Genomic DNA, 144,179 nt, shown 5'->3' with positions numbered 1-144,179 from the left:
CATAAACGGATTGAAAGCTCTTTCTCTTTCTATCCCTTTGCTCATTGTTGATGCTAGAATGAAAAAACGAAAATCCTTTCTTTTGTTTTTGTTGATTGTTGGTCTATAGGTAGTTCATCCTATTGATTTGCATGGTATCGAATTAAGCCTTTGATCAATAAATTCACCTTGATGAATTCATTTTTCTCATCAAAAATCTACTTTGAATCTGACCAAAATTATTCTAAAAACACAATTTCAGATACCTCACATGTCACGAGCTTCAGAGCAGCAGTAGAAATCTTTTAAATAGATGAAGAGTTGTGGAATTATAGGGGATTATTGAGTAGAAGATGGAAGGTATGACTAGTTATCTTATTTTAATGGTTAACTCAACTGATTCTTTTTTGTAGGGATGTGCTTCACGCTCAATGCTCCAATTGTTAATGATAACAATTAGGTTGTGACAGTTATAGATGATTCATCGTGTTTGATTTAGACAAAGAGCCATAATCGGCGATTCATAGTGGTGCTGCATACAATTCTACTCATCTAATTTTGAAGATTTTAAGAAGAAAAAAAACTGGAAGAGGATGGAAATGAAGATCCATATCATGGAGCTCTCCTCTTAGTCTTGGCTGAGGGTTTTTGTAGTGTCATATCCAGGATCATGATACTACTCATAGGCTAATCAGTTGAATGTATATGATCGTTTGATCATAGATTTGATACTGATAGATTACATAAACATGTTAGGAATCATGTCAATAGTTATAATAAGAGATATTGACTCATCATAAAGTATGTTACAAATGTTGTAATTGTCAAATAAATAAACTTAATTCTCAAGTTAAATAAATAAAATAAAATAAATAGAATAATATAGAGAAATAAGGTTGATCCATAAGAACTGATGAATTTCCAATTAAATCTAATTTGATCTCTAACTAGAAAATCTGCAAAATAGAATAAAAAATGGATTTATCGAATTTAATTGAATAAACTAAAATTAAATAAAAATAAATAATTAAAAGAGATAATAATATTAGATTGCATCTAGCTTCACTTTGACTCGGCTCATCTAGATCATTGAAATAGATTTTACTTCAAAATCTTGTCGGTTACAATCTATAAGGCCCAACCCTTGTAACTTGCTCTTCTCTCATGTGAATTAATCCCCAAAATCAATTCTTAAAAATTAATCCTTGTTTGGATTTAACTTCGACTATCGATGTTAATGCCAATATCTTCTTTAATGCTGGAAAAGTTTGTGCTCGGATTATGCGTATCAATGAGAATCGAACTCAATCTTGATTTCCCTTAGCGGACCGCCGCTAAGTTTGTTCATAGGGATTTGAATTTGCTACAAGTCGATTCTCCTTCCCAAAGGTAAATCAAAACAACATTCAAGCCAAAATACAATCTTTGAATCAAAAGTCTAAAGAATTTAAAGATTAAGTCGATTATATAACATTGTTTGTTGAAAATCAAGAAAGATAACTGAAGGTATGAAGTGCTTTTCAATTCTCACGAAACGGATTGAGTCGTCGATCAGCTATCGGCTAAAAGAGATTTAGCTAAGCATAGATTGGATCATGCTTAGCATTGTGAAAAGAAAATAACGAAAGAAAAGTATAACTTCAATAAATAGAAAAGGAAATATAAATTTCAATCTGAGTTCAAAGGTTGAACCTAAGGATATTTATAATCCAAAAATTCTAAGTAAATAAAATAGCTAATTCATAATTAAACTAAAAATCCTACCAGTAGTTCTAATAAAATAACTAAGTACTAAATAAAATAATAATAAAATAATCAAACTAAAAATCCTAAATCTAAAAACTTTATAACAAAAGATAAAAAAATAAATATTTAAATCATGTACTTGTGGTTAAATTCTGCTTCATCTTATAAATAACATTATGCCAAGTAAATTCTAATTAAATATTCAAGATATTGATTTGACCATCGAAATTTGATACTTTTTGGAATAATTAATCTAATAAAACTTTTATCTAAAATAAACTCAAAATAAAGATAAATCAATAATATACAATCAAAAAATAAAAAGTAAATAACAATAATATATGCAATATAAATCACTCGTCACTATGACAACTTGAAATTATGATATATGGAGAAAGACCCTTCAAAAGCTTCTCTTGTGGTGGAGATTTAGGTAGTGTTTGTTTTTGCAGAGGTAAAAGGTCTGCAGTCTGCGGACCACATCTGCAGGTATCTGCAGTAAAAGAGGTGGATCAAAAGTTCTGCAGTCTGCAAGAAGAAGACTGTTTGTTTTTTAATGTCTGCAGACTGCTAAAATAAACTGAAATATAAATAAACTGATTTTTTAAACTTAAAAAAGTTTTACAATACTGAGATTTAAATAATTTTAGTTTTACAATACTGAAATTTAAATAATCCATACAACTACAATAATAAATTATTTAAAATAAATCAATTCATATTTTAAAATAAATCAATCTATACTAATAAATTATTTAAAATAAATCAATCCATACAACTACAATTATAAATCAATTCATACTAATAAATTATTTAAAATAAATTAATCCATATTTTAAAATAAATCAATCCATACTAATAAATTATTTAAAATAAATCAATCCATACAACTACAATAATAAATCAATCCATATTTTAAAATAAATCAATTCATACTAATAAATTATTTAAAATAAATCAATCCATACAACTACAATAATAAATCAATCCATATTTTAAAATAAATCAATCCATACTAATAAATTATTTAAAATAAATCAATCCATATTTTAAAATAAATTAATACATACTAATAAATTATTTAAAATAAATTATTTTAAAATAAATCAATCTATATTTTATAATAATTTATTTTAAAATAAATAACCTTATTAAATTATTTAAAATTATTTTAATAAATAACCATATTTTATAATTGTTCTTGAATAGATTTGAAGACCTTTAAAGACATAAAATTATGTATGCACTAAGAAGAGCTCGTGCAGAAGAGTTTCTGTTTTCTAAAACAAATGATCTGCGAAACTTAATATTTATGCGTGTTCTATATGACGTAAACATACAAAATTTGAAGAGGTGAAAAATAAAAGGTGTGGATTAGAAAATGGAGAATAATGCTCGCGTTACGATGATCAGAAACTTACATCACCCTTTTTCTCACTGACATATTTACAGAAAGGTGGCAGACACAATTTTACATCTACTGTTTGGAGGTTGAAAATCTTGTGCAGGTTTCTGTATTATAATGCAAGTGAGCGTTTAAATTTATATTTTTTTTTAAATTTGAAAAAAAGTTGTGCGTTAAAAACCAGTAGATGATGAATAAAAATATAACAATTACAAAATGAAAAATCGAAATGTACTGGTGCTATAGTATTGTTCATACTAAACAAAGATTGAATGTTACTTTACCCATTCATTTTCCAATATATCAGTTTATTGCATGTTTTTTTTTCTTATCTTCGGGTTTCCACGTGGGTGGGTTTTCTTTAAAAATCTAGTGGGTTTTAGGGGTGGGGCGTTGATTGCACGCGCTGCTGTGTTAGGGTGGGCTGAGGGGAAGTACTCGGTGTTCGATGCTTAAAGGGTCGTATCTATGCAAGTATATTTTGGCAAGACATGGCATGCAAATGTACCGATCAAAGGCTGATTATGATTGTGCATGCATGCCAAATTGCCAACAACATGCATTCTCAACATCAACAAATTCTATTTTTTATTTCTATTTTCATTTAAAGAAAAAGAATGCTATGGTTCACGCAGATACAAACGACAATTTTTTTTTTTAATAATTGGATTTGGTGCAGTTGTGGTCTTCCATTGGATCTTGGTGAGATTATGATGGTGACGCAAAAATAAAAGTGTTAGAAGCATGACAGACATAGAATTTTAAGTTAGGAGTGGCGATCTTATAAGATTTTAAGTACGAAATAACTTATAAAATTTTAGAGAAGAAAAAAAATATATTTTCAAAAGAAAATATATAAGAATTTAAGATATTTTGAGAGAGAGGGGCGACTACTCCCACCCGCTCTCTCTAGTCCATCTCTGTATCAAAGGGGTCCCCTTATCCTTATGGATGAACAAATTTCAATCTACTCCTCATGGAAATTGAACAGTTTGATTTTTAAAGTTGTATTTGTAATTTGATGAGAGTTAGAGTTATAAACACATATAATATTTTATTTTTAAATAAGTTATATAAAGAGGTTATGGTCCCCAAAAGATATATCATCTCCTATTTTCTTTTATCATCGTCTTAAGAGAAATATATATTCTTGTAAGATCTCAATATTCTAGGTAATCTCCAACAATAGATTCGGGTATGCTTGTGTAAATCTAATTTTTTGTTGTTGATGATTTGACATAATTAAATCATGATTTGATTTCATGTTTAATTATATTTTGATTCTAACATAAATATCTAACATCATCTTGTGTTATCATTACTAAATCAAGGTTCAAGGTTCTAAGAAAATAACTTTAAATATCGAGTATCGATATTAGTCTTACGACAACGATATCAATTTGAAGTTGAAAGTTTTGAAAAATATTAATAAATATCTAGGTATCAATGTTAACCTTGAGGAATCGATACCCAAATAAATTTTTAAATACTAAGAAACAATCTTCAATAAATCAATATAGATACCTTTGAGAGTGGTATTCATACCCTATACCCTGCAACCTGGAACACCAAAACTATTAAGTGAACTTTACTTGCCTAAAAAACACATAATTCTACATAGAAAATGTTCTGCTCTCCAAGATAACACCTCAAATAAGAATTTTCCACCCAATGTCCAAAGTGAACCGAAAATGCAAAAAACATGGACTATTGTGATTTTACAATGGACTAAAGCCCTCATAAACATCTAAAGCTGATCAAACTTCCTACTGGACACGTGTTCATTTTGACCGTCGGTGAGGATCAAAACCGATTCAGCTTTCCTGCACCTACTTCGATAACGAAGACCAGCCCCTTAAATGCAAGGATTTCATGATCCAAGGAGTTCCGATATGGGATACAGACAAGGTTAAAAGAATTTTCCAAGCTCAAGATGTGCAAGCTATCCTTGGTACTGAGATCTCTCCAATTGAAAGAGACCATCTCATTTGGGAGCATCATAACACGGGTTGTTACTCCACTAAATTCGGATAGAACTGGCTTCTAATGTTCGCTAGAACAGACCTCACTTTCCCGAAGATCAAAATATTTGGATGGAGGGCCTGCCACGAAGCGCTGCCCACGGGGATCAAGTTAGCAACTGCAGGGCAATAGTTTGTGCCCGATGTGACAGCAAGAGGAGGAAACAGTGACTCAATCGCTGAGGGACTGCCGGCTTGCAAAAGAGATTTTGGTGTTCTCAGGTTTGCCCAAAGAAGCCATCGACTCTAGGACCTCGAGTTGCAAGGAATGGTTAGAAGATTTTACCCCCAAGATGGATAGAGACGGTCTCTCGCGATTTGTGGGGTTCCTTTAGAACACTTGGAATCGCCGTAATAAATGGATTCAGGAAAATGATTTTCAGGGGGCTTATGAGGTTGTTAACGCGGCTTGGGTGGTTGGAATCGACTATAAAGAGGCAGTGGGAAACAAGTCTATAGCCCCCGCCAATGTGGATTGTCTTCGGACTAAAAAGTGGAGAAACCAGAACTCAACTGGATCAGAATTAATGTTGACGGTGCCTTCTTTAATAACACCAGTGAAGCGAATGTTGGCATTGTGGCCTGCGACCACCATGGCATGGTTGTTGGTGGGGTGGGAAAAAAGTTGGATACATCACCTGCTGCAAAATCGACTGAGACCGTGGCTTTTACGGAAGGCATCCGCATGTCAATAGAAAACGGTTGGGATCAAGCGATTATTGAAGGGATGCAATCTTCATTGTGAACCGTTTGACTAACCATCATGAAGACATTTCAGTTGTTGAATTCTTGCTCAACGAGACACGTCCGCTTCTTGCCAGGGCACAGAACATCAAAATTCATTACGTTAATCTAGTCAGGTTGCATACACTCTTGTTCATTGGGCCTTGTCGAGAAACAATCCTTTTTTATTTTTTCTTGAAGAATCGAAATGTATAAAGAACGACGTAATTCTTAACGCTATTGACATTTAAATGAATCCACAATTTAATTTAAAAATATATATTTATAGATATACTTAACTCATTTTTTAACTCTATCATTAACTTATTCAATATTCAACATTTTAAAGTAATATTTCACCATCTAAATTTATATCATACATGCCATATCGACATCATAGATAATTAACCATCATACTAACATGCTCTTCAATCGGATTTCTCCGCCATAACTCGATCATCAATTCGATTCTTCCTCAACGGTCGAAATAAGTCACTTAGACTAGACTGATGAAATGGTGCATTAAAGTCAATATTATCCTTGAAGTATCGATTTCAAAAATCATTATTCACTCAAGATATCCATATGATCATAGTCTTACCTAATGAGATTTATCTTGTAATAATGATATATGATTTGAACATGATCATCTAGACTGGATCAACAATGACGTACTTAGGTGGTGTTTGTTTTCACTGTTTAAAGTCTTCAAAACTCTTATGACTGCGCCGCGCAGACCACGCGCAGACATTGGGCTTCGCATACCGTTTGTTTTTTAGAAGACAGAAGCTCTTCTAACGTCTGCGTGTGGTCTGCGCAGCGCAGATGTGACCTTATGTCTACGGACGTCTTCTAACCTCTTCAAAGAGGTTTTATATTTAATTTTATATTATATTTGATTTTAATTTTAATATTAATTTTTTAAATAATTTTAATATTAATTTTTTAAATAAATTAAATATTATTTTTTAATATTATATTATAGATATTAATTTTAATATTAATTTTTTAAATAAATTAAATATTAATTTTTTAATATTATATTATAGATATTTAATTTTATATCATATAAATTATTTTATATATTATTAAAATTTTATATTTATTTTAATTATTTTGATTTAAGTTTAAATATAATATTTTTTGGATTTGTTATTTTTAAATTATATTTAAACTTTTTATACGAAATGTAAGTATTTAAACCACATTACTTAATAAAAAATGATTTCATTGTTTGATAATTAAGATTTTAAAATATTAAAAATTATAAATTATGTTTTTAAAATTTTAAAATATAATCACAATTAAATAAAAGATAATCATAAAATAATTTGATAAATTAAAAAATATTTTCTAAAAATATCATATAATTATAAAAATAAATTATGAATATATATATTTAAAAAATTAAAAGTATTACATAATTGCATATTTAATAATAGTTTAATGATAATTAATGTTAAAAAAAAAGAGGTGTATGATTCATTGATTAATAATAGTTTAATGATAATTAATGTTGTTGTGCCATATGATAATAAAATTCAAAATTTAATATTATTGTATAACTTTAGATAATTTAATGTTTAAAAAATCATATAATTTAATGATCATTTATAAATTTTATTCTATAAAACTTATAAAACTAATAATACATGTAATTATGTGAGACTTATAATTAAATTAATAAGGTGGTGTTTATTTTTCTAAAAAAATTATTATTTTAGTTGTATGAATTATTTAAATTTCAGTATTGTAAAACTAAAATTATTTAAATTTCAGTATTACAAAACTCTTTTAAGTTTAAAAAGTCAGTTTATTTATATTTCAGTTTATTTTAGCAGTCTGCAGACGTTAAAAAACAAACAGTCTTCTTCTTGCAGACTGCAGACTTTTGGTTCACTTCTTCTGATGTAGATGCCTGCAGATGTGGTCCGCAAACTGCATACCTTTTACCTCTGCAAAAATAAATATCACCTTAGTGATGTTATTCATGTATAGTAATACAAGTATTCATTTTTCAAAAAATATTGCATCCCCTCTCCGTTTATCCCATGCCAACATCTTCCTTAAGACCACTTATACAACCCATTTTTACTCAAACAGGTTAATTGTACTTTTGGTCCTCCAACCTTTATAACTAAATAAAAAATCTCCTTTTTAAATTTGATTTAGTCACGATTCCTTTCCAAATTAACCCAAACCTAATCTTCTAATACCAAGTGAGTCCATTTCATGATTCCAACCCTTTTAAACAATTTGGTGGCACATTATTACTAGGTGTGGGCATTTTGAAAATGGTCGGTTCAAATTCTCAGTCAAAGTACAAACTTTGATCCGGGAACTTCTGCTGTGCGGCGTCTAAAAATGGCTAAAAACGGCGTGACTTGTTAAACAAGTGACCGGTTAAAATTTAGATTGGTTATGTTATATCATTTAACTAGAAATATTATCAAGTACAATAATATATTAGGTAGTGTTTATATAATGTAATAGGTAGCGCTTATATTGACATATTTTCTAACTAAACATGTATATTTAAACCAGTAACATTGCAAATTTACCTATTACATTATAATTATCGGTTTTGATGTTTTTGGGATTTATACAATTTTAAATGTATCGACACTTTATGCGTACATCTCGTTGTGCTTTCATTTTGGGAAAAAAGTATCGACACATATTTAAAGAGTGTCGATACATAATGTAAACATATTTGCTAATTAACCAGTATATTTTTACCGGTTACATTGTAAAGTTACTTGTTACATAATAATTATCGATTTCGATGTTTTTTGAATCAACACTTATGCGTGCACCAGTTTGAGTTCTTCTGTTGAAAACATTTTGATGTTTCGATATAACAAATTAAGTTAAATGAATTTTAAGATTTTACAAAAGATTTTCTAAGTATATTCGATGTAATTATTTGAATATCAAAATATTACTCCAAGTCTTTCAAAGTTCATTTTAATCCTTACTAAAGTGTAAAATTGTGTTTTATACTTAAACTATTTTAAAACAATTTTACAAAGTATTTCGAGCCTTAATCGAGCCAAAAATATTTTCTTTTTAAAGGGTTTCAAGAAAAATCAGATTGTCCAGGAGGTACAGATTCCCCCCAGGGGGAACAGATTCCCCCAGGGGGTATTGATTCCCCGAGAATAGATTCTCCCCAGGGGTATCGATTCCCCGGGTACAGATTCCCCCTGCATGGTTTGGCTCCTAGAAATAACAGATTACTCGGAGGGAACCGATTCTCCCCTTGAGGGTACCGATTCCCTCACTGTTCATCAGCCCAACGGTCATAATATTTGAATATTATGAAGGGGTATCGATTCCCTATAAAGGGGTACCGATTCTCCCCATTCTGGGCAGCCTATTTTTGCAGAAAAATCATTCCCAAACGGCTCCAAAACATCCCCAACGGCTAGATATGATCTCAAACACATTCCAAGCTATAAATACAAGCTAAGGACACTTGAAGAAGAAAGAGAACAACTATCCAAGCAATCAAACACAAGAGAAGAGTTTTTCATTCTTATTTTATCTTTCTCTTGTAAATATTTTGTTCTTGTGAGCTCAATCTTGTAAACACCTACCTAAGAGAGGTTTTCTTGTTTACATATTTTATCCTATTGTAAAGGGGAAAGGTTCTAGCTTATCCCGTGTAAAAGCTAGGGAAAGGTTCTAGTTTAGCCCAGAAAAACTAGGGAGTTGTAAGGTTATCTCTTTGTCCTCAAAAGAAAGAACAAATTAGTGAATTTGTTGGAAAATCCTTGGTGAGGAGCTAAGGTAGTGGATGTAGACTTTGGTTGAGAAAGTTGAACCACTCTAAATCGCTGTGTAATTTTCTATCTTTCAATCTCCTTACTCCCTAAACACAAAACCGTTCTGACCCCTCTTTGCAAATCGTTCCGGTTGTCGTTTCGAGCTTCTGAAAATCCTAACAATTGGCATCAGAACCTAACTCGTTAAGAAGGTTTAACCACCTTGAGACGATCCTAGAAGAAGCTCTACCAATTCCTGACACAACCGAGAAGATGGCTTCCACCTCCGGCTCGTTCCACATGGAAGACTCCCTACCAACGGACAAGCCTCCATACTTCAATGGAGACAACTATCATCATTGGAAGAAATTAATTAAGGTATTCATCCAATCCAATGATCTTGATGCATGGGAGATAATCAAGAATGCCTACTCTTCTCCAAAGAATAAGGAGAAGAAGCGGAGTGACAAAGAACGGAAGAAAACTCAACTTAATGCCAAGGCCATGCACATGTTGTTTTGTGCATTTGGTCCTGAAATCTATGAAGGGGTTTCTTCATGTTCAAGTGCCAAGGAGCTTTGGAATAAGCTCGAGGAAATCCATGGAAACAAGAAAGAAGAACCAACAAAGGTGGTGTCTCTAATGGCTTATGAAGAGCCCGAGGTATCTTCTAACTCAAATGAATTTAATTCATATACATTTGATGAGTTACAAGATGCTTTTAATAGGTTATATTCAGAGTTTGAGACCATGAACTCCAACTATAAGAAAATGATTTCAAAATTTAAAATTGAAAACGATTTTCTTTTGAAAACAAAAATAGATTTTGAAAGCCAAAATGAAATTTTGAAAAAGGATTTAGAGCTTTCAAAAATAAAAATTGATAGTTTTGAAAAACAAAATTTTGATTTAAAAGTTAAGCTTGAATGCTTAACAAAAGAAAAAGAAATCATTTTAAATAATTCATTTAGTTCAATAATGACAATATGCTCACATTGTCATTATCATGGTCATTTGGAACATACTTGTCCTTTGAAGAAAGGAAAACGTTTTAAAATTAGGCAAGTATGGGTTCCGAAAGGAACAAGGGGCATTGAAACTAACGTCCAAGGATCCAAAGCAATTTGGATACCAAAATCTACTTAAATGTCTTTTGTAGGTGTGTGGGAGCAATGGTGATGAGAGTGATGATATTCAAGATGCTCTATCCACACATGAAAAAGGAATGGGTAACCTGTAAGCTTAATGCTTTTAATTTAGGTTATTTGGTTGCTCATTTGATTTTAAGCATGCATGAGTTTTGGTTTTAAATGATTATGCATCATTGTTTTAATCTCATGTATGTTGAAAAGATGATTATGATGAACATTTATTTTTGAGAATTTTTAGTTCATCATAATGAATTTTGGTCAAAATTGGTTTTAAATGCTAATGATATCTCTCTAACAATTGATATCAAATTTCAAAATACTTTGATTTTATAAATTTTAATTTTTGGCCTAAATTTGAATGTTTATGCATGTGGTCTAAATGAAAATGATATCTCTCTAGCAAATGATATCAAATTTTTAAAATTGCATAACATTTTTGGAAAACTTTATGCAAATGCACTTAATTTTAGCAATTGGTATTAATATCAAATTTCAACAATTGGTATTGCATAAAGTATTTTAGACTTATATATATTGAATTTCATGTGCTACAAACATGTTTGTTATTCTTTTTAGAAATTCAATATTTTGTTTAAGTGTCAAGATCCTAAAAGAAAAAATTTATTTGGAATGCATTTATTGAGGGGGAGATTTGATTTTTTTTCAAATGATTTTTAAAATGTCAAATTTACTACTTACTCTCCAAAGTTATTTTGAACTTCAAAGATTAGAGTCTTTTTGATTTAACAAAAAGGGGGAGAAGTGTGAAGGTGTTAAAGTGAAGTGTTAAAGTAAGGGGGAGTAATTTCAAACTTGATTTCAAAATCTTAAAATTACTCAAATGTTTTGTTATATCAAAAAGGGGGAGATTGTTGAAAACATTTTGATGTTTCGATATAACAAATTAAGTTAAATGAATTTTAAGATTTTACAAAAGATTTTCTAAGTATATTCGATGTAATTATTTGAATATCAAAATATTACTCCAAGTCTTTCAAAGTTCATTTTAATCCTTACTAAAGTGTAAAATTGTATTTTATACTTAAACTATTTTAAAACAATTTTACAAAGTATTTCGAGCCTTAATCGAGCCAAAAATATTTTCTTTTTAAAGGGTTTCAAGAAAAATCAGATTGTCCAGGGGGTACAGATTCCCCCCAGGGGGAACAGATTCCCCCCAGGTGGTATCGATTCCCCGGGAACAGATTCCCCCCAGGGGTATCGATTCCCCGGGTACAGATTCTTCCTGCATGGTTTGGCTCCGAGAAATAACAGATTACTCGGAGGGAACTGATTCCCCCCTTGAGGGTATCGATTCCCTCACTGTTCATCAGCCCAACGGTCATAATATTTGAATATTATGAAGGGGTATCGATTCCCTATGAAGGGGTACCGATTCCCTCCATTCTGGGCAGCCTATTTTTGCAGAAAAATCATTCCCAAACGGCTCCAAAACATCCCCAACGGCTAGATATGATTTCAAACACATTCCAAGCTATAAATACAAGCTAAGGACACTTGAAGAAGAAAGAGAACAACTATCCAAACAATCAAACACAAGAGAAGAGTTTTTCATTCTTATTTTATCTCTCTTGTAAATACTTTGTTCTTGTGAGCTCAATCTTGTAAACACCTACCTTAGAGAGGTTTTCTTGTTTACATCTTTTATCCTATTGTAAAGGGGAAAGGTTCTAGCTTATCCCGTGTAAAAGCTAGGGAAAGGTTCTAGTTTAGCCCGGAAAAACTAGTGAGTTGTAAGGTTATCTATTTGTCCTCAAAAGAAAGAACAAATTAGTGAATTTGTTGGAAAATCCTTGGTGAGGAGCTAAGGTAGTGGATGTGGACTTTGGTTGAGAAAGTTGAACCACTCTAAATCGTTGTGCAATTTTCTATCTTTCAATCTCCTTACTCCCTGAACATAAAACCGTTCTGACCCCTCTTTGCAAATCGTTCCGATTGTCGTTTCGAGCTTCCGAAAATCCTAACATCTTCAATCAACAGTTTCAATGACACAAAATTCTAACCAAAAAAATAAAACTAAAATGACCAAACTTTATCGTATGGAGATAATAAGAGTATATCATAAGTTTGCGTTGAGATATGTCTGTTTTTAGGTTTTTGTTCTTTGAGAAACTGATAACATGGTGGGTTTCATAATTTTATTCTTTTGTTACTGCAAAGTTTTTGTTCTTTTCTTACTGGGTTTTGTTTAAAATATCTAATTTTTTGTATTAAAAATCAAAATTCTGAAAAAAAAAATGACCACACAATCACACTTTTTTACTACCGGTTTTGTCATTTCGAAACCGATTTTGTCATATTTTTACCTGTTATATTGTTATGGATCGATACATTTTTATAAAGTATCGACACTTTATTAGCGCTATAACTTCTTTTCTTTTAAATTCCAAAAGTGTTGATACTTATAATAAAATATCGACACTTTCAACATATCCGGTAGCTCTTTACCGGTTTTGTCATTTCGAGACCAGTTTTGTCATATTTTTACCTGTTATATTGTTATAGATCGATATATTTTTATAAAGTATCGACACTTTATTAGCGCTATAATTTCTTCTCTTTTAAATTCCAAAAGTGTCGATACTTATAATAAAGTATCGACACTATCAATATATTCGGTATCGCTTTACCTGTTTTGTCATTTATAAATCGGTTTTGTTATTTTTTTACCTGTTATATTGTTATGGATCGATACATTTTTATAAAGTATCGATACTTTCAATATATCCGGTAGCGCTTTACCTGTTTTGTCATTTATAGACCGGTTTTGTCATTTTTTTTACCTGTTGTATTGTTATGGATCGATACATTTTTATAAAGTATCGATACTTTCAATATATCCGGTAGCGCTTTACCTGTTTTGTCATTTATAGATCGGTTTTGTCATTTTTTTACCTGTTATATTGTTATGGATCGATACATTTTTATAAAGTATCGACACTTTCAATATATCCGATAGCGTTTTACCTGTTTTGTCATTTATAGACCGATTTTTTTATTTTTTTTACTTGTTATATTGTTATGGATCAATATATTTTAATAAAGTATCAACACTTTCAATATATCCGATAGCGTTTAACCTGTTTTGTCATTTATAAACTGGTTTTGTCATTTTTTTACTTGTTATATTGTTATGGATCAATATATTTTTATAAAGTATCGATACAAACCGACAAGCTAAGTTTGTCGGTTGCCAAATTTTTTAATATTTCTTCATGATTTTCACCTATTACATTATTATTACTCGATATTTTCGGTAGCACTAAACCGAATTTGTCAAATATCTTTTAATATATTCGGTAATGCCGTATATTAACCGTATATTAGTCCGTCTTTCTTGAGATAATCCCCTTTGATCCTGACATTTATAGCGTTACAAATTCAAATTAAAAATTTATTATATTTCATAATATTTAACTTATTTGAGTTAATTTTCGATTGAAAAATCATAGTTGTAAGGAGTTATTTTTGAAAATATGGATTACCTTTTTGAAAAGAGAGTCTCTCCACAAAACGGCAATATTTTTTATTGGACTTGTAAGTATTTTATATTAATCAAACTATTTTCCATGAAACAAACAATAAAAAATGTGGAAAATATTTTTAAAATCCATTTTAGTCTAAACAAACTTAAAAGTAAGGATAATTTTATTTAATTACAAAGCATTCTAAACAAACCATTTTAAGCTAAACATATTTTTTTTTTAAAAATCACAGTACTTCCCATCATTAGTGTGTAGGGAAAGAAGGAAAATAAAGGCTTGCTTAATATTAAATTCTAGGGTAAACTACATGGTTAGTACTTTAATTATCACTTTTGTTCTGTTTTAGTAAATCAACTATTATTTTTTCAAAACCAATGTTAATTTTACATTTTGATTTTATTTTGACTACTCACGATTAAAAAATTAATATAACTATTGACATGATATTTTTTGAAAAAAATGCAATGATGATGTGACATTACCTTATGCTGACACGTCAGTATCATTATTAATTTTTCAACGATGAGTGATCAAAATGAAACAAAAAAAAATAACTTTAAGTATGCTTTTGAAACAAAATAGTTGGATGATTAAAAGGGAATAAAATGATAATAGTTGTTCTAAACGTGTAGTTTATCCTAAATTCTAATTATCGAAAGTGCTTCATCGAAATTCTCAGACTTAATGCCCACATATTCTTTCACGGTCACAGATAGGTATCTAGGTTTTTCGCCGGAATTCAAGATCTTTAACGACGGCGACACTCTACAATCTGAGGGTAACCCATAGAAGTAAGCCACTGATAACCGGTGACACCCATCTGGGTTCAGAACAGCTCGGTGAAGTGCGCTAGGGAACCGAGCATTGGTTAAAATATGTAAAATGTCGCCGACGTTCACCACCAGGGCACCGGTAATGGGGAGAACCGAAACCCAAGGGGCTCATTGTTTGAAGATTTGGAGTTGTCGGTGTGTGGGGCTAAACCCTTGGCTCGGTTCGGGTTGGGGCATGGAGGGTAGGAGTTGAGCTGGACGGCGGCGCTGAAAGGTGGAGAATCCATTTCCCACTTTTGGTCTTCCATGGAGATTCCCAACGATTCCAGGATGAGGTCTGTGAGCTTCTCTGCTACAACTTCCATTTTCTTCTGGTATCTACCCATGACATCGCTGTTTTTCCAAAACCCCAAGATTCAAGGAGTTATATAATATTTTATTAAATAATTACTTTAAACGATACAAATAAAATTGAGAATAAATATTAAAATTTAAATTTTTTAATTATTTATTTATTTTATTAATTGTGTTCATCTTAAAATATTATTTATATTCTCTCTCAAGTAAAAAATTTATTTAGTTAATATATGTGAAGGGAGAGAATATTAAATTGAGAGGATCACTCCTATAATAGGCGTCTACAAATCTCTATCTAGATCACTCGATCAATAAATCATATATTAGTGATTAATTCAAATATATATATATATATATGTCCATCCAAAAAAATATTTGTGGATCTTCTACTGGCCACTTTAGTCATCATTTTGTTTGAAGCATCTTACTCCTCACCATTTCATTTTAAGAAAAAAAATCTCTATTTTAGAGCATTGATCGTTTGTTGACTAACGATTTTCATGCACAGAAAGACTTTTTAACTAAAAAATAAAAAGTTGGAGTTAAAATATTCCAAACAACTTTAATTTTTTTTATCATTATATCTATTTTTAAAGTCTAAGTATAAATTATTCATTAAAAATATAATATCCAGATATATTTAGTATATCTCACATTTATAAAAAAAGATACAAGAGCAAATAAATACTACAAATGCACTCTACCTATAAGGTTTTTGTATTAAATTGAATGTGTGTCATTCGTAAATCTTATTGCCCCCTCATAAATGGTATGGTAAGATTATATATATCAAACGTGGTCTATAATTATAATTACCATAGACGCTATAATAATTAAAAGGTCCCCAACCCCACTAAATAGGAGATTTTTCTTGGGCAAAGATAAAACCCTCTTTCATAAAAAAAAAAAAGAAACCAAAATCTATCTCAAGTCTTGTCAACAAGGAGAAGTTTCAAACGAAATGAACAAATTAGGGTTCAATTTAAAGATCCAAGAAGCAGTTATATTTGTATTTTTTTCGTTGTTTTCATCAAAGTATGTCTACGTGCATGCATGGAAATTGCATGGACTTACCAAAAGCGAGCATTTTCGTTTGGGCTTGGCCAAAGCATCCTGGCATGATCACCCGGTGAACCAATGATGGTGAACCCTTCATGCCACATATACTTCGGGAAAAACTTGGATATCAGAGGTAGACCATATCCGGTGGCACTTTCCGGTTTGCGTAAAGCCTTCAGCTTCGTCTGGGCCAGGAGGAAGAACAGTCGTCGAGTCTCCGACTCCACTTCTTCAAGAAGATTCAAAGGAATGCCATGATTAATAACCAGGGCCGTGGCTAGGTTTTCGGGGGCCTGTACAAATTCTTATAAAGGGGCCCTATTTTTTAGATATATTCGATTTTGGGTAACAATAGTGGCGTTTTTTTGAAAAAAAACGTCGTAATAGGTCCATCTATAGTGGTGTTTATTGGAAAAACGTCACTATATATATTTTTTTTTGGGCATTTTTTTGGGCCTGCGCAATAATAGTGGTGTTTTTTGAAAAAAACATCGCATTAGGTCCATCTATAGTGGTGTTTATTGGAAAACGTCACTATATATATATTTTTGGGCTTTTTTTTGGGGCCTGCACAATAATAGTGGCGTTTTTTTGGAAAAAAACGTCGCAATAGGTCAATCTATAGTGACGTTTATTGGAAAAATGCCACTATATATATATATTTTTTTGGGGGCCTGAGCGGTCGCGCAGTTTGCGCCGCCCAAGCCACGCCCATGTCTCACATGCTTGCCCTGCAAGTTTTATAGCATTGGGATCTTTAAGATCGACGATCGGGATCGTTGACCGATGATTTGATGAGAAGTTTTCGAATTTAGGCCACACATGTGAACCGGGCACTGTCCGGACGGAGTTGATATCCAAAGGGATGATATGGTGTCCGTGGATCGGATTTTCCCTATAGACTTGGGAGAGAGCAGTGGTCATTACGAGTTCAAAGAGAAAGAAAAAGTAAACAAATAAATTAATGAACTATGCTCAAGGCTTTCTTAGCTGTGTTGATTAATAAAGCATGTACAATTTTATATACATATATAAGATTGTCATGTGCTAATATAATATAAATTAATAGAAGTCATGAGTTTATACAGATGTGTTTGCATGCTATGTGTTGTCAATAGAATTAAGAAAATTATGAACATGTACTAAAATATAATTATCTCATACTTTAAAAAAAATATTCTCCCATGTAGAATTAAGTTATGATCGAATAAGTCTTTGATAGAAATGTTATCTCAATTAAATTCTTAATTATTTGAAAATTATATTCTAATAAGTCTTTAAAATTTTAAAAAATAACAACTCAATTGAGTCATTATTAAAAATATTATAATCAAGTTTTAGGGCTTATTTGATCATGAATTTTCAAATAAGAGGTTCAATTGAGGTAATATCCGCTCAAGTACTTACTTGATTATTACTTTTTCGATAGACAGAGGTAGAGCTAGAATCAAACATTGGATGGGAGAAAGATTTATTAAGTATTTAAATTTAAAAATTGAGAAAGACAAAGTTTTTATTTGACAAATATTTAAACTAATAATGACTTCAAATGATATTCTATCAAAAAAAAAAATGGGGCACAGTACCTCCTACCCAACAAATGGCTGTCTCTATCGACATGGATCAACTTGTTATACAACCCTAAATCATCTATATAAATTTGATATACAAAAAATATATATAAACATTATATAATAGAAAGATATGAAAATTTAACTCTTCTTAATATTCGCTATTGACTCTGCCCGTTACTACTGGATTTGAATTAGATTATACATAGGAGTGGTGGCTAAGGGTGGCTGTTTGGACATAATGTTGTCTGGATGTCGAGACAATGGTTGAATCAGAAAGAAGGAACAAACAATCAGAAATTTGGGGCATCTCAAACACTAAAATAGTTTTTATATTCCATGATAAGAGGGAATTTTTTTATATTTCATTTAGTTTTTGGGTACTTTGTCCACAAGGGTTCAGTTCTTGGAAATTTTGAAAAGGATTGCCTAATTTAAAAGTTAAATAGCCCCATGTCCAATAAAAACAAGAGTAAACAACATGTTTAATGACCCAACTATTATTTTTATTGCGTTTTGGTCACTTAATTATTTCTTTTTTTCAAAATCATAGTTGTTATATTTTGATCATCTATCATTAAAAATTTAACAGAATTACTGACGTGACATTTTTTTATTTTTTCAATGATGATGTAATGTTATCTTATAGCGGTATATCAGTATCACCGTTGAACTTTTTAATGGTGAGTAACCAAAATAAAATCAAAACTAAACGTTAGATACGATTTAAAAAAATAGTTGAATGACCAAAACATAATAAAAGTGATAGTTGAGATACTAAACTTATAATTTACCTTAGTGACAATTGCATAAAAGAACGTAATAGTTCAATCAGCCGGAGTAGTTTTTATTTCCTTTTGTATCTTTTATCAAGGAGAAGATCAACCCACTTTGAATTCAGAAATAAATAAATACATAATCAACTATATAACCATCGATATTCAATATATTAATCAACTAATTTAATATTCGGGTATTTTAAAAGAGAAGACGACTTCCCCATCATTAAAATTCTTTTTTTACCTAATTTCTTTATTACGAAAAAAGCAATATCGTTGATTTTCGCCTCATATCTTAGATGTATAATCTTTGCCTGTGTTAAAATTTCAGGAATAATGTCCATCCCACCAATTGCATCAAATAAGATAATTTCTATTCGATTGTGAAAAACACTTTGTAATTAAGGTTGGGTGGTGAATTCTCTCGTGCGATCATCATTTTGGTAAATTAAAAAAACGAACAAACACTCAGCCAAAACTAATAATAGATAAAAATATTGAATTGTTTTTTTCCTTTTTCTATTTTTCTTTTAACAAATAAAATCATAACACAAGAAACAAAAACACATTTAGGGGCCACATGCTTGACTGCATGATTTAAATGAATTCGTTAATTAGAATCCACTGAATAAAACAATTTTTATATTTATATTGTTTGAGTGGCACATGGAATAAGGGGAGAGTTTTGTACAATTTCACATTTATGAACATTTTTGTCCAGTTAGGTGATCTCTTATTACACGTGAGGAATGATTAGTACCTTTAAGATGCATGTAGTTATAACCGTACTATTATTATATCTTACACATATTGAACCACCAAATTTAGAAGTTGAAAAAGAACACATGAAAAGCTTAAAAATATTTGCCACTGATGACCAATTGTGTAATCCCTTAGACCCAACCTATACATTACGACTAGATCTAGCGGATTACGTTAACGATCTTAAAATAACTTAAATCATAGTAATATTAAATAAGTTAAAACAATAATATAAGACATAAAATATTAAGTGTATAACAAAATATGGAATGTCAAAAGTAAACCATAAACTGAATATCCCAATAACATGTACATCAGTAGTAAATTAAAATACAACATAAAACATGCAACACAAAATAAAACAGTCACATGTCACCAGATAAGGACAGTTTTGAAAGATAGAAACATTACGACAAAAATTATTGTAGGTCATGTGTCGATCCTCTAAGTGCCAAGTCAGGGGTGACTATCCAAAAGTATCTGAAAGGGGAAAAGTTTAGAGAGTAAACTAGGGAGCTCAGTGTGTCCCAATAGTGCAAAAAAAAAACGTTTTATTAAAGTATTCAAAAAATGATTCAGTAACGTAGCATAAGGCATTCAGTGAGATTTTATAGTTTAAAATTCATATATACCCTCCTCCCGTACACCGAAATGCAATCTCTCATAACTGCATCCATAAGGACTTACCTTATACCCATTGGTATAGGGGTATATGGGCTAACCTAAGGGAGCACCTTGGGGCCTGAGAGTCTACCCAAGAAAGTTCTCAAGGCCTCGGAGCATACCCAAGAGTCGCCTTAGGTCCGTAAGAAATTACCAACTTGATCAAAGCTGAACCTACATACTCCAGTATCCTACCCAAAATAGTATCTCGATAAAACAATTCACACAGTAAGTGAATTCAATGATCCATAATCGACAAAATCATATTTCCAGTAAGAACAAATAGTCAGATAACATATATCAAATAGCCATAGTTCATAAACAATAAACTAGTAAATCGTAACGTCAAGCTGATAAAAAATTCAATAATTCAGCAATTTTGGAAAAATCACATTTCAAAACAGATAAAACAATCATATAGCACATAAGGAACACACCTAACAAAATGGATCAGTCAACAGTCTACTGAGCACCTATCTCACAACGCTCTACAGTAGTGCTCTAACCTAATTCATAAATAAATGAGTTAATATCGAAGTAAAATTTTAATCTAGGTATTCATAATATTCACGGGTCATACGAGTAATCATTGGCTCACAAGGTCGAATAGATCGAGAGGAACTGGGTCAAATTGTCAAATGGTCGGGAGAATCTCGTGCACCTTCAAATAAAAATATCTTAGATCAGTCATTAACCTTAATTTAATTATTCTTAAACAAATGCTTAATTACATATGCATGCTCGAGTTTGACGGACAATTTGTAGGCTTTCGGGTTCAAATTTGACAAAACAGACTCCAGATTCAAACTCATGACGTTAAAAAACATAAAATATGACTTTTCAAAAAATTTGACTTTTTGGACAAAGTCAACGCTGATCAAAGTCAATAGTCAAGTCAACAGTCAGTCAAAGTCAACGAGTTTACTCTGTTCGAGTTGACTCAACCAGTTTGACTCAGCGAATTGGCTCAGTGAGTTGACTCAGCTTGACACGGTTCGGTTTGACTGGACCGGTTCCAAAAGACTCCTGGACCGACAGAAGATCCCCTCGCGCACGCAGCGAGCGTGACAGGGTCGGGGGGCAACAGCCGAGCACTATGAGATCACCAAATCATCAATACCAAGACGTATCAACACTCAAAACCAGCTAAAACCATCGAAATCAAAAGTAAAAGACCGAAACACTTACCCCGACGGCAGACGGACGAAACCGGCGACATCGACGTGACCCAGTGGTTGGGTTTTGAGCGCATGGAGGTGGAGAATTCAGTGGCGGCGGCAGTGAGGCAAACCAACGCCTTGAACGGACAGAATCGAGGAAAAATCGAGCGACGAGGTGGGTTTTGCGACAATTCCTTGGTGAGTTCCCCCACAGTGAAAGACGACAAATTCTAGAGCGGGGTTGGAGGGGTTTTGGTCGCCGATCGACGACGAGTAGAATGTTGGCGGCGGTGCACTCCAAAGATGACCAGACGACGAGGAATTAGTGAAGGGGCGGCGGCTAAGGATTGTCGTTGGTAAATTTGGGAATTTGGGGTTTTTGATTTTTGGAAATGGGGGATAGATTCAAAACCGAACTACAAACTTTAAAAATTTGCAATTTAGTCCCTAAATTAACTAAATTAATATTTTAAAATTTTAATTTAAAATGGGTTGTGACAAATTGATAATCCAATTGTCTGCTCTATAAACAAGGTTTTCTTTAAGGGGAACAAAGATGATTAATGCAGAAATTTCCACACAAAAATGTTGAGGCATTAAGGGTGACATAGATAAGTAACTCTCTCTCTTTAAATTCATACCTCTTTCTTATCGTCGATAGTAAGTTCCGGATTTCTTGCTTCTTTTGCCATAACAATGGCGCCTTGAGGAACCCCTACATATAGACCATTTCTTATCAATTGCATTATCATATTCAAATCTCGATTCGGTTGTGTTTACTGGTCCACAAATCACAACTTCATGCAAAAAGATGTTTTCTATCTCAGGCTAGGGAAACCGGTAAACAATAGTGATGAAACCGTAATGGAGACCGATGAACTACATATTAACCATGGGAGTAGAAGGATCACCTGTTGGTATTGAGGTTCGTTCACCAGAGCCAGTTCCTTGACTAGTATTACCAGCAACAGCTATCCTCCCCTGAAATTCTTGTGAAAACGGCATGTTTACCACTGCTTCAAATTCACGATTGCCTGCATGGTTTTCACTAGCCGGCCTCGTAGCAGATTTAGGGGAGTAGGTTGTCGACCAAGATCCTCCGTTTGACCCAGCCAAGGCCATTATTACATCTGCCTGAAATAACCATGCAGCAAACAGTAGCATGAACACAAATGTATGAAACAATAGCATTCATATATGTCATGGAGACCAACTAAGCCACAGGCCACTAGACTAAATTCTGAAAGAGCTTTAACATAGAAGGGGTCCTGCATGCCGTTAGAAATCCGAGTTAAGAGGACTCCCTTTGACTAAACATTTGTATACCTTAATTATAAGTGTATTTCAAGCAATCCAATTGGCAAGTTTCCGTCAGGAAGAATGGAGCAGAAAAAAGGGTGAGGAGAGACCGGTTGAAGGATCATCAATGTCCTTCCCTCAAATGATATCTTTTAGGATTATGCGTGGCCATCAAACATGTATGAAGAAGTTAACAGAAGTGCAGCTGAAAGCCAACACCCCTTCGCGTTTCAAAAACTAAAACGGTAAAAACAACTAACAGATTGGTTTCCCATAGCTCAAACACCAGAGAAACATAGCTCCAAGTGCAGCTCAACAAAATGATTAACGGTCATGATCCACCCGTTGCCGAATTCAAAATATAACTGACAACAAAGTAACTCAAGTAACAAATAAGATCAGACTTTGGAGAAGATTGAACTTTTCAAGAAGAGAAAGATACGGATTCTGAATGAACAGAAAGGAATCCTCCTTTATATCACCAAAAAGGAGATAAAGGGCTAATAATAGTTAATACAAAACTGAAATCACCATGTATTCTTCTAAGAAAATGAACCACTTAGCATCAGTATCACAAGATGGAATATGGATTGAAAAAGAAAACAAAAATTGAAGAAACATTATGAAATCTCAGTTGAACTCAAATTCCCAAGTCTATATGAATCTTCAGTTTCTCAATATTCAAAGGTAAATAACAGATCCTCATAAAAACTATGCATATATATATGAGCCCCTGTAATGGCATATTTCATGGTCCCACACTATTAAATCTCAAATGGACTGTAAAATCCAAAAATAGAGAGCTAAATAAAGAAAAACACCTCTAAACTTCCATCAGAAGTAAACACACAAACTTAGGTAGTAGTCCATAACAAGCCATAGTGGTGCGCATATGTTATGCGAGAAAGTAAAAAAGGTAGTTCCATTTCCTTGAGTATCATGTTTAACTCGAAAACTAAATGTTATGCTTCTACTTTTGTAAATTATGTTTTGTTAGTCCTATATCGATGTTGAGGAAAAAAGCATTCGATCATTAGAACAAGACAACATTGTGTCACCCTAACCCAGCTACTTTGAATCAACAATATATTCTCCAGAAATTAAGGAGAATACTATATATATCAAAAGAATGACAGGCAATCTCATCAGATATTTCTGAAAACATGCTGGCATATCGAACTTTTATGAAACATCTAAAATCCAATGTACATGGTTATAAGGCAGGTCTATCGTCGGTTAAATTATATATTGTATGAGCTCAATGGTCCTTGTGTGCAAGACCATTGACTTCTATTTATTCCTACTCTTCATTTTTCTTTAAGTATCAAAGCCCGAGACACATCAGACACATTTTTGGACATGGGTAACAGGATATGACCCTCCAAATACATTGAAATGCGTAGGAAAAATTGAATATCCCGTGTCAGACACATACCCCTATCCAACAGTCATACCCGAGTTAGAGAAACACAGATGGATTCAACCAACAACGGAGAAATTTGAAAAGTAGTTGCTTTTGCAATTCTATGGATTATATTATGACTTAGCCTAGCAGAACTAGACCTGGATATTCAATTAGAAGAAATACTTGAATCAAACAGAGTTCCTTATAGGCATGCACCACAAGCTCTATGGAGGAAAACTGAAATTTAAAAACTAGAGCTCCAATGGGAAAAACAATAAACCAACCTTGTTTGGATGCACATCGTCAAAGACATGAGCCTGGCCAGCATAAAATATCGTCATTTGTCGGCTGGTGGATGTTAAGCCTCGTCGACTGTCAGTAAAACAGAAAATCCAGCTTTCATTATCAGTGTCTATCTTTTTTCTTTCCAGGGCACAACCACCAAAAACAGAAAACAGAGATTATATGAAATTCACCTTGGAGGGACTGAAGATTCTGGATCTGAAATATGAGCCCTCGACTTTGGCCTGCTGCCAGTTGGCACTACCCCTGATGAGTTTTTCTCAGCAGGAACACTAGGAGCATTAATAGAGCTTAATATGTCAGGGACTTTAATTCCGGTTCTAGATCCTTCATCAGCAGCTGCCGGAGAGATAACGGGACCAACATTTGTATCTTTGAACCTGTCCGATGATACTTGATGCATAAAAGGCATAAAGTGGCCACCACGTGTGCCATACTGAACTGCAGAGCCTATAACAGGGATAGATTGCTCCCATTTGGAAGCAATCCCATCAGGTCTACTACCGGTGGGAGCCAGTGATATAAGAGACGCAGAAGAAGGCCTCATTGACTGCATACTGTGTAAAACTTCATCTTCCTTTGTCCTTCTAGGTCGCTCTCCCCCAGCGCCATTATGGAGCATCTGAATACAAAAATATTTAGTACATACAAATGACTTAACAACAAATAGAGCTTCTTCACTTCGAAAAGAGAGAGATAAAACATAATAAGATGTACAAAAAATACCTTCATCAAATGCAAGCTTTCAAGAGATTCATGACCCATGAAAAGCGAGTCCGACTTACTTCTCTTACTTCCTACCAATCTGTTGCTTATCTCTGTCCCAGAAATGTCACTCTTTGGACCGTAGTATGGAATGCCCTCAAGATGATTTCCCACCTGTCCAACTAATTGGTGAAAAAATGGATCAAACTTTAGTTGTAATAGGTTGAATACCAATTCAAAAAAAAGATAGCAACATCAGCAATACAATTACAAGAAATAAATTTGAATATTAAGAATGTCAACATACTGAGGTAAAAAGCATATCATTGTGAGCAAGTGTGCTACAACAAACTAGCAACATCTATTATGGTCAAAATAAAGACTCCTAAAATAAAAACTAAAGACTCCTAAAATAAAAACTAAGACTTTGCACAGCAGCATTGAGTAGATAAAGTCACCAAACATCTAAAAGGCTTAATTTATCATATAAAAGAAGACAAATCGGAGAACTTGAAGTTTTCACTGAAAGTGGAACCATAATCCCTTACTTTGCACAGTCATATAGCCTAATGTTAAATAAAGAAGAAGAAGAAATCAGAGAAAATAGAACATGGAGAGAGGTGGCCTTGGTGAGGAGCTACCAACTCCATTGCTAACCTCACAAAAACTAATCCAAAATAGAGAACACCAACCCCAACCTTAGAGTAAGAACATGCTACTTTAACAGATAAATCAAGCTTTTCGAGTTTCAAGAACAGGGGAGAAACCCAAAATCAAAACTAAGCATGAAACTATACGGTAATAATTATATTTTCCCTAACGAGTTACTATACTGGGAATTTTTCACATGAAATGATGAAAACCACCCATCAAAAGCATCAAAGGGGGAAAAAGAACGAAAACCCCAAGCAATCCCATTTACATTACAGCTTCGAAAAGGGGCAGCTTTAAGGGCAAGACAGAAAAACTTACCAGAACCCATAGCAGAGGTGGAAGAGGCTGAAGCAGAAGCGGAAGCCTCAGAGACCCTTGCAGCAGTGGCCTTGGGAGCTAGAACGAGAGGGGAATCTGAAGCTTTCATACCCAGGAAATCATGAACCATTGTTGGGTTTACTTGGTGGTGTTGCAAATGAATTGAAGTGGTGTTAGCGTTGACATTGTCGATGTTGGTAGTTTTGCTCGGTTGGGCCATTTTCAGCAAGGCCATTTCATCACCACCACCGTCGTCGTCGTCGTCGTCATTACCAATATCTTCACATCATCATCATTCTTCTGCTGTTGCTGCTCGACCATAGCCTAGCTTCTCACTTCTCTCTCAAGCTCTTTTTGTTAAAAAAAAGAAAGAAAAAGAAAAACTGAGAAAAGAAAGCACGATTTTTTATAAAGGACAGAGAGAAGAGAGGGAGCATTAAAAAGCAAAAGGTTTTGTTTCTGTGATTCTCTCAGTTTTAATTGGGGGTTTAGTATTTCTTTTCCCGTCTCTCTGTGCGTTGATCAAGGCAAGGTTGAACTTTGGGTTGTTTGGTTCTCCGGCACAAATATTCCTGTTTTGTGTATTGTAGTTTATTGGACGGAGTTGAATCGAAAAAATTTAAGATAGTTGAGTTGAGAGATTCTATTTTATAGTTTAGATTTTATTTAAAATCTTTTGAATTTAATAAATTAATGAGATTCGAATCAAGTTAACATATTTAAATTTAATTTTGAATATTTATTATGTTATGTTATTATTTGATTTTAATTTAAACGTTTTTTTCATAATTATGTACGATATATATATATATATATATATATTCATATTTTTTAATGTGGTATGTATATATCTTATAGAATTATGAGATTCGACTCAAACTATAAAATTAATATACTAATTATTAAAATTTTAAGTTGTTCGTATTTTATTTTAAGAATACATGAATTCAAATTTTTTTAGAATTTAATTGATTATATAAAATTATGATTCGATTGGAGTTAAAAAGTTTAATTATACCTAATAATCTTACATTTATACTCCTCGAGTATTGTGCAATTATTCAGAAACAAAGATGCTCCTTTTATTGAAACGTGGTAAAGGAAGGATATAGGCTTATAGCTCCTATAAGGTGCTTTATTTGTTTTGGGTAAATTACATTTTTTTTAGTTACTCACTTATTCTTGTATTTATGTTCTGATCACTAAAATATTTTTTTCAATTTTTTTCTACTTTTACATTTTTTCTATTTTGGTCACTGATTTTTAAGTTTGATCATTGACTTAAAGGAAATAGTGATATGACATTTTGATATAATAATAGTTTTAGTCATGAAGACATACACATTCTATTAAATTGATCTTAAATTCAAAAAAAATCCTCAATATTTAAAAATCTTCAATTTGGTTCTCATTTTAATTCAAAATAATTTGTTAATAATCTAATAATAGTTTAGTGGCCTACTTCAGAATTGATGAAGTTTAGTGACTTATTGTACGAATATCTCTTTTTATTTTAATATCATATATGTTGATCATCCTCGTGTTCTCCATGGGTCTCATTATCGTCTTCACGTTGTTCTTCATCCTTCCTTCACCGTTTGACGATTCCCTTAGACTTCCATCGCAAAATTGTTCTATGTCTATAACCTCCTAACTCGACCTAAGTATTATTGTTAAATCTAATCATAATTAAATTAATAATTTATTGTATTCTAAAAGAACCATATTCGATAATTAAAAAATCTTTTTTCCACCTTATTTCTCCTTTTATCTAAGATCGATATAAATAAAGATAAATTATATGTTTTGTATTTAAATTATTATTTTTATTTCATTTTGATACTTAAACTTTTATTTTGTTTCAAAATCATACTAAATATTTATTTTTTGTTTCATTTTAGTATATTGACATTAAAAATTGAATAGAATTATTACAATATGACACTTTTTACATGTAAATTACATTATTCATCACTTAACTATATTTTCAATTCTATTTTAGTCGGAAAACTAAAAAAACAGCACACATAGTAGGGGAATCATTTGTATTTTGTACCTTAAAATCTAGGTTTTAAAAAAACAATAAAATTACCATTCATTTAAAAGAAAATAGACCCACCTATTAGCTCGTTTATTTTTTTAATACAGAAAGTGAAATACCGAAGGCCTAAGATAAGCATCCATCTGCTTGTTGGATGCAGTCAGAGTCATCCCCATGCATCACCAATTCTATTGCAAGTTCGAGCACTAAACGAGAGGTTCTACGTTAGTTTAACCATGTCATTCACTACCTTATTTCCTTCTTGAGCTACATAAATAAACTTTAGATGTCAATCACGATTAAATAATTTGACAATGAGTGGAACCATAGAGTAAATACCCTCTATCTTGTTCGAATGAAAATTAGTGCGTTCTTATTATTCGTTTCCACTACGATAGTTCACATCTTCATCCGCCATGTAACATTCAAACCCTCTAGAGTTTCATATCTAGAATCGAGCAACATCCCATAACTTTCATAAATCCCATAAGCCATCGACCATTAGAATCCCGTATAACTGAACTCTGATGGGCTTCCTCGTTCCATCAGAGTTCAGTTTATACTACTCGACGCGTGGTGTCCTCCAATCGAGCGAACAATGAAAACACACCAGGCCCAGACGACCAAACAGAGTATGCTTCGCCTCCAGCTGTAGGCGCCTACCACTTTGTAATACACTCTCCGCCTCTAAAAACTTCGAATTAAATACGACTATTTTACTGAATCTAGAGATACCAAATGATCCATCCAAACTAATATACTTTTCTTATTATCATATCAATAATTATTACTTTTAGAAAATATAATTAATATTTAAATATTTATATTAATTTTATTTTTTAACTACATGATATATGTGCCATAAACTAATATTCATATACACTATATATCAACCGACCGAAAGAATCAATGTCACGAATTAATTCGATATTAATTTATTTAAAAATTATTAAAATATTTTTATTTTAAAAGATGGTAAATATTATAATAAAATAATTTTATCTTTTCATATTTTTATAATTTCTAAATAAAATAATTAAAAGTATTATTTAAAGATCAAATACAAAATCATTAGATTCACATAAAATTTACTTATTTATTATTTAACTTTATTTTATTTATTTGAATAATAGATTTGGGTACTATCATTTTTCCATTTCTCCCATTGGCCTCCGTGTAAACCACTTCTCTCGTATTTTCGTCATCAGTTATTTCTCCACTCGAACTGCTTACATATGCTGTACACCAAAATTCAAATATATATTTTTTCTTTAAATTATTTAAATTCTTAAATTGATGAATTTCAAAGAAATATAATCGGAAAAAATTATTATAATGATGCACCCATAGGTCTTTGTATTTGGTTTGTAAATTTTATTTATATTTTAAGATTATTTTACTAAATTTATAAACGGAATTTCAGTTTATAAACGTATTTTAAATGATTATTTAACCTATGGTTTGGATGATGCCTTCGATTTATATGGAAAAATTAAAAAAAATAATCATTTTGATGACCTAATGTGACACACTAGATTCAATCAGATTTAGGGTACTATGTCTTATGATTGTTGACAATACATGTCCCATGGGCTAAGATATCCTAACTTATTAATCATATTATTGACCTCAAAACATAAACATAGAATCAATGTGATAGATATCAAAATAGAAAATTTGTTTATCAGTATATTTTATAATGGGGTAATTTACAATATAACCATCATGATGAAATACTATTGTGCGATCTAAAAAATTGATTTTCAAAGTTAAATGATCGAATTTGATAGTTTTTTAAAAGTTTATTGACAAAAATAAAAAGAAAATAAAAATTGAGTGACTAAAAATATAATTTAATTTGATATAGAATAAATTCACTATCATATTTTATCAACAGATGAATTGGATTAATAATTAATAATTCTTTTATTAATTCTCTAAGAATTATTTTATTTTTTGAATATCTAAATTCATTTCTTCTCTTTGAATAAAGGAGGTAACAATTTCGTTTATATTTATCAGTCTAAATATGAGATAATATACTTTGATGTTATTAATTATTATTTAATTAAAAAAATCATTTTTCTTAATAAAAAATACAAATATCTTTATAATATATATTAAATTGTATATAAGAGAAGCATGCCATTTAGAGTTATTTTTTATGCATTTTAATAATAGCAATTGGATGCCTTTAATAAACCCAACATATTATATATATGTATAAGATTTTTTTAATATAATTCGTCAACAACCTCTAGAGTAGGTGATTAAAAGTTTTCAGTTGATATCTCTTTTTTCTTAGGTCGTGAGTTCAGTAATTATTAAGAGCAAATATTCCTAATTCCCCTCCCTAGATAGAAATGATTAAAAAAAGTTTCAATATAATTTGTAGTTTGTTTATAGCTAACATAAAAAAACACAACTATGATAATAATATGAGGGAGAAAGCTTTTTCTTGAATAATGTGGAGTGAATTCAAAATAGTATATGTTTAAAGTTTTTTTAGACATTGATAACACGGACACATCCTGAATACGTAGTTGCTCGAATTTAATACTTCTATTGAATTTAAGACTTCTATGAATAATAACATTTTTTTTACTACTAAAATCATTCGATTATTTCAAAAATATCATAGGTATAAACTTCACACTTGTTGATGACAGGTAAATGAATTAAGATTATAAAAAGAATGTTTGATGTAATTCATACAAGGCAATCAAACCCCACCAATAATAAGCTATCACATCCAATAATTGGAGGACCAAGTTGCTGTTTGTGCAAGCAATTGTTTCTTACACCCCTCCAATATCCTCCTCATGGCCATATGATTTGTCAAAAAATCTTTGAATGGATCAGATTCCATCTCAGACCCCACAGGCATTATGCATCACATACTACCAAACTTTCACCAATACATGAAGCTATATGATTGAGTGACAACTGGTTCCTAGTGATGAAAAGAGGATTAGAGTTCGAGCAAATGAACAACAAAACCATTTTTATAGCTGAATCCAAGTAAGCAGTTTCTGTTTTCTGCAGCTGCAGGATGCAAGAAAGACGGGTAGTTCTGCGGTGTTGTAGCTTAATTTAGGGTTAATTTAAGATGGTTTCATTCTAAAATGTTATTATGTTCAACCTAAAAGGTTATACAAATTTATAACATTTTCAGTTGTAATTGAATATTATAAAAAATATAACATTTTCGATTGTAACTGAATATTATGAAAAATATAACATTTTCGATTGCAACCTGTCCAACCTAAAAAATTACTCTCCAACCTAAAAGGTTATGTTCTTAATAAGATTTTCAATTGGAACCAATTACTCTCGTTTTTTTAACCTTATATTAAGGATTTGTAGTTTAGAATTTTCTAAGAAAGAAACTAGATACAATAAATACATAATCTATCATCGGCACAAGGCATCACAAAGCAAAAGCAAAACCAAAAGGCAATTGCATACTTTTTTACTTTTTGAATAGCTGAGAGTAATTACAAGGTAATATTTATTTAAAAAATCGCATACGTAACTACTCAAATACGAGTCTTCTAAGAAGAATAACATACATTTTCATCATTTAGGTCGGTTAATGAATTCAAAAGTGATTGCATACTTGGTTTGATGAAACATCTATTGATTACATATGTCAAGCTTAAAAGAAAGTACAATTATTTCAAATGTAGTTTTAGTATATTTTCATCAAGGTGGTGAAGGGGGAAACCCCAAAAATATGTACTGAAATTCAGATTAATCAAATATAATTTATATCTTTACCTTCATCCACACGCGACAACGTTTCTCAAGTCGAATCCAAAAATATGTATTTGAGATTTCATCTTTGACGATATAACAGTGAAACTGAAAAAAAGAGAGATGATAAGTAATTGAAGCCCCTCTTTTTGATTTTTTTAATAGTATGAAGTGATTACAATGTACTATTTGTTTAGAAATTTTTTAACCATTGATAAGGTGCATACATTTTATGAACACAGCAACTCGAACTCATGTCTTTTAGAAAGAATAACATTTCATTTATCACTAAGCTCACTTGATGAGTTCCCTGTTAAGTCGATTTGAAATAAAAAGCAAGCAAGCAAGCAATGCATTCACTTCAGATCGTCCAGCTTGCACACCAATCTTCTCTGCATCCAGGTATGTGCTGTTAGAAATTCATAAGCGAAAAAAATAATAAACACAACTACACAATATCAATTTATAGTAAAACATGGGCAATAAATAAGATTTAACGTGGTTTGATTTTGTCTACTCTACGGATGACAAAAACAATAATATACTATAAACATAAATATCACGTTGAGTACAAATACATAATATTTCAATCTATCTAAAAAACTAGAGATATATATATATCGAAGTCTAGTGCATCTCAAAACACTATTTCAATATTCATACATAACTATTTCTGCAACATAAACTCAAAAATTATAAATACTACAAAATAATTACATCTCTAACATAGTTCTAAAGGTTAAGACTTATTCTCCACCTATAGAGTCAAATACATCATAGTTAACAAGAATCCTTATTCCATAAATTATTTTAACAAAATAAACTTAAATATAAAGTAATAATCTTCAACCAATAGAATTGTAATGTAATTTAAGTTTTAATTAAAATTTGAGTTAATATATATTGAGAAAGTAGATGAAGGAGAATTATACTTGCATTTATGATTGTAAAAACTGCATTGAGATACAATGCTTCTACTGTTTATATACAGCTTCTAAGAACTAACATAAGCCTAACAGATTGCACAACTGATGTTAACAACCTAAACTGCCACTAACAACTTCAAGAGGTTGTTAACTAACACACCATGCAAAACAGTATGAGCAACACGAGCATTGTTGCTCACTCATCATGCTAGCATTCTCTCTACTACTTTTTCTTCTTCTTCTCTTCTGACCTTGAACACACTATTACTAACTATACTAGAGTACAAGCAAGTACACATCAAGCTCTAAAAACTAATTACAACTAATTCCTAACATTCTCCCTACTTTCTCAACCTTCTTGACAAAAAGATGAACACTTGAATCGAAAGTGTTGATGCCTCCTTCCGTTCGACTTGAATCGAAAGTGTCGATGCTTCCTTTCATTCTACTTGTTCACCTTCATTTATTTCTTCTTCATCCTCTTATACAAGGATCCTTTACAGACTTTTTTTTAATCAAGAGTTAAGCTACTTGTTATGAACAATTTGAACAACTGATGAATACATTTTTTGTCCTCCTGTTTGAGCTAACAAAGCCCACATGTTTCAGAATAGTAACAGTTAGATATCACAAAAAAAAATTAATACTACGCTATACCATTTAGCCATCAGGAAAATTCCATTGCCCTTCCAATTATACCATATTGAGAAAGCAGATAAAGGAGAATTATACTTGCATTTATGATTGTAAAAACTGTATTGAGATACAATGCTTCTGTTGTTTATATACAGCTTCTAAGAACTAACAAAAGCCTAACAGATTGCACATCTGATGTTAACAACCTAAACTGCCACTAACAACTTCAAGAGGTTGCTAACTAACACACCATGCAAAACAGTATGAGCAGCACGAGCATTGTTGCTGATTCAACATGCTAACACTATATATTAAAATCTCCCTTTAACATGAATTTCATTAAAAAAATGATCTTAAAATATTCGATAACTTTAATTTTTACCTAAGCCAATTATCTGTGTACTTCTACATTCGGCTCAATTGTTGTTCCATTTCATATCAAACTATAGTCTTTCTGCATGCTTGAGATTTCTCGACCAAAGCCATGGTATACTATATACCTTGATTTATGTAACCCAACAAAGATCTGTCTCCTTATTTCTAATGAAATGTTTTGATGCCTCTCTAATGTGCCATTCCTTACATAGAGAGTCCAACATTATTTCAAAAATATTACTTTTTCTCGTCAGAACTGCAAATTTGATCTAAACCATAGTTACATAAAGCGCTCAATAGCCCACGATCTACGTACTGTACGCGATCCAAAACGCGATACGAATGCGTTCCACCCCACGAATCTCGTTTCAGTTCATCCTTTCCAATTCGCGGTTCATTCGCGTACCGGAACGGTGAAATTAGTGTACCAAATACCCATAGCGAAAATAATGGAAGCATAAACCCCATGAAAGCAAACCAAAGAAAGAAGAAACCCACCACAACAAACCAAAGAAAACAAAAACCCTCACAGCAGAAGCAAAGAAAACAAAAGCCCATCACAACAAAAACAAAGAAACAAATATAGGGGTAAGGATTAAGAGAAGGGGCGGTAACGAAGACGGTGGAAGGGTCGATCTTGCCAGTCGACGGTAGAGTCGACATATTTTTTTGATAGGTAATTTGGTAAAGGAAAAGAAAGGAAGATGGACTGGCATTTTAAAGAAGGAAAAGAAAGGAAGATGAGGAAGCGTTGAAGTGTGAGAAGAAAAAAGTAAAGTTAATATTTCAGAAACCCAATTAAAGACCAACTCTTTTTACTGTTGTATTTTTACTGTTTAAGATATTTGTTTAATTATAAATTTAGTCCTTCAACTTTATAAATTTAGTCCTTTAACTTTGAAGTATTGAAGTTACTGAATGAAATCTATAGTATTGAAGTTACTCTAAGATATTTGAAGTCTTGAAGTTATAAAATTTGATGTAGAAAAATAGCAACCAAAGAAACTGGTACAACGTACCAATTTATATGGTACGTCATATCGGAGCGATCCGAAATGAGTTTACCCCCTCTCGTACCGAATTTTAGGGACCTAGCAAATTGCGATCCCGTTCCTGTACCGGAACGTACCGCGATCCATGTGACTATGATCTAAACTGTTTTCATTTCCAAGGGTGAGTCTAAGGTACATGCTATCAAGTGGGATAAATTTTTAAGTTGAAGTAGTAAAAAATATTATCAAATTTGTAAATTTTTTTAATATTTTCGGTTGGTAACAAGAAGTGTTTTGTTACTGGTTACCAAACTAAAATGTTATTCATACCAACTTAAAATTGGTAAATTTTACGTTGCAACCTAAAATGTTATAAATTAGTTCCAACTTAATATTAAGAGTATTTTAGGTTGCAACCTGAAATGTTACCAAATATATAATATTTTCGGTTTGCAACCTGAAGTTTTACCAAGCATATAACATCTCAGGTTTTAACCTAAATTCTTACATGAGTTTTTTTATCTTCTCAGGTTGAATATTTCATAACAAGTATCAAAACTTTAACTCAAACTTAAAATGTGATATATATTAGTAACATTTTAGGTTGAAAATGATAAGTATCGAACATCAGAGAATTGGTAACATTTTAGGTGTGTTTGGAAAGTATTGAAACTCAAAGAAAAGTTTCGATACTTGTCGTGAAATATACCAAACCTAAAATGGTATATGTTAGGTTATAATATTCTAAAGGAATGTGTCCAATTCAATTTCGAACTAACAAATGATACCATTATAACGCTTACCCTCTAAGTGTAACATCACTAATCGAACCTTGACATGTTCGAAAACACATTCAGCTTCAAAAAATTGTTCAAGATTATATCACCCGTTCCAAAATTCAGTGCCATCAAATCTAGGACATTTCAATTTATAACCACAGTTTTCCCATCGAATAAGAAAAAAATTACAGGGGTATTTCCCTTAACTGTCATCTATATATCCTAAATTAATTTTTTAAAAACCATGGGCTCTACAGTTGGAGTGCTAACTAAGGTAGTGTTTGTTTTTGCAGAGGTAAAAGGTCTGCAGTCTGCGGACCACATCTGCAAGCATCTGCAGCAAAAGAGGTGGACCAAAAGTCTGCAGTCTGCAAGAGGAAGACTGTTTGTTTTTTAATGTCTGCAGACTGTTAAAATAAACTGAAATATAAATAAACTGTTTTTTTAACTTAAAAGAGTTTTGCAATACTGAAATTTAAATAATTTTAGTTTTACAATATTGAAATTTAAATAATCCATACAATTACAATAATTCAATCCATATTTTGCATTAATTGCTCAGCAATTTCATCTCGTAGCTGAGTCATATATTCTCGATCCGCTGCAAAACCATGTCCTTCAGGCTCGTCTTCATCATCAGCAACACGCACATTGGTATTTTGAAACGTCACATTGGGTTGATCATATTCATTAAAGAACTCATCGCTCAAACCGTCTTTTCTTATAAAATTATGAATTGCGAAACATGAAATGGTAATGTTTCTTTGAGTAAGCAAAAGGAAATGGTGCCATCCTCTTTAATATCGGGAATCATGCTTTCAAGACACCAAAAGCACGCTCAATGACGTTTCGAAGCTTTGCATGTGCATGATTAAATTTTTCTTTATTAGTCAATGCACGCCTGTGACGAAAATCTCCAATCCAATACCTCACATTACGATATGGAGCCATAAATCCTCGAATGTGTGCATATGCGGCATCACAAAGATAATATTTGTCTATAAATATATAAATAATCATTTATTATTTAAACTAAGATGAAAATATTTAAAAAACTATAAACGTACCAGGTGGTGGAAACGGGAATGGTGCATCTGGATCTGCTAATGCTTCTGATAATATTCTAGCATCATGTGCTACCCCTTCCCAAACGACCACAATAAATGTAAAAATCATGTTGAAGTCACAAATTGCCAATACGTTTTGATAACAATCCCCTTTTCCCCTTACTCTATATAAATCTTGTTTATTAACAGGGACAATAGCATGTATCAGAGTTCCATCAAGTGCACCAACCGCTCCTTTAAAAACCCGTCGTAGTCTCTTATTATGTCCCGGAATGTTTGGATTCGGATTAAAAGAGGTTGGTATTATCATATCTTTTACAAAAAGCATCATTTTATCCAACACTTCATAAAAAAATTATGATTGTTTGCTTTGAGTGTTGAAATCTACGCTTGATAATCCGTATCGTTGATTATGACCGATCATCAAAAAACATAGCCATTTTTTCCTCAACCGATACGTTTACTATTTTAACTAGTAATTTACTCTAAAAAGTGTGCATAGTCGGACAAATGATTCACGAGACATGCGTAGTACTTCAACGCATGTCTAGGATTACCTTGCATAACTCTAACGTGTATTGATGTCCAGACATTGCAGAATCATTGTCTCGCATTCTTTTCGTACCTCTCTTCCAACAAAAGGAGAAAAGTACAAGAATTATGAGTAGTAATTTGTATCGTAATCCATAATGAACCTGTTAAAATGTCAACACTTGTTAATAAAATAAACAAGATAAATATAACTTTAATACAAACCATATAATATTTCTAACATAGACCACAAACCATATAATATTTTGAACATCGACAAACAATATAATATTTCTAACATAAACCACAAACCATATAATGTTTTGAACATCAAAAACCATATAATATTTCTAACATAGACCACAAACCATATAATATTTCTTACATAATCAAAAAGACCAAACAATGTTTCCCTACTTTAATAATCCTAAACTTGCAGCAGTCATCTTGATCCACCCCTTTAATACCTCAGGAATAGCCGGCAACGTCATCCATGCATCTCTCATAGGCATGGACAATCCAAAAATGTGAAAATCTGCTAAGAATAGAGGATCCATTAGGTCTAAGTTACAAAGCTTCAACTTCTCATAGCATTCAGCACTTGTTGGCCCATCCTTGTTTTTAACAATATGCTGTAAAGCTTTTTGCATATCAACTGCTATATCATCAAAAGTGACAACTGTCTTATCACTCGAGGATTTTGAGGTTTTAGCCCTTTTTTTAGGCATATCAAAAGTAGGGGACGACTCAGGAGGTGGATCAACTGATGCACTAAGAGGTGGATCAACTGAGGTATTGGGAGCTGGCTCAGAAGGAGGCTCATGGGAAGTGCCATCATCATCGTCAGAGTCAATAAAAGAGCTGTTTGTAAGCAACAATGGTTGAACATGATGACAAGAAGATGATCCAACCCTTGATGTTGTTTGGGTTGAGGTCCACTTGTAATTACCAGTGGCACTATTGCCATCAAATAGTACTGCACAAAGTTCTGGAAAAGGCAAATGGGCTGTCTTCAACAAAGCAGCCTTTGGATGTCCCTAAACCCAAAGTAATAAAAACTAGTATAAGAATACTTAAGAACTTCATACCTAAATGTTTGAAAATATATATAAAACATACCTTCCTAAATTCTTCCCATTCCTCGTTCGTTAAGGTGAAAGTGTTGGTTTGAGGGTTGTATAGGTTACCGGTTTTGTTTTTCAGATACACCCATCCTATGTATTTTGCTTTTAGATTGTCGTAGGCATTTTTCATTTGTTTTTGACTCAACTCCATACCAAACCTTTCCTTAAGAACTCTTCCTAATTTAATTTATGACTCCTTATGCAAACTCAATCCTTTCCTTCCAACATTGTTTATTTCTTCGATACAAGTTTCCAATAAGCATTTTAAATGCTCATTGGACCATTGTTTCTTCTCTCCCATGTCTATACACACAAATCAGCATACACAACAAATATATAACATCAAACAGCAAATTCATAACATACAAACAGCAAATACATAACATCAAATAGCAAATTCATAACATACAAACAGCAAATTTATCGAACTATTATTCATGTCTTGAGTAAATAAATGCATCAACCTACAGTAGAAATAAATAAAAGAATCTTATAAGGTTAAAAAGGTTTCTCACCAATATAAAAGATTCACTTAGTATGAGCTTTGTTTACAACATTGTATGAGACTAAACTATCAACTCAAGGTAGAAAAAGAAATGGAAAACTTTGCAGATGCCGATATGGGTACCTGCTAACTCGGGGCCGGAAGTCAATTGACTAGGTTGAGTATCTAGGTTGAGTATCGATCAGAAAATAAGAAGCTGTTCAATTGTTTCATTTAAGGAAACTATCTGAAATTTTCTGGGAAAAGGCGTTTTAAGACAAAGAAGAAGAGCTTGAACTGGTAAACTCTCTCTCTATGTATAATATTGTTCAATTGTTTCTTTGGATTTCTTGAATTTCCTTGAGATTACTTCAACTATTCAACATGTTGGCATGGTGTAAATTTCCCTGTTAAATGGTTATGGCAGTGAAATATTAATTAACAGTTTCTAGAAAACAATTTACTTGAACTGAGAGTAATCGTGACATTCTGATTCTCATAATTTGGTTTAAATCTCTGGGTTTTAACTCTAGTCCTGGTAACTCTATCTCACTCGGAAGAATACTACTAAGGATCACTTTGCTTGGCATTATTAACTGAAGTTATGCATCAGATTGTTTTGGTTAATCTTCTTTATGGGGATAAATTTCAGTAACAATGGTGACCAGAACAGTTGATCTTCGATCCGTACTGTCACAACAAATTCAACATACATACATATAAAAACAACAATACAATATATACATACATATATATATATATATATATATATATATAAATCAACAAAAATCGATGGTCTTGAGCAGCAAAAACAAACAGCAAAGAAGTACAAATTTGTTAATAGGAGTCTCAGGAGGGTCTCAAAGCAGCAAAAACAAACATCAACATACACAAATCAGCATACACAGCAAATCATACCTGTGGTAGATGGCCGGTGACGAGGGGGAACAGCGATCGACTCAAGAACACAAGTTCTGCAGCAAGGGGGAACAACGATAGAGGCATGTAGCGAGGGGGGAACAACGATCGAGTGGGAAACAAGGAAAGGAGAAGCGGTGCAGAGAAGGATTTTTTTAGGAGGATAACTCGTTGAGGTTTCACGGGTTTTTTTTAGGCTAGGTTTTTGTTTTTATGTTGAAATAAAAAACCGCAGACAATGGGTTGAATATTGGGAGTGAATAGCTGAACAAAATGGGTTGAATATTGGGAGTGAATAGCCATTGAAGCAGTCGATCTAGCATCCCTAATCTGGTTTTTGTTTATTTGAAGACATTGGAAGACCTTTGAAGACATTAGGCCACGTCTGCGCCACGCAGACCACACGCAGACGTTAGAAGAGCTTTTGTCTTCTAAAAAACAAACGGTCTGCGAAGTCCAATGTCTCTGCGTGGTCTGCACGGCGCAGACATAAGAGCTTTGCAGACCTTACACAGTAAAAATAAACACCACCTAAATTTAAAAGCTTTTCAAATATCAATTGAACTTCTTTAAGTTGATTTTGTAGCTCTGATTTAAAGGATACAAGTCTTTTCTCAATAGTACTAAATGGTGAAGAAGTGCTCAATGGTGATTTTGATTTATTTGAATCGATCCTCTACGATCATTCAAGATGCTAAAGGTCATATTACAATTTAATCATATCATGTTGTACTTTGATTGATTGATTGATTGATTGATTGATTGATTGATTGATTGATTGATTGATTGCATGTTTCTCGATCGTTAATCACGATGAAATTGGAGGCTTTGATATGTGTAATTAAAAAATCTAAAGAAAATCATATAGAAGTAGAAGATTAAAGAAGAGTTGAACAAGGTAGATGCAAAAATAAGAGGAATAACTGACTAAAAAACTTTCATTTTATTTCATTGATGAAGTAAAACTCTAAAGTCATAATAGGTTTTATTTTAATTACAAAACAATATTGTATCTGAACTACTCTAAATGACACACATAATTAAGACTCAAAATATCTACATAATAAATAAAATATTAAAACATAACAAGGAACTCCAAAATGAAGATGTTTTAATTAAAACTCTAAACCTAAACCATGTCATTATAAATAGAGAAAATAACTTCAGTGACCGAAAATAACTTATAATATACGATTTTAACCAACTTTTTTTAGATTTACGAAAATGACCAACAAATTCGCAACGTGAACTCCAATTTCGCAACTCAGTTTCCAAATCCGCAACGCGAATATGTAAATCGCATTACGATTTTCTGAATTCGCGTTGCGATTTTCAAATTCGTAACGCGAATCTATAAATCGCAACGCGAATCTATAAATCGCAACGCGAATCTGTAATTCGCAACACATAAGTCAAATTCGCAAAGCGCGTTTATTTTCGAATTCGAAACACAATATTAATTTTGCAACACAAATGTAAACAGTATAATCGTAAATCATAACCTAAAACCCTAAATCACAACTCAGTCTCATCTCCATCTCTCACTCTCTACAGCGACATCCGTCCCCATCTTCGACGAAATATGTCCCCATCTCCGGTGAAATCCGTCTATCTCCATCTCTCAGAGCCACCCTCACAACCATTCACGGTCAGAAATGGAAAATCAACCACTGAGGGTTAGTTTTTTTAATTATTTTTATTTTGAAATTTTTGTATTATTATTAGATTTTTCATATTTAAATTGATGATAAATTTACTGGGAATTTCAATAATAGATTAACCATTTCACTTAGATTGCTTAGTAAATTCATTCGATTGCTGCCAATACTGCTAAACTGTTTAGTCTTTAACCCTGTGAAATTAGTATTTGTCTTTGTTTTGTCTTTCGGTTGAAGTAATGCAATTCATTCAAGTTTCAATTTGTAGAAGACTATTTGAAACTTAAATTCGCAACACGAAAATGAAAATCGCAACACGATCTCCGGCGCAATTGAATTATTATTTATGATTGCAGGTGTTTATTCCTATTTTGGAACGTCGTCATTGGCTTCTCGTCGAGCTTCAGCTCCCATCCCTGAAGACAATGGTATATGACATCATGTTGAATTACAAACCATTGTCTGATTTGAGAGATATTATTTGTAAGGGATGGAGCGCTCATTTGGATAAATACTTGGATGTGATTTATTATTGGACTAATTCTGGAAACAAGAAGCCAAAGAAGTTCAAAGTTATAATGATCAGAGACGAGACCGCGCCACAATAAACGTAGGGAGCCAGAGGGGATTGTGGTCCTCTCGTATGCATGTACTTGGAACTTTTGATGACAGGAAGTAAACAGTTTCTACCTCCCACCGATAGAGATAGAGGAGCATTAGGCTTGTGGTTTCGGCATTTTATGACTAGAGTGATATATGCGAGACGATGCCTACCTGCATCCGCGTGCTGAAAGTGTGCATAAACAATTGGTAAGTTTGAGCAAGTGTTGTTAACATATATACTCTTTGTTGGTTTGAAAATATTTGGTTAAGTACCTAGAATTCAATAATTTGATTTTTGTTGGTTTTAGATGTGTAGAAAGTGTTGTTTGAGGAAATGTTTGGTTTCTGCAGGTTAATCCTGAAGCGAGCTACGTGAAATTGATGTATTTGTGCATAAACAATTGTCTGCGTGAAATTGATGTATTTGTAAAAGTTGATTTGTTTAATTGATGAGGAAATAAGTATTATTTTTTGCTTGTTTAATTGATTTGTAAAAGTTGATTTGTTTGTTTTAAATTTCAATCTGCATTATGTTGAAGGTAAAAAAGACCTGTTGAAGGTACACTTTCGCAACGCGAAAGTCAAATTCGCAACGTGAAAGTCAAATTTGCAACGCGAAAGTCAAATTTGTGTTGCGATTTTCGTGTTTCGAATTTGACTTTCGCGGCAATCGCAATGCGAATTTGACTTTCGCAATAATCGCAACAAAAAATCTGATAAGTGATAACAACTGAACATATCATAGCAATGTTCAAACTCAAGTTACTAATGAATGTCTAACTAAAATGTATGCATTCATACATAAAATACACATAATACAAAGTTTGCATTTAAAAATCACCTAAGTTAATAAGTCCCAAAAGGTGAAGCCGGTTGTGATTGGGATTTTGATTGCGATTTTTATTTCCTTTTGCTTGACACCATATGAGCTTTGGATTTTGATGAGGATCCATATTTTGGTAGAGGAAAAGATGATTGTGATGGAGCTGGTGATCCACAGGTCAAACTTGTATGACCACTTTCCTTGCACCAACTACATGTCGATATCCTCTTCTCTTCACCCTTAGACGTTATACGATCGTGATTATTTGGTCGGCCAGGTAGCCTGTTGTCTATGACTGGTGGCAAAACTGTTTGTAAGTCATCTGTATGTCCCACTCAGAAGGATGTGGAATAGGGTAGACAATATCGGCATAAGTCTGTCGATATACTTCTATAGTGTAGCAATCCATAGTGTATGCGCTTGAATCATCTTGGTTTAGATGAAGAGCAACTTTTATAACATGGCCACACGGATAACCAGATGTTTGCCATTTCATACAACTACACGTCTTTGCATTTAGATCGACAAGCCCATTTAAGTTATTATCCAATACTTCAAACAAAGTGTTTGAACATGGTTCAACTCTCCATGACGTTGACTTCACAACACATTTCGTTATCTTTTTTTCAGTCCATGGTGTAACACGACGTTCCAATGTTCCTGTAAATTTAAATAAATAATACTTAGTAAAATATATGATAAGTTACGAATTTAAAGAAATAATACTTGCATGGTTTCTTTTCTTGTAGTACCACTATTGAATAGAGGCTCGAAAAAACTCCATTAACATAGTAATGGTTAATTTCCGGGAATGACGACTTAGAGCGTTGATTGATTCTGCACTATTAGACGTCATGAAACCATATCTTGCTCCAAGTTGATGTACTCTTGACCATCTTTCAAACCCGACATCTTCTAGTGTTTGAGCACATTGAGGCAAAACATGTCTTAAACAATTTATATATATGCTTATTAAAATCCACTTCCCGATAAGCTTTTACAGCCTTCCAGTATGTCCATTTGTGATTTTTTATACCAGCAGACCTTGATTTTAGATTTTTGTACAAATTAACACCACAAAGTCCATGAAAAACATCTGGGAAACACCTTCTAAAAGCGTTGTCAATTGAGTTTGCCCTATCGGATATGATTGTCAGATTGCTAATAGGACCTATGCAATCCCTAAGATGCCCCATAAACCATGTCCATGAATCAGAGGTTTCGGATTTACCAACCCCGTAAGCTATTGGCAGTATCTCATTGTTAGCATCCATGGCTACTGCTAATAAGTTTACTCCAAGGTATCGACCTTTCAAATGTGCTCCGTCAACTATAATAATTGGGCGCATGTAAGTAATAAACGAACAAATCTACAAAATAATATACACAAGACATAATCATTTAAATGTGAAATGCATGTAACTAATAAAAATGTGTCATCAAAATTATATTGATTTACTAACCACAGCACCAATGGCGATAAACAATAACTCAAAGCGTCCATCTCTATCTGTTTTGATATGAGTTACCGACCCATGATTTTTCAGCTTTAAATTGTGACAATAAGCTGGTAGTTAGGCAAACGATGCTTCTGGAGACCCCCTCAACAATTCCAAGACATAACATTTGGCTCTCCAAGCTTGAGAATATCAGATACTAATCTTGAACCGAGCATTCATGTCAGTCATAATTTCATGTCCCCGATATACCCTGCCATTCAAAAACATTAACTCAGCCAGAAAACCACCCAACACCTTTTTGTTTGCCTGTCTATGGTGAGAAAAAACTTGGGTTATTGAACATGTATATTTATCAATAAAAGTCCTAACTTGAAACATTTCGTAATCTTTTATCCTCTTTGCAATCATACGCCACGTACAATTTTTTGTCAATCATACACTTTGTTTCGAAACGATCTTTGCTTGATTTGTTAACTTTTAGTTGATAGCCATCTTCCACACATTTAGTATACAAAGCTATCTTCAAGTCTTCATTTGTATCAAAACAATCATCTTTCTTGATACGAATAACTTTTGTGTAACAATCAACTACTATCTTTATCAACTCTTCTTCCAGTATCTGAAGTAATTCTGGCATATTCCAGTTATACTCCCGTGGTATTTTTTCTTTTTCTTTTCTTTGGGGTCTTCTTTTTCTTCATTTTCTTCTTCAGGGTTATATGAATTACATAATGGATGTTCAACATGTTCATTCATAGTCGTAACTTCCTCCTCATTATTATCAACAACATCTTCCTCGGCAACAGTTGTTCAATCATCAAAATTCGGGTATTGACCAATATCAAAATCATTACACGCATGGTCTGTTTATTCTTATGAAACATCATCAAAATCCGATTATTGACCAAGATCAAAGTCCAGGTATTGACCAATATCAAATTTCGAATACTGACTAGTACTCACAATTTTTTCTGTTAGCTCATAATCGTCTTACTGGTCAATATGAAAACCGGAATTTGGTGCTGAAAGTTGATTGTGATTTGGATTATGAAAATGTTGTGGGTTTTGAGATTGTGTTTGATATTGTGTTTGGTATTGGAAATGTGGTTAAAAAAAATTTCTTGGTGATGAAATTGTTGTGAAACCATTAAATTTTGAGGTTCATAACAACGTTGTACATTGTGAGCACCATAAACTGAGGTTGAAGAACTTAGTTGATTACTACCCGCTACTGACCCAACTTCACTACTTCTAGGTTCAACAACATACAATGTAACATCATCTTCTTGCAAAACACTAATGTAAGCAATGAATCGTTCAACATCTTCATTGTCGGTTAACAAATAAACTTTACCTTTTGTCTGATAAGATAACCTAAATCCACTTAGAGGCTCTAAATTCAATTTCTCTGCAACACGTAACATTAGAGTTTCATAAGTTAACTTTTTTAATGACAGTTTTAGTTGAAGATTCATGGGTAAAGGCATATATTGTAAAACACCATGAACATTCTCCTATGACCCTACAAAACACAAATCTATCCAAACATGATCAACATTAGATGATTTCATTCTACAAATTGTAAATTAATTTACTAAACAAACGAGCTATAAACTACATATCATCACTAACTTAGAGAAAAATATATCTTTATTAAGTTGATGGTTGATAATTTGGAAGATAAATCATTGAAAAAATTATATATAAATAAAATTATGTAAAAAAATAGATATGGGGAAGGATGTCGTTGGATATAGGAATGGATGTCGCTGGAAAGAGTGATAGATTGAGATGAAATGAGTTACGATTTAGGGATTTAGGTTATGAGTTGTTGCTGCTGCGTAGTTATATACCCAAAACATTTGTGTTGCGAAACTAAGACCTGTTGCGAAATTAAAATTCATGTTGCGAATTCGAAAATCGAGTTGCGAATTCAGAAATCGAGTTGCGAATTTGAAATTCAGTGTTACGAATTTGAAAATCGTAATGCGATTTACATATTCTCTTTCCGAATTTGGAAAGTGAGTTGCGAAATTAGAGTTCGCGTTGCGATTTTGTTAGTCATTTTCGCAAATCCAAAAAAAAATTGATTAAAATCGTATATTATAAGGTATTTTCGGTCACTGAAATTATTTTCTCTTATAAATATCAACATTTGACGTATATCAGAGGTCAAGGAAAAAGGGCCAAGAAGATGGTTATGCAACCAAAATTCGACTTGGATTTCGCTAAAACTTAATTAAATCATGAGTAGACCATAAGCAGTAAGAACCTCAACCAAGATCAGATACTGAAAACTATCAGTAGAAACTCTAGAAATTTTGGAGGAATGGACATTTTCATATGTTTATTTTTAGCTTGATTGATAAATAAGAACCGTTTGTTTTTCTATTAAAATAAATATCTAACTTTTCATTTATATCGCGCTTTTTATTGTCAATTTTAACCTTAGTCCTAATTGGGAACTAGGAAAAAATATTCATTTGCTAATGAATTTTGAGTGTGTTTTTCTTCCCCTTCTAAATGGTAATTCATTGTATCTTTTTTGTCCCAATTATTGAAGAATTACATAATTCACGTTTGTATGTTTAATTGATTGAAAGAAGAAGAAAATAGATTACACGTTTCATCTAACCTAACCTTACGTGATGTTAACTATTTAACCACTCATTAAACCTATATGATAACCATGTTTTAAAAGTTGCATTTATCATGTTTATCTGTTCATATTTTCACTTCTCATAATGTGTTCATATTATGTAATTATGTTCAAATTATTCTATTCTTTTATAATTTTTCACACGTTAATACTTTTTATTTTGTAGTCCATTTCATCCATGGATTAAATCAAGCATAAATATATGTATATTTAGATGATTGATCAAAATGCTCTCTTTCATATTCCATTAGGTCATAAGTTCCCTTAGGCCATGAATTCCTATGTATAAGTCACCTTTTTTTCTCCTCTTTAAATATGATTAAGATTAAATTTAAGATTTGTAAAAAAAAAAAAAAAACTGCTAACTATTCAAACGGCATGCAGAGCACCATCCAATCCTACAAGAAAATACTGTTAACATAAAATGGCAGCATCAGACATATGTCAATGGAGTAAAAAAATCCAAAGAATCGGTCGGTCCCAATGATAAATGAACTTTATTCTCTCTAAATACGAGTTTGAGTAGTTTTGTCTCCAGAAGTGCACGAGTTTATTCATATTTGAAACCAAACATAGATACTACCTGGTAATATTAGAAAATTAAAAAAAACATGGAGAAAAAAAAAGGGTAACAAAATTAGTTGATACATAAACTTTGTATATAATCACTGCATGGACCTCCCCATGATCTTTCCAAGGAAGCAATTAACATCCCATACAGTAGGATCAGAGAATACATAAAAGCAAGTTACAAGAAACGGCTGCTAATGGAACATACAAACAAGCAAAAAAAATCCCACAACCCCAAACGGAAGCCATTTGCACACAATTCACGTTTTTTTATAAAAGGTTGGGAGAAAAGAAAAACAAAATGCTTGGGGAAACAACATTTCAGGAGGGCAGTTAATAGGCGATTGGTTTTGCCAAAGGGGTTACCAGTACAGCAGTATTTCCGATTATTGGTTGGCGACTGGCTGCACTTTCTAGTCGCTCCCATGCTTCCTTCCGTTTCTCGGCTAATATGATTAGCTTTGCCTCTTCCTCCTTAAAGTGAGTATGGGAAGACATGAATAGTTGCTCATCCATCTCCATGAACATCTTCCTGACATTTATTGTTAAGTTGAGCACTGCATGGTTCCAATGGTTCTGGGTATTCTTTTCCAAGGCTGGAAGTAAGATGGGTAAAATCACATGCAAGTTATGTGCAATTAAGTTTACAATTTGATCATTATTCCATAAGAAAAGTGCCCTTTCAGCCACCTGAAACAAGCATGTTAATTAGAATAAAACTTATAACCCACTTTCCACAATTCAAATTAACTAGACAAATCAAGTGAAATTACTTAACAATGATTATAAAAGCCATACAAGGGAAGCCTCGACAAGTTCTTTTTTTAAAGAAAAAGGCACACTGATTACCACAGTTAAAGGCTGTTGAATACTAGAGCTGGAAGGAGTTCATGGCATGTAGTCATTTATTGCAAATGCGGGAATTTACTATTAGCCAATAATTCAGAGATATCAACTAGCTCAGTAACTTGATGAAAGCCAAGTTTGTGCATCAATTCTTTTAAGCCAAAGAAATAAACAACATATCAATAAGAAAAGTATGATAATCTAAAAAGCTTGGAGAAACGTACAAAAGAAATTGCAGTCAATGACCGAAAGTGAATAATTTTGGTCAGAGATGAAGCCATTGGCAAGCATATTGTCATTAAAGCCAAACAGATGGCAACAATCACCCATTATGATAGTATATACACAACTTCTTGTCAATTATTATTGGTTGGTTGCATCAGGTAGAGAAAGCTATTGCTATAAAAGAAAAAGAAATAGCTCATAGCTTGTTTATACAATGTCTACTAGCTGTTAAGTTGGACATCTATAAGAATGGCTGACTGGGCCTGGAATTAGCAGCATCAAACCATAAAATTCCTAACCTTTGTTATATAAACTCATTCTCATTAACATTAAAGTCAAAAACAGGGATGTCAACCCCAAGACCTACACATTATATAAGTTACCAAGTAAGGGCCTACCCTAGAGTTATTCAGAGTTATGTTCATCTCTGATCAAACATGAAATAAAAATGTTATAACTTGTAAGGCCAACAATTGAAAAAATTGATATGTGCCCAAGCATGACTAAATGCAACTAGAATTCACATGAATTAAACATCATAGGGAAAATTTCACAAGATTCAAAGAAAAGTCTAGTCATTGCTTTTCTTAACAAACTAATAGATATATCTTTTAATGTAATATAGTAGAAAGTTTAACAATGAAAAAGTGTGAAATGGAAGGTGTAGGGAATCATAAAAACTAGTCAAAAAAGGTCAATGCATCACCTGGAAATGGAAACTGTTAATGCAATAGCCTATCCGCCAGAACAATTGGACCATAACCTTTTGGAACTCCAACATGTTAATGCCTTCCAAAATCTCTTCCAACTCACCTAGAAACATCAACTCCTTCTGGCTGTTCGTTATGGGCCAGTACTTCAACAACCCCATTATCACGGTACTGCACAACTTTGGCTCCTTCTCAATGAACTGAGTAACACAATAAGACAACTGTTGAAAGTAAACCACCAAAGATTTTGGCTTGTGGAGAGGAATCAAAACCCTCCACAAGAAGATTTTATGTTCCTCCTTCAAAGGCAAAGCAAATCCACTGATTATACTGCCGAAAATCTCCAACAACTCAGCAATCCCGTTATGCCTCTCCGTCTCAAAAACAAACCGATAAAATATATTGCTTATAGCCTTCCGAATAAAGGGCCTATGAACCATGAACTTCCCATACACTCTATGTAGTATAGTCTTCAAACAGTCCCGTTCCCTTGGATCCTCCGAATCAAACAAGTCAAGCAATCTCAAAATAAAGGAATGATCTATATACTTTTTAGCAACTTTGGCATCAAGACACGAAGAAGTGATAAACTTGAGCAGCAAATCATACACAATTTGCAAATGTGGCCAAGCCGGATCAAACATCGGCTCATCATCATCATTTTCACCACCATTACTTAAAGTAGATCGATAATTAGGTGGGAAAACTCTAAACAAATTCACAGCACACATCCTACACATGGCTAAGATTGCAGGTTCGCTAAATCTGACCGACCCAGAAACAAAATCCAAAAGCTCAAGCAAAGTTTGTCTTTTAACATCTTTCTCGACCAAATTTTTAGTCGGGTCAGTGAAATCAAAAGTTACACAACAAAGGCTAACTTTACTCACAAAAAGATTCATCCTTTCCGAAGCAGGCACATCTTTGAATGGCAACAATGGCTCGATTCCAGCCACAACACTTGCCGGAAAAAACGGCTGACGATGTCCGTTTTGGAGCACAGGGACGACCAGAATTCGAACTCAAACTGTTGGACCGGTGAGGTTGTGGGGTGGACCCCGCTGTCGTGTATGAGTTCGAACGCGCAAGCTCAGGCGAATCCGATTTCCCCGATTTTCGTGGGAGTTTACTGAGGAATTGCCTTAGCATTGCAGATTTTTAGAGGATAAAAAATAAAAACAAAAAAGGAAATCTTAAAATGACGAGCGAAAGGAGTCATAAAACGAAAACAACCACATTGTCAAGAGACTAATTTGGTAAATTAATAACACGATATCGGAAAGGGAGGAAAAAAAAAGAAACCCTAACCCTAGATTTTGTTGACAGATCTGGGGGAGAAAGAAAAACGTTTAGATCAACACAAAGCAGAGATACGGGTTCCATAAGAGTGCTAAAAATGAGAGCATTTTTCAATCACATACATTTTCCCCCAAAATAGAAACACAGAGAAGAAATTTCACAACTATCAATTCCAAAATGAAACATTAAAAAAAAGTTAAAAAAAATGAGAAAAATGACAGATAATTTTAGATGATGGATCGGAATCTCATTATTCTGGAAAAAAAAAAGAGAGAAAGGATTGCAAAGTCATATAATGAACTTTCCCAAAGATTTCTGAAAAGAGTGAGAGAGTGGGAAACCCCTGTGTTTGGAGAGAGAGAAAAAGGGAAGAAAATGAGAAGAGGAATTAATGGTTTTTCTGAAATTTCTTTTATGTGGCAGTCTTGCAGATCTATATCTATATATATATATATATATATATATATATATTGACCATCCAGCTCAGTTGGTAGAGTACAAGGTTCTTAATCTTGATGTCGTGGGATCGAGTCTCACGGAGGACATTTCATAATTCGGAGGTCTTTTACGAAAGCTGCTCTCAACCTTGTGTTGGGGGGTAACCTACTATCTTACCTCCCCTTACCCCATACATATGAGAAAAAGGGACAACCATTTATATATATATATAGTTTTTTTCCTTTTCTTTCTATGAAAAATAGGTGAATTTTTTAAAAAATAACCTTGACAGATTAATATTATATGTCAAACATCCTTTCAACTTTTTTTATCGATCTAACACTCTTTGCAGTAAGACACGTCTCTTATAATGTGTTTTACGTTAATTTGACACCATGTGGGGTAAGGCGCGTCACCTGTAGTGCGCCTTATGCTGACTTGGATATACGTGGCTAAAGCACGACCCTTGAGGCGCGTCTTACGCCACGTAGCCTTACGCCACGTAGGGCTATAGCGCGGTACAGGGGTCGCGCCTTGTATAATTTATCCGAATTTCTCGGCTTTAAAGCATCTCTATCCGCTATAAATACCTATTCCCCCTAAAACTCTCTCACAAATTCCTCTCAACCTAGAAACTACTACAATAATCATCTTAACCAGTAAAAAAATCCGACAATCCTTTTATATTTTATTCAGAAGTTCGTTCGATCTTTTGTTATAAGGTAATTTTTATAATATTTTTTTATAATTATATATGATTATTTTAAAAAAATATTGTATTAATTGTTTTCAATTAATTTTTGTGGTTGTATAATTGGAAAGCGAGAGCGTACGTCGAAATATTTTTGCCGATAAGGTAATAATATAAAATTAAATCATTTAAATTATTTACGTTTATGTGTAAAATGATTTACGTTTATGTGTATAAAATTTATTGTGTTATATTTTCATGCATATATTATTTATTTAATTAGGTTTTTTTCAGTTGTTTTTTGCAGATATAATATTGTCGCACTTTCAAACTTTAATAATGGCGCGAATTTCAGTTATTGTTTATTTTGATGGAGAAATTCGAGAAGATGAAACCGGCGTTGTTTTCGTATTAAATGATTATGTTAAAATATCATTCAAGAGTTATGTTAAAATATTATTCAAGAGAAACTTGAGAGCTGATAAGGAGATTCAAGGAATTCATGTTGGAAGTAGTAGAGAATGTCTCGTTGCAGTACAGATTTCCAACATCATTGTTGTCATTAACTTATACAGCGTTCGAACTATCAAACAATGATGATGTTGAAATGATGGTTGATTCTCAAAGTAATTATTCAGACGCCGCTATTGAGATGAATGCAAAGTTTGTTCAAGTGCGTTTGCTCGGGGTCTGTCATTAAGCTCCCACTATGGGTTGGTTGAACAAGTTGATCAAGTTGATAGCCCGACTACAATAATGTGTAATGATTTTAATGTCATAATGGGAAATTTGCATCATGTTGTCGTTCAATCAACTTCAATGAGGAGACATTCATCAACAACTCCTTATGATCTGTACCGAGGTGGATCCATGAACAATTCGTATGGCAACATCGAGACCAGCTCTAGGGGAAGGCATTCATCTGCAAATTTCTTTGACCTTAATATGGAGATGTCATCGACGCAACAACCAGTTCAGTTTCCATTTGACACGATGACTTCAAGCTTCAGGGGGAGGCATTCGACTGCGAGCTTTTTCGATATCAATGTCGATATGCCTTCTAGTTCAAGGGGAAGGCGTGCAAGTAGTAGGTTCTTCGACCTAAATGTGGAGAGCATGGAGGAACCATTATCTCCACCAGAAGAACCGTTTCGTGAACCTGGTGCGGATGGTGTTGAGATTGGACTATTTATTCACCCAGAATCACCGCAACTCAACTCCGATGATGATGATGAAGTGGATGAAGTTCCCTCAAATGTGGCACAAACTGACCCTCCAGCACACATGTATGAAGCTGATCATAGTGCAATGTACGGGCCAGAATTTGCGGATATGCCTAATCTTGGTGACTATAGATTTTACTCATCAATAAATAATGGTGAGTTATCTTTAGGCATGGAGTTTTCAAGCAAAGAAGAAGCGATGATAGCTATAAAAAATTACAATATCCGTAATTTTGTTCAATCCAGAGTCGCCCGCTCCACGACAGAAAAATATGTATGCCATTATTCTCGACGCGAAAATGGATGCAATTGAATGGTTCGTGTATCGAAGAGGAAGAGGAAAAACAATAGATAGGAACTAATGGTATACAACGGTCCTCACACATGTTGTGCTGGAGGGATCAACCAAGATCATCCTAACTTGGACTCTGAAGTGATATGCCAAGTCATCATGCCCATGGTAAAAGCGAGCTCCCATATAGCTATTGTTGTTTTGATTTCAGCTATCCAATCGTAGTATGTGTATTCCGTCTCATACAAAAAAGCATGGAAGACAAAGCAACTGGCCATTAAAAAACTTCACGGCGAATGTGATGCATCTTACAACGAACTTCCAAGTTGGTTTAGGCTGGTGTGAAGGTTTAATCCTGGGACAATTGTGGACTTCAAAACCTCCCCTACATACCATAATGATCGAGTTCTTGGCGATCGATGCCAATTCTACCAGGTTTTTTAGACTTGCCCACAGTGCATTAATGCTGTCAAATACTGCAAGCCTGTGGTCCAGATCGATGGGACTTTCTTGTATGGAAAATACAAGCAAGTTTTACTATTGGCAGTTGTCCAAGATGGTAATCGCAACATTCTTCCAGTTGTGTTTGCTCTCGTTCAAGGAGAAGATACAGATTCTTGGTCTTTTTTCCTCCGAAACTTACGTTCACATGTTATCACGAGGGGAAAAATCTGTGTCATTTCAGATCATAGAGCTGAGATGAAAGCAACAATGGAGTTTTTGGGTCCATTCTGGCAGCCAACCTATGTCCAACATAGGTATTATATCCGACACATTGTTGCGAACTACCATGGAATGTTCAAGAAGAATGATAAGTTCCAATTACTTGTGCACACCACCCTTTTTGTTTTGATCGTTTTCATTTTTTAAGGAAACAAAGTTAGTAAGTTCTATATTTTTTTGATCATGTTACAAACTACTTCCTCAAACATTTGAATATATGCTTCAAGAATTGCGTGCGAAGAACGAGTAAGGATACGATTAAATCAGCCTCATCGATAAAGAAATATGGATAAACGCTGATTAAGAAAAACGATACAAGAAAATGAGATTGGACGTTGGCGTTATATGTGATTATAATAAAAGAGATAATAAGTGACAAACTTAAGAAAGTTATCGAACACAATTATTAAATTTTATCAAACTAATAGTAATTTGGTATTTGAATATAATTCTAAATACAACAAACTTACAATAAATATTAAATGCTAAATAATAATCAAATTACAATAACTTATATTAAATGATAAATAATTTAATTGATATTAAATGGTAATAAACAAAATTATCAAAATCAATTAACAAAAAGTCTAACAAAATAAATTTAAAAAAAATCTAACCAAATTAACAAAATAAAGTAATTATTACATGATAAATAAAAAAATTACAATAAAAAAGTCCAATAAACAACTAAATACAAATATAATAAAAAAGCAAAATATATCGATGTCTGCGATGCGAATGTGTTCTGCGGGGCGGTGGCTGTCAGTCTCGAGGAGGATTTCTTCGTATCATTGGTTGTGACTCATCGCTGTCACCATCACCACCATCATCGTCGTTGTCGTCATCATCGTGAGCAGCTACATTTTGTTGATGAGGAGCTGATGACGATGTAGCACCTCCATAGAATATGGACCCTTGAGGTTTATGACCGACTATCCCACCACTCATAGATAACTGCGAAAACTCATAAAACCCAGACATCGCTGAGTGTGAAAACTGTACAGGAGGTGTCTGTGCGGCGGCCATGGGTGATGAGGCTGCACCCGCCAAATAACCAGTATATGAGCCCCAAGTCAGATCTACAATAATATCCTCTAGAAGGGGCCATATAACTCTGTGACAGTGGCAGCGACGGGGTCATAAAACCAGGTGAAGGCGGCGGCGGCGACATCTGGTAAGGGAAAAGCGGGGCGGCATCATATATGTTTGCGGTATGTAGGTCGCTACAGACGGTGGCTACTGTGAAGGTCCTGCTGGTGCAATTGATGACGAATCAAAAACACCTGCTCTCCGTCCACGAGTCGGGGGACGATGGTGTTGTGACAGTGAACGTCTATGTCAACGTCGCTGAAAGGTACGGCCTCGTGCATTCTCGGAAAGCATAAACAGTTTCTCGTTACTGTTAAACCACTTATAATAATAATCACCAACAATCAAGTGGTCAACATAAATGGGCTCTCTATGGGGAAGGAGCCGATGTCGATCCTCCCACACCACGTCCCACTCATGATGATTCACCAGCCAATCTGTATATATGTCTTGCCGCGTTGATCTGTCCTATGCAACTCGTCCATATTGCGAGGTGCTTCCGGAATTTGTTGAAAACAACCAAATTGTCGGATAACGTGATCAGTGGAGTGCCACTCGACGATCGCATTACAGATCAAAGGAAACATCGCCATCCAAACATCTGATGGGCCCCTTAACTCAGGTGGGATCGCCATCCTCACATCATCATTAGAATATGACACCCATTCAAACTAAAACAAATATATATAATTTTTATCAAAATAATAATTTAATTATATAACTATAATCTAAAATAGATTTTTAAACATTAAAATGCATACCTGTGTGTCAGCCTTCTGATCGATTAACACCCTAATTTTTTCTAAATCATCAGGTAGCTCCTGATAATGTTTCCTGTCAGTAGACCACCTATTCAAGGAAAAAAATTATTATACACTGTATAAAATGATTAATATACAAAATCAATTTTATAATTACCTCAACAGTAGCGGAAATACGAATGGGTTCTTCACAATGGGACATCAAAAAGGCAATCGATACCATGCCCAAGACTGCAACAGAAGGAGATATCCGCCGATAGCATTTTTTTTGTAATCAGTCGCTCGACACATCTTCCTATACAGGAAAGCCAAAACTGTCGAGCCTCAACTGAGTGATCCGGCCAGATGAAAGTCGACAATATGTCGCAACCACATACAGTGAACTTGGTTGCACGATTTGTCCGGCATCAACAACCCTCCTATAAGATGCAGTATGCATGCTCATGTATACATTTTAGCTTCATCCTCAGAGGCGTCATCGCTCAACTCCCAAAAATTGGCATCTAACCAATTTAACGGTATCCGACCACCGTTAAAATTTTGCGGGACACGTCCTAGATAATCCCGGCACAAAGTAGTCTAGGAACTGTGTGTCATCCCTGATATCACATCTCCATCCATCGTAAGGCCCAAGTGCATAGAAACATCCTCAAGCGTAATCGTGCACTCTCTGCACGGAAGATGGAATGTGTGAGTCTTCGGCCTCCACCGCTCCACTAAAAGCATAAATAAGGTTTGATTCTATCTTACAGTGATCTTCATATCTACCTATATGACCGAATCCAGCCTCTACTAAATACGACCAGACACTGGTAGGTATCGCTAACTTAAGGTTCCTAATAAAAGTATCTAATATACGATCCCTCACCTAAAATATAAATAATTACAAAAATTAATTTATAAACTAATAATCATGCATTAAATAAATAAATAAATTATTATTAATAATTTAAATTAAATTAAAACGTTAAAATATTACCGTATCAGCAAAATGTCGAGATACGTGATTTATATCAAAACGAAGTAGATCGTCTTCTATTTTATATCTGCAAAAAAATTAAATAAATAAAATATTAAATAATTTAAATAGTTAAATAAAATACTAACAAAATACTAAATATAATAAAATATACCTTAAAGAACTATAAGAGAATATAAAGAGAAGTTGAGAGGATTTGGTGTGATGAAAGTAATTGAGAATGAAGATATTTATAGGGAGGGATGGGGTTGTGAACGGGCGGGGTAGGTGCGTAATTAAGCATAGATGCGCCGCAGGGGCGCACCTTTTTGACGTGTGTCATAATTTCAGGAAAGCGCGGACTCTGCACCGCGCTATAGCCCTACGTGGTGTAAGGCGCGTCCCAGTAGCCGCGCTTTAGCCACGTGTATCCAAGTCAGCATAAGGCGCGCTATAAGGGGCACACCTTACCCCACGTGGCCGTAGATCATCGTAAAGCGCGCTACAGGGGAGCGCATTATTGCAAAGGGTGTTAGATCGGTAAAAAAGTTAAAAGGGTGTCTGACAGATAATATTAGTGTGTCAGGGTGAATTTTTGAAAAAAATCGCCCGAAAAATAACATTATAAAAATTAATTCTCGAAATTTCATTTAAAATTTTATTTATCTAGATGGCACCCACTCTTTGACTGTTTATACCGTAATGTACATTTAAAGTATTTTCTATCTCTAAGGAGAAAGAGAGAAGGAAGAAGTATAAACCTCTTTTACAGTTTTGTATAAGATATTTTATAATGATAATTAATATTGACGTTAAACTCAAGATTCGATGATTATTTGTGAGTTGATAGAATGAACGGATAAGATTGTTTAAAAATAGATTTAGAGATCACGTGAATCTATAAAAAATAAGGGTATATATAATTAGAGTGTTTAGTAAATTATTCGTGAATTATTAGTATAACGTTCGTTTATTAAGTTAAATAAATGAGTATGAACAAAAAATTATGCTTGTTTAATAAACGAACGAACATGAATAGATGTGAGTTCAATTTGTTTATGTCACGAACAAGCTTGTTTATCAACTCGTTCATTTATGTTCATGAATAAGTTTATTTACCTAATTTCCTTTTTTTATATTTTATATTTTAAATATTAGTGAAGATAGGGACTATGTTGAACACATAGTAAATGTTGAAGTTTAAACAGTGAATTTAAAGGAATTTAAGCAATAGTGGCATAATTTTATTATTTTTCATTAGTTTGCAAAAAAAAGGATAAACGTAGAAATTAAACATATAAATCTAAATTCGATATTCTTCAGGAGACTCTGATTACTGAAAGAATAAAAAAACTATTCGTAAAAAAATTTGATAACTATTCGTAAATTGATAAATTAAACAAATATGATAGTTTAATAATAGATTTAGAAATCACATAAATCTAATAAATTTTACATTTAAAAATTATTGTTGATCATAGGATAATGACCTATAAACATAGAAAATACAAGTCGCAAAAAGAATCCGAGGGATATATAACAAGATTCAAGTATTTGTTAGGCTAAGCTACAATAACTTTTGCTGGCATCATGCCAAGAGAAAATAAAAGAGCTACAATTACTTTATTAATGACCATATTCACGGGAAAAAATAATGACAAATCCATTATGTGATTCCTATCTTCAACTACCATTTATATATTTATTTACTTTTACTTGTTCACTCGATTCTAGGCTACGTTTCGATTAATTTAAATTAATCTGTGTCGTATACTTATTTTAATAATTTGAATTGAATACAATATAATATTTTAATTAAATATAAGGCAATATCTATTTAAAGATACTTTCAATTATGTGATATTGAACGTTTATATATTCTTATATATATAATGCTCGAACTTAAAACCTCAAAAAATAATAATAATTCATTGATCATTGAATTGTTTGGTTCGTGCGAAGTTTTATTGAATTAGATTTCATTTTCTAAAAAATAAACTAGGAATATTTTTTTTCCTTATCCTGTTATTTAACTCCTTATAATTCAATCTAATATTCACACCTTTTCTTTTATTAATTTAGCTTCTATTCTTTTTTAACCAAATTTAATTTTACCGTCGAAAATAAGTTTTAAACTAGAATATCGAGTACGGTGTTAAAAAATTGGATAAACTATCTAATGGTTATATTTTGATCTCTTCCAACAATAGTTTGATGAGGTTAATTTTGAAATATGTTGTTCCTCTTTGTAGAAAGAATGATTATTATCATTCAGATTTTTCAACGAACACCTCGAACTCCTCAAATCCGACAAAGTTTCCAACCTCCAAAAAAAGATGATAAAATGATAGATGAAGGTGAAGCAAGCAAAAGACATCAAAGAAAAACGATTGCAGAAAAATGGGGGAGGGGGGAAGCCAAGTTTTATGAAGAAAACTTTTTATAATTCAGTGATTAAATTAAACTTTTTATAATTCAGTGATTAAATTTAAAATGAAATCCAGCTTAAAGTTCAGTGAGTGTATTATTCTGATAACGGTAAGCTGGCATGGCTAATTGTTGAAAATTAATAAAACACATGGGCTGCTAAGGGGGGCTGCTAAGGGGGCTGCTAAGGGGGGGGCTGCTGTAATTTTTATTTTTTAAATAAGGTTAATTACATATTAGTCCTAAGCTTCAGCTATAAATACCCTAGCTCATTTAGCTTCAAAATCATCCCAAAAATCATTTCTTTCTCCAATACTAGAGAGCTTTCTTGTGAGTAGTGAGTGTTTTGTAAACACCTGTAAAATTTCTCTCTTAGTAAAAGATCTGCAGCAGTCCGGAGACGTAAGCACAATTGGCTGAACTCCGTTATCAATTTTTCGGGTATTATTTTTCCGCTTTTATTTCGTATTCTCACTAATCTGGCTATAGGGAAATTACTTGTTCTCGTTATATTCCTAACAACTGGTAATCAGAGCTTTGGTTGTGAATTTTGTCAATTTTCTGCGAGGTTACTATTCATTACTATTCACATGAATAGTGAATTTCGTGAATGAAATTCGGTCGGCGATACGAGTTTGTCGACGGAGGTGTTCTAATACACGACGGTTCGCAGAAATTGTCAGAAACGATCCAAACGAAGCCAGATTCGAGTGGGAGCGATGGCTGCAGACGAAGGGAAGGTGAAAATTGAAAAGTTCGATGGTGCGGACTTTGGCTTTTGGAAGATGCAGATCGAAGATTTTCTGTACCAGAAAATCTATATCAACCCCTCTCAGGAAAGCAACCAGAGGGCATGAAGGATGAAGATTGGGCTCTTCTCGACAGACAAGCCCTCGGAGTTATCCGACTGACGTTATCCCGAAATGTTGCTTTCAACATAGCAAAGGAAAAGACCACGGCAGGTCTTATGGCAGCTCTCTCCAGTATGTATGAGAAGCCATCGGCCTCAAACAAAGTTCACTTGATGAGGCGATTATTCAATTTGCGGATGACGGAAGGGGCATCAGTGGCTCAACACCTGAATGAACTCAACACAATCACAACCCAGTTGAGTTCTGTAGAAATTGAATTCGATGATGAAGTTCGAGCTTTAATTCTCTTATCATCTACCAGACAGTTGGAATGCTACTGTTACAGCAGTTAGCAGCTCGTCGGGAAATAGTAATTGAAATTCGACGATGTTCGGGATCTGGTACTGAGCGAAGAAATTCGACGGAGAGAATCGGGTGAAGCATCAACCTCCTCAGCCTTGCACACGGAGTCCAGAGGGAGAACTTCAGAAAGAAATTCAAATCGTGGCAGATCCAAATCCAGACGGGAAAAATCCAGAACGGGAAAGAAAGATTTTACCTGTATAATTGTGGCAAAAGGTCACTTTAAAAGAGATTGCCGAGCACTGAAAAGATACCGGTGCACAGGAATCTGCCAACGTGACAGAGGAGACAGGTGATGCCATGATTCTAAGCGTCAACAGTCCGATTGAATCATGGATCTTGGATTCAGGGGCATCTTTCCACTCCACCCCATGCCAAGAAATCATGGAGAACTATATCAGTGGTGATTTTGGGAAGGTTCATCTTGCTGATGATGAAACCTTGAAGATCGTCGGAAAAGGAGATATCGACTAAAGCTGCCAAACCAGACCCTGGAAGCTGACAGAAGTGAGACATATTCCTGGCCTCAAAAGAAATCTGATTTCTGTTGGACAGCTTGATGGAGAAGGATATAGTACAACCTTTTCAGGTTGTGAATGGAAGATTACCAAAGGAGCACTCGTCATTGCTCGTGGTAAGAAGACTGGTACTCTCTATGTAACCTCAAATTTAGAGAATATCATTGCAGTAGCAGATGCTGATGGAAAATCAAACCTATGGCACCAAAGGCTTGGCCATATGAGCGAGAAAGGAATGAAGATACTTCTGTCAAAAGGGAAGTTGCCGGATCTAAAGAATGTAGATGTCGGACTATGCGAGGATTGCATCTTTGGCAAACAAAGAAAGTCAGTTTGCAAAGATTGGCAAGACCCCAAGGCAGAAAGGTTAGAATTGATTCATACTGATGTATGGGGACCATCCCAGTTCATCTCTTGCAGGCTCACTATATGTCACCTTCATCGATGATTCAACAGGAAGGTGTGGGTTATTTTCTGAAGAAAATCGAAGTCTTGATACCTTCAGAAAATGGAAGGCCATGGTGGAAAATGAGACTGGTTTGAAAGTCAAGAGGTTGAGGTCTGACAATGGAGGAGAGTACAGACAGTAGATTCAGAGATTTCTGCGCAACAATGGGATTAAGATGGAGAACAGTTCCCATAACACCGCAGCAGAATGGCGTAGCAGAGCGCATGAACAGAACTGAATGAACGTGCTAAAGCATGAGGATACATGCCGGATTGCCCAATTTCTATGGGCTGAAGCTATCAACACTGCAGCTTACCTGATCACCGTGGGCCCTCTGTTCCTTTGATGGCGGAATACCAGAGGAAACTTGGAGCAAGAAGAAATAAACCTTTCATACTTAAGAGTGTTTGGTTGTATTTCTTATGTACACATAGACTCTGCTGAAGAAGTAAACTTGATGCTAAGTCCAACAAATGTGCCTTTGTTGGTTATGGCGGTGATGAGTTCGGTTACCGGTTTTGGGACTACGAAAATCGAAAGATCATCAGAAGCAGACGTCATTTTCAATGAAAATGTGATGTACAAAGACAGGTCACCGCAGAATCAAGTAATACCGAGGCTGAAACAAAGGAATTGCTGAGTTCGAGGAGATTTCTGAAATGATGTTCAGATCAGTCCTGAAGCAGTTCAAGAGGAAGAACCAGGCACACCAGAACTGAGACGCTCCTCCAGAATTCCTAAACCAACCCAACGTATTCACCTTCTTTACACTACTTGTTGCTGACTGACAATGGTGAACCAGAGTGTTATGATGCAATGCAAGTGGAGGATTCAGTCAAGTGGGAGTCTTCCAAAGATGAGATGGACTCGCTTATGTCAAATCAGACGTGGGAATAGCTGAATTACACCAGGCAAGAGAGCGCTCCATAACAAGTGGATTTACAGGATCAAGAAGAGCACAATGGGAGCAAACGTTACAAAGCAAGATTGGTTGTCAAGGCTTTCAGCAAAAAGAAGGTATGATTACAATGAAATTTTCTCTCCAGTCGTGAAACTGTCTACAATCAGACTGGTGTTGAAAATTGTAGCTGCAGAAAATTACATCTTGAGCAGTTAGATGTAAAGACAGCTTTCCTTCATGGTGATTTGGAGGAAGAAATCTATAGAGGCAGCCAGAAGGCTTCATAGAGGCAGGCAAGAAACCTGGTATGCAGGTTGAAGAAGAGCTTGTATGGTTTAAAACAAGCTCCTAGACATGGTACAAGAAGTTCGATAGTTTCATGGGTAGCAGTGGTTTTACCAGATGCCAAGCAGATCATTGTTGCTACATCAAGAGGTTCGACAACAGCTTCATTATTTTATTATTGTACGTTGATGACATGCTCGTTGCAGGCTCAGACATGCAAGAGATTATACACTTGAAGCAAAAATTGTCGAAACAGTTTGCTATGAAGGATCTGGGCGCTGCAAGCAGATTCTTGGGATGAGGATCAAGAGAGACACAAAGTCGGAGACTTTGATGTTATCACAGGCTGAGTACATCAACAAGTACTCCAGGTTCAACATGCAGATGCTAAACCGTAAGTACACCTTTAGGTGTTCATTTCAGACTCTCCAAAGAACAGTCACCAAAGACGGAGGAAAACGTGCACACATGGTGAAGTGCCGTATGCCTCAGCAATGGAAGTCTGATGTATGCCATGGTTTGTACCAGACCAGATATTGCTCAAGCATGGGAGCTGTTAGCAGGTACATGAATAATCCAGGCAAAATACACTGGGAAGCAGTCAAATGGATCCTCAGATATCTGCGGGTACCACAACAAAGCACTTTGTTTCAAAGGTGGAGATACGATACTGACAGGCTATGTAGATGCTGACTTAGCCGGAAATGTTGACATCAGAGAAGCACTACAGGGTATGTCTATACTCTAGGAGGAACCGCAGTGAGTTGGGTTTCTCAACTACAGAAGATAGTTGCTCTCTCTACAACCGAAGCAGAATATGTCGGTTACGGAAGCCAGCAAAGAGATGGTCTGGCTCCAAAGTTTCTTGGAAGAGTTAGGCAAGAACAAGAAAACAATGTCTTGTATTGCGACAGTCAAAGTGCTATCCATCTAGCGAAGAATCCGTCTTTTCATTCCAGGACGAGCACATACAATTGAGATATCTTTTATCGGTCTCTTCTGGAAGATGGGATTTTGAAACTGAAAAGATTAGTGGAGCTCAAAATCCGGCAGACATGTTAACAAAGACGGTGACCACAGAAAAACTGAAGTTGTGTTCAGCTTCAGTTGGCATGCTAGAATAAAAGACCAGAAATGCTGCTGCATTGATCGAGTGTGAAGATTAAATCAGTCTTCAAGTGGGAGATTGTGAAAATTAATAAACACATGGGCTGCTAAGGGGGCTGCTAAGGGGCTGCTAAGGGGGGGGGCTGCTGTAATTTTTTATTTTTATAATAAGGTTAATTACAATTAGTCCTTAAGCTTCAGCTATAATACCCTAGCTCATTTAGCTTCAAAATCATCCCAAAAATCATTTCTCCCCAATACTAGAGAGCTTTCTTGTGAGTAGTGAGTTGTAAACACCTGTAAAATTTCTCTCTTAGTAAAGATCGCAGCAGTCCGGAGACGTAAGCACAATTGGCTGAACTCCGTTATCAATTTTTCGGGTATTATTTTTCCGCTTTTATTTCGTATTCTCACTAATCTGGCTATAGGGAAATTACTTGTTCTCGTTATATTTCCTAACACTAATATTGTTAAAGATAATTCTAAATCAATGCAGGCTCAAACAACAAACATGAACAAACAAAAATCGTTCACATTTCTGATGTAAAACTATATATGATTTTGCAAATGAGGCAAGCACCAGCATACAACTATACAACCTTAGTTCTAACCTTCAAATGTTATATACGCCTATACACAATGTTTCCCAGCCTTTACCGAACATCCCTACTTCTGTATACTTCTTATCCTCGATCACGTAAATTGAAGAGAGAAAAACCGAAAAAGAAAGACCGCTAGAGTTCTTTGATAATGTTGATCGGGAGGCAACATCGGATTGTGCAGAGCCAGAAGAAGAAGCACTTGTTTCACCTGCTACATTCTTCAGCTTAAGAGAACTACAGTGTGCTGCAGACCCAGTTTCAGAGACATCCCACCCCTTACTCCCGCCTCCTGACCCCACAATTCTTATAACTACAGACAAGTTGAAGCTGCAAAAGCATGGGCGTGTTTGTGTATGTCATACAATGACCGAAATGCATGCTGCATGACAGAAAACGTCTGAACCACACTTCAAATTGCATTTCCATTAGTCCACCGAATAAAGCTACGTTACCAAGGGTTACGAGATAAAAAAATATTAAGAACAAAAATACCTAATATACAACCCTCATTTTGGGTATATTCAACCCAACAGTGATGTGAATAAAAACAATAGAAGTGCATAGTGACATACTTGATATGCATTGTAAGAATGAAATCAATCACTATAATTGATATATAAGATCAGAAGAAAGCTCAAAAGGAGAGAAATCAAAAGTGAAAAAATTACTTTCGTTTGCCATCACCTAACAGCATGAAGAGATCAGAGGTCGCACAAAATTATTTTAAAGTAAATGAAGTAAAAAGCAATGGCGTGCTGAAAATGGGCCAGAAAGTGCAGAAAGATCCCTAGCTCTAAGATGCAATATCGTTTTAGATAAAGCCAAAAATATAATATCAAGTGAAATATGTTTATCCCACAATACAATCAGAATATTATTCAGAAATCCAATTACTTCACTATTAGATCCCTTCATAGTGGAGCAATTGGCAATGTGCTAGATAGAACAGCAGGTGAGGAGCTCAAACATTCATCCTCCCATGGCTTAAAAAAAGAAGGAAAAAGACAAACTCATGATGAGAAGGAAGGAGGGAAAATAATCCAACAACATGACTAGGCCAATCTTATTTGTAAATTATAAAATAAAGTTGGCCGCAGTTTACCTCAAGATGATTCAGCATGTGAACACTGGCTTCCAAGTCCTCATTATTTGCCAAGTAGACACCCAGAATAGAATCATTGGATAAACCAGGGAACGTCATGCGAAGATAGTTCAAATCCATGTCAAATTCTACATCCATAACTGCGTCGGAATTTCACCTGAGCATGGTGTGAAGCTTCAGCAAAATGGGACTTTTCAGTACCGCGGGTTACAGAGTCAATTGAAGCACTGTTATAGTGTGGATTATGTGCAAACTGTGAGGCATATTCAAACCAAGCAGTCTCATTGCCATGCGTAATATCTTTAGCTTTAATATGATCATTTGCATCCCTTCTTGCAAGAGGTGTGTACGATGTTTCATAGGGGTTCAATGAAGAAGCCCCTGGTTTCATTGCCTCTGCGAAATAAGAAAACTAATCATTTAGTCAGAGAAAAAAATTAGAATATAACTTCATTTTCAAAAGAATAATCCAAAAAGAAGAAAAAATGAGATATGAGTTGAAACAACAAAAGTACTATAGTGAAAGAGAATTACTATGTAAGCTCCAAAGAATGAAAAACCAGAAGAGATTGTTTGTAAATCACTAATACATTGCAACAAACTAAAACTCATAATATATACACACCATGAAAAATAACTAAAGCATGATGAGATTCGAACACAACTCATACATAAATGCCTCAAAACCTATCTCATAGAAATAACTAAAACACGATGAGATGCAAACACAACTCGTACATAAATGCCTCACAAGTATAAAATACTCAAAACACAATTATGACACAACAAAATATGCAAACACAACAATGATACATGAATTGCCAGGTCTACAACAAACAGTAAAAACGGGTACTGCGTAGTATTCACATCAGAAACATGTACACTTCGGATTATAGTGTCCGGTTATCATCCACTATTAAAGCATTGATATCAAGTAGCAATTTAAAGAATAAAACAACTAACATCTAAAACCTATATCAAACAAATAATAATCTGATACATGATTAAATTACATTTACAATATGCTTGATTATGACTGCAACGCGGTACTAAGTGTTTAACCATAACAATAATCAAATATATTTATCAAAATCCCTTAAAATGAGTAAGATTCTATCAAGAAAATAAATGAAAAATATGCACAATCATATGGCTTTTTTGAATAAAAACTTGCAACGGGAAATCCAACAAAAGGTCGTGATCAAACTATTAGATTAACTCCCTGACCAGAAATATACATATATATAAGCATGCGATGACGAAAGAGATGTTACCTGTAATACCCCAAAATTTTGGTTAGTGGCCAAAGTGTAAAGTTAGGAAAAGTTCAAGGACATAAGTGGTAATTTTTCCAAAAAGAATTTTTATTCCATAAATGGATAGTTTACTCTTGAGAGTGGGGTTTTCTTGAAATTAGATTTTTGATCCGAAATTTGTGTTAAAAACTAGAAAGTGTTAAAGTTTGATAAAAATTCGATAAATCAGATCGAATATAAATTTCAGAAAAATTTGAAGGGCATTAAATTAAGCTTAAAAATATTATTTCCACATGTTAAAATGATGGAAAATAATATGGACCATTGGATTTGAGAATTAATTTCTATGTTCAATTTGGAATGTTGGATGAAAATGACAATATTGAAATTTTTGGAAAATGACACGAGCAAAGTTGGAAAGGGCAATATAATTGGTTTATTTTTTACTTTTTATTTATGAGAAGGTTTATGTGGCTTGGTATTAAGGTAAATATCAAGTTTCATTAAGGGAAAATGGACATTTCTCATTAAATAAATATTTTATTCATTTAAGCTTAAATAAAGGCTAAATTAACATGAAATTAACCAAAATTTCATGAAACAATCCATTTTTCAGCCAACATTTCGTGCTCCTTCATACCTAGGTAAGGGAATTTTTAATTTTTAATTTTTGAGCAATTTCCTTTGGATTTTGGATCATGCTGTGAAATAGAAAATTGTTCTATTCGAAAAACGCTATCATTTGGTACCATTATTGCTTGCTAATTTGGTTTGTGTTCAAAGATCCAAAACTCTAGGGTTTATGTTCACATTAAGGTTTCTGGATTCGATGAAGGATTATGATGTTTTTGAGGTTGTAGAATCATTTCCAAGCATAATTGATGATTAAAATCACTTGTACATGGTTATATGAACATATAAAGTTTCGACCAAACCCTAGCTTTAGGGGAAAATGTTTTTTTTGATGAAATTAAGTTGGGGATTTGATTGTAGAGATTGGATAAGGTTGAATCGATGTTGATTTCATACTTGAATCAAATCAAAATCGAGTAAAATCATGAAAACCCTAGTCTTAAACTTTTTAAAGTATTCAACCTAAGCTTGAACAAGGGAGAAAAATTTTAGAAAAATTATGTGGGGGCTGGAAATGATGTAAGAAGTATTCCACAAGCCTTAAAAAAAATTAAGGACCGTTTGGTAATTTTTGAAAAGTTGGGAGACCTATTCAACAATTATGAAAAAGTTGTGGGTTGATGTGTAATTATGTAATAGTTGATGTACTATGTTGGAAATTAATGTTTGAGTGTTGAAATTGATTTTAGAATATGAAATTTGATTATTTTGGAAAGTTTTTAAAAGTTGAGGATAAAATCACAAAAATAGAAAAGTTGGAAGCTTAAGTGAAAATGTTTGTGAAATTTGGATTAAGTAGAATTTGAATGGTCAATTGAAAGTGTTAATGTTAACATTTATGTTGTGAAATGAAATTATTATCGAAAAAGCATTGATATAATTTTTAGAAATCTATTTTCTATGTGGGTTTATGTTAGTAAGATTTTGACATGTGGTTTGCACTTGTATATATGGTAATGATGTTCATTTAGATTATGTGTTGGAATCAAGATCAAACAATATTAAAGCTAAGGAGAAGCCTAAGGATGGAATGTGAATTTCTAAGGAAGATTTATAAACTAAGGACACCATATGAGTGCATTTAATTCGTATTTATGTTTCGAATAAACATTGGCTTGCGATAAGCAAGTGTTGGAGTTATGTTAAGAAGTGGCTCCTAGTGTTATATGAAGTATGATTTAAGCTTATATGTTAATTTAGTAAGCTAATAGAATTAGTGAATAAGTTAAGTACATTAGTTGGTAAAATCTGCCTAGAAATTATGTTATGAACAATAAGTTTAGAAAATCATCATAAATTATACAAAAATGATTGAAGGATGAATCTTATACCATTAGATTTGTATATCAGTATAGTTTTATTTAGAACAAATAAAAACTGATTTCAAGAAGTATACAAAAGATAAAAAAATTTAAACAGTCCAAAATACATCCAGCAAAAAATCCAAAGCCAAATTTTAACTGGAAATCAAGGTCAAGTGTCAAATTGAGCAGAAAAAGAGTGAAATCAAATTATAAATTAAAGTCAAAGGTAAAAAGTTACATTAACCCTATAAATATTGTAAATCCAATTAACAATTAATCTATCATTTCACCATGTCACCCTGACGCTCAAAGACATCCAACTCGCCGTTCGAAGTCCAGACACGTGGCACTGTTCACACAGCCACGTATTCCCAAATGAAGCGAGTTGTCGTCACGATTCATCCTAGCGAGTGGCTTTCTCATTTAAAATCATGGTGGCCTTTTGTTATTTCTTCAAAACGTTAGGGTCCAATTTGCTAATAGACCAAAATGGAAATGTGGAATAAAACCCCCAATTTGCTTAACTACCACTCATCTCTGGTATCAATTCAAAATCCTAACCTCCCACGTTTCAGAGTAGCTGATCGTGACCGTTCTTTAATCTCCTTCTTTTCGACGAAAATATCGATCCGTATTAATTAATCAGACAGCTTTAGACAAATTCCGAACAAGATCCCCACCGCAAATTCTAAATCCGAGGGTCAATATGTTGCCACGTAGCTAAATCAAATAGTCAAGTTTAGTATACATTATATGAGTTTTCCATTTTTTTTTGTTATTTTCGATCTAAGCCCCTAATCTCGTGAAACCGAAGGAAATCTCGTCCCTCATGGTAAAAAATAAATAAAAATAAAAGAAAGAATTTTAGAAAACAAATTTTATCTTGATTTTTTTTAAAAAAAAATCGACAAATCTATTAGGGATTTAGTTTCAATTCGAAATCCCTAGATTCTAACCCTAGGATATACTCGTACTCTTGATATTCACGATTCGGCGGAGAAATTGATGTTCTTTGATGCACCGATCCCGGTAAGTCATGCATTTTATTTTCTAATTGTTTGATTTGTTGAAGAAATAAGCTGAATAAACGGATTTTGAGATCGATCGGTTAATTTGTAGGAAACTTGAGGAATTTTTATTTTTTCGTTTTTTTAAGGTGCAATTTTGATTTTACAGATCTGAAACATGTGTGATCTGAATGTGTGGGAGATTCAGTTTTCCCTGTCTGGACTGAGGGATTGTTGATGGAAAGTAGAATAGGAAACTCTCATGGAGCGCAAATTCCTAAGAAATCAAGATCTTTGGATCTTAAGAGTTTGTATAAATCTGGTGATTCAAAGGAGTATTCTAAGAATAGTAGCTTGAAGAGGAAAGAAAGTTCACAAGAAGGTGATGGTGAGAAGAGTAATAATAACTCCAAGAGAAAGAAGAGTAGGAAATCTCTTCCTCTCAGTAGTTTTAGAACCGTACATGATAGCAATAGTAGCAAGAGTTTGACTGAAGTGTATAATGGTGGGTTCAGTACGAGGTTTCATGATCTGGAAAGCTTGAAGAAGTTGGGTTTGAGTCAGAAATCAAAAAATGATAGCAGTGCTGATGATGTTTCAGTTAGTTTGGGTAACAATGATGCGAGGATCCCAAAGCGTAAACTGCGGTTTGGGGGGCAGGGAAAATTTGAGGATGGTCAAGTGTTGAAGTTGGCAGGGCGGTCTAATGGTAAAGAAGTTGTTAATGAGGAAGTGAAGTTAGCCAGTGAAGATTCTGGCACTCAGAACGAGTCTTCGAAGTTTAAACAAGGCAAGATTATAGATGATCTTAAGGAGAACCGGAACAGTGAGTCAAGTTCGATTCAACATTTGAAGGAAGAAGATGGTACTGCTGGTTACTCAGCTGTAAATGGCGGTGACTCTTTGCTAAAAAAATCACGGTGGAAGCCTAGGAAGAGGAAGGATTCGGTAAAGGGTGATAAAAGCGTTGCTAACAAGGCTGAGAGTTCAATAGAGGCTTGTGATGTCTTTGAAGAAGATGAAGAGAATCTTGAAGAAAATGCAGCAAGGATGTTATCATCACGGTTTAACCCAAGCTGTACTGGCTTTTCTTCAAATGGCAAAGTTTCTGTATCACCTTCTGAGAATGGATTATATGTTCTCTTATCTTCTGGTCAGAGTGCTAGTCCTGGGTCTAAGAATTTGTCTGGTTCCGAATCTGCTTCTGTCGATACTAGGATATTGAGACCACGGAAAAGTCATAAAGGGAAGGCCACCTCAAGGAGAAGGCGTCATTTTTATGAAATTTTCTCTGGAGACTTGGATGCGCATTGGGTATTAAATCGAAGAATCAAGGTGTTCTGGCCTTTGGACAAGAATTGGTATTATGGGCTTGTCTACGGCTATGATAAAGAGAAAAAGCTTCATCATGTCAAATATGATGATCGTGATGAGGAATGGATTGATTTACGGAATGAGAGATTTAAACTCCTGCTTTTTCCTAGTGAACTTCCTTACAAATATCAACGGAAAAGAACTCAGCATGACAGAGGTTCTGATGATAGAATTAAGAATGTAAAGCTCAACAAAGAGAAGGGTAAGAAAAAATTTATTACAGAAGATGACAGTGCTAATGGGAGCTATATGGATTCTGAGCCCATCATCTCTTGGTTGGCTCGCTCCAGTCATCGTGTCAAATCCTGCCCTTTGCATTCTGTGAAGAGACAGAAAATAGCTGCTTCATCTCTTAGTTCTCCTGGTCAACAATTGTCGTGTGATGAAGCTGTAGATGAAAATGGTTGTCACTGTGGAGGTTCATTGAAGGGAACTAAAGTTAAATTGTCCAACGCCACTGCATTGTCTGACAGACAGGTTGATAGCAGAAGGGTTGAGGATTCTTCCTTGGATAGCAATAGTTACCCCAATAGAAAACATCCTATCGTATATTTTAGAAGGCGTTTTCGCAAGACAGATATAATATCATGTCAGGCTTCTAGAAGCAATTGTATTGGCAGTAACGTGTCTGAATCTATCACATCCCTCGGTTGTGTTGATGAATTTCAGGATTTGGGTGTACTTGGTACTTGCATGGGATGGTTGGCTCCTGAACTAGAATTGTTGTTTAGTGATAATGCAGGGCAGTTACATTTGAATATTTCGTTGATACATTCAAAACAATTCAGGTTTGGGTTGAGCTTCCCTGTGCTCTCTGTCTCAAATAACTTATTTGGTACAAATAACCTTTGGCTGGTTCGTACTTTGTTGTTGCTGCAGTGTGGTATGGTGATGTCTGTCTGGCCAATGGTTCATATGGAGATCCTTTTTATTGATAATGAAGTTGGACTGAGGTTTTTCCTGTTTGAAGGTTCCTTAAAACAGGCTATGGCTTTTGTTTTCCAGGTCCTGATGGTATTTTATCGACCTACTGAGCAGGGGAAGTGTCCTGATCTGCAGTTGCCTATAACTTCAATCAGGTTCAAATTTTCTTGCTCTCAAGATCATAGGAGGCAGGTTGTCTTTGCTTTTTACAACTTCCACGAAGTGAAGCATTCAAAATGGATGTTACTGGACTCTAAACTGAAAAGACATTGTCTGCTTAATAGGCAATTGCCTCTGTTCGAATGCACTTATGATAACATTAAGGCACTTGAGAATGGAACCAATCGGCTACATGGTTCTCCTGCTTTCAAAGACTCCTCAGTTGAGGTATGCTTGTTCTCCAGTGATTTTGGTATTTAAATCTCAAAGGTGGTTTTTCTAGTTTGTTTTACTTATGATTGCATGGAAAAACTTAATTTGTATTTTGCTATTTTCCCCTTAAAACTATACTTGCTCATGACTAAAAAAAAAAACAAGGCCTATTTAGTTCTCGTTTTTAGTTTTTAGCTTTATGTTCTATCATCTGTGGTCATTTAACTATCAACCATGAGCTCTGGTGAGTTCTAAAATTTCTGTACAGTCATGTTAATATCTTCATCATTTTTGGTGGCTGTATTAAGGTATGGAATTTGTTTGTTATTGACCAGGGTTTAAGGAGGATAAAGTATAGGCAGGGTATCAACCTTACGGGTGTCTCCAGAGAGTCTAGTTTTCTGGAGGTTGACCGGTTTTTTGGAAGTTCTGAGGAGCATAGAAACCTTCCCCAGTTTGCTCTTTCTTTTGGTGCTGCACCTACTTTCTTTATTAGTTTGCATCTGAAGCTACTTATGGAACGTAGTCTTGCTCGCATCAGCTTGCGCGATCATGACTCCTTTGAGCAACCAGGAAGCTCCGGCAATTTGTTGTTGGATGACCGTTCTAGTAGAGAGGACTGTATGAACAATAATTCTCAAAGTAGTGTAGAAAAAAATCTGAAGGCTTCATTAAAGGATGTTGCTACTGGTGCTGAGTTAGCAACTTTTGATCTTTCTGTTTGTGGTAATGTATGTCTGAAAAAGTCCTCACAGAAGTACAAAAATGGTGATAAAATCATGGATGGAACTTCTGCTTACTCTCATGAACCTGAAGAAATTGGAGCCATAGCCATTGGTTCATTTCGGAAGCAACAATCTGACAATTCAGAGTATCAGCAACTTGTTTTGTCTTCGAAGTCTCTAGTTGATGGTGATAAGAAGAATGCAAGCTGTAGTTCTGTTTTGAATGGTATTACAGTTGAGATTCCACCCTTTGATCAATATGGAAAGTATGGTGACAGTGAATTACCCAGTACTCAACAGTCTACTGATTTGACTTGGAGTATGATCGGTGGTATTATCCCAAGTCCTAATCCTACTGGTCCTAGAAGTACATGGCATCGGAATAGAAGTAGTTCATCGATTGGTTATCATGCTCATGGTTGGTCTGATGGAATGGCTGATTTCTTCAACAGTAATTTTGGAAATGGACCTAAGAAGCCACGAACTCAGGTATCATATTATATGCCTGTTGGAAGTTTAGATTACAGCTCAAAAAATAAAGGCCAGCAGCAGAGAGCCATTCCTCACAAGCGAATTAGGAGGGCTAATGAGAAGAGATCATCTGCTGTTTCTAGAGGCTCCCAAAGGAACTTGGAGTTATTATCTTGTGATGCAAATGTACTAATTACTATTGGTGATAGAGGAAGGCGAGAGATTGGAGTGCAGGTTGTGCTAGAACATTTTGATCATAATGGATGGAAGCTGGCTGTGAAAGTATCAGGGTCTACAAGGTACTCTTACAAGGCACATCAGTTCTTGCAGCCTGGATCTACCAATCGTTTTACACATGCTATGATGTGGAAAGGGGGGAAAGATTGGATCTTGGAGTTCACGGACAGGAGTCAGTGGGCTCTTTTCAAGGAGATGCATGAAGAGTGCTACAACCGTAATGTTCGTGCTGCTTCTGTGAAGAACATTCCTATTCCTGGCGTTCGCTTAATAGAGGAATATGATGAAAACGCGATGGAAATGACATTTGTTCACTGTTCTTCAAAGTATTTGGACCAGGTTGAAAATGATGTTGAGATGGCTTTGGATCCATCCCGTGTTTTATACGACATGGATAGTGATGACGAACAGTGGATTTCTAGAATTCGCAAATCTTCGGAAAGTGATATTGGCAATTCTTTGGAATTTTCTGATGACATGTTTGAGAAGGTTATGGACATGTTTGAGAAGGCTGCATATACTGAACAGTGCACTCAGTTTACTTCTGAAGAAATACAAGAGCTCATGGCTGGAGTTGGGTCCCTGAAAGTAATCACAACAATCTATGGGCATTGGCAACAGAAGAGGCAGAGAGTTGGAATGCCTTTAATTCGTCATCTCCAGGTATTTTTTTGAAAAACCTTCTTTTTCATCCATTTGTTTTTTCAGTCAATGCCTTTTAGTTTTACTAGCAGGTTGAAATTGTCAACATCTTTTTTGGTGCAAGGCCACCTGAAGTGCCTGGTTCTGCACAGATGTATTCAGTAGACTGAATAGTGTTCATTTATTAATTTGTTTAATGTAATTTCTTCTCAAGAACATGTACTTGCTATCAAGAACCGGGAAAGGACAAAATAGAAAATCTAGGTCTCATATTATTCAGTTATTTAAGTAATGGTTGCATTTTAATGTGTTAAAACCAATAAGTAGTTAGTACTTGTTCAAAGGACATGACAAAAATATCATGAAGTTTCTGGATTATTTTCATACATCTGAAATATAAAGGTCTATTGGGTCTTAACTGATTTTTACATAATATTTGCATCAATGGTCAAAAGTTATATAACAATTGATGTTGAAATAGAGTGTTCTACATTCATCTTCCTGAACACAGCATGGGGACTAGTGATTGTATTTTGTAGGAGTTTGTATAAACCAATGTACACTCCCTATTGGTATTTTAATTATTATTGTCAGATAATATAGGGTAATTAGAAACTGAGGAACTTGAGGGAAACCAAGTGGTGGCCCAGGCTCCAGCGCTCTATTTTAATTTATGCAAAATTGAAACATGGGAAACGTTTACTCATTTCGTTTCCATATATTTTCTATCTTATAGAGCCCAAAGAATTCTCAAGTTAATCTTTCAAGGCTCTGATTTTACCTGACAATTTCACTATGTTACTGTGGTTGGTTTGTTGTTCATGTGGTTTGTTTTATCTCAAGTATTTTTTGATGTCCAACTTATTATAAAATATTTTGGTTTTCATTCAGCCGCCATTGTGGGAAAGGTACCAACAGCAAGTGAGAGAGTGGGAGCAAGCAATGTCTAAAGGTAACCCTAAATCCATTGAGAAGCCTCCCATATTTGCTTTCTGTATGAAACCCCGGGGTTTGGAACTTCCAAATAAAGGGTCAAAGCATCGATCCCAGAGGAGAATTTCAGTTTCCGGTCAAAGCCAACATGCCTTGGGAGATCACGAGGGTTGTCATTCCTTTGGTAAATCTTCTTTACACTTCCATTTTATTCTTATTTTTTTTTTAGCGTTTGCCTTTGCAAACTGAATTCATTGGTTGTCATTTCAGGCAGAAGATCAAATGGGTTCCTGTTTGGGGATGAAAAGTTTCTATATTCCTCGCATAATTATGAATCTTTAGAAGATTCCCCACTGTCTCAAGCTTCACCAAGGTTATTTTCACCCCTAGATGCTGGTAGCATGGGGTATTTCCCAATGGGCAGTGATAGGTTTGATAAGAATCACCTCCGGAAACTTCAAAGAAGCAAGTCAAAGAAGTATGGCCCTTTTCTGTCATCAAACGAAGCACAAATGGTGGATTCATACAATCAGAGGCTAATTGGCAAGAGAAATGGAATTCATCGATGGAACAGGGGTTTTCTTGACTGGCCAAGTCAGCGGCATTACTTCCCTTATGGCTTTCAAAGACAGGGCCTGGAACACTGGGATAATTCTGATATTGATGAGTTCACGTTGCGTGATGCGTCTAGTGCAGCCCAGCATGCACTTAAAATGGCCAAGTTCAAGAGAGAAAAAGCCCAGAGATTGCTTTTCAGAGCAGATCTGGCAATTCACAAGGCTGTTGTTGCTCTCATGACTGCAGAGGCAATTAAAGAATCTATGGAGGACTTAAATGGTGATGGGTAAAACGACCTGATGAAACTGGAGTGTTGACTGAATGAAATTAGCCAGCACCATTCAATTCTGGAGCTGATGAAATACGTAAAAGGATCGAACATTCTTTTCCCCAGAAATGGTGGCCTGGAGTTCTCATTGATTGATTAAAGAGTAGAAGTGCCAACACAAAAGCTGTGAGTGGCTGGTAGTTTTTTTGTTTCTGGTACATATCGTTGCAGTTCTTATGCGCCAACCTCACAGCATTTCTGGCGTCTGTATTTTCTTTTCAATCCCAGCTCAGCCGTTGTTTTGATTCTTCCGATAAGATATGTAGGGAATTTTGGGAGGCGAGATCTGTACAGAAGATTGATTTTTACTGTGTGATTAGAAATTGGCGCACTTGATAAGAGATATATGTATGAAAACAAAGGGCCTGATCTGAATTGAGAAACAGAAAATGCGTAAGTATTATTAAGAAGAATTCTTATTTTTCTTTTTTTTTTCGTCGATGACTTAGTTTACTCGTTTATTCCTTCCTCTTAGCCTCGATATGGTGATACCATCAGAGTAGCGGGTTAGCTCAAATAATACAGCATCACCTCTTTTGGAATCAAATTGATTTTTACTGTGTGATTAGAAATTGGCGCACTTGATAAGAGATATATGTATGAAAACAAAGGGCCTGATCTGAATTGAGAAACAGAAAATGCTGTAAGTATTATTATTAGCATATAATATGTTCACATAGATTTTCATTAGAGGATCAAAAGGATAGTCATTTATTGGTTTGTCTTCCCCATTTTTTATTTATTTTTGAAGTGAACTGTGGGCTGTGCATTGGTTTATTTTCCATTATCAGTTTGGCTCTACTTTACAAGCACTTGCTTTGGTGAAGTTTGGGTTGAAAATAAATAAATAAATAAATTGATTGATAATGTTGTAGTCTACATGGTACTTTTTCTAAAGATTACTTTGTCAAAAAAAAAAAAAGCATTATTTTGAAAATGTTAAAGAAAAAGTTTAAAATAATAATACAAAATGAAAAAGTTGTTAATGTTAGCATTATATGTGGAGGCTTTTTTAATGAGTCCTTTATTGTTTTTGTTTTATATGTATTTTTTGTTAATGATATACAAAATACATTTCAAAAAAAAAAAATTGACATCTCATAATTTTAAAGGTTAAGATGTATTCTATATTTAGTTAAATATTTGATCGCCAAGAATCTTTAATAAGGATTTTTAACTAAATAAGTTTAATTACCAAGCAATCTTCAATAAAGAGAAATACTATAAAATCCAATTATATTTTTAATTAAAATTAAAATTAATATTTAACAATCTCTTCACTGATGTACATTTCATTAAAATATTAAACTTTGAATCTTTAAATATTCTATTTCTTACTTAAATGGTTGAAATTATAAAATTAAGAGAAAACACAAAATGGAACATAATTTAATTGAAAATAGGAAATATCTTGATAGATATTGACTTACTAATATTTGCTTGCATAATACTTATCCAAAAAAAATATTTGCTTGCATAAGTGTTATGTGTACTTTGGTGTAGATAACATTGTTAAAATTAATATTCTTGTGCTTAGGTTTTGAAACCCATAACCCTACTTTCGAAATCAACATCTTAGGGTTTTTTTTTTATCAAAATCAGACGTTGGATTTTGAAACCCATTGTTCAGTATTTGTAAAATTGTGTTTTTAAAACCCTTTTTATGTGTTGAATTGATTTCTAATCCTTATATTTGTTATGTTTTATAATTTAGCCTTTTAATTGATAATTTTATGTAATGTCCCTTGAATAAATACTCATTTTAATTCTATTTTTCATTGTTCCCTCTTCTATCAATTGACGTAACACCTTTAATCCGGTCATATTAGGGGCAACAAATAATGTTCTTGGTTCGATAACGAAGGGCTAGATCAAATTGGTGGTGACAAGAATATTGCCTTTGTTTTTCACAGATGTGCCTCACAAAGGAGGCATCAAAATCGATTTATTTCTGTTGAGGATTAAACTGAGATGCATAATGATAATGTAACAAAAGCTCAAAATCAAGACATGTTTTTTGACAGGCTTGCTCTTCAATTACCATTTACCTCTTCAGTGTGCCAATTTTCATTGTCATCAATCCAGTTTTACCGACGAAAACAAATAATGCACGAACCAGAAAGACGAAAGGAATCCGACAGTGCCCGTCGCTAGCATGACGGCGAGAACCATGAAGAGAGAATACCCCATGTACAGAGTGGCAGACACAGGTCCACTCAAACTCTTGAGATCGAATATGAGATAGTTTATGGAGTACAAGAAGATGTAGATGGCAACTGAACCTGAAGCGAAAAACGATTTCCACCACCATTTCCAGTCCTCCACGCACAGATGCATGTACGTTAACACCAATGACACCTCGGCGCAAACCACGACGAGTAGAATCAAAACGATAAATAGGAACCCGAAGACATAGTACACTCTTCCCATCCATATGCTAGACATAATGAAGAAGAGCTCAATGAAAAGTGTACCAAAGGGAAGTGTCCCGGCACCAAGAACCAACAGCCAGGATGGATATTTTTGTGCCGGGATTTCCCGAGGGATCTGGTTGGTTCGGACGGGGTATTCGATATGTTGTGCCTTGGCCCCGAAGTAACCACCGACTAAGATCAGTGGAACCGAGATACAGAACCAGAGGAGAAGCAGGATGACGAAGACAGCAAATGGAATGGCTCCTGTGCTGTGGCTTCCCCACAGCAGGAAGTTCAAAACGGTTAGAATTGAAAATGCAATACCAGGGAAGAAACAGGCAGCTTTCCAAGCGACAGAAATCCATCCCTTGTGATCACCGCAGCCGATCGTTCTCCAAAGACAAACCGCAACATAGCCGGCTGCAATACCGAGTATTAGATAGAAAAATAGCATACCTGTAATAAGAGTTCCACGGGACGCCGGAGACATAAATCCGAGAGCAGCGAACAATATCGTCACAATTGCCATACCAAGGATCTGAATTCCATCACCTACCATAATACACAAAAGAGCAGGATTGGATGGAGAACGGAAAACATCCCCAACAACTAGCTTCCACCCTGATAACTCCTCATTCATCTGAACTTGGGACTCCTTGTCTAGCTCCTCGTACCGTGTCAGATCCCGCCTCACCGTCCTTAAGAAGATCACGAGGACTATACCAGCAAGGAAAGTGATCACCATAAGAGAGTTCAAGATCGAAAACCAATGGACTTTGGATCCCTCCATCTTCAAATATGCATCCCACCTAGATGGCCACTTGATATCACTCTCCTCAAAAGCAACCTCATAGGTGAACACAACTGGCTCACCTTCCTTGAGCGGCATCGACACCGCAGTCGAGTCACATTTGATCGGAGATGGATATTTTTCATACATTTTCAACTTCTGAACCACATTAGCATCATGGATGACACTGCACGGAACCACCTCGAACCCGACAACCATATAACCAGGCACATCTGATCCACCCTTGGGGTCAGTAGGCATAACCTCAACCGCATCCCCGGTCCCCATCACACGAGCCATATTCGTCTCCTCGTACTTATGTATAAGCACATTAAACTTCAAATGATTAAACAAATAATACACATTCTGAACCTTAACCCCAACAGGATACCCTGTCCACCTCAAAGTAAACGCCTCTTTCTTAGTATACCTTATTGCAGGCAAATTATCCAGAATCAAGTTAACCTGATACATCTCATCAATTCTCTTCGTCAACAGCTTGAAATAGTCGGGCGATAACTTGTTCGATTGACATAAGAAGATGTCGGTCTCGTTGGTGTACATTTTAAACTTATACGGCGAGTTCTCGATTCGATCTCCCATTAGAAGCTCACCGAGATTCTCTGCACTGTCCTTAACACCCTCTTGGGGTTTGCAGAAGGGTAAACTGTAATAGCTAAAGGGCATTTCAGTGTCAATTGAAGTTAAGGAATTCACTTTGACATATAAAGGGTCCCCTACAACATATTTATGAGGGTAACTTCCAGGCAGATAAAATCCACATCCAGATTGAAATATCAAGCACATTGTCAATACCCAGATCTCAAAATTACTCATTATGTCCAAAATTTGTATTGATCTAGAAAAACCTGTAACACGGAAATAAGATTTTATTCCGGAGAACGAACTTATAAGTGTGAAAACAGATTATCAGTAGAATATACAAACTTAAAGTATATGAGAATTTCAAATTTTCTGAGGGATGACCGCACACGTCCACTCTCCTCGATCTATTCCTGATTACAGAAACATGTAATGTTTTGAAGAAACAACGTAAAAGACTAACCTTTTAGAATTGGATGAGAGAAAGAAGAGAAGAGTCGTTACGATGAAATTGAAATCCAAGAGTAGATTATGATGATTGATCAACCAATGCAAAAACATTTAATACAGTATTCAATCATTAGGTTTTAAATCATAATTGGAAGTAGTAAAACTGAATAAAATTCCAAATCAAATTTTAATATAAAAAATGCAATTCATTACCGTTTTCTTCTACAACTAACTAACTATCGTAAATTTAGGCCTAATTTGGGACTTAAGGCCGAATCTACTCATTTTGTTAATTTTTCTTTTATGTCGGTACATGAACATCTGAAAATTTATATCGCCAAATCAATCTCATTTGAAACGAGGTAGAGATGATATTTACATTTTAATTTAATAAACATCGATAATCAATCTTTAATATCAAACATTTTGTCATATTAGATTAATTGATTGTCTGTGATTATAAAATAATTCTCTCTTATCTCCTATATTTTTTTTATACAGAAATTTTCTTTAATTTTTAGAATTTTTTTCCGTTATTGGATTTTAATAGGGGGAAAATATTTTTCAAGCTAAATTCTTATTTCTTGAGAAGAGTAATTTCAATCGTCTTCCGGATCAAATTTTGGGCGTATGATTTTTGAAGAATTGTGTTAATCTCCGAGGATGACGTCCAATTCAACGATTACATCAATCAAGATATATTTATTTCTAAGGCAATGATTCTTCCGTGACGCAATTAACTTGTGAATTTATTTTTTTAGCTTAATTTATTTATTCAACCAGTACTAACGATCTGTTTTGTAGTTGTATTATTTTTCAACAATATAGAAACAAAACTATTTCTATTGTTGAAATATCGATCGTCAAGAACAATTTCATCCCGATCTCTCCAAGCTTAATTTATTTGATGACACTAATTATTGATGTTGTTCTTTTCAATCCATCGGTCATTGAAGAAGTCACAAATCCTTCTGTCGACCCCACTACCGTTGCCACCGTCAAAGTGAAGTTTGACGGAGATAATAAGGTGATGAAAAGTCATTTGTTAAGCCACATGGATAACAACCTCTATATGATACTTCCAATCAATTCTCTTTAAAGGCTAACCTTGTAGAATCTAATTTGGTTTCAATGGCGAACAAGTTCAACATTGGTGGGGTTGAAGAAGAAAGTTAAGTCCCAAAATAAGAATATGGTAAACTTCGAGAAACCATGGAAGAACAAACCACAAGAAAAACTTGTCAGATCGATTAATTGTTGTGTATGTGGAAAAAAATGGATATAAGACATTCCAATTCTATCAACACTCATATCGTTAGAATTAGCATAAACCACAAGCACACATAATCCAGAATATAGATGTGGTTATTGTTATTGTGGTGCCCAAGGTGAATATGGTGGAGAATAATGTTAAATGGATAGTGGACACTAGTGCTTCCAAATATTTTTGTTCCAACGAAGAGAGCTGTTGAAAAATAAACAAGTGGCCAAGCCACTTTCGGTGGCAGCCACCAATTTTTTCAAAAAGGGCTGGCTATTTGTTGAAAATCAACAATGGTAAAATCTCAATTTTAGTCATTATAATTTAGGGTATTTACAAATTAGTCCTTAAGCTTCAACTATAAATACCCTAGCTCATTTAGCTTCAAAACCATCCCAAAGCATTCTAGCTTTCTTCCAATACTAGAGAGAGTTTCTTGAGAGTTGTTTTCTCCTTTTTTATCAAAGAGAGAATTATCATTGTTTTCTCATTGGTAGATCGAGAGAGGTTGTAATTCTTATTTTCTCATAGTGAAATTCTTCTACCGTTGCCCGTGGTTTTTACCCTAAATTTTTTAGGGGTTTTCCACGTAAATTTTGTTTCTCTTTTATCTTCATTTTTATTTTCTCAAATTATCAGTTGCGATTTTGCTCTATCCGATAGTCGTCTTCCGCAACAATTGGTATCAGAGCTAGATTAGAGTGTGTAATATCTGCTTATTGTCTTTGTGGTTGCCACCAAAAGGTGGATCCTCCAACATAAGAAAGTAAGAAGTTATTGCCCATTCTTTGAAGGTTCCAGAGAACTATTCACGATAGTCAAATAGTGGGAGCTATCCGTAAACGAAGCAATGGCAACGAAATTTGATATTGAAAAGTTCAATGGGAGAAATTTCTCAATGTGGAAATTGAAGATGAAGGTCATCCTAAGGAAAGACGGGTGTCTAGCGGCTATCAATGAAAGGCCAGTGGATTTTGCAGATGACATCAAATGGAACGAGATGGACGGGAATGCTATGGCAAACTTTCATCTAGCATTAGCAGATGAAGTATTGTCAAGCATCGAGGAGAAGAAGACAACTAAGGAGATATGGGATCATCTCATCAAATTGTACGAGGCCACATCGCTGCACTTAAATACACTCTCCGTATGCCAGAATCTACTTCAGTGACGGAGCACTTAAATACACTGAACACCTTATTTTCTCAGTTTACATCCTTAAGCTGTAAAATAGGAGAAATAAAAACGTGCTGAACTTCTACTTCAAAGTCTACCAGATTCGTATGATCAACTCATCATCAACTTGACAAACAGTAATGCCACCAGTCTAGTCTTCGATGACGTTGCAGCTGCTGTTCTACAAGAAGAAAATCGGCGCAAGAACAAGGAAGACAGACAAGTAAATCTGCAACATGCAGAAGCGTTGACAACGATGAGAGGGAGATCAACAGAACGGCCAAAGCAGCAGTCATAAACATGGTAGATCGAAGTTGAGGAGCAAGAAGAATTTAAAGTGCTACCACTGTGGAAAGAAGGGTCACTTGAAGAAGGATTGTTGGAGTCTAAATAAAAACTCCAATCCACAAGGCAATACCGCAAACACTTCAGATGATGGAGATGCTCTATGATGTGAAGCGTCAACCACCGTGGAAGGCAGAAAAAGATTTGCAAATATATGGCTTATTGATTCGGGAGCGACATATCACATGACCTCAAGAAGAGAATGATTTCATCATTATGAACCTGTCTCAGGAGGATCTGTGTATAGTTGTAATGATCATGCCTTAGAGATCGTTGGTGTGGGAACCATCAAATTGAAGATGTATGATGGAACAATTAAAGTTGTTCGAGATGTGCGGCACGTGAAAGGTCTGAAGAAAAATTTATTATCCTACGGATTGTTGGATAATAATGCTAGCAAGATTGAAACACGGAAAGGAATCATGAAGGTGTTCCATGGAGCGCTTGTGGTGCTGAAAGGTGAAAAGATAGCTGCAAACTTGTACATGCTGAAGGGAGAGACATTGCTAGAAGCAGAAGCCTCTGTTGCCTCATGTAGTTCAGATTCTGCAATGCTATGGCATAAGAAAATTGGACACATGTCAGAACAAGGAATGAAAGTCCTTGTGGAGCAAAAGCTACTTCCAGGCTTAACAAAGGTATCACTTCCTTTGTGTGAGCATTGCATAACAAGTAAGCAGCACCGGTTGAAATTCAACACATCAAATTCTAGAGGCAAAAGTGTTCTAGAATTGGTTCACTCTGACGTATGGCAAGCACCAGTAACGTCCCTAGGTGGAGCAAAATACTTTGTCTCATTTATTGATGACTACTCCAGGAGATGTTGGGTGCACCCTATTAAGAAGAAGTCAGACTTGTTTTCAACTTTCAAAAACTTCAAAGCGCGGGTGGAACTTGATTCTGGAAATAAGATCAAGTGTTTCAAAACAGATAATGGAGGAGAATATACAAGCGAAGAATTTGATGACTTTTTGCAGGAAAGAAGGCATCAAAAGACAGTTCACAGTGGCGAACACTCCTCAACAAAATGGAGTGGCAGAGCGGATGAACATAACCTTTTTAGAAAGAACAAGAGCAATGTTGAGGGACGCAGGCCTAGAAAAATCATTCTGGGCAGAAGCAGTCAATACCGCCTGTTATTTGGTGAATCGAGCTCCATCAACTGCAATAGAGCTGAAGACACCAATGGAGATGTGGACTGGTAAACCAGTTGATTATTCAAACCTCCATGTATTTGGAAGTATTGTGTACGTGATGTACAACGCCCAAGAAATTTCAAAGCTGGATCCAAAATCCAGAAAATGCAAATTCTTGGGGTATGCTGATGGAGTAAAGGGGTATCGCTTGTGGGATCCCACTGCCCGCAAAGTGATCATTAGCAGGGATGTTATCTTTGTAGAAGATAAGCTACAAAAAAAGAAGACAATGACAACGCTGAAAAGTCAGAGACTACACAGATACATGTAGAAAAGGAGTTTGAACAAGGAGATTCTTCTGAAGCAGAACCAGCACATGATGAACAAGAACCAGAGAGTTCTGAAGCTCCAACAACTCGTCAATCAGATCGTGTGAGAGACGTCCCAATTGGCACTCAGATTATGTTATAGAAGGAAATGTTGCATACTGTCTTTTAACAGAGGACGGTGAGCCATCAACATATCAGGAGGCAATAAACAGCTCAGATACTTCACTGTGGACGATGGAGATGCAAGAAGAAATCGAAGCCCTTTATAAAAATAATACATGAGACCTTGTGCCACTACCACAAGGAAGGAAGCCAATTGGTAACAAATGGGTTTTCAAAATCAAGCGAAATGGTGACGATCAAGTGGATAGGTATCGTGCAAGACTGGTGGTCAAAGGATATGCTCAGAAAGAAGGTATTGATTTCAATGAAATTTTTTTCTCCTGTGGTTTGACTAACAACAGTTCGAGTAGTCTTGGCAATGTGTGCTACATTGAATTTATATCTGGAACAGCTAGATTGTTAGGATTTTCGGAAGCTCGAAATGACAACCAGAACGTTTTGCAAAGAGGGGTCGGAACGGTTTTGTGTTTAGGGAGTAAGGAGATTGAAAGATAGAGAATTGGACAACGATTTATAGTGGTTTGACTTTCTCAATCAAAGTCTACGTCCACTACCTTAGCTCCTCACCAAGGATTTTCCAAAAAATTCACTAATTTGTTCTTTCTTTTGAGGATAAAGAGTAACCTTACAAACTCCCTAGTTTTTCCGGGCTAAACTAGAACCTTTCCCTAGCTTTTACACGGGGCTAAGCTATAACCTTTCCCCTTTACAAAATGATAAGAAATGTAAACAAGAAAACCTCTCTAAGGTAGGTGTTTACAAGATTGAGCTCAAAAGAACAAAATATATACAAGAGAAAGATGAAATAAGAATGAAAAATTCTTCTCTTGTGTTTGATTGCTTGGATAGTTGTTCTATTATTTCTTCAAGTGTCCTTAGCTTGTATTTATAGCTTGAAATGTGTTTGAAGTCATATCTAGCCGTTGGGGATGTTTTGGAGCCGTTTGGGAATGATTTTTCTGCAAAAAATAGGCTGCCCAGAATGGGGGGAATCAGTACCCCTTCATAGGGAATCGATACCCCTTCATAATATTCAAATATTATGACCGTTGGGCTGATGAACAGTAAGGGAATCGGTACCCTCTTGGGGGGAATCGGTACCCCCTTGGGGGGAATCGGTTCCCCTTTTACATACTGGAATTTTTGAACCTCGGGTTACTGTTCAAACAGTGATTTTGTAAATTAAAAGAACTTTGAATTATTTTTGTAAATTTTGAATAAATTCAATTAAGTCCAAATACATTTTGTAAATTCAATTCAAGTCCAAAAACCATTTTACCTTAAATTGTTATATCGAAACATAGTTCAACATAGATGTTAAAATAGCTTTTCTTCATGAAAATCTTGAAGAAGAGATTTATATGCTCCAGCCTGAAGGTTTTGAAGAAGACGAAAAGAAGAACTTGGTTTGCAGGTTGAACAAATCTCTGTACGGTCTAAAGCAGGCGCCGAGGTGTTGGTATAAGAGATTTGATTCCTTCATTATGTGCCTTGGATACAACAGACTTAATGCAGATCCTTGTGCTTATTTCAAGAGGTCTGGTGATAACGATTTTGTTATATTGTTGTTGTATGTGGATGACATGTTGGTTGCAGGACCCAACAAAGATCATATTGAAGAATTGAAGGCACAACTGGCTAGGGAATTTGAAATAAAGGACTTGGGATCAGCAAACAAGATTCTAGGGATGCAAATTCACCGAGACAGAAGTAATAGGAAGATTTGGCTTTCACAAAAGAATTACTTGAAGAAAATCTTGTCACGATTTAGCATGCAAGATTGTAAGCCAATTTTTACCCCTCTTCCTATTAACTTCAAATTATCCTCCAGTACGAGTCCTAGCAGTGAAGAAGAGAGGATAGAGATGTCTCGAGTACCGTATGCATCAGCAGTGGGAAGTTTAATGTTCGCTATGATATGCACAAGACCAGACATTGCACAAGCAGTGGGAGTGGTTAGTCGGTACATGGCGAATCCAGGCAAAGAGCATTGGAATACAGTAAAGAGGATCCTGAGATACATCAAAGGGACCTCAAATGTTGCATTATATTACGGAGGATCAAACTTACTAATCATTGGGTATGTAGATTCTGACTATGCAGGGGATTTGGATAAAAGCAAATCTACAAACATGATATGTGTTCAAAGTTGCTGATGGAGCTGTAAGCTGGGTTTCTAAGTTGCAGTCAGTTGTGGCTACATCCACAACAGAAGCAGAATATGTAGCAGCTACACAAGCCAGTAAAGAAGCAAGTTGGTTGAAGATGTTATTGGAGGAGCTTGGGCACAATCAAGAGTATGTCTCTCTGTTTTATGACAGTCAAAGCGCCTTGCATCTAGCAAGGAATCCAGTATTTCATTCAAGGACAAAACACATACGAGTTCAGTACCATTTCATTCGTGAAAAGGTGGAAGAATGGACAGTAGATATGCAGAAGATCCATACCAAAGACAACATAGCATATTTCATGACAAAGGAGATCAACGCTGATAAATTTACTTGGTGTCGATCCTCTTGTGGCCTGTCAGAGACATAAGCAACATGATGGTACAAGGTAGAAAGAATTGTGTGAAGATATGATTGTTCCAATCAAATCTTCAAGTGGGAGATTGTTGAAAAATAAACAAGTGGCCAAGCCACTTTCGGTGGTAGGCACCAATTTTGTCAAAAAGGGTTGGCTATTTGTTGAAAATCAACAATGGTAAAATCTCAATTTTAGTCATTGTAATTTAGGGTATTTACAAATTAGTCCTTAAGCTTCAACTATAAATACCCTAGCTCATTTAGCTTCAAAACCATCCCAAAGCATTCTAGCTTTCTTCCAATACTAGAGAGAATTTAGAGAGTTTCTTGAGAGTTGTTTTCTCCTTTTTTATCAAGAGAGAATTATCATTGTTTTCTCCTTGATAGATCGAGAGAGGTTGTAATTCCTATTTTCTCATAGTGAAATTCTTCTACCGTTGCCCGTGGTTTTTACCCTAAATTTTTTAGGGGTTTTCCATGTAAATTTTGTGTCTCTTTTATCTTCATTTTTATTTTCTCAAATTATCAGTTGCGATTTTGCTCTATCCGATAGCCGTCTTCCGCAACAAGAGCTTGCACAATCTATAATATGAAAGTCATACAAAGCCTTAATGGTCGAACTTTCTTAGATATAAAACTCGAATTTGAAACCCCTTCAAATCATAACCAAACAATTTCTCGATTGTCACTTCAAATCAAAGGTCCAAAAACTCAAATCAAATTAGAAAGTCAAATAAAATTAGGTGTCTATACCGGAAGCAACTCATTATCTTGTACCAAAGTTTACCTCTTAAGGAAATAGTGTTTGCTCCCACTAAAATAAGGTGGAAGTGCAAGTATGCAAAGAGGTGTTGATACACAAGATGATCTCAATAGCACAACCATCTTCGTAAATTAATAAAACTTGCTATTTTTAAAGATCATTCATAGGTCAAGATCCGTATACGATAAATGAGATGAGTTACTTCTAAAGGTATGTTAACATGAAAGGTGGCCTCAATAGTATAACCTTCGTAAATTACGAAAACCTACTATTTTTCTAGAGATCACTCACTGGTCAACACTTCATTTTCCTGAGACAATGTGCTTATTTGAATCATGCCCTAACTCTCCAGATTCTCCAGTGGAGTCGTAAAGTTGTCGAAGTCATCTTACGATAAATCGAATGTGTTGAGTCTTTACAGAACTTGTCATGTGATTGGAGTTGTCATCAATCATCAGTCATCTAGTCTGTGTATTCACCAAGATCATTGTTAGGTTCAGGAGTCGAATACATGTGGGGAATGTTACGTGTTTTTCTAAAGACATGCAAAATATATTTTAGTAAATCAATCATTAAACTCATTCAAACAACACGCATGCAGATGTGAGAGTTAGGTACGTTGTTCATCTTAAAATTTGAATTTATTTATTTATTTATTTTATTGATTGTCTCTAATATGATATTTTATTTATGTCCACCTCGTACGAAAAATTTAAGTTGTTGACATATATGTGTTGACTATCAAAAATATTTTTAAATCCATCATTGATCCGGTGATCGTCGGTAGCAGCTCGGCCTGACAATGGAGCTCAAAGGAATGCAGAATACTTATGAAGCAACATTAACAGTAGCAAAATTGACAAAAACAAAGATAATTTAGATGCCAAATAAGATTATTGTATCTATCTTTTTCTTATTTTGGAAGAATGGATATATTAATTAATGCGTATGTTTTGGCGATTAAAATCGAGAAATCATACTTGGAGACGAATCAGTAGATGTTCCTTTCTATTAATTACAGGACAGTGGTGGAAACTAGGAAGAGCCCCTATACGTTCAAAGCTATTAATTAAATTTTATGATAAATTACATCAGATATCACTTAATTTTAGATTCTATATTATTTATACAATTAAACTTTCAATTTATTTAATTATAGCATTGAAATTTAGTTTTAACTATAACTATGTCACTAGCTCGTTAAATTTTTAATGCCATGATGACGTGGACATATCTTTCTATCAACGTGATGACATGAACAAAACAACTTTATCTTGGCAGAGACTTTTGATGTCCAAAACGATATCATTTTAGGCACTGCACTTTAGGGGCGTATAGATTTATCACTGAACTTTTAGATAATTTCATTTTTGGCATTGTACTTTTTTAGCTGCCAACCATCTTTTGTGACAACATCGGAACCAAAATATTTGCATTTCACTCATCTTTCTTCTCCTAGGATTGGTTTTTCAGAAAACACTCAAAAAATAAAAATCGACGAACATTCATTTAAAAATTCAATGTGATAATACTCTGATCTCTTCTAACGACCGTTCGATGAGGCTAATTTTAAGGTATGTTGTTTGTCTTCTCAAAATAATGCTTCTCATTGTTCGGATTTTTGAACAAACACCTCAAATCCCTCAAATCTAAGAAAGTCCTCAAACCCCTAAAAATGTTATATTATTTTTGTTTAATTTCGTTGATTTTGAATGAGTTTCGTGAAAAACCAATCCTAAGAGAAGAAAGATTAGTGAAATACTTACATTTTGATATCGATCTTATCGCAAAAGATGAACAATGACAAGCAGTGATTGATTATGTACGATAGTAAAAAAAAGTGCAGTGTCGAAAATGAAACTATTTAAAAGTTTAGTGGCAAAATCGACACATCCCTAAAGTTTAGTGCCTAAAACGATGTCATTTTGGGCATCAATAGTCGTCGCCTAAATGTCATTTTAGACATCAATTGTCGCACCAAAAATGTATCGTTTTGTCCATGTCATCACAACGTTTGGATTTTAACGGTCCAGTGGTATAATTGAAGTCAAGACCAAAATTTGATGTTATAATTAAAGAAATTAAAAGTTCAATAATATAAACGATACATCACTTAAAGTTCAATGATCTATGATATAGTTTACCTTAACTTTTAAGATAATATAACAAACATCAAAATCGACAATAATTTTCAATTTAATCAAAACTTTCCCAACAATAATACAATTCATATCATCAATAGCTTTATACCTACAATATTCGTGTATGCAGTGACATATGTATGATTTAATATTACATGTGTGAATTTAGAAAATTATATAAAAAATTAAAAGAGTATATAATTAAATAATCAATAAAAATACAAAGAAAATATTTAAACTACGTAAGAATTTAGAATTTTGAAGGAATACGAATGCAATCCAATTTTCCCTCTATCCATTCCTCATTGTCGAGAAAATTCCCATGCCAAAACTAAAGTCCCACTTCTACCTTACAATATTGGTCTAAAAAACTTAGGTTTATCCCCCAAGTTATTATCAATTCCATAGGACTAACCGTTTAGGTGAGAACACTTGGCATAAACATTGTAGAATGATACCAAACACTTTCCTTACAAAAATTTAGTCAACAAAGGTATCTTGCAGTTGTTTTTTTGAGACAACCTAGGGTGTTTCTTGTCGGTGATCTCTCCAATTTTCTCTCTTGTTTTCTAATCTTCTCACCATATAAATAAGAAAGGGACAAATATTTAACTTGGATATTCAGCTCGTTTTGAATCTTGGTTCATAGATTAAAATATTAATGATTTGAATTGATTTTATTATTTTGTTTTAAGTTATTATTAAATTTTAAATTTTTTATAAAAATAATCTAAAGTGCTTACAAGTGATAGTATATATTCTAAAAACTCTTAACCATTTGACAATAAACACTTAAATACCAAGTCTCTATGCTTGAACATGTAATATCTGAGAATAATAATTACATCTTCACGTTGTTAGTCATTTGAAACTAAAACTAAAATAAGTGCTACAATTAAACTATTTCAAAACTAATAATAAAATCGACATAAATCTTAAAATTTAATGCCATTTAGATTAGTTTATCATTCAAATTATTATCATAATTTAAAAATTATTATTTTATATATCTAGAGTGAATACAATGTAATATATATTTAAAGACTCTTATTCCTTTAATAATCAACAATCGTACCTCATTACATACAAATCCAAAACTTCAAAAAGATAACAAGTTTCTGACCATCTAAACTGCTTGATTCATAATTAATTTGAAATTCGTAATTATTTACATCCCCATCCCTAGATCTCACAACGCTGACGGTCACAGTTGGCCAATCTTTTTGTCTTTTCCCCGATATCATTCTATAAATGCCACCATTGTTCCATAACATTTAAAGTTTATGTCCATTGCCAATTAAAGCCAAAAAAATTCAACAAACATGGCCACTGAAGGACTTTTATTTTCCCTCTACGAAGGGTGCATCTCCGGCTGCGACATCACCGTCGAGCGCCGCCCCTACCACCGGAACTGCCAGTGTGCACTCCACGACAAGTCCCGCGGCAATTGTCCCCATGCATCTGCTAAGAGCAAGACTGTTTCTTATCCTCTAAGGAGAGCCTGGAGTGAGGGATGCTTGGCCTTGTCTGCAGCTTCTTCTTGTCATTCTTCGCCGTCTTCTTCCCCGGCTCGGTCGGCCGGGATTCATGGGGCGGCAGGAAAGCACCATATGGAATCATGTAAAGAAGAGGAGGAAGATAATAATATTCAGCTGGAAAGTACAATCAAGCTGTGTAAATGAATACATTTTTTCCCGATGTTTGGGTTCATGTTTTTTCTTCTGGTTTTTAGAATAAGTACAGAACACAAGATGATGAGAACCACTGTGAAGTGTTTTATTTGATGCTTTGTTTCTTGAATTATTTGAGCTTGCAAATCCATTACTGTGGCCAAAATGATTGCCATAATTAATCAAAATTGGCTGCTCTACCACAATCAAGATGATTGTACTCTCGTTGATCGCGATCCTCTGTCAAAATTAGAAGGTATACATTTCTAGTAACTGACGAAATAAATTTGTTTCTATGAACAAAATTATTTTTATTTTTAAATTAAAAAATATTTGACGTTTAAATATATTTATTTATGCATAAAATATTTGATAAACGCCTGTGAAAGAAATGTGGAGTTGATTTTAAAGGGCGCATTTCTGAAATATGTTTGCTTATTGAGGCAAAGCAAGTTGATGAAGAAAATGCATTGAGAAACGAAACAAGAGGGCGTATTTCTTGGAGAGAGTTCCTAAGATATCAAAAAACAAAATCAAATTAGTATGATATATTAAATATCACTCCTTCTGTCTTAAACGTTTCTATTATTGAATTTTTAAAAATTAATTTTAAACTTTAATCACAATTATTTTAAATATTAAAATAATTAAATTTTTAAAAAATATATTATTTAATTAAAAATTAAATATATTTTTATTAATAATAACTTTTATAATAATAAATTAAAGTTAAAAATATTTATTCAATAAAATACATATTTAATAAAACGAAGAAATTACATTATAATGTTTCTTGTCATATAAGATCGGTTCATAGTTCGATGCCTTTACTACTTAATTAGGTTAAATGGTACTAAATTTGTATTGTTTCATACTATATAATATTAAGATGTATAAAAAATGAAGAAGAAAAAGAAAATAAAATGGACGTGAAGGCAAGCTAGCTGTCTTGCTGAGCAGTGAGCACATGGTGGAGTGACTCAATGCAGGTAAAGATGGGCATGTGCTCCAAATACACATGCCACACGTTGGGCATTGTACCTAATACAAAGTACACTCCCCTCCCTTTATTTTTTTTAGTATTTAATATATTAATATACTATTTTAAGTTGAATTTTATATAAATTTATTATAAAAATAATTTTTTTTCATTCACAAATATTAAGATTAAAATTCTTAACTTTAATAGAAGGATTTAATATCTTATCCATTAAATCAATATTGATTTATTTCATTTATTTTTTATATTTAATATATTTAAAATTGAATTTCAATGTGAATATTTTTTTATTATTTTATAAGAATTTCACGTTGTCGGTATACGTATTATTTCATTTTCTCTTTGTCTATTATTTATTTCAGTCACGTTGTGAAGTATTAGATCTATATTATTAGTTATTATATAATATTATTTCACGCACTCACGTTCTGATTCTTTTCATTATTTATTAATTTTTCAGTTTCTAATATCATTCACATTTTGATGAATTTAATATATATACCAAATGATTTGCATAAATCATATATAATATTAGTTTATTTCAAATTGGTCAGTGGGTAAATTATTTTAAAGCGTATTTTAAAATTGGTCACGATCTGTACCAGAGTATTGATTCTTCAACTAGACCCTTCCATGAAGCTAGGAAAGAAACCGACGAGAAAAAGGTTCAAGATTCAATGCCCACCAACCCTACTCCTTTTAAGTTTACCCAAAAACCTGAACCCATCTACTCTTTTATGTTGATAGAACCGGAAATTGTATTAAGATTGTTTATTTTTTAATATTTTATATTGATAGTCGAAATTAATTTGTTATAAGTTATCAACTTAAAATGTTATTAATGTCAATTTAAAATTGATAAGATTTTCTGTTCAACTTAAGTATCTAAGTTTCTAAATTGGTTCCAACTTAATATTGAGGGTATTTAGATTGAAACCTGGAATGTTACCAAATATATAACATTTTCGGTTTGTAACATGAAATGTTACCAAACATATAACATTTTAGGTTGGTGCTAGTAACATTTCAGGTTTCAACCTAAATTCTTATATGAATTTTTTATATTTTTATATTGAATATATTTTAATATTTTACGTTGGAAATGATAGATATTGAACATTGGAGAATAAGTTTTGATACTTATCAATCAAACCTAAAATGTTATATATATTAGTAATATTTTAGGTTTTCCTGGAAAGAATCGAAACTTAGAGTCTAAGTTTCAATACATGTTGTGAAATATACTCAACCTAACCATAACCAGTTGGACTAGTTGGATGATGCACTAGATCACTTCAACAAGGTAAGAGATTTGAACCCTGACATTTGCGAATAAAGTAAACTGGGTAGGGAGAGTTGTCATCGTCTCTGCAGTACCCAATCTTGATTAATCAATTAATAAACTGGATACCGATGATTATACCAAAAAATATATACTCAGATTTTAGATTAAAACTAGAAATGTTACCAAAGCATATAACATTATAGGTTGAACAATATAGTATTTTACAACGCAACCTAAAGTGTTATGTATACCATAACAAAATATGTAAAAAGGGTAACATTTTAGGTTAGAAATTATAGGTATCGAAACTCATATAAAAATGTTCGATACTTGTCGTGAAATATTAAGTTGGAACCAACTTAAAAACTTAGATAATATTTTAGGTTGCAACCAGAAATATTATCAGTATAAATAACATTTTAGGTTGATAATAGGTACCCAATAGAACTGCTTACGACATATTTTAACCGTATTTTAGATGTTACACATCAGACTCACCCTCATCAAGTGGTCTCAATGATTAAAGGAAGTGTTATTCTTCCTAAAGGTATTGAGTTCGAGCAGTTACGTTTGCAGAGTATATTTATCATTAATAATTAAAAAATATCTTGAATAGATATAATCTTTTAATCATTCAAACTATTAATAAAAAAAAGTAATGAAAAACCTCACCCCCTCTTCTAATAATGAAAATTTACTTCATAACAAGTTGAATTTGATTTTGATTAAAATACGTTTAATGACAATTTTAGGTCAAAATTTTCCTATATTTGATAAAGATAGAGTATATTATAAATTTTTAATATATTCATTCATTTTCTGATTTATTTTTATTTTAATCACTCTGCCATTGAATATTTAATGAGACTATGATCCAATGTTTTTATTTAAAAAATTATAAAATGAATTTAATTTCTTTTACGAAAACCTTTAGTTTCATGTTCCCTTTGATTTCTACGATGAAACATATTCTTTTAAATTCTAATAGTAGGGAGGTAGAGAAGGAGAAAATAAATTGTAGATTTCGATTCTATGTTGATCGGATGATGAATATTATATATCATAATAGATTTAGAGTTTCATGAGTTTTAAGATTGATGGTTGAATTTTACGAGTTTAAAGTTATTTTTTTAAAAAAAAATTCTTAAACAAAACGGGTGGTATAATTAATAGTATTAGTACATAAACTATACATCAATGGAGAGATGTATATTCATGGTATATGTATGGTGATTAATGAATTTGAACATTCATGAACTTTTTTTATTAGTTTGAAGTGATTACAATATAATATTTATTTAGAATTCTTTTAATCAATTAACAATCAATATGCACACATTCCGCATACGTCACTTTTTTAAGTTCATATCTTTAGAAATACATTAATGTTATTAAGTGAATTCATGAATTAATATATTAATGTATTTATTTGGAGCAGGATTTCACCCTCGATGAATCCCAAACTTCACCAAGGCATCGAAACTTGCATAGAAATACAATGACTGGATTAAGTAAGTGTTATTACCAACAGTTTCGTTATTGTCGATATGGATTGATATAAAATTTATGTTAGGAGGTAAATTCATAAAATTTGAAGAGAAGTAAACTTATAAAATTTTAAAGAAGAAAATATATTATTATTAATAAATAAAAAATATCTAAAACATATAAAAATTTAAAATTAAATATTAAAAAAAAAACGATTATCTCAACAGTCTTTTGATTCATCCCTAATTATCGAGCTGTAGGATCTTTCCATGGTCCCCAACAGCCAAAGGAAAAAATGGATGGCTTAAATTTGACTGGTGATTGTGTTTCTCTGGGTAAAAGAGTGGCATTCTTTTGCTCCACTTAAGTTTAGGGAAGCTTTTAACGAGACTCTTAATCAGGTCTATATGATTCTCTCTTTTAATCATATTCACCGAGCAGGGAAGCCACATGGTTAAACAGTTTCACTGACCTTCGCCATGAATTTCATTTACCTTCACTGTCGTTGATTTTTACAATAATAGTTAATCAATTTATTGTTTAGTATAAAAGTTGTCAAGCAATTAAACAAGAGGAAATGACTTTGTAACCATTACTAAAAACATTTGTATCAGATGTTATTAATAAAAAGTCAAAATTATCCAAAAAAATGATTCAAGTGGTAAGCAGTTTGATATCATTTAAATAGGTTTCAAGTTCAAATATGTGTATGTAGAAAATCCCTGTTGGAGACTCACTCATCAAAACCAGATATGCGACGCGAATCTATCCAAATTAGTAAGAGTGAAACCTTAAAATCGGAAGGACAACAAAATAATAAAAAAAATCGGAACTCTCACCCTTAGATTTTCATTCAGGCTATTATAACCTAGGGTGTGCATGTATTTGAATATGGACGTTCTAAGAGGGTGTTGGAGGGCATTTTTGTATGTGAAAATTTCAAATTCCAATATAGTTTAAATATTATTTTTCGTGTTTTATGTTAATAATTTAATTTTTATTTTTAAATTTTTTAATATAATTTATTAAAAACATTATCCAGGACATAAAATCTTACATACATTTTTACGTTTGACTAATAAATTAGCCTCTGATCCCCACTCCAAGTTTTAAATCTATTTCAATTTATTAAGTCATCAAGGCCCAGCTGGAGTTCCTCAAAGCCCTTCTTTGTTTGTAAGTTCAGGCTGCCTTTCTTGAGCTATCTTGCTTTGTAGCATTCCAGATGGGCCAACGCAAATATTTAACTAAAGTAAGTTGATATCGTTTAAATATGTTCGAGTTTGGGGTCTTGTATATGTAGAAAATTTTTGTTAGGAGATTCATCCACTAAAATTAGATGCCAACACGAGTAGGTCTAAATTAATCAAGGTGTAGTCTTAAAAACTGAAAGGACAATCGGACAATATATATATATATATATATATATAGCTGTTAAGATGTTTTTGCTGCATACCATTTGATGTCCTTTGTATCAATATAAAAATCTAAGTTCGAACTTTAAAGACAAACGTATTAGAAAGAAAGAAAAAAACAAAAAACATCCAGTTATTGTAGTTTGGGTAGACAGGTTGAATATACATGATCGAATAATTTTAAACACCCTTATTTATCGATGGAATTTCAAAGTTTATTTCGTAAATATCTAATTATACATGAACTTTGATTTTGTATAATTATATACATAAAATTTTGATTTTAATTTAATTATATATATAATTTTAATAATTCTTGTTCTAACGATTTAATGTTTTAATTGATTGTTGATTTCTTATCTTTAATAATCCTTATTAATTTAAATCTTAAATGATTTTATTTGAATTTGAATGAACCGAATAAGTTTAAGAAAGAAAGAATTGTGAATAGTCACGTGGCTCAGCCTGGTGCACAAATGCGGAATTCTGGTTGGCGGGTGGTAGAGGGGCAAGTTATCATGAACCTTGTTTGTCGCATCTCAATTCCCTTTGTGTTTTCACTTTCTCCCCCACCTTTCCATCTTTACTTTCATGTCATATAATAATGGAGTCTTTTCACAGTAACCTTGACATCATCATCATCTTCTTCTCCGGTGGGTGAAAATCCAAAATGATTGACACCCGTTATTTCTTTCACCAATCAATGCCATGGACCCATCTTTGTCTCCTCACACTAAATCTCCATTAGGTTATCGGTCAAACCGTTCATTTCCCATTTCGTTTTCATAGATCCAAACCAACCACTTCCCCATCCTAAAACCCCCCATGTTTGGCCTTCTCTCCTCTCTATAATCATCACTTTGTTCCTTCATACTTGTCCCTGTCAACTGTCGAGACTTTTTCTTCATAGATTTTTTTGCTTTGAATCAATGGCTGGCATGCTTCCCGGTGTTGAATGTGCGAGAAGAAGACGGTTCCATCAAAGCGGAGGCTTATCTGATTCGCCGACTGCGGCGGTAATTGGCTTAACAAGGAGGTCATCCTTTTGTTTGTATACAAGCAACCATGAAACTCACCATACCTCAGTTTCTTCACAGGTAATTCTTAATATATTTACTTTTTTGTTCGTTGATTTTGATTGGGAGTAACTTGGTGTTCATTTTCTCGGGAAAAAAGTTAAAGCAAAGAAGCATATCAACTCAGACTTATCAAGATGATAAGCTTGGAGGAGTAGCAAGAGAAGCAAGGGAAAGATTAGATGGAAGGCTGAGATCACAGAGAAAATCAGAATCCAAAAGGTATACTAAATTTAGGAACAAGTAATATGAAAAATTATCATCAATTTTATAATTTTTTAATTATAAAGTATTATCTGATTTATATTTTTTTTAATAATTTAGTCTCAACGTTTTATTTTGAAGTAAAAAGATATTGGATGAATTACTTATTCAACAAACAAGTAACCCTTTAAAATATGGATATTTTTATCTTAAAATAAAATGATTGTCCAAAAATGACAATTTAATCAAATGATATGATTTTTTTACCTTAAAATAAAATATTTTAACAAAAATACTCTAAAAGGAAAAAAATAGAGATTAAAGATACCGCGTAGTTAAACATTAAGGATACTTTTTAATAGGTATAATGTTAAAATCAGTCTCATATGTTTATTAAATTGATCATTTGACCATTATTTTTTTTCCAAATTTTATGGTTTACTGCGTAGATGAAACCGGTTAATTAACAAATGCTTAATGTTTTAAAATAAAAGTTTTTTATTCTAAAATGAAATGTTGAGGGCAAAAATATTCTAAAAAAAGAACAATAGTCAAAGTTATTATTCAATCAAATGTCATAAGCTTTTTTACCTTAAAATGAAATATTGAAAGTTAAAATATTCTAGAAAAAAAATAGGGACTAAAAAGATTATTTTGGCAAACATTAAGGGACTAATGTTGATATTAAGCCTTTTTAGTATTATATCATTAAAGAATGTTTATAATATTGAAAGCTATTATTGAAACCAATCATTTCAGGCACAAGAGCAAAGAGAGTATGAAGTGTGTGATGGTTCAAGGGGAATTGCAAAGTGAAGTGTACGGAGCAAAGAAGAGGTTCAGTTGGGGGAAGCTGAGTTGGAAGGCGATGGAGCAGGAGGAGTGTGCGATCTGCTTGGAAAGGTTCAAAGCCGGCGAGAGCCTGGTTCATCCCCCGTGCGCGCATCGGTTTCACTCGAGGTGCTTGGTCCCATGGCTACAAAATAATGCTCACTGCCCATGTTGCAGGATGGGAATACTACCTTAGCGTCCCCTATAAAGTTTTTACTGGTTTTGGTACAGTTTTATTGAAATAGCAAGTGTTATGCCTAAGATGCACTATGATGAATACCAGATTGCATGTATCATGTGTGTGAAATCAGAAATTAGAAATATGCATGCTCTAATCGGCAGCCTTTATTAACTCTTGTATATTCTAGTTATAGGCTTATAGCTTCATTATTTCAAATGGTACCAATAGGTTTCTTTTCTTTCAATATACTTGAGAAAATATATAAGTTAAAAAAAACGTTGTTCCTCGTGGAAATATTAGATTCGAACAATTATATTTTTAAGGTGTATGTACGTTATTAATTATTAAAATAAGTTCTAAACAAATGTTATATTGTAATCACCTGAATTATTAAAAGAAGAATAGAAATTTAAATCAGGAAAAAGAGTTGGATAAAAATTAATATACATAGGAGGTAAAATTTTTATGATAACCGAAGATGATATGAAGTTATAAATGACCATTTGATATAAAAAAAAGTAAAAAATTGATATTTTTAATTAATTTTTTAGTGGGAGATGGATGGCTTGGCAAATTAATAAAATTGTCACACTAACAAATTTAAGTCTCTACTTTTACACTTTGTTTTAACCTGGTCATAATTCACATTAATACCAATATGGACTAAAAAATCTAAGAATTTTTTGAGGAAAATAGAGGAAATTCTAGGTTTCCCAATTAAAAAAAAAAAGGAAACTAAGGATTTAAGAGACATACAAAAAAACCTATTCATTCTTCACTTAGAAACCCACAACAGTCACATTGATACAACCAAGGGTACAAATCCAAAAAAAATCATTTTTCTAGTCCCTCTCCATTTTTTTAGCTTCCTTAGGAGTCATGGTAGGATAATTTTTGTATGAGACACAATGGAAGGATCCTTCCAAAGAAAGAAATAACAAGGTTTAACCATCTTCTTTCCATGAATCTCCTCCCACTCGTTCATCAAAGTAACCACCAACTAAGCTTGGTGTCTATAGTTGAACAATGGTATATCGATCGGGTCTTTCATCTTCCACTCTTGATTTTCCTTTTTTAATCAAATTCTTTTCTATTCCGTCTCTCATTTGAAATTAGAGTTTAAGAATTAGGGATCCTAGATATAGAGTTTCCTTTTTGTTTTCTTTTCTTTCAGTGACCGGTCAAACATGATTCAACGTGATCAAACAGTGTAAGTAAGTTGATCTAATATGTCACATCAACCTTTCATAACTAGATGATTACAATTAACAATTGGGTGATCGATTTGCATTAAAACAATAATGTTATTGACTATTTTATAACCTTTCAAACTTTAATACTAAAAAATAAACTTATCCAAAATACAAATATAAAAGAAGTATATAAAGGCTAAAATGCGACTTATCTTTTACTAAAAAATCATTTTTTAATACATGTGGAAAACCAAATGTGCTTTCACTTACCTAATTAACAAACTATTGTGGCTTAATATTTTATTTAATATTTAAGATAGAAGTAGGCATTGTGTTGGGTGAATTCCAGCTAAACTATGTGACATTTCTTCATCCTAAAGTTTCATTTATTTTACATCAATCGGATTCTTTCATTTGGCCCACCCTCCAAATGTCGTTTTGTCTAGTGGGATGACTACTTTCAACACTATAAAGTTGATCTAATATCTTAAGGTATCCTTTAAATTATTTTTGTTTTCAATGTGGTTTTTTTAATTTAAAAAATAAATTTAATATATCATTTGATTTTTATCTTTGATCGTTATACTACTGATTTGATAATTTACAAAGCTGACATGGTGGTTCATGACAGGGACAGAGCCAGGATTCTGATTCAACGAGACAAGGTATAACTAACAATAGAAAATGAGAAGGATAAAATCAAAATAAATCAAAATTTGAAGGTCTAAATAGGTATTTCTCCCTATACATTTTTTAATGATAAAAATTAAAGGGGCAGTGCCCTCAACCCGAAACATAGCTCCGTCCCTGATTCATAGCTCTGACGCCTGTTACAAAAAGATTTATTATATTTTTAATTGATTTAACAATTTATTAAATGACGATATTAATTTAATCAAACACTTAAATATTAATCTAGAATCTAATTTGAAGTTTTATGGAAGATTAAGGCAATAGAAAGCAATATTAAACAAATTTGAAATTAAAGTTTCTTTACTTTAATACCAATCCAAGGCCTATTTGATGAACAAATAATTAAATAGATAAGGAAATGACAAAGAAAGTTGGCCCGACCTGAATGCGACTTTAACATCTTTGTTCAGCTCCATCTCCATCTCCATCTTAATAATTGCACTACTGCATCTCCTCTTTCTTTCTTTCTTTTTCTACCTTTTTCATAATTGTGGATCTCTTCCTATTTTTAGTATTTATTTAAAGGGTAAAGTGCATAAATGATCCCTTGACTATAGAATATTATTTTGTTGCATCCCTTCACTATTAAAAGTTATAAAATGATTCATCGACTATTCATTATGTTCCAAGCTTGTCTTTTTCCGTTCAAAATTAACAGTTGTCTGAGTTGGACGTTAATATGCTGACTAAAATATGATAGTTATTTGAAACTATGAGATCATATTTTATCATATCTCAGTCGGCAGATTAATGTCCAACTCAAGCCATCGTTAATTTTTTAAAGGAAAAAGATAAGTTTGGAACATAATGAATACTCGGATGACCATTTTGTAACTTTTAATAATCAAGAACTCAACAAAATAATATCCTATAATTAGAAAATCATTTACGTACTTTACCTTATTTAAAATTAAGATGAGTTAAATTCACGATAAAAATGGCTGTCCCTTTTTCCCATATGTATGGGGTAAGGGGGAGGTAAGATAGTAGGCTACCCCCAACACCAAGTTGAGAGCAGCTTCCGTAAGAGACCTCCGAATTATGAAATGCCCTCCGTGGGACTCGATCCCACGACCTCAAGGTTAAGAACCTTGTGCTCTACCAACTGAGCTGGATGGTCATTTCAGTTAAATTCACGATAAATTATTTCATAAACATTTTTTAAGAGTTACGAGAGTTTGTATTTTGTAAAACTAAACTAGTGTAAACAAATTCTTATCATATCTTATCTATTTATATATATATATATATATATATATATATATATATATATATATATATGTAATAGTATATTGTTACACAATGTAAAACTCTTTTAGTTTTACACAGATTTATAATCATTTGATGAGTAAAAATAGATGGCTGATATTAACTCTTTTTTTTTCCGTTGGATGAGTTTTACCAACAAATTAGGGACCATTCGTCCATTGAAACAATTACACACATTAGACGAATTCACTTCTCAACACGATTATTGTCCCATTTGAATATTTTATTTAATATTTTTTAGTTTATGTTAACACCTCGTTTTACAATAGTTTATTTTACCACCAAATTCACTTTTAATTTTACATCTTTTTAAGATCATTAGATGAGTAAAAATAGTTAATTAAAATTATTTTTTTATTTTTTAATGAATATCTTCTCATTTTTACTATTTTTACTATTAATCTCAGTCGTCTATTTTCACTCATCCAAATCCAACGTACCAACCATTAGCAATCAATATAACCTGTTTGTGATGGGAAAAGAAAGGAAGATTCGGAGCCAAACAAAGAACAGGCAATTTTCCTAGAATTCATTGTATATGATATAACATGGTATGTGGGGGGGGGGTATACAGCATGAGTGCTACTGTTAATACAACATTTAGAATTCGTACAAGAATTCATTACTATTTAATAGTGTATTTACATATGTGCAGTTCTATCAAAGAGAGGGAATCTCCGAGTTCGAGATCGATGATTCCACACCCCGACGGACATCGCCTCTGCAAAGCGGGCACACTCTACAAAAAAGAGAGAGGTAGGTAGGGCAGTTTTGTAAAGAGAAGGGGGGCTCCGGTAACATATAGGGCGGAAGTAACGATACCCGTGTATCTCTTTTAGCCATTTATCGACGCAGGACATATGAAACTCGTGCTGGCAAGGCAGAACTCTTATTTTGTCTCCGTCGTCGTATTCGGCCAGGCATATATAACACCTATACATATGATTAGAGTAGTAATAGTAAAGAAACATGGGTTATTAAGGTAGGGGGAACCTAAATAGAATCACTCCTCCCTATAGTCTTTCAGATGCCAACCAACAAGCATTTTCTATCTGCAAGAATTTAGAAAGAACTTACTGTTCAATGGCATCCCCGGTCTGAGCTGCATCCACTTTTTCGTGACGTCTGAGAGGGAAAGAATCAACGACAGATTCCGGGACCGGGAGAGACACCATAGACAAAGAAAGTGATGCTGGCTGCCGATGAATGTCATCCAAAACCTACGAATTTTCATGTTGACAGAAAAGAAATGTGGTGAACTTTTGGAACAACATACGTGTCTATCGATATCACAGGCATCAACGTTAATCATTACTATTTTCCATTTTACTAGCATGAAGGTTGCAAAACCGCAATTTGCCTCACATATACAGAATACAACAATAACAACATTAAAGTCCTTATACCAATATTCAATCCATTCTTCCCTATCGACAAAATCTACTTTGGCCGTTATCAACCAGTAACTTTATAATTTGGTAAAATTTGCCATACAAGATCAACTTCTGAAGGAACAAGGAACAGAAGATGACAAAACGACACAAAACATGATGAGTTAGCAATAGACAGGAAGACATGCAAGTTGATAAAGGTAAACTACCTCAAAGAGAGCCTCGGCAAGCATAACTATTCGTGACATACTTGCATGAGCACTAGACTCATCAGTCATCAAGAGAGAATCACATGAGCATGTGCCATCAGGGTGGAGTCCAGATGGGCAAAATGTAGTTTGCTGACTATTTTCATCATGTCCACGACGCAGCCTTTCCCATATCTGTAAAACCAAATAGGGCAGTTCATACAACCTAAGGAAACATAAAGATAAATTCAACATATGTGTATATGCATGTAATGCATGTATATATCACCTTCTATGCCCAAAATGTAAAGAGAACTTGATAAATGTTCTCGCATGGTTAGAATGATTAAGTTCTTCATGCATATATAACCAGGAATATAATATTTACAAACAAATAGCTGACACTGCTCCAGATACAGTAGATGATAGCCCCAACATCCACAAATTCTCTCTATCTACTAAAAGCAAATTGCACAAATTTCTGAAGTCAAAGTGCTTTGCAACTATATACCTCCGATCTTGAGTGTCGTCTCCGTTCATTAAAGCTGTGAAACCTACTGCTGAGGTAACCAGAATCACCTCCTGAGCCATCATAAAAGAAATTGCCACTGAAATCAAGGAGCCACCTATCATGAAATCCGATATCATCACTATCATCTGTTGAGAGGAAAATGGATGGAGAATCATTAAGTCTTCTGGACCTATGTCTCGAAAATGCATCCCAAAACAATCTTCTACTATTCCTCCTGGCTTCACGACTACTTGTATCAGCACTGCCACCAGATAAGATATTGGAAGAGATACTCACAACATCAACGTTAAGCACACTTCCATCTCCCTGGCCCCGTTCCCTATTGGATACAAGAAATCCTACACCTGAAGGTACTGCCTCTCTAATTGATTCACCTCCTAGTGATTGGAAAGTCACTGATTCAGATGGATGGTGAGCAGAATCAGAAGCAGAGCTATGGACTGTTGTTCCTTCGCCCAACTGATTCTCAACTAGTATCCCGTGTAAATATGAATCTTCGAGCCCTTGAGAAGACAAAATACTTGGCTCGGGATCCTTGTTTGCATTTTCAAAGTCACTGGTTGCATCCTCATTAACCGAAAGATTTATTGAGACGGGGGCTGAATATTGTTCTTTTACAGAAGATCTAGCTGAAGCACAACTATCCCTATGAGATTCACCATGACTATAATCTGCACTTACCTCAGAAGCAACTAACCCCATGCTTTCATTCAAGCATTTTCTAGAGTTACTTGTTCCTACACCTGCTGAACCACCTTCAATATATGGAACCCCAGAGGCTGAGGTACTGCATTCAGACGAAATTCCAGTTTCAGTACCTGTGCTACTGAACCTAGTTTCCATACTGCAGACCGAAGTAGATTCCTCCAGGGGATGGACCATGTTGGTAACTTGGTCACAATGTTCTGAAGATTTTAGTATTTCAGCAGGATAATCTTCCATCTACATCAAAAGAATGTATTGTATCATTCGCTGCAGCATACGATAGAGCTTCCATGTGAAATGCTTAGGGTACAATCTAAATATAAAAAATATATATATATATTCCAAGGCATAAACTTGTTCATTAACATGCAATCCACAAGACATTTTCTGGTGCTAACAGAGAGTTCAGGATTCACTTGACTCTTGCATCCTCAACAAAGACTTCATAGTGTTCTCTCGACTACCCAAGTTTGGAGCAACAGTTACACGATGCTCAACCCACAGCCAGAAAAAATTCTTTACTGCCTCCTGTCTACATCTTGGAACCGAGAGGAAAGCTAAAACAGTTAGGCTACCTCGTGAAATTTTAACTAAAAATGAACTTATATGGGGACAAAAGTGGTGCTCTTAAAAGAAAATGTACAAAAATCAATTGAAAAAAATACTTGCTAAACCAATGCATATCTCCAAGATCAGATGTTGCTAATTTAAGCTAATTTTCAAAACTACCAACTACTTAGCATAGTGTAATGCCAAAGACATTGCACTTCATTTATTCTTGCCTCCATATATAAGATACAATGGCAACTAATCCAAGCAAAGATAAATGAAACTGATATTCTCTTTCGAAAGAGAAAAATACACTTTATAACTTTAAACACGGTTACACTAACTTTAAAACTTGCAAGCAAAGGGGACAGCTTCGTTCTGTCGGCCAAAAGTAAAGGGGACCACTCACATTTCGTACAACTGCACAACATAACAAGCTTACTTTTCTTGGGACAAGGAGGTGCAAGAATGGTAAATATTCTTTAGTCGAAAACAAAGTCTGACACAACATAAGAACCTAATTCCTCAAGCAATCGGATTCTTCAGTTTTCCTTGATAGCATTCCCCTTGATTATACTATGGGCTCACAAACTACATCATCCAAACATATGCATAAAACCTTCTTCTAGCCCAGTATTTCATAAAGAAACTTTCTTGATTTTTAGAAGGATTACTAACATGTCAAGTAAAGCGCAATTTAGAAAGCATTAGAATTTGCAATTCTTAAACAGAGATGATCAAGGCAAAAAGTCAATAGAGGATAAACCTGTCAATTTGTTTTGCAGAAAGAAATCAAAATGTAACTAAATTTGAATATGGATCGTTCGATTTTTCAGTCCGATCATTTAATTTCATTCCTAATTCAAAGGATTAACCAAATTAGGTAACTTTGATCTAAGCAACGAGATTAATAGCTTTCCTCGATCCTGAGTTGAACCAGACAACTTGAGATGAAAAATAAAATGAAAACAACATGGAACTGACAGTGAAGAAATTTCTTTAACCTTAATGTTGTATATTGAAAAAAAATTATCTGAAAGATTATATTTTGGAAGGAATGAAGAGAAATTAAGAAAATGGGGCAATGGAATGTTGATTTAAAAATTCAAAATCAAGAAGAAAAGGGGGGGGGGAACAAAGTTCCAAATGTAATTACCTCGAGAGGAGCATGAGAGGAAGATGAACCACATATGAAGAGAGAAGAGAGTCTTGAAAAGCGTTTAAGTGGGCGATTAAGCCTCACGGGTGATGGCTTCGACCCCATTCGACTGCTACTCGACCCCATTTCAACCCTTCTTCTCTTCTTCCTCTTCTTCAAAAAGCTAAAAAAACAAGAATTTTCTGGTGAATGGTGGGTGTTTTTCTTTTTCCTTTCTCGTTGAAGGGTTGGTAATAACTGAAAAGGGAAAGAAGACCCGATTCAAAGTTTTTGGAAATGAATTATTGTGTGCACATTGGCAGGTAAAAAAGAACAAGGAAGAAGCTTTGTTCAGACAAGAGACAGTACAGAGCCTCGTGTTTTGTTCTTTGTTTTTATACCCTCAATTTCCATCATCCAATTTGTTATGCGGTCCTTTTTGGTTTCAAATTTGAGAGTTTTAAATTATTTCCTAATAGTTTCATCTGATTTTTTTAGAAATTGTAAAGATTTTTAACTACTTTAAAATATTAATATTTATAATTATTTTGTTTAAATAAATAATTATGTAAGGAAATCAGGTTGTTAGCATTATTATAAGTTTAAAAAATAATTATAAATTCCTTCAACAATTTATCCTTAATTTATTTAGATTTAAAATCGAACACAAATATTATTTTGTAAGGATGTTGAGAGACTTGGGCAGCCATGAATGGAGAAGGAATATTCGGTTTTAGTGGGTTGATTGAGCTTGTCAGTTTATTTTGGTTTGGTAATGATGTTGCTACTTCAACTTTTTGTCATCCCAAAATTTATTTGCTCTCATTTTAAACAAGTTGACACTAACTTAGAGTTTAAGATAATTTACTCCAGGGAGTTCAAAAATTTTAACTTGTCTAGCTAACAAGGGGCAAAAACTCTTAAATAATATGGTGGGAAAAAAATATCTACTCAAGTGTAGGAGAAACTATTTGTTAAGATAATATGAATGTTATAGTGTTAATAAGAAGTCGCACGAAAGATACATCTTTGGAAAGACATACAGACATATCGTCTATGGAAAGACACATTGTTCCTTTAGGGTGCATGCAGCCGAAACGACAAACTTAACATAATAGCAATTCAAAAGACGTTAAGTGGTCCAGACATTTTCCTACTGATACTATAGCCGACACTCTCTCAATAAATAATTTTCCCAACACCTTATATGAATCAATCTTTTTTTCCCACTACAGTATCTAAAGAACATGATATCCCAGGAATTCAACTTCATTCAGTGTTCTTGTACGGCAATTTCTGAGTTCTCAGCCTTGCCATGGCTTCCCATGTCATTTTTATCTGCAGTTTGGATCTCACATAAAATTGAAATGAAGATCTAACACCATGAAAATGCTGGGGGGGGGGGGGTTAAGCACTAAACCACTTATTTATTTAGACAACAGAATTGAAATCCAAAGATGACGATGTTCAGCAATATTCAAGCTGCTGCTTCAGCAGCTGAAGAGACTTTCTGGATGACAAAAATAGGATCTCCCACTTTAACCATCTTTGAGTTCCCTTCAGTGCTTTCCTTGCAAACCAAGTTCAGCCCAAAGTAGATCTGCCATACCATGTAACCAAGGTTATTGCTAGAATTATACAAGGATACGGCCGAGAGCTCTGAGTTTTCGTCTTACCCTCCCCTGCTGTTTGTCGTTCGGTCGCAGAACCTTATCTGACCTGACTTTCATTAGAGTTTCATTCGGCTCTGGGCCGGCGGTTGCGGTGTCTTGATTGATTGTAGGTACCTACTAAATGCACATTATTTAACCGTCTCCGGATGGTATGCCTATGCTTATGAACTGCAGATATCTAATAGATGATGGCATGCTACAAAAAAATCAAGGACTTGAACAAACAACGGAAGCAATCTTGTCTTTGCCAATATTCGTCAAGTTCGCAAAATAACGTTCTTGCAGGAAATGCAGAAAGGTGACCTCAAATAACATTCTTGCACTTGCACTTTACAAGTAGACATCACCAGCTTATGCCTGAGAAAAATCATTTTTCATAAGATAGGCTGAGAATGCAGAATCGATAGCTTCTTACCTTACAGCGGGTGCATAGTTTTACGCCGTCGAATGAAAATTGACCTATTTTCATTTTCGTCCATGTGTCTTCCGAAAACGGTTCGCAACCACGAACAAGAATGCCGTTGCGGGCAAGTAAACGATGCACTAGTCATAAACAATTCATATAGAGAGTACAAAAGAGGAAATCAAATTCAGGGTCAGACACATGTTTTCCACTGGAAAAATCATACTTAAATTTGAATTTGAAGTCGTAAGTGGATCCTGGAAAACATTTGCTTAGGGCAACAGTTCCTGATCGAATCACATGCTAAATAAATACCAAGAGATGTAATTCTGAGCCTGAAAAGAAAAGAAAAGGTACTTGGGTCTGAAACGATTTATCGGCACAGGCTCCTTCATAAGCTTGTTAAGTGCATCCAATGATTCCTGCAAAAGTACCTCGAAGGTCAGGTTTGAACTTTGTTAATAAACATCACTTACAAAGCTAACCTGAGATAGTAGCATGAATGGATACTCGTCTGAAAACATGATGTTATGCCCACGAGCATACCCCGGATCCACTGGCCTAGTTTCCGATGCTGCATTATCGAATAATAGTGTAACCAAATTACTACCATATTAAGTATCTTAATATGCACACTATGCTGATAAGCCACCAGTATATGCATATTCTCTGATCTTCAAGGGCAACATTTTCATCCTGGCAATGCGTACCAAGAATATTGCAATGTACTAGATCCAAACCAACCTGCATTAAAACGAACTAGCCTACTCGGTTTCCCAATGTATTCTTTGAACCATTTCGAAGCCTCGTCGCCCTCATCCAATGCAGAGCCTGACCACTCCCATACTGAAACACCATCTGCAACTCCCGAGGGTTTACTGAGCAGAACCTTGAGCGAATCCATTCCAGGTGCTTTTATTACTGCAAAATGATGGTGATTAATCAAAGGAAATCATTATAAAAACTTGTTAGAATGTTGGTAATGCTCAATCTCATATAGTATTGAAAACACTATTAAAAAATATTTTGTTACACGTGCAAGAGTGAACTAGATACCCTTCAATCAGATGTGGACCGCACTATATAAAAATTAGTTGACCCTATTTCTATATGTAATGGCATAAGAGGGAGGTATGGTAGTAGGCTACCCTCAACGTCAGGTTGAGAGCAGCTTCCGTGGAAGACCTCCGTTATAAATTGTCTTCAATGAAACTTGATCTTACGACCACAAAGTTAAGATCTTTGTGCTCTACCAACTGATCTAGACGGGCATGACTGAACCGCACTATATGAACTATCCATTTCAGATTTGGCACTAATTGTTCTCAGTTCCACAGCAGATTTTTTTTTTTTGATTTTTTTATTAAATTGATTTAAACGTGACAGCACAGTTAAATTAATATTAATTGTTTTATTCTTAATAAAATATTAATGCTATTTATTTTATCATTTTTTTCTGTTATTAAAAAAAGAGAAAATAACCTCAGTGACCAAAAATGCCTTATAATATACGATTTTAACCAACTTTTTTTGGATTTGCCAAAATGACCAACTAAATCGCAATGCGATCGATAATTCGCAACGCGATCTCCGGTATCGCAAATCAGTTTCCAGATTCGCAACGCGATTCTGACTATCGCATTGCGATTTTCCAAATTCGTGTTGCGATTTTCCTAATTCGCAATGCGAATACGTAAATCGCAACGCGAATTTGGAAAATCGCAATGCGATTACGTAAATCGCAACGCGAATAAGTAAATCGCAACGCGAATACGTAAATCGCAACGCGAATACGTAAATCGCAACGCGAATACGTAAATCGCAACGCGAATACGTAAATCGCAACGCGAATCTGTAAATCGCAACGCGAATCTGACTATCGCAACGAGATTCTGACTATCGCAATACTGAATTTCAAATTCGCAACTCGATTTCTGAATTCACAACATGTTTTAGTTTCGCAACACAAATGTTTTGGGTATATAACTACGTAGCAACAATAACTCATAACCTAAATCCCTAAATCGCAACTCATTCCATCTCCATCTATCACTCTCTCCGGCGACATCCGTTCCTATATCCAACGACATCCTTCCCCATCCGGCAACAGGTTTTAGTTTCGCAACTCGTTTGTTTAGTAAATTAATTTACAATAATGAAATCATCTAATGTTGATAATGTTTGGATAGATTTGTGTTTTGGAGGGTCATGGGAGAATGTTCATGGTGTTTTGCAATATATGCCTTTACCCATGCATCTTCAACTAAAACTGTCATTAAAGAAGTTAATTTATGAAACTCTAATGTTACGTGTTGCAAATAAATTGAATTTAGAGCCCTTAAGTGGATTTAGGCTATCTTATCAGAGAAAAGGTAAAGTTTATTTGTTAACTGACAATGAAGATGTTGAACGATTCATTGCTTACATTAGTGTTTCGCAAGATGATGTTACATTGTATGTTGTTGAACCTAGAAGTAATGAAGTTGGGTCAGTAGCGGGTAGTAATCAACTAAGTTTTTCAACCCGAGTTTATGGTGCTCAAAATTTAATGGTTCCACCATAATTTCATCACCGAACAAATTTTGTTTCACTACATTTCCAATACCAAACACAATCTCAAAACCCATAACCTTTCCCTAATCCAAATATCAATCAACTTTCAGCACCAAATTCTGATTTTCGTATTAACCAGTTAGACAGTGATAAGCCAACAGAAAAAATTATGAGTACTAGTCGGTATTCGAAATTTGATCTTGGTCAATACCCGAACTTTGATATTGGTCAATACTCGGATTTTGATAATGTTTCAGAAGAAGAAACAGACCCTGCGTGTAATGATTTTGATATTGGTAAATACCCGAATTTTGATGATGAAACAGTCGTTGCCGAGGAAGATGTTGTTGATGATAATGAGGAGGAAGTTACGACTGTGAATGAACATGTTGAACATCCATTCTGTAATTTATATAACACTGAAGAAGAAAAAGAAGAAGGAGAAATCCCCAAAGCAAAGTCCCCGAAGAAAATGCCACGGGAGTATAACTGGAATATGCCAGAATTACTTCAGATACCGGAAGAAGAGTTGGTAAAGATAGCAGTTGATTGTTACACAAAAATTATTCGTATCAAGAAAGATGATTGTTTTGATACAAAGGAAGACTTGAAGATAGCTTTGTATACGAAATGTGTTGAAGATGACTATCAACTAAAAGTTAACAAATCAAGCAAAGATCGTTTCGAAACAAGGTGTATGATTGACAAAAACTGTACGTGGCGTATGATTGCAAAGAGGATAAAAGATTGCAAAATGTTTCAAGTTAGGACTTTTATTGATAAACATACATGTTCAAGAACCCAAGTTTTTCCTCACCATAGACATGCAAACAAAAAGGTGTTGGGTGGTTTTCTGGCTGAGTTAACATTTTTGAATGGCAGGATATATCGGGGACATGAAATTATGACTGACATGAATGCTCGGTTCAAGATTAGTATCTCATATTCTCAAGCTTGGAGAGCCAAATGTTATGCCTTGGAATTGTTGAGGGGGTCGCCAGAAGCATCGTTTACCCAACTGTCGGCTTATTGTCACAATTTAAAGCTGAAAAATCCTGGGTCGGTAACTCATATCAAAACAGATAGAGATGGATGCTTTGAGTTGTTGTTTATCGCCATTGGTGCTGCAGTTAGTAAATCAATATAATTTTGTTGACTCATTTTTGTTAGTTACATGCATTTCACATTTAAATGATTATATTTCTTGTGTATATGATTTTGTAGATTCGTTCGTTTATTACTTGCATGCGCCCAGTTATTATAGTTGACGGAGCACATTTAAAAGGTCGATACCTTGGAGCAAACTTATTAGCAGTAGCCATGGATGCTAACAATGGGATACTGCCAATAGCTTACGGGGTTGGCAAATCTGAAACATTTGATTCATGGACATAGTTTATGGGGCATCTTAGGGATTGCATAGGTCTTATTAGCAATCTGACAATCATATCCGATAGGGCAAACTCAATTGACAACGCTGTTAGAAGGTGTTTCCCAGATGCTTTTCATGGACTTTGTGATGTTCATTTGTATAGAAATCTAAAATCAAGGTCTGCTGGTATAAAAAATCATAAATGGACATACTGGAAGGCTGTAAAAGCTTATCGGGAAGTGGATTTTAATAAGCATATAAACTGTTTAAGACGTGTTTTGCCTCAGTGTGCTCAAACACTAGAAGATGTCGGGTTTGAAATATGGTCAATAGTACATCAACTTGGAGCAAGATATGGTTTCATGACGTCTAATAGTGCAGAATCAATCAATTCTCTAAGTCGTAATTCCTGAAAATTACCCATTATTATGTTAATGGAGTTTTTTCGAGCCTCTATTCAACAGTGGTACTACAAGAAAAGAAACCATGTAGGTATTATTTCTTTAAATTCGTAACTTATCATATATTTTACTAAGTATTATTTATTTAAATTTACAGGAACATTGGAACATCGTGTTACACAATGGACTGAAAAAAAGATAACGAAACGTGTTGTGAAGTCAACGTCATGGAGAGTTGAACCATGTTCAAACACTTTGTTTGAAGTACTGGATAATAACTTAAATGGGCTTGTCGATCTAAATGCAAAGACGTGTAGTTGTATGAAATGGCAAATATCTGGTTATCAGTGTGGCCATGTTATAAAAGTTGCTCTTCATCTAAACCAAGATGATTCAAGTGCATACGCTATGGATTGCTACACTACAGAAGTATATCGACAGACTTATGTCGAGATTGTCTACCCTATTCCACATCCTTCTGAGTGGGACATACCAGATGACTTACAAACAGTTTTGCCACCAGCCATGGACAGAAGGCTACCTGGCCGACCAAAAAATCACGATTGTATACCGTCTAAGGGTGAAGAGAAGAAAAGATCGACATGTAGTCGGTGCAAAGAAAGTGGTCATACAAGGTTGACATGTGGATCACTAGTGCCATCACAATCATCTTTTCCTCTACCAAAATATGGATCCTCATCAAAATCCCAATCACAACCGGCTTCACCTTTTGGGACTGTTAACTTAGGTGATTTTTAAATGTAAACGTTGTATTATGTGTATATTATGTGTGAACTTTTAACATTTTCAGTTACGCATGTATTAGTAACTTGAGTTTGAACATTGCTATGATATGTAACATTCATTTGACTATCGTAACGCGGAAATCGCAACGCGAATATGACTATTACAACACGGAAATGACTATCGCAACGCGGAATTGACTATCGTAACGCGGAAATGACTATCGCAACGAGAGAATCGCAATGCGAAATGAAAATCGCAACGAGTGAATCGCAATGCGAAAATGAAAATTGCAAATTTTCATTTTCGCATTGCGATTCTCTCGTTGCGATTTTCATTTCGCATTGCGATTCTCTCGTTGCGATAGTCATTTCCGCGTTGCGATAGTCTGTTTTGCATTCAACATAATGCAGATTGAAATCAACAAATCAACTATTACATTTCAATCAATTAAACAAGCACAAATAATAATTATGTACACATCAATTAAATAAATCAACATTTACAAATCATCTTTTACAAATCAATTAAACAATCAAAAAATAATAAGAAGAATTATTTCCTCATCAATTATTATTAAATCAACTTTTGCACCCATACATCCATTTCACGCAGCTCACTTCAGGATTAACCTGCAGAAACCAAACATTGAATCAACAACACTTTCTACACATCTAAAACCTACAAACAGCAAATTATTGAATTCTAGCTACTTAACCAAACATTTTCAAACCAAAAAGAGTATATATGTTTAACAACACTTGCATTTGACTTACAAATTGTTTATGGACACTTTCATAATGCGGATACAGGTAGGCAGCGTCTCGCATATATCGCTCTAGCCATAAAATACTGAAACCACAAGCCTACTGCACCTCTATCTCTATCGGTGGGAGGTAGAAACTGTGTGCTTCCTGTCGTCAAACGCTCCAAGCACATGCATACGAGAGGACCACAATCCCCTATGGCTTCCTTCGTTTGTTGTGGCGCGGTCTCGTCTCTGATAACTGTAACATTGAACTTCTTTGGCTTCTTGTTTCCAGAATTAGTCAAATAATTAATTGCATCCAATAATTTAGCCAAATGAGAGATCCATCCCTTAATAATATCTCTCAAATCAGACAATGATATGTAACTTATCATGCTGTCATATACTATTGTCTTTAGGGATGGGAGCTGAAGCTCGACGAGAAGCCAATGAGTACGTTCTAAAACAGGGATAAACACATGCATCGAAATGTAATAATTCAAATTGCGCACTTATTTATGAACACCTTTAAAATATTTAAACAAATATACTAACCTTATCGACCTCCCACCATGCAGGATAAAGTTTAGCTTGTCCATTAGCCAACACATATGATTTCTGTCGTTGATTCTTCAAGTGAACTACGTGTAAAGACGTCGGCATAATTGTATATCGCGTTTTTTTATATTTTTCTTCAATTTCCTTACAATTAGAAGACGTGTCACCCATGCATCAATATGCTGTTTAAAAAAGACATATATTAGTGAATTACATAAATTTTAAAAAAAATTAATCAAACTGAAATATAAGAAGAAATATAAGACTTACCCCCATCGAAATAGTCGTTGTCTTCAACCCCTAATAATACACCCCACCAAGACCGTTCAATCAACAAATGCATATCATCGTTGAGTTTGTATATGTCAGCGTAACACCCTTGGCTTCGCTCATGTAGATAAAAATCAACTGCGGTCTTAGCCCAAAGGGTATTATCCAGAATTATTTTCGGTAGTTGTTTCCTCTCCACTTCATCTGCCGGAATGGTACTGGCCGGTAACTTATACGAAAGCCAACAGTCATCCATCATGTCCGGCACGTAAGGGGGATTCTCAATAATTCGATATATTACGCCGTGTGAATCGGGCTCTAGAATGTTAGGAGTGACCTCTTCAACGATGACAGTGGCCTCTTGAACGGTGGGAAGAGTCTCTTGAGGGATGATAGGGGCCTCTTGAACGATGACAGGTGAGTCAGGCTTTTTCTTACGGATTCTTCGCACTATTGGGGTGAACGGAGACGTAATGGCACGTGCATGCCGTCTGATGCGTGAACTCCGTCTTGCAAGAAAAACCCGATGTAGAGCATCCACCTTAGTGGGCCGCTAAAAATAAATTAATACATAAATCAGTAAATAAACAGACATGATATTAAACAGTGAAAACAAAGACAAATATATTTCAAACTTGCACGATATTCACCCAAGTCATTATTATATCATTGTGTTGAACTATGTTTCGATATAACAATTTAAGGCAAAATGGTTTTTGGACTTGAATTGAATTTACAAAATGGTTTTTGGACTTGAATTGAATTTACAAAATGTTTTTGGACTTAATTGAATTTATTCAAAATTTACAAAAATAATTCAAAGTTCTTTTAATTTAAAATTAAGCACAAAAATATTTTTATGAATAGTAATTTACTATTTGAACAGTAAATCACTGTTTGAACAGTAACCCGAGGCTCAAAAATTCCAGTTTGTAAAAGGGGAACCGATTCCCCCAAGGGGGTACCGATTCCCTCACTGTTCATCAGCCCAACTGTCATAATATTTGAATATTATGAAGGGGTATCGATTCCCTATGAAGGGGTACCGATTCCCCCCATTCTGGGCAGCCTTTTTGAGTAGAAAAATCATTCCCAAACGGCTCCAAAACATCCCCAACGGCTAGATATGACTTCAAACTCATTCCAAGCTATAAATACAAGCTAAGGACACTTGAAGAAGCAAGAGAACAACTATCCAAGCAATCAAACACAAGAGAAGAGTTTTTCAATCTTATTTCATTTTTGTCTTGTAAATATTTTGTTCTTGTGAGCTCAATCTTGTAAACACCTACCTTAGAGAGGTTTTCTTGTTTACATTTATTATCCTTTTGTAAAGGGGAAAGGTTCTAGCTTAGCCCGTGTAAAAGCTAGGGAAAGGTTCTAGTTTAGCCCGGAAAAACTAGGGAGTTTGTAAGGTTACTCTTTATCCTCAAAAGAAATAACAAATTAGTGAATTTGTTGGAAAATCCTTAGTGAGGAGCTAAGGTAGTGGACGTAGACTTTGATTGAGAAAGTCGAACCACTATAAATCACTGTGCAATTCTCTATCTTTCAATCTCCTTACTTCCTAAACACAAAACCGTTCCGACCCCTCTTTGTAAATCGTTCCGGTTGTCGTTTCGAGCTTCCGAAAATCCTAACAATTGGCATCAGAGCCTAACTCGTTAAGAAGGTTTAACCACCTTGAGACGATCCTAGAAGAAGCTCTACCAATTCCCGACACAACCGAGAAGATGGCCTCCACCTCCGGCTCGTTCCACATGGAAGACTCCCTACCAACGTACAAGCCTCCATACTTCAATGGAGACAACTATCATCATTGGAAGAAATTAATGAAGGTATTCATCTAATCCAATGATCTTGATGTATGGGAGATAATCGAGAATGGCTACTCTTCTCCAAAGAAGAAGGAGAAGAAGCGGAGTGACAAAGAACGGAAGAAAGCTCAACTTAATGCCAAGGCCATGCACATGTTGTTTTGTGCATTTGGTCCTGAAATCTATGAAGGAGTTTCTTCATGTTCAAGTGCCAAGGAGCTTTGGAATAAGCTCAAGAAAATCCATGGAAACAAGAAAGAAGAACCAACAAAGGTGGTGTCTCTAATGGTTTATGAAGAGCCCGAGGTATCTTCTAACTCAAATGAATTTAATTCATATACATTTGATGAGTTACAAGATGCTTTTAATAGGTTATATTCGGAGTTTGAGACCATGAACTCCAAATATAAGAAAATGATTTCAAAATTTAAAATTGAAAACGATTTTCTTTTGAAAACAAAAATAGATTTTGAAAGCCAAAATGAAATGTTGAAAAGGATTTAGAGCTTTCAAAAATAAAAATTGATAGTTTTGAAAAACAAAATTTTGATTTAAAAGTTAAGCTTGAATGCTTAACAAAAGAAAAAGAAATCATTTTAAATAATTCATTTAGTTCAATAATGACAATATGCTCACATTGTCATTATCATGGTCATTTGGAACATACTTGACCTTTGAAGAAAGGAAAACGTTTTAAAATTAGGCAAGTATGGGTTCCGAAAGGAACAAGGGGCATTGAAACTAACGTTCAAGGATCCAAAGCAATTTGGATACCAAAATCTACTTAAATGTCTCTTGTAGGTGTGTGGGAGCAATGGTGATGAGAGTGATGATATTCAAGATGCTCTAGCCACACATGAAAAAGGAATGGGTAACCTCTAAGCTTAATGCTTTTAATTTAGGTTATTTGGTTGCTCATTTGATTTTAAGCATGCATGAGTTTTGGTTTTAAATGATTATGCATCATTGTTTTAATCTCATGTATGTTGAAAAGATGATTATGATGAACATTTATTTTTGAGAATTTTTAGTTCATCATAATGAATTTTGGTCAAAATTGGTTTTAAATGCTAATGATATCTCTTTAACAATTGATATCAAATTTCAAAATACTTTGATTTTATAAATTTTAATTTTTGGCCTAAATTTGAATGTTTATGCATGTGGTCTAAATGAAAATGATATCTCTCTAGCAATTGATATCAAATTTTTAAAATTGCATAACATTTTTGGAAAACTTTATGCAAATGCACTTAATTTTAGCAATTGGTATTAATATCAAATTTCAACAATTGGTATTGCATAAAGTATTTTAGACTTGGATATATTGAATTTCATGTGCTACAAACATGTTTGTTATTCTTTTTAGAAATTCAATATTTTGTTTAAGTGTCAAGATCTTAAAAGCTTAATTTTGTTTGGAATACATTTATTGAGGGGGAGCTTTGATTTTTCAAATGATTTTTAAATGTAAAATTTACTACTTACTCTCCAAAGTTATTTTAAACTTCAAAGATCGAATTATTTTTGATATAACAAAAAAGGGGGAAGTTTAGTTTGAAAAATTCAATTTCTTAATAAAAAAAAATTCAATTTCTTAATGAAAAAGGGGGAGCTTAACATTTTCATATATTTTCCAACAACTAGTATCTTTTTCATTAAACATTTTATTAAGGGGGAGTTTTTGCCAAAAACAATTTTTCAAATGTTTTGTTATATCAAAAAGGGGGAGATTGTTGAACTATGTTTCGATATAACAATTTAAGGCAAAATGGTTTTTGGACTTGAATTGAATTTACAAAATGGTTTTTGGACTTGAATTGAATTTACAAAATGTTTTTGGACTTAATTGAATTTATTCAAAATTTACAAAAATAATTCAAAGTTCTTTTAATTTAAAATTGAGCACAAAAATGTTTTTATGAATAGTAATTTACTATTTGAACAGTAAATCACTGTTTGAACAGTAACCCGAGGCTCAAAAATTCCAGTTTGTAAAAGGGGAACCGATTCCCCCAAGGGGGTACCGATTCCCTCACTGTTCATCAGCCTAACGGTCATAATATTTGAATATTATGAAGGGGTACCGATTCCCTATGAAGGGGTACCGATTCCCCCCATTCTGGGCAGCCTTTTTGAGTAGAAAAATCATTCCCAAACGGCTCCAAAACATCCCCAACGGCTAGATACGACTTCAAACTCATTCCAAGCTATAAATACAAGCTAAGGACACTTGAAGAAGCAAGAGAACAACTATCCAAGCAATCAAACACAAGAGAAGAGTTTTTCAATCTTATTTCATCTTTCTCTTGTAAATATTTTGTTCTTGTGAGCTCAATCTTGTAAACACCTACCTTAGAGAGGTTTTCTTGTTTACATTTATTATCTTTTTTGTAAAGGGGAAAGGTTCTAGCTTAGCCCGTGTAAAAGCTAGGGAAAGGTTCTAGTTTAGCCCGGAAAAATTAGGGAGTTTGTAAGGTTACTCTTTATCCTCAAAAGAAATAACAAATTAGTGAATTTGTTGGAAAATCCTTAGTGAGGAGCTAAGGTAGTGGACGTAGACTTTGATTGAGAAAGTCGAACCACTATAAATCACTGTGCAATTCTCTATCTTTCAATCTCCTTACTCCCTAAACACAAAACCGTTCCGACCCCTCTTTGCAAATCGTTCCGGTTATCGTTTCGAGCTTCCGAAAATCCTAACACATTGTTCACAAAATGCATCAGATAACATTCCAGAAGTAAGCACTTATATAAACATTTAAAAGGATAACATATAGGTTTAATGCAGGTTCAATGACAACATAAAGAGTAGTAGTTTATTCTTGAAACTTAAATTTTTAACACTGTGAAGTTAGTATTTGTCTTTTGGTTGAAGTAATGCAATTCATTCAAGTTTCAATTTGCAGAAGAAGAATAGAATCTGAAACTTAAAATCGCAACGCGAAAATGACTATCGCAACGCGAAAATGACTATCGTTTTGCAAAAATGACTATCGTTTTGCAAAAATGACTATCGCAATGCGAATTTGACTATCACAACGAGAGAATCCAAAAGTGATTTTTATTTCGCGTTGCGATTCTTTCGTTGCGATAGTCATTTTCGCATTGCGATAGTCATTTTCGCATTGCGATAGTCATTTTCGCATTGCGATAGTCATTTTCGCATTGCGATAGTCATTTTCGCGTTGCGATTTTGTTGTTGCGATTTTCATTTCGCATTGCGATTCTCTCGTTGCGATAGTAATTTTCGCGTTGCGATAGTCATTTTCGCATTGCGATAGTAAACTATTCTTCTTCTGCAAATTGAAACTTGAATGGATTGCATTACTTCAACCAAAAGATAACCAAAAAAAATACTAACTTCACAGGGTTAAAGAATAAACAGTTAAATAGTATTGGCAGCAACCGAATGAATTTACTAAGCAATCTAAGTGAAATTACGAGTAAATTTATCATCAAGTTAAATATGAAAAATATTAAACTTATCTCGTTGCGTAGAGTATGAACCTCGTTCTGCAACGATGCTACAATCTCACGTAGAGCTGCTACCTCACCACGTAAAGTAGACACATCAACACGCCATGCACCATTGTCATTGCGTAAAGTACCGACCTCCTCACGCAAGGCATTGACCTCATTACGTAACTCCCCTAACTCATCCCGTGGAGGTGGAGAACAGGGAGATAAACGTCGTGGCATCTTTGTCGGTCGCCTATCATGAGGTGATGGTGGAGAAGAAGCTCGATGATGTGACAGAATAGGTGATGACTCTCGTTGTGGAGGTGTATATTCGGGTCGATCAGGTGATGGCTCTGGGTGAGGTGATGGCTCTCGAAGTGGTGGGTACTCATCATCCGTGCCATCAAAAAAAAACTTACTAGCTTGCCACCAATCAGTGGCAAGATCAGCTTTCATGGGTTTCAGCCTCTGTAATGGAGTGTTGGCCTCCTAACAATATAAAAGCTCAAACAAAGTTAAACGTGTACTAGTAATAACTTGTTTATAAACATATGGTAGTATTTGTGTTAACTTACATTATTTATTGTAGTATACGGTAGTAAATCTTCCCATTGCTGTAAGGACCGTTTCCTCTTCCAGGAAATAGCCCTAGGAATATCATTAGAAGTTTTTAATGCATATGTCTGCATGGCGGAAAATGCCTCAAATATCCAAATCTACAAACAATATAATAACAAACATTAGTAAGTGTTAAAGAATTAATTATAATTATGGAAACATTATATAAAAATTATTACCTTAAAGGCCCAAATAAAGCCTGACAAAGTGTATTTAGAACTATCGCCACGCAAACTTTTTCGATCATCAAAGGAAGACGACAACTTATTCCATGTAGCTCTCCATAGATACGAACCCCACGGAAACATGTTCCATGCATTTAGGTCCTCTACCAATTTAATTAGATCATTAGGAATAGGTTGTCGGGCCTCTCTGCCTAAAAAGCCGGCTTGCAAAAGTATTAGAAGGCATACTCGGACAACATCGACGTCATCCATCCGAGTAAAACCATCTTTCTTATTCAATAATCTCGTCAAGTCTTCCACGTGTAAATTCGACAGCTCAGGAAAAACCCGGGAAAACCATGATAGGCGGGTAATATGTCTAGTGTACCGATTTACATCATCGTGTCCGAAGCGTAGACCGGTGATTAAGCAAAACTCCTCCCGCCCAAAACACGTATACGCCGATGGAAATTCAAACCATATCTCTTCATCACGACGTTGTATAGTCTCTGGTAGATCGCTAGTCATGGTTTGAAGAAACAGATGGGTCAACATAGCATCTCCACCTGGATGTTGTACTTTCAGCCATGGCCCGAAGCAAGTATCCTCAAATATTTTTCTTTGTGCAGATGAAAGCTTCGACGCAATTGTTTTGGCCAGGCTTACTTTATTTCTTAAGGTCAATTGAGCCGAATAAAAGTTCTGCAAAAACAATAAACATACCAAGTTAGATATACCAAAAACTACACTAACTACACTGTGAAGATATAACAAGAACAATAAACATAAAGAGTAGTAGTTTATTCTTCAAACTTAAATTTGCAACACTGTGAATTTAGTATTTGTCTTTGTTTTTTGGTTGAAGTAATGCAATTCATTCAAGTTTCAATTTGCATAAGAAGAATAGTTTCTGAAACTTAAAATCGCAACACGAAAATGAAAATCGCAACACGAAAATGACTATCGCAACGCGAAATGAAAATCGCAACGACAGAATCGCATTGCGATAGTCATTCTCGGTTTCAAATACTAAAATTGAAAGAAACTTGAATGGATTGCATTACTTCAACCAAAAGACAAAACAAAGACAAATACTAACTTCACAGGGTTAAAGACTAAACAGTTTAGCAGTATTGGCAGCAATCGAATGAATATAATAAGCAATCTAAGTGAAATGGTTAATCTATTATTGAAAACACCAGTAAACTTATCATCAATTTCAATATGAAAAACCTAATAATAATACAAAAATTTCAAAATAAAAATAATTAAAAAAACTAACCATCGGTGGTTGATTTAGTTGATTTTCCATTTCTGACCGTGAATGATTTCGCCGGAGATGGAGACTGATATCGTCGGAGATGGGGACTGATTTCGTCAGAGATGGGGACAGATGTCGTCTTAGAGAGTGAGAGATGGAGATGAGACTGAGTTGTGATTTAGGGTTTTAGGTTATGAGTTGCGATTACGGGATATACTGTGGACGGTTTAGTGTTCCGATATATTAATATATTCGTGTTTGGAATTTGAAAAAAAAGGTACGCGTTGGATACGAATGGCGCTATGTAAATCGCATTGCGATAGTCAGATTCGCATTGCGATTTACGTATTCGCATTGCGATTTACGTATTCGCATTGCGATTTTCCAAATTCGCATTGCGATTTACGTATTCGCAATAAATTCGCATTGCGATTTACGTATTCGCATTGCGAATTAGGAAAATCGCAATGCGAATTTGGAAAATCGCAATGCGATAGTCAGAATCGCGTTGCGAATCTGGAAACTGATTTGCGATACCGGAGATCACGTTGCGAATTATCGATCGCATTGCGATTTAGTTGGTCATTTTGGCAAATCCAAAAAAAGTTGGTTAAAATCGTATATTATAAGACATTTTTTGTCACTGATGTTATTTTCTCTTTAAAAAATTAAAAATTAACTCATAAAAGCCTTTTAATAAGGATGAAGACATGTAGTAGATACCAATAACACATTGATCTAAGGGTTCGTTTGGTTCACGGAATGTAAGATTACCAGTAGGAATAAAGATTATCAGGAAATAGGATTATTGGAAATGTTGTATTTTGTGTTTGGTTGGTTTAGCAGGAATGTAAGATAACCATGTTTGGTTAAAGGAATAAAATATTATTGGAATGTATATTTGATCAAATTGTCCTTGGTATATATTTGTTTTTTTAACAAGTTGAAAAATATTTATATATTTTCTTTAAAAAATTTAAATTCATAAAAATTATATAATTTTTTTTACAAAATTGAAAATATAAAAATGTTTAATGAAAGGGTAAAATTTTATTTTAACCCCTGAACTTCATATAAAATTTTAATTATAGACTTTTTTTTTTGTAAATCAAAAATAGTTTAAGGATAAATTTGTAATTTAACCTTCGTAGAATTTTTATTATTCAATGACAGAATAAAGATATTTTTGAAAGAAAAAAAATTAAGGGCATTTTAGTTCAAAACGTCGGTAATCCAACAATACCTAAGAAAAGAGAGGTAATGACATTTCCGGTAATATATCCAAAAAATCCACTATTGGTATTGTAAGATTACCGGAAATAACATTCCTGGCCAACCAAACGGGGAAATGTGGATTTCATTCCCATGAGAATCTCACATTCTCCCAAACAAACACACCCTAAGGGGATGAAGTACTATATCCTTTAACCAAAATCAAATGTACGAGTCCCGACGTTTTCTTATGAAGCTAATTGGGTTGAGAGGACCGCTCTCGTTTTTGCAATATCCAATCTGAATTGGTTGATCAATAGATTAGATATCGATAATTATAAAAAAATGATGAGACTTTTTTTATCACATTCGATTTGCTTGATAAGTTCCCTATCTAAAACACTTTTCAATCAAAATATTCAATAAAGTTTAGTCAACAACCAATTGGTCTAGTAAGATAAAATACTAGATTCTTTAACAATATCATGAGTTTGAATATTGACATTTACGAGTAGAGCAAATTGGGATAAAAGTTCGCACCCATAATAGGTCTCTGCAAAATTCAATATAAAATAATCGATCAATAAATCGAATATCGATAGTTAAACCAAAAATAAAATCTAAATCGATTTAAGTTGATCTTTGGGCCTCAAAAGTCATTAAGACTGCATTGAAACAAATTAAAGTAGACCGAGTTTTTGAGTAGTGAATCAGTGTTGAAATTGCTTTAATATATTTGAAGGCCCAAATTGATTAATTGACCCAAACTCACCCCCTTATGAAAAGATTTAGAGTCTTAGGGTTAGGGTTCCTCAAAGTTCATCTCCCTTATTTTTTTTATTTCCCTTTGCCCGCAACCAGCCGCGCAAACCTATCCAGAGACTTCATCAACAATGGCGGAACAGGTCTACACTGAGATCCACTCTTGTTCTCTCTGTCACAGTATTTTCTTTTCTGTACTTATCATTTATTTGTTTGCAGACCGAGAAGGCGTTTTTGAAGCAACCCAAAGTGTTTCTAAGGTAATCTCACTGTTCAATTCCATTGAAATATTTGATCTTTCTTTCCTTTTCCGATTTGGTTTTTTTTAATCGAGTTGATATTGTTTTTCAGCTCTAAGAAATCTGGGAAAGGGAAGAGACCAGGAAAGGGAGGGAACCGCTTCTGGAAGAGCATTGGTTTGGGCTTCAAGACCCCTCGTGAAGCTATTGAAGGTTTCTTTTCCTTTCTGTTTCATATTATATGTATTTTCGAATAACTCAAATTATTTTGTCTCATTCTGTCGAATGCTCATCTCTAGTTATATATGAGTTCTGATTGTTACTTGTATTAGTAGCTTAAGTTGAATTAAGATTTCTTTAAGCTATCTGGAATGGCATTATCGTGCTAGCTAATAATTTGCTTTGTTTCTATATTGCATTGCCTTTTAAATTTTCAGAAAATGGATCCCTTGTAAATCAGGTATACACAAAAAAAGTGTTTTAGTACTTAATTGACTCGATTAACATTAAGAATCCAATGTTATGGAGGATTCAGTTGTTAGCCAGATTAAGATTTGTTGTATCCTTTAGCAAATTTCTGTATCTTATTTTCCTTTTTGTAGGAACTTACATCGATAAGAAATGCCCATTCACCGGTACCGTTTCAATCAGGGGACGTATCTTGGCTGGTACTTGCCATAGTGCCAAGATGGTGAGGACTATCATTGTTCGACGGAACTACCTTCATTTTATCAAGAAATACCAAAGGTATGATCCAGCTTAATTTGAATGTACTTTTCTTAAGCAAACGGTAGTTTTTCCTAAAATTTTCCTTCCATTTTTAGGTATGAGAAGCGCCATTCGAACATCCCTGCTCATATTTCTCCCTGCTTCCGCGTGAAGGAAGGGGACCATGTCATTATCGGACAATGCAGGTAAAACTTCTAAATTATAACATCTGCTATACTTCTGTGTGGTTACGTTATGTCTAGTCCTGCTATGTTTGTAGTTTGTTCGTGTCTTATGTTATTTTTGGTAATTCAGGCCATTGTCGAAGACTGTGAGGTTCAATGTTTTGAAAGTGATTCCTGCTGGATCTTCGGGCGGTGGGAAGAAAGCTTTCACTGGCATGTAAGCATGAGTGCTTGGGGTTTATAGAAAACCTATGAGGAAGACATTAAAAAGTGGATGAAGTGCCTCTAGATTTGAAGAGTATTTGACTGTTAGATGCCCTATTGTTTTTCGTTGTTTTTGCATTTACATGGTATGTGTTCGGATTTTGTCAAATTATGACATGGAATTTTGAAGATATCCCTTATTTATTATATGGTATTTATTTTCACATTAATCATCTTTGGAAAATTATATTTATATTAATTATGTGTGTATAAAATTTATAAGTTTAACATCATCCCATTCAAGTCCATCGAGATTTGTCTTGAATTGCCGTTTGAAGAACTAGTGAGATTCTTGCGAGAGAAGTCAAGGAGCTAAGGAACATGTGATACCATTGGGCAAGATCTTATAGAGGAACCATAATGTCAAGTAATCCACTTAGAAACCAGAGTCAATAATGAAGTTTTAATATTCACATATGTTTTATTCAAGAAAATTTCGTGGAGAGGAGAGAGTTGTCTGTCCTAATTTAGAATCAATGTTTGTATGTTTAATTGGGATTATAATTATTTGTGTCGTAGGATTAAATGGGATAATGAGCCAGGATTGGGTGTAATATAGGTTTGGATTTGATTTGATTTGAAGGATTTAGTTTTTATCGAGGACATGACCTCTGATAGGAAATTATGGAGACTTAAGATCAGGGTGGTAGAGTAGTGCGGGTCACATCTATAGTGTGTGTCATCTCTGTCTTCTTTTAATGCATTTATAGTAATTTCCATAACTTGTATTTTTTATACGTTTCTGTCACTTGAATTTATGAAGGCTTAGAACTAGGATAGCGGAGTAGTGTTACCTTAGTTTAGGTTTTATCCCATTGGACTTTATTCATTCTATTAGCTTGGTAACGTTGACTACTGTGTATCATTTTTTTCATGTTTTCTCTTTTTAAGTTTTAGTCGGGTCTTACGGTTCTGTCAATATACAGAGATTTTTTACGCAGAGATTTATTTGCAGGGAGTACTTCCCAGTACAAACGCGCTTATGAAGACTACATATGAAAACTATTCAACTATGCATTTCTTTATTTATTTATACATGTATTGTATTTTATCTTTATTTTAATTTTTGACTGTCTGAGGTCTTCCACGGAAGTTGATTTCAACCATACGTTGGGGTAACCTACTACTATACCTCCCCTTTTCCTATTACATATGAAAATAGGATTTTGTTGTTGTGGTTAGTAACATGGTAGAGTTTCAATCGTCTAAGCTCTGAAAGTGTAGGATTGTCATTATCTGTATGTGAGGTCCAGAAAAGCTGACATTCTTTATGTTTGAGGTGACGTCAACGATATTAGTTAAGAGGCCCAATGTCAATACATAACCAAATTGCCTTGAGTATTAAATTGATTAATTACGTAAAGTTATGAAATATTTTGAGAGCTAAAGATTAATGTGATAAGAAGAATAAAAGCTGTTAAAGAATATTAAAATAATTTGTAGAGGCAGAAATTATTAGAACATCTTTTATAAGTGTAAAATTATGAAAAATATATTTATGAGGTTAAATAAATAAAATAAAATGAAGTATTGAATATACAAAAGGATAAATAGTTTCAGTTTTCATAGTTGGTCTTGCGGATACTCTTAGGGAAATAGATTATTCATAAATTCAACGTATGATTATATTTTGAACGATGAATTTTTTAACGGATGTAACGAACCAAGGACTTTAAATAATAACGTCGTAAACATTATACACAAAGTATAATTAAAGTCACTTATATTTTAATTAAGCCTAAAAGATATAATGAGCAAAATTCATTCCTAACCCTAGAAAACATGCAGTTTTCCTGGAAAGCTGTCCAGCTCCTTTTAAATTTATCTTAATCCTCGAAAACATTTTACTTATTTTTTTAAATCGTCTCTCTTTAGTCATTTCTCTCTGGTTAAACTCTCGAGATAACGTTTTCGAACAAATTATTTCACGAGATAATGCTCTCCCAAGATTAATTGCTCAAGTAGGGTGAAATCCACAGTGTTGGCCGTAGGTCGCCATGACTTCCGGGCGACCTACTACGTGGCCAGCCATGCACGTCCCCAAGCATAGGTCACCATGCACTTCGGGCGACCTTGTAGGTCGCCATACACTCCCTCCTGCTCCTCGCGTGATTCCTCTTGCCCTCGGATGCCCTCGCATAGCTCGCTCGGATGGCCTCGGATACCCAGCGTGTTGGAACGTGCATTGCACATGAAATCTCTCTCATAACTCACCGGAAAGACATGGCGACCTAGTAGGTCGCCCGGATGACATGACGACCTACGGCCAACACTGTAGATTTCACCCTATTTGAGCAATTAATCTTGGGAGAGCATTATATCGTGAAATAATTTGTTCGATAACGTTATCTAGAGAGTTTAACCTTTCTCCCTACCCTTAGTTGTGTATCGGAGGCTTACTCCTAGCCGGAGAATAGTCCAGATCAGCAATCTCCATAACATCGGCATACTGCTTCCCACCATTTTCTTCGATGAGTAACTTCACTTTCGATGTAGGGTTAGCCTTGTTATTTTCTCCATTGTCTTCCCTCTGTGTACATTGACATCATAATTACATGTTAAGTGAAGATTTTAACCCTAAACCCTATGGAAATACTTTGATTTTAACTGCTGGTAAATTATTAACCAACCTTGGTAGAAGTAGTAGTAGCAGCAGTTGCAGTAAATAGTGTCCTGCTCTTTCCTGACAAACATGAATGCCAAGAAAATCTGTTGGATTTGGTGCATCAAGACACCTTCTTACACATAATTGATACATTTCAAAAGAGAAATAATAATGGTTAACAAAATTGTTTGTCAGATTACATGGCCTAGGGTTCAACAAAATGGTCATGGAAGAAAGATAATGATGGATTTTAGTGGTGCCTTGGGCTGTGCCTCCTAGGTCCACGGTAATCTTCATGAATGCTTGGTATCCAGTGGTGTGATTTGTTCTTCTTGGTACCTGTACAGTGCCCTTTTCTGCAGATGATGAAATCTCGCTTAACTCCATAACTGTTCTTCTTCATCATAGCACCAACATGCAACTTAGGGTTCTCTGTTGATTTGAAGCTTCTCTCCAAGCGGATCCCTTCAAAACGAAACAACGCAAAGAAGTCATAATCTAATGATTTAACTCAGTTGTTATAACGAAAAAATTATAGTCATATTTACCGTTAACACTGGAAAGGAAAATGAAATACACCAGAAGAGAGACTGCTAAGCAGGAAGGCCTCATTTGCAGGGAAATTATCAGTAAAAAGAATTTGTTGTTTCTCTTCCTTTATTGGTGTACAATCTTTAGTATATATACTACTACTTGGCTGTTAGGACCTATCAAGTCTCCTACTTTTTTAAGATTTTACTTCCACTTTCTTTGCCTTTTTCCCCTTTCCCTCTCCTTGTAAAGTTTTCCCGAAGAAAAATGACTAATCATTTGAGCACCCCAATACCCCATTGTACTACTAGAGATTGTGTGTGATCTTGTTGGACACTAGGATTGCAAACGAGACTAGACATATCAGCTTGATCAATCCTTAATTCAAATGGAGATTTGAATTCTTAACAAGTCAAAGTGAATTACTGATTACTTGACTCGAAAGATATTTATATGTTATTTTTTTTATAAACTAATCTAGTAAGGTTTTTATTTATTTAAGGTTTAGGATAAAGCTTGAGTTTTAATTCAAGTTTAAGTTTTTACGAATTTGAGTCGAACTTTAATTTTTTATTCCAATTTTAACTCGAGTTTAATAATTTTAAGCTCATAAATTTTTGAATTAAGTCAAACTCAATTTTAAACTTTTGAAATTGAGTTCAAATAAAAAAATACTCAAACTCAATTCAATTCATTTAGAGGCTATTAGACACTATGTGTTCATAGGCGGACATTGTTTGTGTTTTTGTATAATGGGTTGTTCTCCACTATGTTCACTGTTTAAGTGTCAAAACAAAACCCAAGAAAGACGAAAACTTTTGGTAACCTTAAAGAAAGAACAACAAGAACGTTTTTGCCTTCTGCATCTCCTTAACAGCACTACTCTTTAGGACATAGCTTGAGGGTTTTCTGAAAGGCTGCCCCTTTGCTAATGGCCACATAAAATTCTTAAATATTATAATGATTTCTAAAGATTAGACAACTGATACGTAGGTACAGTATAGTACAATGATCTTTATGTTCATGATGTAACTTGTTTAGGGTAGTCAACAGCTTTTTTGTCAACTTTTGAGCTGAAGCTATAACAATAGGGATTCCATTTTGGATGACTTATCAGATCAAATAAATAAATATGGGGTGCCTTGCAGCATAGTGGCCTTAGTTAATGTAGCTGTGTTACAGATAAGACTCCTTGATAGTGAAATTTTTTCTCTAAATTAATTTGGATTTACAAAAAGACACATAATCAATATTTATCTAATGTTCAATATTTAAAATAAAAACTAAATCTTTTTACTAGCATGTCATATCATTAAACCAACGATATTCAACGTCCAAATGATCAAAACTTAATAAAATGATAACGTAAGTGACTAAAACATAAGTTTTTTTGAATTTAGTAAGTAAAAGTGTACAATTATAAAAGATAAGTGACCATTCTAGTAGTTTACCCAAGTTTTTTATATCCTACGTGGGCTTATGACTAAAATGATATCCTCCAGGGGCTCGACCCAACATCCGATATATTTGTTTTATGAAAGAACGTTGAGAAGTTATTCAAGTTCTGAATCTGGAATTAAATTTGAACTGAATATTTAAAATACGTATAAATAATTTGTTATCACACCAATGGATTAGTTAAAAGTTGAAATCAAGTAGTATTAGTGTAGAAAATATCGTGTATTACAATCTTTCATTTTGTGTGCAAATGATGTAAATATTAGTGTAGAAAATATTAACATTATAAAAGAAATAAAATGAATAAAAAATTACATTCATAAAAAATAGAGTTGAATATAATAAGCTTTCTAGAATCTCAATTAAATGTTCTTGAGCTCTATAATTAGAATTTGAATTAAAAGGTTATATTTATATCCTAATGATTAATTAGCTGACTACACTAATATCTCATAAGCACAACCTTTTTTTTTCGGGTGTTATGAATTAGACGGTCACAAATAGGATTGTAAATGAGACAAGACATATTGTGAGTTATTCGAACTTAATTATGTTAAAGCTCAATAAATACTGGACTCTGATAGATTTGATTTGAGTTTGAACTCGATTCGAGTTCTTAACAAATCGAAAGAATTCGAATCGATTTACTTGATACTCGACTTGAAAAGCTTGTGAGTAACTCTAAAAAAATATTAAAATTTTATTTTTTTTGTTAAATTATTAATGCATATTAACATTTATATAAAAATACAATATAAAATTTTCATGTACTTAAAGTTTTGGTTAAAGTTTAAGTTTGAACTTCAAATGAGTGAAGTTTAAGATTTTTTTTGATTTCAAACATTTTCGAACTTTAATTCATGATTTCGAGTTAGAGTCGAGTTTAAAATTTTTAAGCTTACAAATTTTCAAGTTGAATAGAATTTTATTTCAAAATTTTATAGTCGAGCTTAACAATACTCGAACTCAACTCCAATACGTTTACGAACCTAACCACAAACTCTATAATTTGCTAAGCTTAGAATTATTAATATTTTCATATTACCTTGGCCCAAGGGTTTAGTGACATATGATACCACCACTGCCCTCAAAAGCAGAATTTCATTAAAGAAAACCCAATAGTTAACTAGGCAATATTGCTGGAAAATAATGCTGATCAATGAATTTTTTAACCCAAATAAAATAACAAACTTGCTTAAACACTGTTCAGCTCGAAAATGTTATAGAATTCCCTATACCTAAAATTTTTTTCAATAGAATGTTTCTAATTTTTAATATTTGATCGAATAATCACTCTAATTCTTTTTTTTTTGAAGTGTTTTAATCTTTAACGATTTCTTTTAAATGAAAATAGGTATAAATAATAAATAATTTTATTATTTATGTTATACATATATTCAATGGATTCTATCACTACTGTTCTCTGAATTGTAACAATTAGTAAGTGAAAAGGAAAGTGGCAACTTGGCTAGCTTAAAAGTCCCATAAACGCGTTCCGCAAACGCCATATGCTTCAAGGCTACGTTTATTTAATATCTAAATTTATAATCAATTCATCACCCACTCTTATCAATACCTCTAACCCTTATTGGGTATTTCATAGATATTTCACTTGCCAATTTTAACCATCAATATACGTTCAAATGAAATTCAACCTACAAGTGAACCTATCCAACGGTACACGCAATTATAGTTGGTATAAACTCAAAATTTCACCAGTCAAACAAAATTTAATAAACTAAAAATCAGTGATCTACCACTAGACTCGACATTATCCTCCATCGTCGATAATCATTCTTTAGTGATTGTCCTTCATTGTCAATAGTAGATTATGTTTAATGACAACAAGAGATGGTTGGATCTTGGGGTTTAACAATGGTAGATTCAAAGACAAACATATAATTTTATGTTAGGAGGTGAACTTATAAAATTTTAAAAGAGATTGAACTTATAAAATTTTAGTGACGAAAATAGATTATCAACAAAAAATAAATCTAAAATATTAAAAAAATTAAAAAATGTCAAGGCTCGTCCATCTCCTTCAATTCATCTTTAGTAGATTAAAATTTTCTATCCATAGGTTTTGGGTTAAAAAGTATAGTATAATACTCGGATTAGTAATTTAAAATTTAATAGGAAAATGGTTGATTAAGCTTTTGTTATACGATTTGTTCTTCTTTAGTTCTTTAGCAAATCATACATTTTGCAGCATTTCCAGCTAGCAATGGCAGGGGAACGATAATGTTTTATAAATTAGGTAGCCATGTGTACGATCCCAATGATAGTTCAAGTGAAATAATAATAATAAGCAACAACATATGTTTGGTGCATGTCACATGTAGCAAGTAACCCAGTGATGATGACATGAAACGTAAGTCAACAATGGCCGGTGCCTGCTCCATTGATTAGGCTTCGATTTAGGGTTTCTCGATTTTGCAACTTATATTATATGTCAATGTAATTACCTTGTCCATTTTCCTATTAAGTGCCTCAAAGGTGTGGTTATATAGTCAGAGATAAATTAAGGGACTCGGTTGGAGATGATTGTCCCCCCTATAAATTTTAGATTTTTATATATTTTTATAACTTTTTTTTCATTAATAATTTATTTTTATCATCTTAAAATTTCATAAGTTTATTCCTCAAACGTATATATACCCTATTAATGGTGATGAGATAGTAATAATGATGACAGGCTTGATTACATATGGATTAACTCAATTGTACATATCTTTAGTTTGTAATTTATTCAAAGGGATCATGATGTTAAAATTTTGACTAGAAAAGGTAAAAGAAATGGTAGTCGGTTCATCATTATTATGGTTATGAATTTATTATTTATCTTAGCTCAATTGCCACTTTAAAAGCAAAGCTTTGTCGATTCAGCATCAAATTTTATGTGAAGAATCATTTTGTCTCTTGTTTAGATTTGGAGGATTATTATTTTATCTATTTATGTAAAAATATTTTAAAAGTAAAATTATATTAATAATATATGTTTTATTTAGAGTAAACTATGTATTTAGTCACTTAATTATTTAAGTGGTTTCATTTTTATAACTCATTTATTTTTTAAACATCATACATAACATAACAGTACATTTTAATTTTATTTTAATCACCTACCGTTAAAAAATTAACAGAATTGTTGACGTGATATTTTTTATTATTTTCAATGATGACATGACATTAACTTATGGTGACACGTCAGTATCGGTTCTAATTTTTTAACGATGAATGATCAAAATGAAACCAAAATATAATTTTAGGTAAGATAATAGAAAAAATAGTTAGATGACTAAAATAAAATTATATAAATAATTGAGTGAGTATATATGTTGTTTGCCCTTTTTATTATATGATGAGATTGAGGTGTCCCCAAAAAATAATTATTTTAAAAAAATGTGAACACTTGGACACTTCCCCTTCAAATCTCCAAGAATGAACCCACAAGTGTAAAGCAGTTCATATCAGCTCTCACGTCAATGAAAATGTCCAAACTTCAAATTCTCGTAAATAAAAAAATAAAATAAGAATGATTAAAGTGGAATATGTGGAAATTGGAGATATCATACACGTCTCGGAATGATTGATAAGTTCGAAAATAACATAAATAATAACTTTATATACCAAATTTAATAAAATATGATTGCTTTTATTTTATATTATCTACAAATAAAAATTTAATTAATAGTTATGTATGAACATCAAAATAACAAATGTACTTTTGGGACAGCTAAACACGTTTCGGTGAAAGACATGTGCCCACAATCTGGGGTGGTTCAATTGATGAAGAATTGAATAAAATAAAAATGACCAATGCTTGGGGTATCTTTGTGGCCTTTTTTTATTTGTTGGTTTCTTCTATATTCAAATGTAAGCATATGTATCAAGTATCAAGTATCAAGTATCAAGTATCAAGTATCAAGTATCAAGTATCAAGTATCAAGTATCAAGTATCAAGTATCAAGTATCAAGTATCAAGTATCAAGTATCAAGTATTAAGTGTGAAGTGTACTTTTTTAACCTTAAATATACCATTATTGCCTAACGTTTTTTTCGTTTCAGTTTGGTGTTTAACCTTTCATTCCGTTACTTAAAATTAGTAACGATATGACGAACCGTTAGTTTTTTCCGTTAAATGACATGTGTCATAACATGATAATTTAAAAAATATTTAAAATTAAAAAATAAAATAATATTTTTAAAAAATGAAAAACACAAAAAATTTGGAATAACCCCAAAATTTTGAAAACCTTCATTTCATCCCCTAACCCCTAAACTATTCGACTGCCCTATTCCAAGCTCGTTCGCTCGGTGATGGTGGCTTACCAAACCGGTTGGGTTTTCGTCGGACAAGACCGACGAGTTCAGCTTCAGTGGTGGTGAGGCGAAAAGGCAACGGTTTCGGCCGGAAATCGCAAAAATCGAACGGTGATTGAGACTTTTCGTCAGACTTTCAAATACCACTCCATCACGAACGGCTGGAGGCGAGTGGATAACTGGGCTATGACTGGTCCGAGACGACACTTCCACTGGGCTAGGCAGTGATGACTCCCGACGAGCGGTGGCCGATGTTGGAGGTGGGCGACCAAATGATTTCCTTACGATTAAGTTCGACGGTGATCGATTTCGGGTGATCTAAAGGTCGAGTTGAGGTCGTCGGTTGCTGAGTTCGGTGGGAGCGGCAGTGTACACCGCCACCAGTCGTAGAAGGGTGGTTCGGTGACGGGGTTAAAGGTTAATGAGTTGAAATGAAGGTTTTCAAAGTTTTGAGGTTATTTCAAAATTTGTGTGTTTTATATTTTAAAAAATATATAATTTTATTTTTTAAATTTTAAATAAAATTTTAAAAATTACCATATTATGATACGTATCATTTAACGACCAAAATTAATGGTATGTCACGGCGTAACCCATTTTGAGTTACGGAATGAAACGTTAGACACCAAACTGTAATGAAAAAAATGTTAGACACTAAACTGAAAAAACGTGCATATGTTGGGCACTTTTTATATATCTAAGCCTAAAATATATATCGGTGTACACCATGTTCTAACTTAAATTAAGCTTTGACAAAATTAATGGACATTTATGCTTAAGATTGTAGAATGTTTTAATTAGGGATTAAACATGTGCTTTGTTTATTTTCACTTTGTTTTTTTTTCTTTTGTCTTCTTATTAAGGGATATTTTTTTCTTTCCTATTCCTTTGTGGAGTTAGTAGGATTTTTGGGTTCATATAGGTTGAAGGCAGTCCTTATCAATGTGTATGCACCCAATGATCAAGCAGACAGAAGGGATTTTTTTTTTTCTAGAATGAGTGATCTTAAGCAGAGTCTGGGGCTTCCTGTGATATTAGGAGGGGACTTCAATGTAGTTAGGCGCGAAGAGGAGAAAACTAGCGGACCAGTAAATGCTACTGCCATGAATGTGTTCGAAGACTTCATTCAGGCGAGGAATTTAGTTGATTTACCGCTCGAGAGGAGTGCCTTCACCTGGTTCAGAGGAGGTACGTCCACTACTGCGTGGAGGCTCGACAGGTTTCTACTCTCATCAGAAATAGTAGGCCATTATCAAAATCTCTCGCAATCTGCTCTACCTAGAGGACTATCCGATCATAAACCTGTGCTGCTTAAAGAATTGGGTGTTGGCCCGGGTCCTAGGCCGTTCAAATGGTTCACTCATTGGGCGGCGGATAGTGGTTTTGCTGAAATGGTAAGGCGTGGGCGGCGGATATTGGTTTTGCTGAAATGGTAATGCGTGTTGGCAAAAATAATAGAATTAGGAGGATCGCCTTAAACTCAATTTTAATATCATTAGTCTAGTTCTTATTAACATTATTGAGTTTTTATCCATTTTATCTGGTTGCCCTTCCGGTTACTAATGTTTCGTCTTTGACTAATCCAGACTGACATGTGTCATACACCTTGGTGTGTGAGTCTCTCAACAAGAATTTTCTACATACACAAAAACTCGAACTCGAGACCTGCTTAAACGATATCAAGTTGCTTACCGCTTGAACCTGCCCAGTCTATAATTTTTATCCAATTTTTAATTCATTATATTTCATGAAAGAGATGGTATTTTCTATTATGAGAATACTTGCTAAAATTATTTTATTTTTCGTAAGGCATATATGGGGAGTATTTCATGGTCATGTGTTAATGCTATAATTGTATTTAAAAATTCAATATATTCAAAATAAAATTGAAATATGAGAGTTAATCCACTCCCAATATTATTGCAAAAGGATAGAGATTTCTGACAAATTGAATTAAATTCTTCCTACAGCTGGTGCTTAAACAGTATTCTAAAATCAAGAACAGAAGCTGCTGCTATATTTTCTGCTGGAGCACAGAATATTCGATCTATTTGGGAGGAAATAAGGGAGAAAGGAGATAAGGCCTCTTGGCATAAATTGGTATGGTATCCTTTACATATTCCTAAACATAGCATGATCACATGGATGGCTTTGTTAGATAGACTCCCCACTAGAGCTCGTTTACAACAAATGAGAATTGTTAATGATGTGAACTGTTGCCTTTGTAACGAAGCAATCGAAACTAGAGATCATTTGTTTTTTGACTGCTATTTAGCTTCTCAGGTATGGAATCAAGTGCTGCTTCATACTAGATTGAGAAATTCTTCTCTATCATGGGAGGGCATGATTGTACAAGCTTGTGAATCATGGAGAGGGAAATCCCTGCTTACCACCATCCTTAAGCTTTCGTGGTGCGCTTTTATCTATTCCGTTTGGGAGGAACGAAACAAACGTCTTTTTCAAGGATGTTCCAGATCACTAGATGATATTTTTAAACCTATCAAAGAGATAGTAGGGATTCAACTCTGAGGAAAGAAAGTTAATCGATTAGATTATGTTAATATTCAACTTTGTAATGCTTGGGGTATAAGTTAACCGATAATTCTTTTGTATGTAGGTTGTAATTATTTAGAGTTGTATCGGTTATTGGGTTTTTGAGCTTGTACCAGACTTTGATTCTCCGATAATAAAAGCAAATTTATCCACACACAAAATATATTATTACAAAAGTCAAAAATGCAATTTATAACCAATGAAAGGAAGTGGACATGCTTTGTTATTAACATTGATTGTCCGATCAAGATAGAGTCAATACTTAAAACTAAGGAACATTAATTGTTCATTTAATTAAAAAGATTACATTAATTAATTTTTTTTATTTTACCAAAAGGGCAAATTAATAAAATCTAAATTTATCAACATAATAATATATTCGTAATTAGAAGGAATATTAGCCAACTAAGTCGTCGGCTTTTCCAATGAATAGAAACGCTTTATTCCATGAATTATTTATATTATACAAAGTTTTTTTCTTTTTAAAAAGTAGATTAATAATGTAATGTTTAATTTTTATAATATTTTAAAGTCAAATAATTGTAAGGAATTCGTAAATGCAAAACTTAAATATTATTTTCATAAATTAAATCATATAAAACATAAGTTTAAAGCATCAAAATTTAAATTACAATATATTATTGAAAAATCATATATATTTTTGAGTGAAGTAAAAACACAATTTTAGAGAAGTAAATATAAATATGAATAAAATGATGATTAGAATATAATTATTAGATTATCAATTTAAAAATTTAAAACAGAAAGTCTATTTTGTTTAATTATAAAATAAAAAAGTAAAAAAATTAAACTGGAAAATAGTTGGCCATGATTAGTTTACCTACTTTCAAAACTAAGAGGATCTAGGAAATACTGTACCCAGAAAATGAGAGAGTAAAATATAATTCATCTAATTTTAAAGCCAAAAAACTAATTGAATTTAAAAATTATAATAAATTAAAATTTAATTTATTTAAATTAAAAATAAAAATAAAATCAAAATAATAACTTTAATTTTTGTTTAAAAAAAATCATAATGTCGATCACATTACACATAACTCCATTCCATAGTAGAATTAGATAACTTATTTAAGAATTAAATAATGCCTAAAAGCATAGCAAAGCAACAAGTTTGCAGTAAAAAGCAAAGAAAAGCGTGTCGTCAGGAAAAAAAAGCACCTTTAATTAACTTTATAAAAAATGAAAAAAAAATTAGCAACTTCAGGCTTCGCAGTCAAGTTTAATACTTTTTAAATCAAATTTAAGAAAATAAAAAAATACAATCACTCAGTAGAATAATATATTATGGATATTTTGGTAAAAAAACAAAAATGTACAGACAAAATTAAAAAAAATCTTACTTTTGCCTAACTGTAAAGTTAGCATCATGTTATAGATTTTCATCAACCTCTTAATATTTGTAATTAGCACTCATTTATCATCCTCTCTCTCCCTCTCTCTCAGAAACGAACCTTAAGAGACACAAAGAGAAGACATAAACATCATGTTATGTTTCAGATCAAACCCTTATGTGTTGTTTCTTCTTTTCTTCTTCTCTTTGTTTCTTTTCGGACATGAAACAGTTTCTAATGCCTCAAATGTCCAGACTTTGCATGGTCCAGGTATTGATATTTTTTTTCCTTTTCTAAATAGAGAGTTTTTGTTTTTTTCCCCTGGGGTTTTCTTGGTTTAGCTGTTCTCTGTGATTTCAGGGTATTATACAAGTTTTGTGCCTGGGGAGAGAGAGCACAGTGTAGTGTTTCAATGGAGGAAGATAGAAGAAAGGAGGAACCTGGCAGAGGACAACTCGTCTTTGATTTTGGCACAAAAGAGGACTTACAGAAGAGACCCTCTTAATGATTTTAAAAAGTACACAGGCGGATGGAACATCAGCAATCAACACTATTGGGCTGTCAGTTTCTTCACTTCTCAATATTTTAGCTGATGTTCTTATTTGTAATTGGCTTTGATTGCTTTTTTTATGATTTGAATCTAATCCTGTTAGGGTTTTCCCCCATGATTTAACTATGTTTTCTTGTTTTTGATTATCTAATCTCAATTGAAAAATCTTCAATTTAAATCGAACTATCTTTGAGTATAGTCTCTGTCTCTGTTAATGCAGTCTGTCGGTTTCACGGCGGCTCCGTTCTTCGTCGTTGCCGCTGTCTGGTTTGCGATATTCGCACTATGTTTGTTCATCATATGCATCCGTCATTGCTGTTGTCAACTAAATTCGTATGGCTACTCTCGGACGGCGTATGCGTTGTCCCTTATTTTCCTCATACTCTTCACCATTGCTGCAATGTAACTCAATCTCCCTCTCTCGTTCGAAGATATGTATGTTCTATATAACCGTATGAATATTAACTTGAATGCGTAACGTCATGTTGCAGTGCCGGGTGTGTTGTGTTGTATACCGGTCAGGGAAAATTCCATGGCAGTACAACGGATACACTGGATTATGCTGTTAGTAAGGCAGACCTTACTGCTGAGAACCTCAGGAATGTGTCAGATTATCTTTCTGCAGCTAAGAAAATTAGCGTGGATGCGGCTATTTTGCCAGCAGATGTCCAGAGAAGCATCGATGATATTGAAAAGAAGATAAACACTTCGGCTTCAACTCTTTCCCGTCAAACGGCCAAAAATAAGGAAAAGATTCAGCATGGCTTAGACAGAATGTAAGTTGAAGCTTTTAGGATGAAGTTAGAATAACCTTGGAACTGATCATCTAATTGATCTCATGGTAAATGGTGCAGGAGATTGGCTCTTATCATTCTTGCTGCTGTGATGCTCTTTTTGGCATTTCTTGGATTCCGTAAGTTATATAGTAATTCTAAGCGATTCGATTATCTCGGTACCGTCTAAACTTATTGCTATTACTTTGATATCTGGCTGCAGTATTTTCCATTCTTGGATTGCAGTGCCTGGTTTACACGTAAGTGAAGTATCATGCTAATGTATTTTTACATCAATTGCTTTACGGTAAAAGGTACAACTTTGGAAGGTTCCTATGTTACTAACTCGAACTTCCTGTATCGATCACTTCGACAATTAATGGATGCAGGCTAGTGATCGTCGGGTGGATCCTTGTTACTGGTACATTTATTTTATGTGGAGTATTTCACCTCCTCCACAAGTATGTTCTGCTCGATTTCCCTTGTTCCCTGTAAAGAACTCGTGTAGTTTTCTTCTTTGCCTTCGAACGATTTTTGGCTGAACTTGCTTCCGTGCTGCTTTCTTCGATATGATATACGCTCTAAACTAAAAATGTTTCCCCTGATACAGTGTTGCAGGAGATGCGTGTGTTGCCATGGATCAATGGGTCCAGAATCCCACTGCTCATACAGCATTGGATGACATTCTGCCTTGCGTCGACAATGCAACAGCCCAAGAGACCTTGTTACGAACCAAGAACGTCACTTATCAACTTGTAAACGTCGTGAATGGCGTCATCACTAATGTTTTCAACCGAAATTTCCCGCCACAAATGACACCTTTATTACAATCAATCTGGTCCATTGTTGCCAGCTCTCTGCAATCCATTTTATTCTAATCTCACAAATCGACAGTGTGCAGTTGGTGAAGTGAGTTTGCACAATTCCTCAGAGGTAATAAGGATAGCTTTTCTATAAGTAAAATTCGAATCGTGTGTCAACCGTGCTGCTCTCTCATAAATTATGTGGCTCTTCTTCGAATCCGTTTATGTCTTCTGGTTTCTGCCTATCCTAGACTCATGATTGCCTGTATCTGTGTCGAACAGGTTTGGAAGAACTATATATGTCAGGTTTCATCCTCTGGGATTTGCTCTACACCCGGGCGGTTGACCCCTCAATTTTACACTCAGATGTCGGCAGCAGTGAATGTCAGTTACGGTCTTTATCGTTATGGTCCGTTCCTGGTTAACTTGCAAGACTGCACTTTCGTACGTGATGCATTCACGGATATCAGTCATGAACATTGTCCCAGTCTGCGTCACTATAGTCAATGGATCTACATCGGATTAGTAATTGTATCGGCTGCCGTGATGCTGTCGTTGATCTTCTGGGTCATCTATGCAAGAGAGAGAAGGCACCGTGTTTACACCAAACAGTATGATGCTAGATCCGAGGGCCAAGACAAGGGTCGATAGGACTCCGACCCTAACTATCGACCCTAACGATCACGTTCATAATTTGGTCGTGTATTTCGAGTAAGGCCAAGACAAGGGTCGATAGGACTCCGACCCTAACTATCGACCCTAACGATCACGTTCATAATTTGGTCGTGTATTTCGAGTTACATACATTACAAATATTTTGTACATTATGTTTGTCGTTGATAGGATCGAATCGTGTGCAATGCAGTATATGGCCATGCACAAGGTTAACTAGTGTTTGAAAGCCTGTTCTTGAGGGGATGACTTCATTCTCTCTAAGCATAATACATCTCTCTCTTTTATGATGTGCCCTTAGCTGTTTTATTTCATCTTCGTGGATCAAAGGCGCTGCCAGTTAAAAGCATCTTCAATTAATTAACAACGCCTTTGGTCTACGTAATCGAAGGGTGTTGCGCCCTTCTAGCACTCTGTGATGTTTAATAAAATGGGATTTCAACTGTACATTTATTTTAAATTATTTAAAAACTTTGAAGTTTAAAAATTAGGATTTAGGAATGATGTAAAAATATAATAAATTGGGCAAATTACATTTTAAATGCCTAAAGTTTTACTTATATTTCGTTTAATCCTTGAACATATTATTTAATAAAAAAATTGACCTCTATTTTTGTTTCACATTCTTGGGTCTCTCCAATACACCTATAAAGATTGATCTGGGCTATGAGTCTAAGAGTCGTGCTCCCAAACTCTCTTTACTTATCATAGGAAGACTCATGACAACTAGATCAAATCTTCTTCATGTTAGGATCATTCCCAATTACGAATAAGTATACAAAATTCAAATTAAAAAATATATTTAAATTAATTGATATAAAAATATATTTAAATTAATTGAGTTTATCAAAATTATTTTATAGAGTAAAGTACATAAATGGTCTCCTGATTATAGGGTGTTGTTTTGTTCAGTCTTGACTATTGAAAATTATAAAATAGTCTCCTAACTATAAGGTGGTGTTTTGTTGAGTTTCTCAGACTATTAAAAGTTATAAAATAATCACTTGACTATTCATATGTTCCAAACTAATCTTTTTCTATTAAAAAGTTGGCGACTGTCTGAATTGTTCGTAAACATGCTCACTAAGATATGATAAAATTTGATTCATTATCCGTTTAGTTGTATTTTGTGGATTGAATCTTTGTTTACATTATATCGTTGAACCATTGCTTTAAATATTATATCACCTAGCCATTGCATGAAAGCAATGACAGTGCTAGTAAATATCAATAAAATATGATTTTATCATATCTCATTCAATAGATTAATGTCTAGCTCAGACTCCCGTTAATTTTTTAATTGAAAATGATGAATTTGAAACATATGAATAGTCCGGTAACAATTTTTTAACTTTTAATAGTTGGGGACTCGGAAAAGCAATACCCTATAGTCGGAGACTATTTTATAACTTTTAATAGTCGGAGGACTCAACAAAGCAACATATTACAGTCGGATGTACTATTTATGTACTTTACCCTATTTTATATTCAGATTTTAACTTAAATTATTTTTGAATCAGATAAAATTTATAAAAATTAAGTGGAGTTGAATTAATTATATTTATTTGATTTTTTTAAAATTGAAATATAATTATTTATAAAGGAGGCAACCTTAAAATATTTAAATTAAAGAAATAAAGAAATAATATAGTTAGATCAAAATGAATGATATGATAAGCTAGTCATCAACTTTAAAAGGTAAAACTATACACTTAGCCATCCATGATCTATCCACTTCCTTGTACTTTACCATGGTATAACTAATTCTTGCCCATTTAACTTTTTTATTTTTTACTTTGACACCTATGTTTTACCTTTTTACAAAAGTTTTTCAAATTCTCAATTTATTTCATTTTAGTCATTAAACCCTTATCCAAAACCATTTATTCTTTAATCTAATATATAAAATAAAATAAAATAAAATAAATCAAACTCCCGAAAAGATCAAATACTAAAATAACATATTGAATTTTTTTTCGATCACCAGACATTAAAAAAATCTAAAGTGAATTTTAAGGTGTTATACTTGGATTCTCGATCACAAACCTAAGTTCGGACATGAGAGTCGTCATTCACAGACGAGGTTCATCACTGTCGACTATCACCGACGGTGGCTAAAGAACTCAATTGTAAATACAACAAATCCATTA

The 144,179-nt window shown here is 34.0% G+C and overlaps 8 protein-coding genes and 4 pseudogenes across 15 annotated transcripts; 5 read left to right on the top strand and 7 right to left on the bottom strand.

The window, feature by feature from the left end:
• Window positions 1-14,936: 14,936 nt before the first annotated feature.
• Window positions 14,937-17,411, bottom strand: LOC120150524 (annotated as a pseudogene).
• A 2,583-nt stretch (window positions 17,412-19,994) lies between these two features.
• On the bottom strand, window positions 19,995-26,647 carry LOC120150250 (protein TIFY 8-like). Of its 3 annotated transcripts, none has more exons than XM_039162942.1 (7): window positions 26,107-26,647; window positions 25,156-25,316; window positions 24,603-25,051; window positions 24,411-24,498; window positions 22,334-22,556; window positions 22,064-22,137; window positions 19,995-20,079 (listed from the first exon to the last, which is right to left on the bottom strand). In XM_039162942.1, the coding sequence occupies exons 1-7, from the start codon at window positions 26,339-26,341 to the stop codon at window positions 20,056-20,058; spliced, it is 1,254 nt and encodes a 417-aa protein (XP_039018873.1). In that variant the 5' UTR covers window positions 26,342-26,647; the 3' UTR covers window positions 19,995-20,055. The 3 variants fall into 3 exon arrangements, with proteins under 3 accessions (XP_039018873.1, XP_039018872.1, XP_039018874.1); XM_039162941.1 differs by lacking the exon at window positions 19,995-20,079 and adding an exon at window positions 20,730-20,923; XM_039162943.1 differs by lacking the exon at window positions 19,995-20,079 and having other exon boundaries at window positions 21,987-22,137; window positions 26,107-26,643.
• A 20,939-nt stretch (window positions 26,648-47,586) lies between these two features.
• On the bottom strand, window positions 47,587-50,959 carry LOC120150213 (annotated as a pseudogene).
• A 14,217-nt stretch (window positions 50,960-65,176) lies between these two features.
• LOC120150523 lies at window positions 65,177-66,047 on the bottom strand (annotated as a pseudogene).
• Window positions 66,048-69,411: 3,364 nt separating this feature from the next.
• LOC120150247 lies at window positions 69,412-76,225 on the top strand. Of its 2 annotated transcripts, none has more exons than XM_039162938.1 (5): window positions 69,412-69,589; window positions 69,737-72,252; window positions 72,573-74,333; window positions 75,204-75,429; window positions 75,516-76,225. In XM_039162938.1, the coding sequence occupies exons 2-5, from the start codon at window positions 69,805-69,807 to the stop codon at window positions 76,091-76,093; spliced, it is 5,013 nt and encodes a 1,670-aa protein (XP_039018869.1). In that variant the 5' UTR covers window positions 69,412-69,589; window positions 69,737-69,804; the 3' UTR covers window positions 76,094-76,225. The 2 variants fall into 2 exon arrangements, with proteins under 2 accessions (XP_039018869.1, XP_039018868.1); XM_039162937.1 differs by having other exon boundaries at window positions 69,717-72,252.
• A 1,965-nt stretch (window positions 76,226-78,190) lies between these two features.
• On the bottom strand, window positions 78,191-80,434 carry LOC120150351 (transmembrane 9 superfamily member 11-like). The gene is made up of 2 exons (XM_039163043.1): window positions 80,402-80,434; window positions 78,191-80,194 (listed from the first exon to the last, which is right to left on the bottom strand). The coding sequence occupies exon 2, from the start codon at window positions 80,170-80,172 to the stop codon at window positions 78,208-78,210; it is 1,965 nt and encodes a 654-aa protein (XP_039018974.1). The 5' UTR covers window positions 80,173-80,194; window positions 80,402-80,434; the 3' UTR covers window positions 78,191-78,207.
• A 7,328-nt stretch (window positions 80,435-87,762) lies between these two features.
• Window positions 87,763-107,302, bottom strand: LOC120150416 (E3 ubiquitin-protein ligase RLIM-like). Of its 4 annotated transcripts, none has more exons than XM_039163100.1 (7): window positions 107,014-107,244; window positions 104,583-105,545; window positions 104,093-104,266; window positions 103,570-103,712; window positions 103,315-103,425; window positions 103,106-103,231; window positions 87,763-87,775 (listed from the first exon to the last, which is right to left on the bottom strand). In XM_039163100.1, the coding sequence occupies exons 1-6, from the start codon at window positions 107,140-107,142 to the stop codon at window positions 103,153-103,155; spliced, it is 1,599 nt and encodes a 532-aa protein (XP_039019031.1). In that variant the 5' UTR covers window positions 107,143-107,244; the 3' UTR covers window positions 87,763-87,775; window positions 103,106-103,152. The 4 variants fall into 4 exon arrangements, with proteins under 4 accessions (XP_039019031.1, XP_039019033.1, XP_039019029.1 ...); XM_039163102.1 differs by lacking the exon at window positions 87,763-87,775 and having other exon boundaries at window positions 103,000-103,231; window positions 104,583-104,650; window positions 104,828-105,545; window positions 107,014-107,245; XM_039163098.1 differs by lacking the exon at window positions 87,763-87,775 and having other exon boundaries at window positions 103,000-103,231.
• Window positions 91,510-91,869, top strand: LOC120150522. Its single transcript, XM_039163206.1, has one exon. It carries the CDS (start codon window positions 91,510-91,512, stop codon window positions 91,867-91,869), a length of 360 nt encoding a protein of 119 aa, XP_039019137.1.
• Window positions 97,754-99,581, top strand: LOC120150417 (E3 ubiquitin-protein ligase ZNRF3-like). Of its 2 annotated transcripts, none has more exons than XM_039163103.1 (3): window positions 97,754-98,142; window positions 98,222-98,343; window positions 99,085-99,581. In XM_039163103.1, exons 1-3 carry the CDS (start codon window positions 97,975-97,977, stop codon window positions 99,350-99,352), a joined length of 558 nt encoding a protein of 185 aa, XP_039019034.1. In that variant the 5' UTR covers window positions 97,754-97,974; the 3' UTR covers window positions 99,353-99,581. The 2 variants fall into 2 exon arrangements, with proteins under 2 accessions (XP_039019034.1, XP_039019036.1); XM_039163105.1 differs by having other exon boundaries at window positions 97,755-98,142; window positions 98,228-98,343.
• A 1,155-nt stretch (window positions 107,303-108,457) lies between the features above and the next one.
• LOC120150418 (mitochondrial amidoxime reducing component 2-like) lies at window positions 108,458-110,008 on the bottom strand (the record flags this gene model as incomplete). The annotated part of the gene is made up of 6 exons (XM_039163106.1): window positions 108,458-108,595; window positions 108,672-108,782; window positions 109,084-109,186; window positions 109,429-109,493; window positions 109,557-109,645; window positions 109,816-110,008. Coding segments are annotated over 6 exons (684 nt in total), but the record flags the coding sequence as incomplete, so codon positions are not given.
• Window positions 110,009-125,043: 15,035 nt separating this feature from the next.
• LOC120150368 (40S ribosomal protein S11) lies at window positions 125,044-126,540 on the top strand. Its single transcript, XM_039163058.1, has 6 exons — window positions 125,044-125,156; window positions 125,233-125,273; window positions 125,365-125,465; window positions 125,855-125,999; window positions 126,077-126,166; window positions 126,276-126,540. Exons 1-6 carry the CDS (start codon window positions 125,145-125,147, stop codon window positions 126,364-126,366), a joined length of 480 nt encoding a protein of 159 aa, XP_039018989.1. The 5' UTR covers window positions 125,044-125,144; the 3' UTR covers window positions 126,367-126,540.
• A 12,764-nt stretch (window positions 126,541-139,304) lies between these two features.
• Window positions 139,305-142,329, top strand: LOC120150366 (annotated as a pseudogene).
• Window positions 142,330-144,179: the final 1,850 nt, after the last annotated feature.

Source organism: Hibiscus syriacus, unplaced genomic scaffold, assembly GCF_006381635.1.
Source record: "Hibiscus syriacus cultivar Baekdansim isolate YM2019G1 unplaced genomic scaffold, ASM638163v2 tig00111022_pilon, whole genome shotgun sequence".
Lineage (NCBI taxonomy): Eukaryota > Viridiplantae > Streptophyta > Magnoliopsida > Malvales > Malvaceae > Hibiscus > Hibiscus syriacus.
The sequence above is the reverse complement of the archived record's forward strand: the minus strand, read 5'-3'. Positions and strand labels throughout refer to the sequence as shown.

What these genes read in the sequence shown, in the direction of transcription:
- LOC120150417 (XM_039163103.1), top strand. Translation starts at nt 97,975, where the DNA reads ATGGCTGGCATGCTTCCCGGTGTTGAATGTGCGAGAAGAAGACGGTTC. An exon ending in ATACCTCAGTTTCTTCACAG is followed by an intron (nt 98,143 to 98,221) that starts GTAATTCTTAAT and finishes TCGGGAAAAAAG; the next exon opens with TTAAAGCAAAGAAGCATATC. An exon ending in AGAAAATCAGAATCCAAAAG is followed by an intron (nt 98,344 to 99,084) that starts GTATACTAAATT and finishes CAATCATTTCAG; the next exon opens with GCACAAGAGCAAAGAGAGTA.
- LOC120150522 (XM_039163206.1), top strand. Translation starts at nt 91,510, where the DNA reads ATGGCCACTGAAGGACTTTTATTTTCCCTCTACGAAGGGTGCATCTCC.
- LOC120150368 (XM_039163058.1), top strand. An exon ending in TTTATCAAGAAATACCAAAG is followed by an intron (nt 126,000 to 126,076) that starts GTATGATCCAGC and finishes TTCCATTTTTAG; the next exon opens with GTATGAGAAGCGCCATTCGA. An exon ending in GTCATTATCGGACAATGCAG is followed by an intron (nt 126,167 to 126,275) that starts GTAAAACTTCTA and finishes TTGGTAATTCAG; the next exon opens with GCCATTGTCGAAGACTGTGA.
- LOC120150247 (XM_039162938.1), top strand. Translation starts at nt 69,805, where the DNA reads ATGGAAAGTAGAATAGGAAACTCTCATGGAGCGCAAATTCCTAAGAAA. An exon ending in TCAAAGACTCCTCAGTTGAG is followed by an intron (nt 72,253 to 72,572) that starts GTATGCTTGTTC and finishes GTTATTGACCAG; the next exon opens with GGTTTAAGGAGGATAAAGTA. An exon ending in CTTTAATTCGTCATCTCCAG is followed by an intron (nt 74,334 to 75,203) that starts GTATTTTTTTGA and finishes GTTTTCATTCAG; the next exon opens with CCGCCATTGTGGGAAAGGTA.
- LOC120150416 (XM_039163100.1), bottom strand. Translation starts at nt 107,142, where the DNA reads ATGGGGTCGAGTAGCAGTCGAATGGGGTCGAAGCCATCACCCGTGAGG. An exon ending in CCTCTCATGCTCCTCTCGAG is followed by an intron (nt 105,546 to 107,013) that starts GTAATTACATTT and finishes CTTTTGATGTAG; the next exon opens with ATGGAAGATTATCCTGCTGA. An exon ending in GACGACACTCAAGATCGGAG is followed by an intron (nt 104,267 to 104,582) that starts GTATATAGTTGC and finishes TTGGTTTTACAG; the next exon opens with ATATGGGAAAGGCTGCGTCG.
- LOC120150250 (XM_039162941.1), bottom strand. Translation starts at nt 26,341, where the DNA reads ATGGCCTTGCTGAAAATGGCCCAACCGAGCAAAACTACCAACATCGAC. An exon ending in AAAGCTTGCATTTGATGAAG is followed by an intron (nt 25,052 to 25,155) that starts GTATTTTTTGTA and finishes TTTTGTATTCAG; the next exon opens with ATGCTCCATAATGGCGCTGG. An exon ending in ACGAACCTCAATACCAACAG is followed by an intron (nt 22,138 to 22,333) that starts GTGATCCTTCTA and finishes GTCTATATGTAG; the next exon opens with GGGTTCCTCAAGGCGCCATT.
- LOC120150351 (XM_039163043.1), bottom strand. Translation starts at nt 80,172, where the DNA reads ATGAGTAATTTTGAGATCTGGGTATTGACAATGTGCTTGATATTTCAA.